The sequence below is a fragment of the Phocoena phocoena genome, chromosome 4 (genome assembly GCF_963924675.1).
Source record: "Phocoena phocoena chromosome 4, mPhoPho1.1, whole genome shotgun sequence".
Taxonomy (NCBI): domain Eukaryota; kingdom Metazoa; phylum Chordata; class Mammalia; order Artiodactyla; family Phocoenidae; genus Phocoena; species Phocoena phocoena.
The window spans coordinates 37314903-37459081 of NC_089222.1; the positions used below are offsets into that span (position 1 = coordinate 37314903).

Genomic DNA, 144179 nt, shown 5'->3' on the forward strand with positions numbered 1-144179 from the left:
TAATACCCAAGCTCCAGGCTGGGAATTTTGTGATGCTCCTGCTTTCGTGGGCCGGGCAGAAACAGAGAGGAGGGGGATTGTAGTTTACGGAATTTCCTTATCAGCCAGCAGGGGCGCTTTGTGCCCCCAAAAGGGTAAAAAAGGCCTGGCTAAAAGGTGAAGCGCGTCCCTTACAGTGCCTACTTATTCATGGAATGAATGAAACTGCTCAAGAGGCGCTAGGTTTCGTTGTAGTCCGTTTTTCCAAAGTGGTGGAAAAAGTGTAGGGGAACTGGTGTCTGGGTAACAAGCTAGTTACATTGGGTAGATTGGAATGATAAGACTCATTACATCCCTCTATCTTTGAGCTATTGTAAAAGATCTTGTAAGAGCCAAATATTAAAATTTTGTTTCATGTTAACAGGTGTGAGTTATTGAAATGATCCTACAGAGAACTTAACCTTGAGTATCGTAATTTGTAATGTATAGAAAATACGTTACCCATACAAGTTACATATATACATATATCTGTATATATGGTGCTTTCCATTGGGTAATTAAATACTAAGAACAAAAACTTAAAAACTATAATTAAAGTTAGGGCGTTCCCTGGCGGTCCAGTGGTTAGGGTAGGGCCCTTTCACTGCGGTGGCCCAGGTTCAACCCCCGCAGTGCGGCCAAAAAAAAAACCCCCCAAAACAAAAACTGTAATTAAAGTTAAACCTCACACCATTTAAAAGGTAAAACATGTTAAAGCTGGCCTCTTACAAATATAAATGCAAATGTTGAAATAACTGTTCATCTCAAAATTATTCGGAAAAAAAGATTAGCTTCCTGTAGATGGACCTTAAAATTTGAATACAATATTGTATCTTGATCAATAACTCCAGAACTTGAATAGAGAGTTCTTGCATTTTATACATGAAAGTGCCATCAAGCCTCACATTCAGTCATGAATTACCCATACTGGTTAAGGATACCACCTACATTGTTAGTTCAGTAAGAAAGAAAGAAAAGAAGTAGGAAGGGAAAGCAAGATCATTTTAGGCTTCTATTTTCTTGAACTCCCATAGCCAATTAATTGGTCACGTGTCAAACTTCTTGAAATATATCCTCATGACCCATTTTATGAAGAGTTTCCTGGCTATTCCTAATCTCTAGGAAAATGTGGTTATTCTGAACTCTTTGTTATCACTTTGCTTTAAAGCTTGCATTTATAATTTTTTTTCCTGACTTCTTTCTCTAAACTCATTTATGTCAGGGCCTATGTTGTCTTCATGTTTGATTTTATAGTGGCCAATACAGTGCTGACACATGGTAGGTATCCAGTAAATATTTGTCAAGTGAATTGTGTCATAAGGTATCAGAGACTGAATTAATAATATGGCCCTTTCAGAAATTGGCAGTATGACCAAGTATAAATTTCTTCATGTTTATTTTCAGTTTCCACGTCTATCAATTGGGAATGTGCTGTATTATTTATCTTCAGCAAAGATGTTGAATGATTAACAAAGAGTCATTTAAAACAAAAATGAAGTGCTGGAGAAATGATAATGAATTATATTAGATTATGGAACTTGGAAAAAAAATTTGAATACAAAAAATTACACACTTATTAAATGTAACCTAGAGCTTACACAGGAAACCAAACTATACAAATAGCACATTTCTGAAAACTAACATTATGCAATGTTTCAGGAAAGTTTTTGCAGGGATGGTAGTTCTTAAGTTCCATTTGTGGGCATCAAAGGTCTGTTCACTTGCTGAGAATTTTTTTAAATACATATGCATAGTAAGTGACAAGTAAATACTTGCTGAATGATGAATTATGTAATAGAAAGTTTAATACTAAGCTATGTAAGTGAAAATTATTTGTATTTCAAGACTAACTTTATAACATATTACAAATTCCCATTCGTATTGTCAGCATCCATTTAGATTTAAATATTGCAAAATAGCCTTTTGTGTGTGTGTGCTTTTTTATCTTGCCTGTAAGATCTTGGTATAGTCATGATTAAATTCTATTCAATTTTTATATGGTTAGAGAATTTCTTCAATTATTTTTTAAGATAGGGTGTATAGGTAAATTGAATCTTTGCTTGTCCAAAAATTGTAGTTGTTGACTTCCAACTTCTACTATTACTGATAAGAAAGAAATATTCATCTTATTTTGTTTCTTTTGTAAATAGCTTGTTCTTTCTGTCTGATGCTTTAAGATTTTTTTCTTAATTTCTAGATGTGTCTTTTAAAAAATAAATCTTAATCCTTCCTGGTTATATTCATTATGTATTGCTGAGTAACATATTACTTCAAAACTTAGCACTTTAAAAGAGCAAACATTTTATCTCACAGTTGTTGGTTAGAATTCAGAAATAGCTTAGCTGAGTGGTTCTGCCTTGGTATCTCTCACGAGGTTGCAGTGAGATATCAGCTGGGGCTTCAGTCATCTGAACGCTTGACTGGGGCCGGAGAATCCACTTCCAAGATGGCACACTCACATGGCTGTTGGAAGGAGGCCTCAGTTCCTTGCCATGTGAGTCTCCCTGTAGAGCTGATGAGGTAGTTTTCCAACATGGCAGTTGGCTTCCTCCAGAGCAGGTGATCTAAGAGAAAGAGCAAGGAAGAAGTTACAATGCTTTTATGACACAGTCTCAAAAGTCGCATACTGTCACTTTATTTATTTCTTAAAAATCTCCACCATATTCCTTTCATCAGAAGCAAGTCACTAAGTCCAGCCTACACTCAAGGGAAGGAGAATAAAGCTCCACCTCTTGATGGGAGGAGTATCAAAGGATTTGTAAACATAGTTTAATACTATCACACTGGGTATCAGTGAATCATTTCAATCTGAAGATAAAAATCTTTTTCCAGTTCAGCAAAGTTTTCTTCTATTATTAAAAAAAATTACATGTAATAATTTACGTGTAGATTTTTAAGGGTTTTTAAAATTGAGACACTTTCAGGAAGGAAAGGTGCAATTTTGGCTTAACTCAGATGTAGGTGCCAATGGAAGGACTTTGCTATATTATAAATCATTTGAATTACAATCTGCTATTGTATTTGTCATCTAACCCTTAAATGCATAGGTTACTATTAGAGTTAATACTAGCTATAGTTATAAATATAGTTATATATCAATTTATAACTATAGTTATATTATTATTGTTAATATTACTAACCCCAACACACCTACTCTGTATCTCTGATACTGATATTACTACTGTTACTGATGTTTCCTAGAGCCTCAAAGAAACTCCAGAGATGTCAAGGATAAAAAAATAAACGTAGACTACTGAAATATGCTATAGTCCAATTATTTTCTTAGATATTCAGATGCTACAACAAAATATATTGAAGTCCATCAGACCAAGTAAATTTATATAGTAATTGGTACTTGTGGATTACTATAAATAAAAAAAAAATTGTATCTCCTTAGTGTAAACCCTCAGGACTATTCTTGTGTATTCAGATGGTCTTCATGTACTTACTCTATCAACTGTGACCTGTAGTTTGGACAGGTAATCCTGCATTTCCAAGTATTCAAAACAAACCTCTTAGTAACATTGTTTTTTAAAGCCCAGTTTATCAGGAGGAGTCCAGGACATAGGTGTCTACACTGACTACAAGTTTCTAATCTAAAACAAGTGACCATACTGACCATGATACCAAAAAAACCCCCCAAAACAAGAAATTCAACAACTAATATAAATCTGATGTCTAAAATCATCCAGAATAATACAATTGCCCTTGACTATTTTCAGGCTAGCCAAGAGAGCCATACAATAGCTAATATATCCTGTACCCATCAAAAAAAAAAGGTGAAATGATTAGTCATTTTTTAAAAAGGCTGTTTGGTTAACTAAGGTTGATCAAACTGATCCTTGATATTTAGTCTCCTGATTAGGTACAGGCTACCTAAAAAATTAAATACAAAATAGTTTCCAAATGTCTCATGATATTTATAATTGTCCTCATTATGCCATTCTTCACAATCTACCAGAGGTTTAACTGTTACTACGTGGCTATCCAGAGCTGACATTCAACTAATAATGCTGCATCAAAATGAGCCAAATCCCTCTTGGTCAATTCCTCTCATTTAAGAGCAGAATTTTGACCAAAAGCACTTTGAGGGTGAGGATAGTCAAGAAATTCTGATGTAGGATATGGTGCAGTCTTGGTGTAATTAAGGTGTAGGTAGCAATGTAATACAATGCCAGATACTACACGTAGTAAGACAGCTGGTCATACATAATGTATACTTCACATTGAGTATCTAAACTCTTGAGGTTTCTTAGAGGATCCAACCCTAACCCTAAAAACATATTATCTTCCCTGAGCTTGATATGGCAGTTTTAAAAACATAGCTTCCAAATTCTTTGCCACTTCTCCCTTTGAGAGGTAGAGTCTATGTTCCTTTCCTTGAATCTAGGCTCTGTGGCCAATAGAAGACAGCTTAGGTGATGCTGGAATAATTTCCAGGCTCAAGTCTTAAGAAACTGGTAGTTTTCACTTCCTGTCTCTTGAGATAATCACTCTTAGAACTGAGTTCCATGCCCATACTTATGATACTGATGACTATTTAGGTTCTTTCTGGTTAGATGGTTTGTTTTCCCAATACTCTCCCAAATACATACATAAAATGTAAAATTTATATCAATATTATAAATGTGTATAAAAATAAAACACATATATATTTTAGAAGTGAAATTTCTGGGTCGAAATATATATTTAAAATGTAATATATTACCAAATAGTCCTCCAAAAAGTTTTGTACTATTGTATACTGTTTAGCTGTGATTAATTGGATTTGCTTGCCCCTCATCTACCCTTCGTATTTCAAACTTGTCAGTCTACACCAGTATGAAAGCACAAAAATGTGATGTTATTTTAATTGTAATCTATTAATGATAAAAGCATATGTGCATGTTTATGATATCAATTTTTAAAAATTTTAGTTCTTCTTTCCTGTGACTTGAGGCTGAAGCTCTCAAAAACAAGATATGAATTACACCAAAAAACGTTACTTATAACATATTATTATATGATTGTTTTTCACTATTGCCAACAAAAAAAATGTCACTCACCATCTGGTTCTACAAGAATGAAGTTCACTAGCCACTGTAGTCACTAACCTTTAACACACCCAGAAAGGAATTCAGGGTGGAGATCAGAAATGAGGCACTCTATGCTCTGGGAAAACTGGCAGAACAGGCCTTCTCATAGTGAAATATTTTCAGGAGAAAATTTTATGAACCAAATTTCTTGCACCTTCTCTTACCTAGAAAAGCACTAAAATCATTAACGGAGACATCTGCTCCTTGTGACTAGCAGCAATCTTCTACTGAGATGTGTGCTTGACTGCATATACCTCTTTGCCAAAATTACACATGTACTGACCTCCCCACCTTACCTCTTCTGAGTGCTTCGTCAGAACTCTCTGAAGGGCTGTCTCCCGGGCTATAGTCTATAGTCTTCAGTAACTCCCCAAATATAACTGAACTCCGAGCTCTCACATTGTGCTTTTTTTTTTTCCTTTCAGTTGACACCATCAATCCATTTTTGTTCCTTTGCTGGTATCCTGTTTTTCCATTTGGAAGCTTGTGGAGTTTTCTTTTTTTTTTTCAGAGTTCAGAATTTTCACCAGAATGTGTGAAGGTATGTGCATGTATGTTTTTCTGTTAATCTTATTCAACATTCATTAGGCCTTTTTGAAGAAAGTTCCAAATCTTTCATGAATTAAGGGAAATTTTCTTTTATAATATATTTGATTTTTCCCTTTTTTCTTTCCTCTTCATTAACTCCTCCTGGAAATCCTAGTAAACTTTTAGTTTGTTTACTGGACTTATCTCTTTAGTCTTCTCTTACAACTTTCCCTTTTCTGTTTTGCTTTATGTTATTATAAACTTCCAAACTAGGTCTGTCCAAAACAAATTGGAATTGTATAGTTAAAATTTGTGCATTTTGCCAGGGGTTAGGGAGAGGGAGGAATGAGTAAGGGGAGCATAGGTAATGTTTAGCGAAGTGAAAATACTCTGTATGACACCGTAGTGATAGTTATATGTCACTATGTATTTGTCCAAACCCACAGAATGTATGACATCAATGTAAACTATGAACTTTGGGTGATAATGATGGGTCAGTGTAGTTCATCAGCTATCACAAACGTACCACTCTGTGATGTTGATGATGGGGGAGGCTGTGCATGTGTGGGGACAAGGGGCATATAGGAAATCTCTGTACGTTCTGCTCAATTTTGCTGAGGTAAAATAAGCCTATTTTTTTAAAAACCTGTGCATTTCAAAATAATGTAAATTTATCTCATGAGAAAAATGACTGTAAAAAACTATTTGCATGAGGGTTGGAAGTGATGAAGGTTTGATGAATTAAGAATGGCAGATTATCAACAACTATTGACGTTTGGTGATATTGGAGTTCATTATACCATTCTGTTTATTTCATACATGTTCAAAATTCTATGTAATGAAAAGTAAGAAGAAAAACAAAACAAAACAAAAGTTGGTTAACAGCCTTAGTAGTTCTGCTATTTGGTCTGTTTCAGAAAACAAAAACAAAAGCAGAGAGAGAGAGAGAATTTAACTGGAAGGATATTGATGGCTTCCCAGAATCAGTGGAAGGCTGGGAGACCTAGCTTAGCAAAAACACAGAAACCAATGCAGCTTAAGGCTTGACAGCAGGAGTTATAGCTATGGATTTATAGGAAAATTTTGAAAAAAACTGCTCCAGGCCTGTGATCTCTGAGCTTCCAGCATTTCCTGGGCTCTATTACAAAAATTAATACCACCATCTAGTGGCCTCTTCCTAAACCTGTGTGTAGTTGCAGATTTCTTGACTGCTTTTCCAGTTCACTATCATTCATATGCTAGTGGACTGGAATCTTCTATATATTCCTCAGAATTTTTAAATTGCTTTTTTCTTGGGGGGGGTAAGGGGGATCAGGTTTACTGAGGTATAATTTATGTACAGTAAAACTTTAGTGTACAGTTCTATGAGTTTGGATAAATATAAACCATTTTCACAAATAGTTGTGTAACCACCACCACAATCAAGATATGGAATAGTTTCATCACTGCAAAAAATTCTTCTGTGCTCATTTGAAGCCAGCCTCTCCATCCAGCCCACAGCTCCTGGAAACCCCTGATACGTTTTTTCTCTCTATAGTTTTATCTTTTCCAAAATGTCAAATACATGGAATCATACAATATGTAGCCTTTGAGTCTGGCCTCCTTCTGTCCACATAATGCATTGGGATTCATCCATGTTGCCGCCTGTATTGATAGTTCCTCCCTGAGTACCCCCCTACCCCCCATTGTTTTTGGCTGAGTAGCCTTTCATTGTATGGATGTACCAACGTGTGTTTATCCATTCACCAGTTCAAGAACATTTGGACTATTTTCAGTTTTTGGAGATTATGAATAAAGTCACTATAAACACTTGCATATAGGTTTTTGTGTAAATAAAAGTTTCATTTCTCTTGGGCGCTTACCTAGGATAGGATTGCTGAGTTGTATGGTATGTGTATATTTAACTTTATAAGAAACTGCCAAAGTATTTTCTAAAGTAGTTGTGCCATTTTGCACTCCTGACAGAAACATTTTTCTCTGCTTATGACCTTCTACCTGTTTTTCCAATATTGCCACATTTTACTTAAAATTTTTTTCTTCTCTCATTTTATGGGATTTCAGAAGGCTGGGAAAATGATACCAAAATATTTAAAATAGCATATCATGTTTATTAACTATTTGTACTGCCTAATTTGTGAATTTCGTCTCTACCTTTCTCAATTGGGGTCTTGGTAATTTTTGTTTTTATTTATTATAATGTGCTACATATACTTTAGAGATTAACATACCTGTTCTTTTGCTGTTAAAGTTTCCCTATCTCTTGTCATGTTCCAATGTACATGGTTTTAAAATTAGGACAGAGTATATAATGCTTTACTAAATCATTGGGTACCCACAATGTGCTAGGCAGTGGAATATAGTCTGAAAATAACTAACATTTTGTACAGTGTTTTATCATTTACAGAGTGCTTTCATATATATTATTTAATGCTATATAAGAAAATTAAAAGAGAAGAAACAATTGAAACAGGAGGGAAGGGGGCAGGGTACAACATTTAAAAGAATGACATAGCCATTGAGGATACAATATAAATTGATTAGAACCAACTAGGTCCAAGATGGCAGAAGATTCGCCTTCCAGTGGACCTTGAGCCTCATTATATGCTCATTGTAATGCATTAGCACATGATAAATGACACACCCACCAGCGCCATGACAGTTCTGAGGCTGACCGTAAAAGGCTAAAAGGCAGGCGGTGGCCCAAATCCAGGAAACCCCTGCCCCTACTCCAAAATAGTTGTAATAATCCTGCCACTCATTAGCCTATGAAATTACCCAGCCCATAAAAACTAACCACCCCGTATTTCGGGTAAAAACTAACCAACCCATATTGCGGGGCCTCTCGCCTTCTGAGGTGGCCCACATTCTGTCTCTGGAGTGTTTTACTTCCAGGGCCGCTGTTGCTTTTTGAGATGAGAGCATTCTGTCTATGGAATGCATATCTCTCTAAATAAGTCCCTTCTTACTCATTACTTTGTCTCTCGCCGAATTCCTTCTGTGCAGAGACATAAAGAACCTGAGCTTCATGAAGTCCTGAGAGACCAGGTGTGCGATCTTAATTAAAAGACAGTGGGTTCAAGTCCCAATCTGGGTTTTGGCTGGGTTCGAGTCCCGTTTGAGTTGTACGATTTCACAATCACCCACAACCAAACATTCTTTTCATGTATATATTGTGGACAATTAAAGGGTACAGAGAAATGTCAAAATGATGTGTTGAATTGGCTAAGGAATGAAGAAAGTTGGAGAATGAGGTAACAAATGTGTGAGTGGGAGGCTGGCAAGTGGAGAAAGGAAGGCCATTCAAAGAGTTTTGGGTAAACATTCCCTTGGGTATCTTTACAATATACATTCACATTTTTAAATAGTCTTTTGAAATGCTGCTTACCTATCTTTTCCAACAAGTTTTCCCCAGAGAAGGACTTTTACTTTGGGCAACTAACACCGCCACTAGGGAAAGAAATCTTAGGTAAAATGCGGGTAGGTTTGAAAAGGCAGACTTTGTGAGGTTTCTCCTTTCAGGAAAAGCATCTACTCTTGTAACAGTCCCTAAGTAAATTTGGGCCACGCCGCTTTTTTTTAAGCTCAGATTTGTGGTGTCTTGGTTGAATTGAGGCTCTGAATGTAGAGCTTATTACCAGGAAGATGCAGAAGTTTAAACACATCAAGCTATTGGTTACAAATTGAGCCCAAAATATATGCGAAACTGAGTCCCCTTAAAACTGAGCTCCCCTGCCAAATTTATGATTAACCTCTCTACCCAGAACTTGATTCCCTTTCTTGTCCCACTCCTGTCCCTCTCAGGATTGAGAAGTATCAAAGAAAAGGGGGGATTGAAACTGAGCAGGACCATGCAGGGCCCTCGCAAGTACGAAGGCCCCTCCTGTCCCCAGTTCTTTTTTGTTGAAAAAAAGAAAAGGCTTTGGCCTCCTAGGCCTTCCCTGAGTTCCAAAGAGCAGACTCAAGCAATTAATTAAGGAAGTGAAGGAAACAAAGAAAAGCAGTTAAGAAACAATAGTTTAGTGATAAAACAGAGTCCCAGTTCCTTCTCAAGGGCTATACATAACAATCTGACACATTGTGGGCCTCTCACTGCTGTGGCCTCTCCCGTTGCGGAGCACAGGCTCCGGACGCGCAGGCTCAGTGGCCATGGCTTACGGGCCCAGCCGCTCCGTGGCATGTGGGATCTTCTTGGACCGGGGCACGAACCCGTGCCCCCTGCATCGGCAGGCGGACTCTCAACCACTGTGCCACCAGGGAAGCCCTGACACATACTTTGAGTTGTTCTGCAGGAACTAAGACCACCACCCAGGCGAAGGATGGTGGTTACCTTCTGAGCACAAGCACTAGGCCCCAGACTGGTTGGAACCAGAAGGTTGGTGACTGAGATTCCTGAAACACCACCCTGTTACTTCACCACCAACCAATCAGAGGAAAGGCAGGTACCCTGCAGTCCTCATTCCAAATGTTGCCTTTAATAACCCTATCCTGAAAGCCAGAGGGAAGTTCAGGGTTTTTGAGCATGAGTTGCCCGTTTTCCTCACATGGCACCTACAATAAACACTGTACTTTCCTTCACTACAACCTGGTGTCAGTAAATTGCCCTTACTGTGCGGCAGGTGAGTGGACCCAAGTTCAGTAACATATGTACTTGTATAAGTATTATGATTCCTATTGCCAGAATACTAAATTCATGGACATTATGTAAAAAGTGATTTTGACATATGAAAACAGCTTAAAGTCCTAAATTTAAAAATTCCATGTAGGGACTTCCCTGGTTGTCCAGTGGGTAGGACTCTGTGCTCCCAATGCAGGGGGTCCAGATTCAATCCCTGGTCAGGGAACTAGATCCCGCATGCATGCCACAACTAAAAGTCCTCATGCCACAACTAAGGAGTCCGCACGCCACAACTAAGAAGTCTGCATGCTGTAACAAAGATCCCGCGTGCTGCAACTAAGACCCAGCACAGCCAAAATAAATAAATAAATATTTTAAAATTCCACGTAAAGTGTTATAATTACTTATACAAGAACAGAAAACATACTACATTTCAAAACCTGAAGAGCTTCATTTTCTTCACCCTCACTGTGAGCTATTTTATGAGTTACCATGTTTCATGCTTATATTTTCAGTTTTTAATATATGAACATGCCAATAGCAGCATTATTCACAATAGCCAAGATGTGGAAGCAATCCAAATGCCCATAGACAGTTAAACGGATAAATGTATGTATATATATTTTATATAAAATAGAATTTTATTCAGTATTAAAAAGGAAGGCAATCCTTTCACATGCTACAACCTGGTTGAAACTTGAGGACATTATGCTAAGTGAAATAAACCAGTCACAAAAAGACAAATACTGTATGATTTGAGGTATTTAAAGTAGTCACATTCATAGAAACAGAAAATGGAATGGTGGTTATCAGAGGCTGAGTGGAGGAGGAAATGGGATGTGTTTTTTGCAGAATGAAAAAGTTATGGAGGTTTGTTGCACAACAATGTTAATATACTTAGCACTATTGAACTGTACACTTACAAATGGTTAAGATGGTAAATTTTATGTTGTGTATTTTTTTACCACAATTAAATATATAAACACCCAGTGAATTTGTGCCATGAATTTTGTTAAGGATAACCAATTCAAAAAAATTCATCAAAATCATGGCACTGCAAACAGATGAAAGAAACAGTGGTTAACAGGGCCATTACTCTGCTTTAAAATGTGCCCAGTAGTACATGTGGCTTTAAAGATTGTTTGGCAATGCATATTTTGAATATTTAATAAACAGTAAAAGGCTAGAGCCAGTTGGCCTGGTTTGAATCTCAGTTCTGTGGTTTACTGTCTATCTAACCTTAAGTTAGTCTCTCTCTCTGTCTTCTCAATCATAAAAGGGCAATGAGAAGATAATGTACCCATCTCATAGGACTGTTATGAGGATTAAATGAGTTGACATATGTAAGGAATTTAGAATAGGGCCTTGGCATAAAGTGCTATGTAAGATTTACTACTACTACTACTGTTAAGGGTTTTCTTCATCACCAGTTTTAGAAATTTGTCAAAGGCAAGACACCAAAAATTGCATTCCTCCCTTTCCTAGAGATGATGAAGGGACAGGATTTGGCTGAATCACTTCTCACCAGGAGGATGTCAGTTTGGCTCTAAGAGAAGGTGACCAAAATTTGAAAGAACAGTTGAGACAGAGGGCATAGCAGAGGTAATCAATAAAAATATAATTATGATAATAACATTCAATGATCTGCTTTAATAAAATGTGACATTCAAAAATATGATTGTATCATATATGGGTGGTTATTTCATTACACAATCATCTGTTGCTTTATGAAAGGATTAATCATATGATTTTTAAACAATAAGCTTTATGGTGTGTCTTATTTTTATTTATTATTTCAAACTTATAACAAAGTTGCAATAAAGAGCTCCCATAAACCCTTCTCTTAGAGCATTCAAGGTTTGCCAACTGACCCAATAGTTCCCTTTATAGCAAAAGTTTCAATCTAGGTGCATGTATTTCTCTCAGCTTCAATCTAGAACAGTTCCATATATTGACCTTCATTTTTTTAAGATTACTGTAGCTGATTGTATTTTCCAAGATTGCACCACATTTGCAGTTCCACATGCTCTTCCAGAATCCTCTCCTTGAATCTGGACAGGCCTTGTGACTTATTCCATGAATAGAATGCAGAGAAGTAAACGGTGACTTCAAGGCTAGATAGAAAAGGCTGCACAGCTTCTACCTGGTTCTCACTAGTTCTTTCTCTGTCTTGCTCTTGTGTGTGTGTCTCTCTCACACACTCACTCCCTGGGAGTCCTGAGCTGACCCATAGGAAATCCAGTTACTGTGAAGCTGTGGTAATGGAGAGACCACATAGAGACAGAGATGCCAGATGGGCTGCAGCTGTTCCAGCTCTCAGTTGTTGAGTCTCCCTGTTCAGGTGTTAAGAGATGTGAGTGGGAAAGCCTTCACATGATTCTAGCTCCCAGCCTTCGAGCCACTCTAGCTGACGTCTAGTGGAGCTGTGCTCTGCACTGTATTAGCTGACACATTAGGGCAAAGAAGAGCTGCTCCTGCTGAACCTGTCCAAATTGTAGTAAAATGAATAATGTTGTTTTAAACCACTAGATTCAAGGGTGTTTGTTGCAAAGCAAGAGATAACTGGAAAAATTACAGACCTGTTATTTTTTTTTTTTTTTTGTGGTAGGCGGGCCTCTCACTGTTGTGGCCTCTCCCGCTGCGGAGCAACAGGCTCCGGAAGCGCAGGCTCAGCGGCCATGGCTCACGGGTCCAGCCGCTCCGCGGCATGTGGGATTTTCCCGGACCGGGGCACGAACCCGTGTCCCCTGCATCGGCAGGCGGACTCTCAATCACTGCGCCACCAGGGAAGCCCCAGACCTGTTATTTTTTTAAACGTGCCTCCATTTGGGTTTGCTTGATGTTTACTCAACCTTAGGTTATACATTTTTGGCAAGCACTACTGAAGTAATACTATGGTTGCCTCATTGCATTCATCAGGTGACACGTTGATGATTTTTTCCTAACTTCGACCACTTGGGTAACGAGGTATCCTCAAGTTTTTCCACTGTAAAGTTACTATTTTCCTTGTATAATTATTATTTTCTAGGGAGATACTTTGAGACAATGTAAATAAAACCTGTTCTTGATCCTACTTTCATCCACGAATTTTACCATCCATTGATGTTTCTTGTCTGAATTTATTATTTGTGTGATGGTTGCCAAATGATGACTTTCCTTTTTTTTAAAATTAATTTTTATTTTATATTGGGGTATAGTTGATTTACAATGTTGTGTTAGTTTCAGGTGTACAGCAAAGTGATTCAGTTGTACATATACATATATCCATTCTTTCTCAGATTCTTTTCCCATATAGGTTATTACAGAACGTTGAGTAGAGTTACCTGTGCTACAGTAGGTCCTTGTTGATTATCTATTTTACAGAATGTGTACAAATGATGATTTTCTAACTCAATTATTCCTTTGAACTTTATTAGTTGACTATTATACGGAACGGTTTTCTCTCCTTTTAATCATTTATTTATATCATCAGAGACTGATGGATTCCTAATTTAATCAGAGAGTACAATCTGTTTACCATCGCTATTTTGATATATTGTTCCAGATTTGGCCAGTAAAATCTTTTCAAAGTGACTCTGTGTCCCTCTGAAATGTGCCCATCATTCTCTGAGCACTTCCTAACTTCCTGGCACAAAAAGATGTTCCTGGTCACCTTGTCCCTGCCTCAGTCCTGAGATCAGCCATTTGTCCAAGAAGTCCTGGTTCTTCTTGCTGGAGACCGGTATTTAGAAAACAGTATCTGGGTGCTAGGTTTGCTTGTTGCTACTGGATGTTACTGTTTCCAGGGCTTTTCTGTGGACAGAGACAAGTGAACAGGTAACACTGTAGAGGGTGGTGAGTAATGATGAAGGGGAAAGGATTATGGGGGCACAAAAGAGGAAGAGACATCTAACCCAAGACTTCGGGGTTGTGGGGGGGGAACAGAAATATTCTAGATAAAAGACATTTCTGTGCAAAAGGCCCAAGTCAAGAGAGATCATGTCATATTTAAGGAATGAAAGAAGTTTAATATGGCTAGAGAGTAGAGTGAGGAGGGCAGTGGTAATAGCAGGCTACAAGGTAAACAGGCTGGTCAAATTTCCAAGTACCAAGTAAGCAATGTTAGAAGTTTTGGAGTTTACCCTGAGAGCAATGGGAACCCATTAAGAAGATTCTGGGCAGAGTATGTATGATCAAATTTAGAACAGTTGTCTTTAAGTTTTTTTTTTTTCTAACTCACATACCATCCTAAAATGATTTTGAAAAACTATGTACTTCCTTCCACATTTTAAGTTGACATCTAATATTCTTCGTAGGTTTAAAAGTTAATTTTTTTGTTAATGGCAGATTTAAAATATTAAACATTTGAAAGATGAAATAAGATGACCATGGATTATACCTGAAATAAATATTTTATGATATGATACTCATCAAATCTGAAAAGTCACATAAATTTTCTCTGTGGATTTTCTGAAATGTTTCTTTTAAAATGTATTGGTCCCAGAAACCACACAATTACATTTATAAGAATCAGCATCACTATTCTGTGTTGCCTAAGTTGTTCTGAATTCAGGGCACTCTTCACCCTTAACCTTAATAATCATATAAAAATATTATAGGACAGGTAACAGAAGGAAGACCTTACAGGTTTAAGATGCCTCAACTAATCATTAAAACACTTCCACTTTTGCCAGAATGGAGTAACGAACTGGATGCACCCTCCTGGAAACAACAATAACAGAAAACTCGGACAAAATATATGCAACAATGGTTGCAAGATACTGGATATCAAGCAACAAAGGTCAGATCCCTGAGAGACAGGAAGCAAAAAAGATGAGCCCTTCAATTGCCTCAGCTTACTGCCTTGAGAATCTCCAGATTAAAGAAATAAACTTAACCATATCAATAATCACATTAAATGTAAATGGTATAAACACTCCAATTAAAGCAAGATGTAATTATGTGCTGTCTACAAGAAACACTTTAAACATAAAGACACAAACAGGATAAAGGGTTGCAAAAGATATATCATGCCAAGAACCAGTCAAGAAAGCAGGCATGCTGTTTTGGACACAGTAGATGTCAGAGTGAAGAATATTACTGGGGATCTAAAAAATATCATTTCATAACTATAAAGGGATCAATAATGATTCTAAACATTTATGATCCTAAAAACAGAGCTTCAAAATACACAAAGCAAAAACTGATAGAACTATAAGGAGAAACTGATAAAATCACAATTACCGTTGGAAATTTTAGTGCCCCTCTTTCAATAATTGATATATAAAATGAACAGGAAATTAACAAGAATAGTCTTGAACAACGTTTTGTTTCAGACTTGAGTTTGGGACCCACTATGACATTTAACATCTAACTGAGGATGTATACAGTGATAGGGACCTGGAGCTCAGAAGAGAGAGCTGTCATGACATACAGCCTATTAAGGTGTTTTTAAGCAAGTCTCTCTCTCTCTCTCTCTCTCTCTCTCTCTCTCTCTCTCTCTCTCTCCTCTCTCTCTCTCCTCTCTCTCTCTCTCTCTCTCTCTCTCTCTATATATATATATATATATTTTTTTTTTTTTTTTTTTTCTTGCGGTACGCGGGCCTCTCACTGTTGTGGCCTCTCCCGTTGAGGAGCACAGGCTCCGGACGCGCAGGCTCAGCGGACATGGCTCACGGGCCTAGCCACTCTGCGGCATGCGGGATCTTCCCTGACCGGGGCACGAACCCGTGTCCCCTGCATCGGCAGGCAGACTCTCAACCACTGCGCCACCAGGGAAGCCCGCAAGTCTATATTTTTAAATAAGTGCCCCAGGGAAACACAGGTGAAGAACAGGATGAGAAGAGGGCTAGGAATGGAAATACTGAAGAAAACCAATACTTAGGTTTCCTCCTATAGGAAAGATATACAAAGAGGGACAAGAAAAGGTGATGGAGAAAAATCATGGAGGTAAAAAGACACCTGTATGATACCCTGTAAGGACATACAGTTTCAAGAAGGAGGAAGGGGTGAATAGAGTCAAAAGCTTCAGAAGACTTAAGCTATAAGGATTCTGGTACATGCTGACATTCTTAGCCATAAACACAAGTGACTACTAGAATATATTTAAATTAGGTATTATCTAATACAGATGGGGTTTAGCCAATCCTTAATGCCGGCACATCACATTCCATTCCATTCCAGGTGGATGTTAATGCAATTCTCCTATTGGTTACCACACTGTTCTCTGGATTGTTCACTCAGACCTATCAAGAGAACACAGTCTCCATGGCTTTAGAAAGTTCAAGTATCCATTTTTCACCTCGAAGAAAGGTAAGTAAAATACTTTCCTTGAGTGTGAGGTCCAGGAGGGCCTTGGGCCTTTTGATCCTGTAAATATTTTACTAACAAACTGTTTATCCCTTCCCAGGTCAGGTACCCCTTACCTCCTATATAGAGAGGCAAAAGCACATAATCTCACTGGGCCTCAAATTTTTTATTAGTAAAAGTGGATAAGAACACCAATCTTACTGCACTACTTCCACGGGATTATTTAGAATAAAATGAGTTTTTGGAAGTCAGGGCAGTCTCAGTCTAGCTCCTTAATACCTGGACTAGAGCTTGACACACAGCATGAGCTCAGCAAATATTGGCCGTATTATAATATTAACTGAATATCTGTTAAAAGGCTTTGTAAACGGAAAGCCGCCCCAAGTGTTATTATTTATTCCCCAACCCTGGTTTAGACCCACAGGTGACCAAATTCAAGGTACTGTAATACTTGCATTGACGGGTATCAGTGAGTAGCTGGAGAGACTACAGTTCCTCCCTTTCCCACAAACAATCTAAATAAAAATACTGCTGTGCAAACAGAGCTCTACTCCGTCGGTCCAGTTTCCCACCAGGTTGCCACTCCCAAACCCCTTCCTTTTGGAAATTCTGCACCCGCTGTAGAACTTTTGAGGGACCTAAGTGATCAAATGTCACTTTTAAGTCCACGTTGAAGTCACCACGAAACTATTCAAAGCAGCCTTGGCTTCCCCCCATGACCCGCAACCTGGGATGAGGCCGCACCACCGGGTAAGCGTTCCCCAGCGACCCAGCTCTCTGGAGGCCTCCTCTTCAGTGCCACTAGCCTCTCTCGCATCAAAGGCTGCGGGCCGGCGGGCCAACAGTAAGCGAACGGCGGCTTGGGTTTTTCTCCGAGGCCGGCTTTAGCGGCGGGGGTGGGGCAGGGCGCCACCGGCCTGCCTCTCAGCGCCTGCTGCCGGGTACGGGGGCGGGACCGGGGCAGCTAAGCTGGGCGCCGCGGGCTCCTCCTCCAAAGGGCGGGCCAGACAGGGGCGGGGGCGCGGCCAGGCGCCGCAGGCCCCTCCTCTTGTGGGTGGGCAGGCCTGAGACCCGCAGGTTTCTTCTACCGGGGGCGGGACTCGGCGGCCCGGACGGACCTGGAGGCGGGGCCGGACGCCGAAGTCCCCTCCTCCAGAGGCGGGCTTATTGGGCTGCAGCAGCAGTGGCGGCGGCGGCGGCGGCGGCAGCTGCGGGTGTTCGCTGCTCGGCAGCCTAGCCACAAGGGCTCTGGCTCCTCCCAGTGGCCGGCCAGTGCGGAAGCAGGAGGCGGGGGCAGCGTGCGCGCTGCTGGTCTTCTCTCCCGCGGCGCTGGGGCCCGTGCTCCGCGGCTGCTGCTCCACTCGGCGCTTCGCAGGCGGCCAGCTCCTCTCCGCGCCTCCCGCCCGCTCCTCGACCAGGCCTCCTCCTCAGCCCCGGCCCGTGGCGTCGACCCCACCGGCCCTCTCCCGCCCCGTCTCATCTCTCGCCGCCGCCGCCGCAGCCCCCGCCCCGATGGCTCTGTGCAACGGAGACTCCAAGGTCAGTCTCTGGCGTGGGGGGTCCCTGCCTCACCGCTTCCGGACGGAGGCAAGGCTCCGGGGCTGGGGAGCCACCGCGCGGGGCCCTTCTCCGCCTCCTCCCCCCAGCCCGCCAGCGGAGCCCTGCGGCCCTGGCAGCGGCGCGTCGGAGAGCCTCCAGTCGGGGCCTGTGGCATGTTTTCTCCTCGGGAGCGGCAGGTGCTTTGTTGATTTTTGTCTGCGTGTCGGGGTTCCTGCGCCCGCTGAGCTCCTGGCGTCGGGGAGGGCGTCAGCTTCCCGTGGTCGCGCTGCTGGCCCCAGCCTCCCCCGCGTCGCTGTGGGGCTCAGAGCCCGCGGAGCGCGGTCGGAGGGTGGGGGTAGGGAGGCGAGCGGACGTCTCTGTGTGTGTGTGTGTGTGTGTGTGTGTGTGTGTGTGTGTGACTGTCTGTCTGTCTGTGAGGGGGGCTTCCTCAGCCCTCACCCAGCCCCTTTGGGAGTCGGGCAGCCTTTTGTGGAGCTCCCGGGGCCCGCCGAAGGCAGAGCGGGGTCGGGGCCTCGCGTGCGGCGTTGGAGCTGGGCGGGTCTCCAGTCTTCCCGCCACCCCGTTTCCCGCCTGTCCTCGGTGGGGCTCGCCGGGTTTCCCCCCTTGGGGTCCGCGGCGGCGAGACCGGCCCTGGATGAGGCCGCTTGACCGCGTGCCCTCCCCCCAAGCCCCCGTCAGCGCCCTCCCGGGGTCGGGGCCGGTGGCCGGAGGGTCGCTCACTCCGTTCCCCTCCCCCCATCCTTCTCCGAGGGAAGGAGCGTGTGTCCAGCCCCGCCCCCATCCCGCTCACTCCTTATTTTTCAAGTTGGTTTGCGATGGGACCCGCTCCCGGCCTTTGCGAGCCCCTTCCGGGACGCAGGCCGCCGCCACCGCGCCCGGGAACCGGGGGGGTCGCGAGTCCCGGGTGCGGGAGAAGTTATCTCAATGTGCCGAGTGGAGGGAGTAGTTTGGGCCGCCTCAGCGTTTCTCGTCACCTCCGACGCACTTCTTCAGACCCTCTTCTTTCGTCTCGCTTCTGAATCGAGCACCTTCGCTTTCACTTCTGTGTTAAAATTTTCGTTGGCCTGGAGTTCTCTCAGACCCGCACAATCAGTGTTGTCAGCGGGAACCCGCGCGATTTTGAATTGCGATTTAAGCGAAATTTACCTCCCACACGCTGTTTAGGGCCCGGCTAAAAGAAATTACTTCATTACGTTTCATTCAGGATGTGTGGAACTTTAAACATCAGGTGGGAATTGGTGTTCTAAGTCAGGTAGAATTGTCTTTTCGGGAGTATTCTCTTATAAAGGTGGTGCCTGGTCACATCTTAGTGGGTCCTCTCCATTAGTAATTGCTTACTCTCTAGTAAACATTCAAATAAATATTTGTTGAACAAATTAGTAAAGATTAAGGTAGCTGATAAACTCCTTTAAACCGAGGAAAACTAATGCTCAGACTATGATCTTTCTCAAGATCATAAAGGGGAATGAAGACAGGCTAACTCTTAGTTTTTGGCCTCAGAAGCTTATGTAAACCTCAACATACAGCTCTTTCCTGTACACTAGTTAACTTACAAAGCATTTTTCTTCTCCCTTTAATTTTGAGCCGTAAAATCATTGAAAAGATTCATCTTTGTGCTGGTAGAGGAAATGACTGTGTTATTAGGAGGATTCAAACCTAATTTACAGACTTTGAAAAATATGTGCTGATTTGAAAACAGTATTTACACAAAATTGAGTGACAGCAGGAAGTTAAAAGATTCAGTTTCCAAATTACCTGACTCCGGTGTACGGAACATACAGTATTCTTGCTAGCTGGTGTGGTTTTTTTTTGTTCAACTTGAATTTTAAAGAGAATCTTATAAGTTTGATATATCTGAGACCCAGGTGAATTGCTGGTTACCTTATTTTTATTTCAAGGTTCTTTATGTTTTGTAGCATAAGCAAGCATGTGTCTTCTTTTTTTTTCTTTCTTTCTTTTTTTTTTCCCCCGGCTGTGCTGCTTGGCTGCTTGTGGGATCTTACTTCCCACACTAGGGATCCAACCTGGGCCCAGGCAGTGAAAGCGCCGGGTCCTAACAACCGGACTGCCAGGGAATTCCCATTGTTGTTGTTTTTTTTTTACTTTACTAACAATTAGATGTAAAACAAATTGAAAGCATTTTCAAGAGGAGCAATCCAGGAAAATAACATTTCATCACATCTATGATTATTTCATGAACTCCTAAGGAGGGGGAAAAAAAAACCTATAAGTAAAGCCATAATATGTAAAAACGTTCTGATGATATGATCAATGATGTGTCATTGATCATAAGAAACATTTAAAGTAAAGAGATGTTTAAATATGGGGGGGGTTGCAGAGTAAAGTAAGTGAAATATGATATTCTGAGAGGTCCACCCAGAAATCTAAGTAGGAATCTATTTTCCATAGCTTACCACTGAAACCACCTTTCCCTCTGGTGTGAAATACAGGTACTGGACCCAAGCTTACGTTGTACATCTATTGTGCCTCTGACAGTTGTGTGTAAATCTTAGTTGATAAAGTGGGGAAAGAGCTCATTTTGATTCCTGTTCTGGTACATCTCAGTATTTTTCAGGGTTTTTGAAAAAGACATTTTTGCATGATAGAAATTAGGGAGAGACCTACCTAAATTCTGTAAAATGATTTGGGCTGTTTTCATTAGTTTTACCCACAGAGTATCATTTTAGAGCTGGGAAGGATCTTTATGAGTTCTAACTTCCTAAGCTGAAAAAACATAGCTGGCTTTTCTTTTTCTTCAGGGCTACTGTGGTTAACCATCCAAGGCAGAGATTATTCTTTTCCTTAAACAGCTGATATAATGTTATTTAGTTAAGATCTTATCTCACATAAACAAGAGCATAGGCAGTCAGCTTTTCTTTAAAAAGTTTTTACAACTATTCAGTGTTGTATATGAATATATGTATGTAGCAAATATTAGACATAGTAACTTTTTTCAGTTTTATTAAGGCAAGATTATAAGAGTAATGTTCTTTGGACTACTTGTCAAGTTTCCCACTTTTAGTCCCATCTAAGCCTTAGACTCTTTTTTTTTAAAAAACATCTTTATTGGAGTATAATTGCTTTACAATGGTGTATTAGTTTCTGCTTTATAACAAAGTGAATCAGCTATACATATATCCCCATATCTCCTTCCTCTTGTGTCTCCCTCCCACCCTCCCTATCCCATCCCTCTACGTGGTCACAAAGCACCTAGCTGATCTCCCTGTGCTATGCGGCTGCTTCCCACTAGCTATCTATTTTAAATTTGGTAGTGTATATATGTCTATACCACTTTCTCACTTCGTCCCATCTTACCCTTCCCCCTCCTTGTGTCCTCAAGTCCATTCTCTACATCTGCATCTTTATTCCTGTCCTGCCCGTAGGTTCTTCAGAACCTTTTTTTTTTAGATGCCATATATATGTGTTAGCATACAGTATTTATTTTTCTTCTGACTTACTTCACTCTGTATGACAGTCTCTAGGTCCATCCACCTCACTACAAATAACTCAGTTTTGTTTCTTTTTATGGCTGAGTAATATTCCATTGTATATATGTGCCACATCTTCTTTATCCATTCATCTGTTGATGGACACTTAGGTTGCTTCCATGTCCTGGCAATTGTAAATAGAGCTGCAATGAACATTGTGGTATGTGACTCTTTTTGAATTACGGTTTTCAGAGGGTATATGCCCAGTAGTGGGGTTGCTGGGTCATATGGTAGTTCTATTTTTAGTTTTTTAAGGAACCTCCATACTGCATTTATTCTTTGTAGATTTTTTGACGATGGCCATACTGACTGGTGTGAGGTGATACCTCATTGTAGTTTTTTTTTTTTTTTTTTTTGCGGTACGCGGGCCTCTCACTGTTGTGCCCTCTCCCATTGCCGAGCACAGGCTCCGGAGGTGCAGGCTCTGCCGCTCTGCGGCATGTGGGATCTTCCCGGACCGGGGCACGAACCCGTGTCCCCTGCATCAGCAGGCAGACTCTCAACCACTGCGCCACCGGGGAAGCCCCTCATTGTAGTTTTGATTTGCATCTCTCTCATGATTAGTGATGTTGAGCATGCTTTCATGTATTTGTTGGCAATCTGTATATCTTCTTTGGAGAAATGTCTATTTAGGTCTTCTGCCCATTTTTGGATTGGGTTCTTTGTTTTTTTGTTATTGAACTGCATGAGCTGCTTGTAAATTTTGGAGATTAATCCTTTGTCAGTTGCTTCATTTGCAAGTATTTTCTCCCATTGTGAGGGTTGTCTTTTCATCTTGTTTATGGTTTCCTTACCTGTGCAGAAGCTTTTAAGTTTCATTAGGTCCCATTTGTTTATTATTTTATTTTATTTTATTTTTTTATGGTATGCGGGCCTCTCACTGTTGTGGCCTCTCCCGTTGTGGAGCACAGGCTCCGGACGCGCAGGCTCAGTGGCCATGGCTCGCGGGCCCAGCTGCTCCGCGGCATGTGGGATCTTCCCGGACCGGGGCACAAACCTGTGTCCCCTGCATCGGCAGGCGGACTCTCAACCACTGCGCCACCAGGGAAGCCTCCATTTGTTTAATTTTGTTTTTATTTACATTTCTCTAGGAGGTGGGTCAAAAAGGAGCTTGCTGTGATTTATGTCATAGAGTGTTCTGCCTATGTTTTCCTCTAAGAGATTTATGGTGTATGGCCTTACATTTAGGTTTTTAATCCGTTTTGAGTTTATTTTTGTGTATGGTGTTAGGGAGTGTTTTAATTTCATTCTTTTACATGTGGCTATCCAGTTTTCCAAGCACCACTATTGAAGAGGCTGTCTTTTCTCCATTGTATATTGTTGCCTCCTTTATCAAAAGTAAGTTGACCATATGTGTGTGGGTTTATCTCTGGGCTTTCTATCCTGTTCCATTGATCTGTATTTCTGTTTTTGTGCTAGTACCATACTGTGTTGATTACTGTAGCTTTGTAGTATAGTCTGAAGTCCGGGAGCCTGATTCCTCCAGCTCCGTTTTTCTTTCTCAAGATTGTTTTGGCTGTTGGGTCTTTGTGTTTCCATACAAATTGTGAAATTTTTTGCTCTGGTACTGTGAAAAATGTCCCTGGTAATTTGATAGGGATTGCATTGAATTTGTATATTGCTTTGGGTGGTATAGTCATTTTCACAGTGTTGATTCTTCCAGTCCAAGGACATGGTATATCCCTCCATCTGTTGGTATCATCTGTAATTTCTTTCATCAGTGTCTTATACTTTTCTGCATACAGGTGTTTTGTCTCTTTAGGTAGGTTTATTCCTAGGTATTTTATTCTTTTTGTTGCAGTGGTAAATGGGAGTGCTTCCTTAATTTCTCTTTCACATTTTTCATCATTAATGTATAGGAATGCAAGAGATTTCTGTGCATTAATTTTGTATCCTGCTACTTTGCCAAATTCAGTGATTAGCTCTAGTAGTTTTCTGGTAGCATCTTTAGGATTCTCTATGTATATTATCATGTCATCTGCAAACAGTGACAGCTTTACTTTTTCTTCTCTGATTTGGATTCCTTTTATTTCTTTTTCTTCTCTGATTGCTGTGGCTAAAACTTCGAAAACTATGTTAAATTATAGTGCTGAGGGTGGACAACTTTGTCTTGTTCCTGATCTTAGAGGAAATGGTTTCAGTTTTTCACCATTGAGAATGATGTTGGCTGTGGGTTTGTCATATATGGCCTTTATTATGTTGAGGTACGTTCCCTCTATGCCTACTTTCTGGAGGGTTTTTTATCAAATGGTGTTGAATTTTGTCAGAAGCTTTTTCTGCATCTATTGAGATGATCATACGGTTTTTATTCTTCAATTTTTTAATATGGTTTATCACATTGATTGATTTGCGTATATTGAAGAATCCTTGCATTTCTGGGATAAAGCTCACTTCATCATTATGGTGTATGATCCCTTTAATGTGCTGTTGGGTTCTGTTTGCTAGTATTTTGTTGAGGATTTTTGCATCTATGTTCATCAGTGATATTGGCCTGTTGTTTTCTTTCTTTGTGACATCTTTGTCGAGTTTTGGTATCAGGTTGATGGTGGCCTTGTAGAATGAGTTTGGGAGGGTTCCTTCTGCTGTATTTTTGAGGAGTTTGAGTAGGATAGGTGTTAGCTCTTCTCTAAATGTTTGATAGAATTCACCTGTGAAGCCAACTGGTCCTGGGCTTTTGTTTGTTGGAAGATTTTTAATTACAGTCTCAATTTCAGTGCTTGTGATGCATCTGTTTATATTTTCCTTTTCCTCCTGTTTCAGTCTGGGAAGGTTGTGCTTTTCTAAGAATTTGTCGATTTCTTCCAGGTTGTCCATTTTATTGGCATATAGTTGCTTGTAGTAATCTTTCATGATCCTTTGTATTTCTGCAGTGTCAGTTGTTACTTCTCCTTTTTCATTTCTAATTCTATTGATTTGAGTCTTCTCCATTTTTTTCTTGATGGGTCTGGCTAGAGGTTTATTAATTTTGTTTATCTTCTCAAGGAACCAGCTTTTAGTTTTATTGATCTTTGCCAGCGTTTCCTTCATTTCTTTTTCATTTATTTCTGATCTGATCTTTATGATTTCTTTTCTTCTACTTTAATTTCTTCTTTAATTTCTTTAGGTGTAAGGTTAGGTTCTTTATTTGAGATATTTCTTGTTTCCTGATGTAGGATTGTATTGCTCTAAACTTTCCTGTTAGAACTGCTTTTGCTGTGTCCCATAGGTTTTGGGTCATTGTGTTTTCATTGTCATTTGTTTCTAGGTATTTTTTGATTTCCTCTTTGATTTCTTCAGTGATCTCTTGGTTATTAAGTAGTGTATTGTTTAGCGTCCATGTGTTTGTTTTGTTTTGTTCTGTTTTGTTTTTTTTGCAGTATGCGGCCTCTCAGTGTTGTGGCCTCTCCCCTTGCAGAGCACAGGCTCCAGACGCGCAGGCTCAGTGGCCATGGCTCACAGGCCCAGCTGCTCCGCAGCATGTGGGATCCTCCTGGGCCGGGGCACGAACCCACGTCCCCTGTATCGGCAGGTGGACTGTCAACCACTGCGCCACCAGGGAAGCCCTGTGTTTGTATTTTTTATAGAATTTTTCCTGTAATGATACGTAGTGTTATAGCATTGTGGTTGGAAAAGATACTTGATATGATTTCAATTTTCTTAAACTTACCAAGGCTTGATTTGTGACCCAAGATATGCTCTATCCTGGAGAATGTGCCGTGTGCACTTGAGAAGAAAGTGTAATCTGCTGTTTTTGGATGGAATGTCCTGTAAATATCAATTAAATCTATCTGGTCTGTTGTGTCATTTAAAGGTTATGTTTCCTTATTAGTTTTCTGTCTGGAGGACCTGTCCATTGGTGTAAGTGAGGTGTTTAAGTCCCCCACTATGATTGTGTTACTGTCGATTTTCTCTTTTACAGCTGTCAGCAGTTGCCTTATGTGTTGAGATACTCCTATGTTGGGTGCATATATATTTACAATTGTTATATGTTCTTCTTGGATTGATCCTTTGATCATTATGTAGTGTCCTTCCTTGTCTCTTGAAACATTCTTTATTTTAATGTCTATTTTATCTGATATGAGTATTGCTACTCCAGCTTTCTTTTGGTCTCCGTTTGCATGGAATATCTTTTTCCATCCCCTCACTTTCATTCTGTATGTGTCCGTAGGTCTGAAGTGGGTCTCTTGTAGACAGTATATATACGGGTCTTATTTTTGTATCCATTCAGCCAGTCTGTGTCTTTTGGTGGGAGCATTTAATCCTTTTACATTTAAGCTAATTATCGATACGTACATTCCTATGACCATTTTCTTAATTGTTTTAGGTTTGTTATTGTAGGTCTTTTCATTCTCTTGTGTTGCCTGCCTAGAGAAGTTCCTTTAGCCTTTGTTGTAAAGCTGGTTTGGTATTGCTGAATTCTCTTGGCTTTTGCTTGTCTATAAAGATTTTAATTTCTCTGTTGAATCTGAATGAGATCCTTGCTGGGTAGAGTAATCTTGTTTGTAGGTTTTTCCCTTTCATCACTTTAAATATGTGCTGCCACTCCCTTCTGGCTTGCAGAGTTTCTGCTGAAAGATCAGCTTTTAACCTTTTGGGGATTCTCTTGTATGCTATTTGTTGTTTTTCCCTTGCTGCTTTTAATATTTTTTCTTTGTACTTAATTTTAGATAGTTTGTTGAATTTGTACTTAATTTCTTTGTACTTAATTTTAGATAGTTTGTTTGATTAATATTCATCTTGGTGTGTTTTCTCCTTGGATTTATCATGTATGCGACACTCTGCTCTTCCCGGATTTGGGTGGCTATTTTCCTTTCCCATGTTAGGGAAGTTTTCAACTATAATCTCTTCAAATATTTTCTCAGTCCCTTTCTTTTTCTCTTCTCCTCTGGGACCCCTATAATTCGAATGTTGGTGCATTTAATGTTGTCCCAGAGATGTCTAAGCCTGTTCTCAATTCTTTTCATTCTTTTTTCTTTATTCTGCTCTGCGGTAGTTATTTCTACTATTTATCTTTCAGGTCACTTATCCATTCTTGTGCCTCAGTTATTCTGCTATTGATTCCTTCTAGAGAATTTTTAATTTCATATTGTGTTTTTCATCATTGTTTGTTTGTTCTTTAGTTCTTCTAGGTCCTTGTTAAATGTTTTTTGTATTTTTTCCAGGCTCTTTCCAAGATTTTGCATCATATTTACTATCATTACCCTGAATTCTTTTTGAGGTAGACTGCCTGTTTCCTCCTCATTTGTTTGGTCTGGTGGGTTTTTACCTTGCTCTTTCATCTGATGTGTGTTTCTCTGTCTTGTAATTTTGCTTAATTTACTGTGTTTGGGGTCTCCTTTTCACAGGCTGCAGGTTTGTAGTTTCTCTTGTTTTTGGTGTCTGCCACCAGTGGCTCAGGTTGGTTCAGTGAGTTGTGTAGGCTTCCTGGTGGAGGGGACTAGTGCCTGTGTTCTGGTGGATGAGGCTGGATCTTGTCTTTCTGTTGGGCAGGACTGCGTCCGTTGGTGTGTTTTTGGGTGTCTGTGACCTTATGATTTTAGGCAGCCTCTCTGCTAATGGGTGGGGTTGTGTTCTTATCTTGCTGGTTGTTTGGCATAGGGTGTCCAGCACTGTAGGTTGCTGGTTCTTGAGTAGAGGTGGGTTTTAGCATTGAGATGGAGATCTCTGGGAGAGCTTTCCCCATTTGATATTACATGGAGCTGGGAGGTCTGTGGTGGACCTGTGTCCTGAACTCGGCTCTCCCACCTCAGAGGCATAGGCCTGATGCCCAGCTGGAGCACCACTACCCTTTTGGGAAGTCTGAGGTCTGCTACCAGCATTCAGTTGGTGTTCTGTAGGACTGTTCCACATATAATGTATTTCTGATGTATCTGTGGCGAGGAAGGTGATCTCCATGTCTTACTCCTCCACTGTCTTGAAGGTCTCTTCCTAAACCTTAGACTCTTTTGGAGTAGATGTAAGACCTGCCCCACCACCTTCACTGAGATGTTGACTACAGTATATCATACTTGAGTTAAAGGTTTTTTTTTTTTTAAGGTTTTTTATTATAAATACTTATTGATTGCATGTGATACAGAATCTTTAATGACATCTAATGTTGAAAATTTAAATCTGCCATTTTCAAATTTAAGTTTTGAACTGAATGAAAAGGTGACCTGAGATTTTTATTTGGGGTTCATTGAGAATGGAAAAACTATCCTTCTGTGATAACCCTATAGTACATTTTTTTCAAAGGTCAAAGTTGGATATTTGTTTTTCCTCCAGATTTTGTCCTGTCTGTTAAGGTATTCATCTAGAATGTAAGAGCTGTTACGGGCAAAAGGAATGTTTTTTATTGTTTTCTGTTCTTAGACTTGAAACGTTTTGAAATTCCTCCAGGAACCTCGGATCACCTTGGGCCAACTTGTCTCTTAAGGAAAATAATTGTCTTTTAAGAATTAAAAAAATACATAGTTTTGTCCTATACTCGTTCAAATGTGTTTGGTACTTTTTAAGGCTATTTAATGAGTTATATTTTAAAAGGTGCCGTTTGAAGTAATGAATAATTATTTGCTATCCAAAACAATGGAGTTTTTCTTTGTTAAGGTACTTAAACAGTTTTCATGCCTCCTTCTAACCTAAACTCTGTTTAGATGCTCAAAGTCAATGAAGTCCTCAGGGTTAATATGTGATTCTGAAGCACTTTATGATTCTGAAGCACTTTATGAATCAACAAAGAAGTAATAGAACTTAGAATCTATGTATCACATATATAGTTTTAGGTTGTATAGAATGTTCATGTCATGTAGAATTGGTTTGTTTTTTTTGTATTTGTTTAAGAATCACGGCAGTTCAAAAATAGCTTTACTATAGTAATAGTGTGATATTAGTTAGTTTTCTGGTTGGCTGACCCTTGCCATCCCTTCGGGTTCATGGTTTTGAGGACCCAGAAGATGCTTTATGTAGTTATGTCTATGAATTCCCTCATGTAGTCCACTACACCGTGATAGGGAATAAGGTTGTTGTTTATTGTAGTGTGACCATATACTCTTTGTGTAAACTGGGGCACTTGAGCATAAAAGGAGATGCTAAAAATAATTTATATTTATAATAATTGCTGTGAAATGTCACCAAATAAAATAAATATTTGCTGTATCGTGTAAATCCAATTAAATTAATAGTGAAACTACTGTAGCATTAAGTGCAGATTACTCTCTCTGTACATTATGCACAGGAATACACAGAGTCTCTTTCCTGTATGTATTTCACAAACGCCTTACAAACACCTTACATATCCCACTGGCCCAGCTGATGGAGGCCTGGAGGTTATGCGCATTTTGCAAGCTGAAGAATGGCTGTGGCACAACTAGCATGTACACCAAGTGGCTGGCCGGGACAGCAGCTTCAAACATTCTGCTATCAGCACCCACATCTGGATAGGGTTAGTGTCCAGGTGTACTTCTTTGATCAGGAAAGGGTCAGGAAAGAGAGAGATGGGTTCTCAGTGGTTGGTTTTTAGATTTAACTAGAAGTTGAAGTGAGAACTCTGTTAACTTCACCTGTACTCCACAGAGTACTAGGCAAAGCCATGGTAGAAGGTGGAAGTATAAAGTGGAAATATAACAAACCCATACTATCTTACTTTAATGCAGTTATTCATAATAATATTTAAAAAATGAAAAACATGAGACAATTGTTAAGTTGGGTGGGATGTGGGAATAACAGCTCTAAATTAGTACAGTCCTGGGCAAACTGGGCCATATGGTCACTCCAGTTATAGAGTACATATCATCCTGAATTTGGATCTTGATTTCTCTAGTGACATGTATTTAAAATTTGGCTAAAATTCAAGCCTAATGTGTATACATTAAAATAGTTTTTTTCTGAATTAGTAACTATTCTAGGAGTTATTCTAAACTTCTTAAAAATTAAGTATCAGGACTTCCCTGGAGGTGCAGTGGTTAAGAATCTATCTGCCAGTGTAGGGGACGTGGGTTTGATCCCTGGTCTGGGAAGATCCCACATGCTGTGGAGCAGCTAAGCACATGTGCCACAACTACGGAGCCTGTGCTGTAGAGCCCGTGAGCCACAACTACTGAAGCCCGTGTGCCCTAGAGCCTGCACTGCAACTGCTGAGCCCACCTGCCACAACTACCGAAACCTCCTAACTTTAGGGCCCGTGTGCTGCAACTACTGAGCCCGTATGCTGCAACTACTGAAACCTGCGTGGCTAGAGCCCGTGCTCTGCAGCAACAGAAGCCACCACAATGAGAAGCATGCGCACCCCAACGAAGAGTAGCCCTCGCTCGCTGCAACTAGAGAAAACCCGCGTGCAACAACGAAGACCCAATATGGCCAAAAAAAAAAAAAAATTCAGTGTCAAATTACTTGCTTTCTAAAACTTGAGAACCAGCAATGTTGAAACTGGCCAAAAGGTAAAATAATCTGCTCTAGTCTGCCATAACATTTGCAGAGGATGTTTCCCAAACCTTTAAAACTGCCTGGACATGTAAAATTCCCTATTTGTCCTGTTTGCCAACAGGTGAACAGAATACTTTTCATTCTCAAAACTCAACGGAGGTTTATGTAAAATTAAGTCACCCTCACCTTGTTTGTAATTTGGAGAACTAATTCTTATTCTCTGAGTTTCGTTGTGAATGTAAATCAGGGACTCCAGAATTCTAAAATCCGCTTTGGACAACTTTTGGGTGAACAGTCCCTGATTAATTTGGGAGACTCTAGATGCATAAAAATGGTTGTGGATAGATCATTGTTTTGGTGTGTTATTGGTAATGGTGAAACTTTTTTATGCTGTGATTTTTCCTGCTTTTAACATTTCATGAAAAATTTCAGACAAGCAGGTTAAAAGAAATTTTAGTCAACATTTGTGTCCACCACCTAGATTCTACCATACTTTTCTCAAAAAAATTTATTTTTGTAAAAGCTTAATTCAGATATAATTCAAATACCATAAAATTCTGCCCTACCCCCGTTTAAATGGCACAATTCAATAGTTATTAGTATATTCACAGATTTGTGCAGCCATCACCACAGTCTATTTTTAAACATTCTCATTACCCCAAAAGAAATTCTGTATCCTTTAGCAGTCAGTCCTCATTCCCCCCACCCCCCACCTCTCCCTCCCAACCCTAGGCAACTACTAATCTATTTTCTATAGATTTGCCTACTTTGGACATTTTATATGACTAGAATCTTACAAAATGTGATCTCTTGTGACTGGCTTCTTTTATTTAACATAATGCTTTCAAAGTTCATACGTCTGGTAGTATGTGTAAGTACTTTATTCCTTTTTATTAGCAAATAATATTCCATTGTATGGATATAGCACCTTTTATTTATCTATTCATCAGTGGATGGACATTGGGTGGTTTACATTGTTTGGCTATTATGGATAATGCTGCTATGAATATTCCTGTATAGGTTTTTATATAGAAATAATTTTTCATTTCTCAGGGGTATATACCTGGAAGGGGAATTGCTGGGTCATGTGGTAATTTTATATTTAACCTTTCAGTGAACTGTCAGACTGTTTTCCAAAGTGGCTGCAGTATTTTACATTTCTGACAGCAGTATATGAGGTTCCAATTTCTCCACATCCTTGTTAACACATGTCTTTTTGATTATAGCCATCATAGTGAGTATGAAGTGATATTTCATTGTGGTTTTGATTTGCATTTCCCTACTGAAGGATTATCATGAGCATCTTTTTGTGTGCTTATTGACCATTTGTATATTTTATTGGAAGAAATGTCTGTTCAGATCTTTTGCCCATTTTGAAGATGGGTTATTTGTCTTTTTACTGAGTTGTAAGAATTCTTTATTTTAGTGACAGGTCTCTTATCAGAAATATGATTTGCAGATATTTTCTGCCATTCTATATGCTGTTTTTCACTTTCTTAATGATGTCTTCTGCCAAATAAAAGCTTTTTAAAAAAAATTTTTTTTTAATAGGCCTAGCTGATTTTGTTTATTTACTTATTTTATTTTTGGCTGTGTCAGGTCTTAAGTTATGGCATGCGGGCTTCTCTCTAGTTGTGGCGTGCGGGCTCAGTAGTTGTGGTGCATGGGCTTAGTTACCCTGCGGCATGTGGAATCTTAGTTCACTGACCAGGGATCGAACAGGCATGCCCTGCATTGAAAGGCGGATTCTTAACCACTGGACCACCAGGGAAGTCCCATAAATCTTCTAGTTTTCATGAAGTGCTACTTATTTTTTAAAATTTTGTCACTGTGCTTTTGTTGTCATATCTAAGAAACATTTCTTAATTCAAGATCCTGAAGAGTTTGTGCAATTGCCTATGCTTTTTAAAAGTTTTATAATTTTAATTTTTATATTTAGGTCTTTCATCTGTTTTAGCTAATTTTTGTATATGCTATAAGGCAAGGTACCAACTTCATTTTTTAAATTTGTGGCTGTCCACTTGTTGCAGTACTGTTTTTTGAAAAAAATATTATTTTACTTTTGAATGACCTTGGCACCCTCCTCAGAAATCAGTTGACCGTTTATTTTTGGACTCTAGTTCTGTCCCATTATCTGTATGTCTATCCTTTTGCCAATATCACATTGTCGTCATTTTGTAGCTTTGAAATTGGGACATGTGAGTCTGCCAGCTTTGTTCTTCTTTTCTAAGCTTGTTTTGGCTATTCTGGGTCCCTTGACTTTCTGTATGAATTTTAGGATAAGCTTATCAATTTCTGCAAAGGCTTTTGATAGAGATTACATTGAATCTGTGGATCAATATGGGGATTAGTACTATCTTAACAGTATTAAGTTTTCTGACACATACATGGGATGTTTTCCCACTTATGTCTAAATCTTTCAGTAGTGTTACATAGCTTTTTAAGTATAGGTTTTGCACTTCTTTAGTTAAATTGTTTTATTCTTTTTGATGATATTGTAAGTGGAATTTTAATCTTAATTACATATTTGGATTGTTTTATTACAAGTGTATACAGTTGATTTTTGTGTATTTATTTTGTATCCTACTACCTTACCAAACGTTTTTATTCTAATAGTATATTAATGGAACTCTCAGGATTTTCTTTATATAAGATCATGTCATCTGCAAATAGAGATAGTTTTACTTTTCCTTTCCATTCTGGATACTTTTAATTTCACTTTCTGGCTTAATTGCCCTGCCTAATACCTCATACTTTTGCATAGAAGTGGTGAGGGCAGAAATCTTTGTTCCTGATCTTAGTTGAGGGGAAAGCATTTAGTCTTTACCCATTAAGTGTAATGTTGACTGTGGGGTTTTCATATATGCTGTTTATCAGATTGAGGGCATTTCCTTCTGTTCGTTTGTTGATTGTCTTTATTATGTTAAGATGTTGGATTTTTGACAAATGCTTTCTCTGCATATATTCTGACCATCATATGGTTTTTGTTCTTTATTGTGTGGATACGTTAGATTAATTGATTTTGGGATATTAAACCAAACTTGCATTCCTGGGATAAATCTCACTTGGCCATGGTGTATAATCCTTTTTTGTAAGTTGCTGGATTTGGCTTGTTAATAAATTTGTTGATTTTTACATCTACATTCATAAGAGATAATGGCTTGAGGACTTCCCTGGTGGTCCAGTGGTAAAGAATCTGCCTTCCAATGCAGGAGACACGGGTTCGATCCCTGGTCATGGAACTAAGATCCCACATGCTGCAGGGCAAATAAGCCTGGGCGCCACAACTGCTGAGCTCATGTGCCACAACTAGAGAAGGGAAAACCTGCACACCCCAATTAGAGAGAAACCTGCACGCTGCCACGAAAGATCCTGTGTGCCACAACTAAGACCTGATGCAGCCAAAATACGGAAAGAAAGAGATAATGGCTGGGAGTTTTCTTGTGATGTCTTTGGTTTTGGTATCAGGACAGTACTCTGGCTTCATAGAATGAGTTGGGATACCATTCACTTTTTTTTTTTTTTTTTTTTGGCTGTGCCCAGTGGCACGTGGAATCTTAGTTCCCTGACCAGGGATTGAACCCGTGACCCCTTCAATGGAAGCCGGGAGTCCTAACCACTGGACCACCAAGGAATTCCCTACCATTTACTTTTTACTAAACTTGCTTTGTGTGATCAGTTTTTGGACTGAGACCCTAGTTTACATTTTAGTGGATCATTTTCATATTAATGCATTACTGTATTGAACTGTGAGATATGTTCCTTCCAAGTCCAACATCTGATTGGGTAAAATAAGGCACAAGACTTAGAGAATCACACTGAAGAAGATAGCTCTTTTAGAGGTAATTGGTATACTTCGAGTGGATGTAGCTTGGGTTAGACTAAAAATTTTTAGGGATAAAAGTATAAACTTTTAATGGATGATTAATCAATCCACATAAGTGGATTTAACTTGATAGGCTTTTGGTTTTGAAACATGAGTGGCTCTTAGGTTTGAGTGAGTGTTGGCCTTGTTATTGACACCATGGCAGAGCTTGACCATCCAGTGCCCCTGAAGGCTGAGGGTAACAGTTGCTTATTGTAACATTGTCTTTCAGTTTGTGGAGAGAAATGGTAGTTTGAAAAAGGTCACAAATAGGTGATTTATTTTGCTTGTTTTTGTAGAGGTAAAAATGTACATGTAGTGAAGTGCACAGATCTTTAAGTGTACAATTCGAGTTTTGACAAACATATATCCCCATGTAACCCCTACCCCAGTCAAGATACAGAACATTTCCATCCCTCCCAAAGTTCCCTCATGTCACTTGGCAATCAGTTCCTCCACTCCTTCAGCAGCAACCACTGTTTTGATTTCTGTATCTATACATTAGTCTTGTTTGTTTTTGAATTTTATATCAGTGGAATCATACAATGATTTTGGCTTCTTTTACTCACTATAACGTTTTTGAGATTTATCAATGTTGTGTGTATCAGTAGTTTGTTCTTTTTTTTTTTTTTTTTTTTTTTTTGCGGTACGCGGGCTTCTCACTGTTGTGGCCTCTCCTGTTGCGGAGCACAGGCTCCGGACGCGCAGGCTCAGCGGCCATGGCTCACAGGCCCAGCCACTCCGCGGTACGTGGGATCCTCCTGGACCGGGGCACGAACCCGTGTCCCCTGCATCGGCAGGCGGACTCTCTACTACTGCACCACCAGGGAAGCCCCAGTAGTTTGTTCATTTTTATTATTATGTAATATTCCACTGTATGGATATACCAGAATTTGTTTCGCCATTCACATATTAATGGCCATTTGGACTGTTTCCAGTTTTTGTGGACTTGGGTGTTCACTTCTCTTGTATAAACACCTAGGAGTGAAATTGCTGGAACAGAAGATAGCCCCTGAAGATTTTGGTATTCCCCACTTCCTACAGCTTGGAATATATAGGCTGTAATAATAGGTACTTGATGCCTGGAAGAGATAAATCTTGGTATAGTAAAACAAACTTTTAAAAAGTTGCATTATAATATTTTATCCTTAAGGATATTTTTAAAGTATTTTGCTCAGCTGTATTTTAATCAAAATAGTATGTGGTTTGTGGACAAACAGGCTACTTTTAGGTATATAAAAACCAGTAGAAATGAACCACTACTTTATTTGGTAGTAGCAATTTGAATTTTAAATAAAAAAATAATTTGGCAATAAAGTTGATAAAAATAAACAGAATTTGAAGCATTCTGGATTTAACAAGGTTGAAAGTTTTAAAAATGCAACCTTGGATTTGGTGTAGTATTTTCATAGAAAAGCTATTTTCAGGTACTAGATAAGAAAATTTCTATTGGTTTGTCTGTGAGGCATATTATCCTGTCTAGTCTGGTACCTCTTGAGTTCACCAGCCCTAGCTCTCCAGAGGTTATTTAATAGTACCTCTAAGTGGTTTCTCTTCCCTGATGTCTTTCCTTCATTAGTTACCCCCTTTAAAAAAAAGAGGTAAGTATGCATTATATTTTAATCTGTAAAGCCAAAGATTCAGTATAATGTATATTTTGAAGTCAGGGTCGTAGAGAACTAAACTTAATGGTAGCCATTTTGTACAATTTCCCCTACATTCTTTTTTTTTTTTTTTTTTTTTTTGCGGTACGCGGGCCCCTCACTGTTGTGGCCTCTCCCGTTGCGGAGCACAGGTTCCAGACGCGCAGGCCCAGCAGCCGTGGCTCACGGGCCCAGCCGCTCCACAGCATGTGGGATCCTCCCGGACCGGGGCGTGAACCCGTGTCCTCTGCATCGGCAGGCGGACTCTTAACCACTGCGCCACCAGGGAAGCCCTCCCCTACATTCTTTTTTTTTTTTTTTTTTTTTTTTGCGATACGCGGGCCTCTCACTGTTGTGGCCTCTCCCGTTGCGGAGCACAGGCTCCGGACGCGCAGGCTCAGCGGCCATGGCTCACGGGCCCAGCCGCTCCACGGCATGTGGGATCTTCCCGGACCGGGGCACGAACCCGTGTCCTCTGCATCGGCAGGCGGACTCTCAACCACTGCGCCACCAGGGAAGCCCCCTACATTCTTATATATTTCTGCTATATATGGCCAGGGAAAGCAGAATCATAATTTGTTATTGATTCATAACCTGCCATGGATGCTTTGGTGTTAGACAGCTTTTAAAAATTTCACTTTAGGTAGTATTAGAAACATTTTCAGAAAGACAAGTGATGCTTACTTCTTGCGCAGGAGTTTGTGGGTGAGCTCGGCTGAGCTTCACTACTCTTATCCTTTGCTTGGATTAATAAGTAGGCTCTTGGTGTTTTCATGATGATGGCAGAAGCACAGGAGACAAGGAACATAGCTTGGTGCTTTGTGACCACCTAGAGGGGTGGGATAGGGAGGGTGGGAGGGAGGGAAACGCAAGAGGGAAGAGATATGGGAACATATGTATATGTATAACTGATTCACTTTGTTATAAAGCAGAAACTAACACACCATTGTAAAGCAATTATACTCCAATAAAGATGTAAAAAAAAATGGCTTAAGGCTTGGCACACTATCACTTCTGCCCTCATTACATTGGCAAAAGCAGGTCTCGTGGTTCAGCTCAGGGTCAAGAGTGATACATTCTGCCTATAATAGGACAAACTGCAAAGTGGCATGACAAAAGGCATGGATATAAGGAATAGTGAAGAATTAGGGCCAATGTAGTCTGTTACGTATGGAAAATTTAAAAACATGCACAAGTAGAGCAAAGAGTATAATGTCTCTGTCACTTACCTCAGTAGTTATAAACATGTGGTCAGTTTTCCTTCACATACGTTTACTTAGTGCCTCATAGTAAGTTACATATGTCTGTAAATCATATCAGTGTTTTCTTAGGCCAGTGTCTCAAGGCAATAGAAATAAAAACAAAAATAAACTAATGGGACCTAGTCAAACTTACAGGCTTTTGCACAGCTAAGGAAACCATACACAAGATGAAAGGACAACCTACAGGATGGGAGAAAATATTTGCAAATGATGCAACTGACAAGGGCTTAATTTCCAAAATATACAAACAGCTCATACAACTCAACAACAACAAAAAACAACCCAATTGAGAAATGGGCAGAAGACCTAAATAGACATTTTTCCAAAGAAGAAATACAGATGGCCAACAGGCACATGAAAAGATGCTTAACATTGCTAATTATTAGAGAAATGCAAATCACAACTATAGTGAGGTACCACCTTACACCAGTCAGAATGGCCATCATTAAAAAGTTTACAAATAACAAATGCTGGAGAGGGTGTGGAGAAATGGGAACCCTCCTGCACTGTTGGTGGGAATGTAAGTTGGTGCAGCTACTATGGAGGTTCCTTGTAAAACTAAAATAGAATTACCATATGATCAAGCAATCCCACTCCTGGGCATATTCCAGATAAAACTCTAATTTGAAAAGATACATGTACCCCTATGTTCATAACAGCACTATTTACAGTAACCAAGACATGGAAGCACCCTAAATGTCCATCAACAGATGAATGGATAAAGAAGATGTGGTATATATACACAATGGAATATTACTCAACCATAAAAAGAACAAAATAATGCCATTTGCAGCAACGTGGATGCAACTAGAGGTTGTCATACTAAGTGAAGTAAGTCAGAAAGAGAAAGAACAAATACCACATGATAACAATTATATGTGGAATCTAAAATATGACACAAAAGAACTTATCTACGAAAAAGAAACAGACTCACAGACATAGAGAACGGACTTGTGGTTGCCAAGGGGGAAGGGGGGTTGAGGGAGGGATGAGTGGGAGGTTGGGGTTAGCAGATGTAAGCTATTACATGTAGAATGGATAAACAACAAGGTCCTACTGTATGACACAGGGAACTATATTCAGTATCCTATGATAAACCATAATGGAAAAGAATATAAAAAAAGAATGTATATATATGTATAACTGAATCACTTTTTTGTACAGCAGAAATTAACAACATTGTAAATCAACTCTACTTCAGTTACAAAAAAAGAGTTACATATGTCTTGTCTCTATTTTAGTAGGTTAAGATTGATCAGTTGATTCAGGGTGTTGCCATCTTATTCATCTGTTATCAAATTTCTCATCAGTCTTTAATGATTTTAATAGCCAACACCTAGTTCAGTGCTTCTCACAGATCTGCAATAAAGTTCGAGTTTTTTTTTTTTTTTTTTTTTTAAGATCGAGTTTTTAAAAAACATTTCCAGTCCTACCATGACTGCTGTTTTTATAAAATACAATAAACTTTTAGACAAATGAAACTTAAAGCTCTAAGACATAGAAAATAAAAGCCCCACATTTTTATTATAGATTCAAGGAAATAAAATTATTGTCAACTTGTTATATAAGTTTATGAATGCTTATATAAAATTTATGTACCTTTTGTTATTATGAACTGGCAACAGTTTGCATACCAGCACTGATCCTTTTGTGGACCACAGTAGCCTTATATACATTATTTTATGAGAGATAGCAAAATGATGATACTCTAATTCTATTCTTTCTGGAACTGTTTATAAAGAACTTTCTTTCACTTACTGCGTGGTTACTTATGGCAGAGTTGATACTAGAAAGGCAGAATGCATGCTTGATTCCTTTCCTAACTTTGACCAATTTTGTGCATAATTTTTTCAAGTTTTATTAACTCATTATTATTTTCAACAAAGTGTAGTTCAGGCACATGTTACAGTAGAAAGGGCAAGATGTAGAAAGGAGGTTGGGTTTATGAAGTATAATAGTTGTATCTTGAAAAGTGGACCATGTGCTAAATACTTGTGAAATTGTGACATTCTACGTTTAAACTTTAAAGTTTTTCTTAGGAAAAAATGTATAGACCTAAGCTAAAATTACTTCTTAAAAGGATTTTAGGAAAAGTAATTAAAGGTAAAATTGTGTCTGTTCACAAACTCAGTATATTTAGGAAGAGAAAGCCCTTTGATTATCTTTCATCTCTGCATGAAAAGTATCATCTAAGGTCCTCTTTAGTATACTGATAGTATGGGGAGATGAACTGAAGAGAGGCTGTTTAGGTATATAAATCTATAATATTCTTTCTATTTCTTTGTCTCTTTGCAAAGAACCTTTGGTTCTTGTTCATGTGAACAGGCAACACACACTTGAATCACCATCCAAAGAAGTATTTTTTGTTAAAGTAGTAGATCTCAGTCACAATTGGAATGCAGAGTCAGTCAGAAAAACTAAAGGTCAATATAAAGAAAAAATCTGTGAGGAGTATAACTAAACAGATAAGCATGGACATGGTTCAAAACTTTTCCTTCTAATATTTTAATGGTATGACAACAGTTGTTACTGAATGTTGTTTCTGTGTGTGTGTGTGTGTGTGTGTGTGTGTGTGTATGTACATTGCCAACTTTTAGAAGTAGGATGGTTTGGGCTAATTAAGAGTGGGTTAGATTTATCTAGAGATAACCTTGATCCTCTGTTGGCTAATGCTCATCATCAAATGGGAAAAGTAGCTATAATAAAACTTTTAAGGATTGAAAAATCATGAGGTAAAGAATAGTGTACTTTGATTTTAGCCAACGGTGCCAAGTTTTCTTAATTATTTAATTTAAAACTGGCTACATAAGTATAGTTTGTCAGCCAAATAACATTGCTATAGCTTTCTGGAAAGACTCTTTTAGGGTCATTGAAATCCAAGGGGAAAATATATAATTGATTTCAAAAGGTTTAAAAATTGGAATTAGAAATTGTAACACTGGAATAAATTTTTATTTCCCCTGAAGTTGGAAAATAAAGGTAATAAACAGTTGTGTGTTTATTTTCTTACCCAGTGATCATATGTATCAATTAAACCCATTAGAACTATATTTAGCATTAGAACTATATTTAATTTACCTGAGAAGTTGAAATTCCTCAACCATTTCCACGGTTAGAGTTTGTGTACATGGGGTCTGGCTGTCTTTAAGTGGGTGCTAGTAGTAGTATCTGAATCCAAGCTAAACCGCTTTTTAATTCATTGATTTAGATAGTACATTCAGACTGTTCATTATGGTCAGGAATAGTGCCCACTTGAACTTGAAAGGAGCTGTTGGCACCCTTACACATAAGGGGAGAAGAAGATTTGGAATGACTTTGAAGAATCAAGAGACATATTTGTTTATTCAAAAGAAGATGAAGTTGTAATCAGAACTACTACAAATTGGTTCAATAAAGGAGAAGAAATAATTAAATTAAAAGCAATATGGAATTCATAGTAGCATGATCCCAGATAGCATGTAGAAACAAAGCAGGAACATTGAATAACTACTAGCTTGAAATCTCATTAGGGAAAAGTGTTTCCTCAACGTATGAACTCATTAACAAACCAGGAGCAGTAAAAGGCTAAGACAATGCTATATGTCACTAGAGACTTGTATTTCCCAAACCTGTTGAACACTGAAAACTTAAAAAAATAGTAATTTATTGAAGATATTTACTAAAGAGGTCTATAGGTTGCATACTTAGATTAAACAAGATAGAGAAAAATGAATGCAGACGAATTGAGTGATCAGAATTTTTGCTTATAATGCTACAAATGTATTGAAATTATAAGAAAAATGGAACAAAACTTAGTGATCTTAATTTAGGCAACATGAAATAGTCGATGATAAGTAAGTGCTGCTTAAGCAGATGTATGACATCATTTCCTAAAGGCATTTAATACATTTATTATGTAAAATGAACAATTATATAACTGTCACCTGTATTCAATAATTGCACCTAGAATTTTTAATACATATTTCAGAGACTTAGGCTTTTTTAGAACTTATATACTACTTAGGTATAGATAAAACATATCTATATATCTATTTATATGAAATAAATTAGTTCTAGTATTTCTAAACTTTCTTCATGTTTAGCCTGACTCTTCTGAATTACTTTTTCTTTTTTTTTTTTGCGGTACGTGGGCCTCTCACCGCTGCGGCCTCTCCCGTTGCGGAGCATAGGCTTCGAACACGCAGGCTCAGTGGCCATGGCTCATGGGCCCAGCCGCTCCGCGGCATGTGGGATCTTCCCGGACCGGGGCACGAACCCGTGTCCCCTGCATCGGCAGGCGGACTCTAAACCACTATACCACCAGGGAAGCCCCTGAATTACTTTTTGACTTGAGTTGTCCAGGTTCTGTTTTTCCACAGATCTCTTATTCCATCAAGAATTTTGATGATTCATTATTCCTTGTGAGTACTCAGTTACTTCTGGGATTTTTTTCCAGGCCACTGAGAATTCATTCTGGAATTTTTGATGCTAGCACTCCTTTGTTCTTACCAGAAGATGTCAATGGAAGTTTTTCAGGTAATAACCAGAACTCAGCCCTTCTTCAAATGGTTTTTATTTTTATTTTTTTAAATAAACTTATTTATTTATTTTTGGCTGCATTGGGTCTTCGTTGCTGCACGTGGCTTTCTCTAGTTGAGGTGAGTGGGGGCTACTCTTCGTTGAGGTGCATGGGCTTCTCATTGCGGTGGCTTCTCTTGTTGCAGAGCACCTAGGCCCACCTAGGCGCACGGGATTCAGTAGTTGCAGCACACAGGCTCAGTAGTTGTGGCACAAGGGCTTAGTTGTTCCACGGTATGTGGGACCTTCCTGGACCAGGAATCGAACCTGTGTCCCCTGCATTGGCAGTTGGATTCTTAACCACTGCGCCACCAGGGAAGCCCTTCAAATGTTTTTTAAATGTTTTGCTGACTGAAGTGTTACGGGGTTGCACTTGTCCAGGCATACCATTACGAATAAGAAGCCACTACACTTTCCAGGGATCTTACTCATTCTTACTGTTCATAGAATGCATAGAGAAATGGCGTACTTGGTGAGATACATAATGCTCCAGCATGGCTATTCTAGATGACTTTCAGCCATGCTCACCTGTATTTCTTTCCCTGAACTCTTGGGGCATCTTTCTGCTCTAAGGGAGATTTCCTGAGAGATTCTGGGAATCACTTTCCCTTAAAGGATTTTATGTCAAATTGTACATAACTATGACCATGGCAGTGACAGCTTTGTCATTGGGCTAATGGAAAATTTAAGATATAGCATGATTTCAGAGATGTTTGATTTCCTTTAGTTGACATGTTTGAGATTGATGCAGAGAGGACAGCATACTACTCTGTGGGACTGTGGAGAGTTTAAAAGAGCAGTTTAGGCTAAAGAGTAGACAAAGCCTCATAGGACTTGGAAAGTATTTTGGACTTTATTGAACTTTATTCTAAGGGAAAGTCACTATAGGGTTTTAAGCAGGGGTAGGACTTGAATCAGATTTTTGTTTTCTTTCAAGCACACAGTCATGTTAACCAAGTGATCAAAGTCAGTATTACCAATAGTGGAACAAAGTGACATTGTGTCCTTGCCATTGTATGACATCAGGAGAAGGCAGTGTAAAATCATCACCAATGTAAAATTGTTGCCAAAAAGAAATGTTTATCTAGAGTCTAATCATGAGAAAGGAAACCCATCCTGGTTGTGGGTCATTCTACAAAAAGCTACTCTGAACTTTTAAAAATGTCAGTGTCATGAAAGACCATAAAAATGTGAAGAGGTGAATAGTTATAGATTAATGTGTTGCAAAATGTGTGGTCTTCAATAGCGTTCTGGAATTAAAGGAAAAAAAAAAGCCATAAAGGTATTTGTGACATTTGGGAAAATTTGTGTATAGATACTAACAGTGTTAAATTTCTTGGGTGTGAAAAAGGTATTGTAGTTATGCAGGGGAATGTTCCAATTTGTAGGAGGTCCATGATGAAAAGATGTTTGGGGAGTGAAAAATCTACAATTTACTTTCCAGTTGTTCAGGGGAAAAAGTATATATATAGGTAGAAATAAACCAAATGTGGCAAAATGTTACTAATTGTTAAATTTAGTTGGAGAATGCTGTTCATTGTACCATACTTTCAACTTTTTGTACGTTCAAAAGTTTTCAAAATAAAAGGAGGGTATAACAAGCATATGGTAAGGTCAGGAGCTATAGTCTCTTTGTTTTTTTTTTTTTTTTTTTTTTTAGTCTCTTTGTTTTAATCCTTTAGTTGTAGGCTCAAACTTCATTCAGCATTGTATGTGAGGTGATGGGCTCTTATGAAAAATCTTTGGTGAGGTTGATTCATCTAAAGTACCTGAAATGTTGGATAATTTTGTGAAGAAACTACTATTATTTTAGTTATAGATGTGGTGAGATTAGATAGATAAAAGTCAAATTTCCAGTTGTCTTTTGGTAATGAAAGGATTATTCTGAGTAGTTGAGAATCTCAGATCACTAAAATGGGTGTGGGTGGGTATTTTTAAAATCTTTCTTAACCCTAAAACTTTTAATTTTATTTCAACAATTGAAGGCTTCTAATTTGAAAGGGCTTTTTTTTTTTTTTTTTTTTTTTTGCGGTACGCGGGCCTCTCACTGCCATGGCCTCTCCGGTTGCGGAGCGCAGGCTCAGCGGCCATGGCTCATGGGCCCAGCCGCTCCGCGACATGTGGGACCTTCCCAGACCGGGGCACGAACCCATGTCCCCTGCACCGGCAGGCGTACTCTCAACCACTGCGCCACCAGGGAAGCCCCAAAAGGGCTTTTAAAGGCAATTACACGAATAAGTTTAGTATTGATGAAATTCAATTTCAACAATCGTTTATATAGTATAATAGTTCTTTTCTTGGAGACATCAACAGAACATTATTTCACTCATGATGGAAACTTTTTAAAGTAATAAAGCTTACCCCTTTTAAGTACCAAAATATTAAAAAGTAAAATAACTTTGAAGGTAGTCTTCCAGAAATATAATGCATATTTAACCACTTTCCTTCTGCAGTGCTAATTATTTTGGGGTTTGAAAAGACTTACATTTTAGTCCTATCCCCAGGCAACTGGCATTTTCTTCATCTGTAAAACAAATACATTATGAATAAGAAAATATGTAAGACACCTGAAATAAAAGGTACAGACTCTTAGTTCCCTTCTTTTGCTTTATTTAAAAAATATTTATTGTAAAATAAGACACATGTAAAGAAAACTACACGCAACAAATGTGTAGTTGAGTGAGTTATAAGTTTTTAACCAATATATTCAAAGGGTTTTTTTCTTTAAAGCCAAATAATATTGTTGAGAGTATGTCTTGGGATTGGTTGTTCTGGGTTTATAGTCTAATTTTGATTCATATTCTTTCATGCCTTGCAGGATTTTAATACCTTTTCGCTTATTTAGAAATAGCACATTTCACTTTTCATCTGTTGTTTGAGTTTGTATTTCTGTCTTGCTCGTTTTAGAGATATTATTCTATTCCTTATTTCCTTTTTTACTTTTGGTAACTTTGTATGGAATTTAACTTCTATGCTTACTGATTCTCTTCCATGCAAACTTAATTTCTTGCATTTTACTTTAAAAATTTTTTTATTTTATATTGGAGTATAGTTGATTAACAATGTTCTGCTAGTATCAGGTGTATTTCTTGCATTTTTTTTTTTTTTCTTTTGGCTCCCCACATGGATCTTAGTTCTGGGACCAGGGATGGAACCTGTGCCCCCTGCAGTGGAAACATGGAGTCCTAACCACTGGACCACCAGGGAATTCCTAGTATTTCTTGCATTTTTAGAATACCTTCTAAATTTTCAGATACTTTCTACAAATTGATAGAGCTCCCTCTTCTGTTAAAATCATGGCAGTTTGTTTTCTGAGCATTCCTGGCACTGATTCCTCCCCACACTTTAGTCTGGCCCTTCTGTTTTCCTTATCTTATTTTTTTTTGAATTTTATTTAATTTATTTTTTTAAACAGCAGGTTCTTATTAGTCATCAGTTTTATACACATCAGTGTATACATGTCAATCCCAATCGCCTAATTCATCACACCCCCACCCATAACCCCCCACGGCTTTTCCCTCTTGGTGTCCATACATTTGTTCTCTACATCTGTGTCTCAGTTTCTGCCCTGCAAACCAGTTCATCTGTACCATTTTTCTAGGTTCTACATATACGCGTTAATATACAATGTTTGTTTTTCTCTTTCGGACTTGCTTCACTCTGTATGACAGTCTCTAGATCCATCCACGTCTCAACAAATGACCCAGTTTCATTCCTTTTTATGTCTGAGTAATATTTCATCGTATATATGTACCACATCTTCTTTATCCATTCGTCTGTCGATGGGCATTTAGGTTGCTTCCATGACCTGGCTATTGTAAATAGTGCTGCAATGAACATTGGGGTGCATGTGTCTTTTTGAATTATGTTTTTCTCTGTGTATATGCCCAGTAATGAGATTGCTGGATTATATGGTAATTCTATTTTTAGTTTTTTAAGGCCCCTCCATACTGTTCTCCATAGTGGCTGTATCTGTTTACATTCCCACCAACAGTGCAAGAGGGATCCCTTTTCTCTACACCCTCTTCAGCATTTGTTGTTTGTAGATTTTCAGATGAAGCCCATTCTAACTGGTGTGAGGTGATACCTCATTGTAGTTTTGATTTGCATTTCTCTAATAATTAGTGATGTTGAGCAGCTTTTCATGTGCTTCTTGGCCATCTGCACGTCTTCTTTGGAGAAATGTCTGTTTAGGTCTTCTGCCCATTTTTGGATTGGGTTGTTTGTTTTTTTAATATTGAGCTGCATGAGCTGTTTATATATTTTGGAGATTAAGCCTTTGTCCGTTGATTCATTTGCAAATATTTTCTCCCATTCTGAGGGTTGCCTTTTGGTATTGTTTATGGTTTCCTTTGCTGTGCTAAAGCTTTGAAGTTTCGTTAGGTCCCATTTGTTTATTTTTGTTTTTATTTCCATTACTCTAGGAGGTGGATCAAAAAAGATCTTGCTGTGATTTATGTCAAAGAGTGTTCTTTCTATGTTTTCCTCTAAGAGTTTTATAGTGTCTGGTCTTACATTTAGGTCTCTAATCCATTTTGAGTTTATTTTTGTGTATGGAGTTAGGGAGTGTTCTAATTTCATTCTTTTACATGTAGCTGTCCTGTTTTCCCAGCACCACTTATTGAAGAGACTGTCTTTTCTCCATTGTATATCTTTGCCTCCTTTGTCATAGATTAGTTGACCATAGGTGTGTGGGTTTACCTCTGGGCTTTGTATCTTGTTCCATTGATCTATGTTTCTGTTTTTGTGCCAGTACCATACTGTCTTGATTACTGTAGCTTTATAGTATAGTCTGAAGTCAGAGAGTCTCATTCCTCCAGCTCTGTTTTTTTCCCTCAAGACTGCTTTGGGTATTCGGGGTCTTTTGTGTCTCCATACAAATTTTAAGATTTTTTTGTTCTAGTTCTGTAAAAAATCCCATTGGTAATTTGATAGGGATTGCATTGAATCTGTAGATTGCTTTGGGTAGTATAGTCATTTTCACAATATTGATTTTTCCAATCCAAGAACATGGTATATCTCTCCATCTGTTGATATCTTTAATTTCTTTCATCAGTGTCTTATAGCTTTCTGCATATAGGTCTTTTGTCTCGCTAGGTAGTTTTATTCCTAGGTATTTTATTCTTTTTGTTACAGTGGTAAATGGGAGTGTTTCCTTCATTTCTCTTTCAGATTTTTCATCTTTAGTGTATAGGAATGCAAGAGATTTCTGTTCATTAATTTTGTATCCTGAAACTTTACCAAATTCATTGATTAGCTCTAGACATTTTCTGGTGGCATCTTTAGGATTCTCTATGTATAGTATCATGTCATCTGCAAACAGTGACAGTTTTACTTCTTCTTTTCCAATTTGTATTCCTTTTATTTCTTTTTCTTCTGTGATTGCCGTGTCTAGGACTTCCAAAACTATGTTGAATAATAGTGGTGAGAGTGGACATCCTTGTCTTGTTCCTGATCTTAGAGGAAATGCTTTCAGTTTTTCACCAATGAGAATGATATTTGCTGTGGGTTTGTCATATTTGGCCTTTATTATGTTGAGGTAGGTTCCCTCTATGCCCACTTTCTGGAGAGTTTTTATCATAAATGGGTGTTGAATTCTGTCAGAAGCTTTTTCTGCATCTATTGAGATGTTCATGTGGTTTTTCTTCTTCAATTTGTTAATATGGGGTATCACATTGATTTGTGTATATTGAAGAATCCTTGCATCCCTGGGATAAATCTCAGTTGATCATGGTGTATGATCCTTTTAATGTGTTGTTGGATTCTGTCTGCTAGTATTTTTTTGAGGATTTTTGCATGTATATTCATCAGTGATACTGGTCTATAATTTTCTTTTTTTGTAGTATCTTTGTCTCATTTTGGTATCAGGGTGATGGTGGCCTCATAGAATGAGTTTGGGAGTGTTCCTTCCTCCGCAGTTTTTTGGAAGAGTTTGAGGAGGATGTGTTTAGCTCTTCTCTAAATGTTTGATAGAATTCACCTGTGATGCCATCTGGTCCTGGACTTTTGTTTGTTGGAAGATTTTTTTTGTTCTTTTTTTTTTGCGGTATGTAGGCCTCTCACTGTTGTGGCCTCTCGTTGCAGAGCACAGGCTCCGGATGCACAGGCTCAATGGCCACAGCTCACAGGCCCAGCTGCTCTGCAGCATGTCGGATCTTCCCAGACCGGGGCACGAACCCATGTCCCCTGCATCAGCAGATGGACTCTTGACCACTGCGCCATCAGGGAAGCCCCTGTTGGAAGATTTTAAATCACAGTTTCAATTTTGTTACTTGTGATTGATCTGTTCATATTTTCTATTTCTTGCTGGTTCAGTCTTGGAAGGTTATACTTTTCTAAGAATTTGTCCATTTCTTCCAGGTTGTCCATTTTATTGGCATAGAGTTGTTTGTAGTAGTCTCTTAGGATGCGTTGTATTTCTGCGGTGGCTGTTGTAACTTCTCGTTTTTCATTTCTAATTTTATTGATTTGAGTCCTCTCCCTCTTTTTCTTGATGAGTCTGTCTAATGGTTTATCAATTTTGTTTAACTTCTCAAAGAACCAGGTTTTAGTTTTAGTGATCTTTGCTATTGTTTTCTTTGTTTTTATTTCATTTATTTCTCCCCTGAGCTTTATGATTTCTTTCCTTCTGCTAACTTGGGGTTTTGTTTGTTCTTATTTCTCTAGTTCCTTTAGCTGTAAGGTTAGATTGTTTATTTGAGATTTTTCTTGTTTCTTGTCGTAGGCTTGTATAGCTATAAACTTCCCTCTTAGAACTGCGTTTGCTATATCCCATAGGTTTTGTATTGTCGTGTTTTCATTGTCACTTGTCTCTAGGTATTTTTTGATTTCCTCTTTAATTTCTTCAGTGATCTCTTGGTTATTTGGTAATGTAGTGTTTAGCCTCCATGTGTCTGTGTTGTTTATGTTTTTTCCCCTGTAATTCATTTCTAATCTCATAGCGTTGTGGTTAGAAAAAGGTGCTTGATATTTTTTCAGTTTTCTTAAATTTGCTGAGGCTTGATTTGTGACCCAAGCTGTGATATATCCTGGAGAATGTTCCGTGTGCACTTGAGAAGAAAGTGTAATCTGCTATTTTTGGATGGAATGTCTTATAAATATTAATTAAATCTATCTGGTTTAGTGTGTCATTTAAAGCTTGGGTTTCCTTATTAATTTTCTGTTTGGATGATCTGTCCATCGGTGTAGGTGAGGTGTTAAAGTCCCCCACTATTGTATTACCGTCGATTTCCTCTTTTTCAGCTCTTAGCCATTGCCTTATGTATTGTGCTCCTATGTTGGGTGCATATATATTTATAATTGTTATATCTTCTGTTTTATTGATCCCTTGATGATTATGTAGTGTCTTTCCTTGTTTCTTGTAACATTCTTTATTTTAAAGTCTATTTTATCTGATATGAGTGTTGCTACTCCAGCTTTCTTTTGATTTCCATTTGCATGGAATATCTTTTTCCATTCCATCACTTTCAGTCTGTATGTGTCCCTAGGTCTGAAGAGGGTCTCTTGTAGACAGCATATATATGGATCTTGTTTTTGTATCTATTCAGCAAGCCTGTGTCTTTTGGTTGGAGCACTTAATCCATTCACATTTAAGGTCATTATCGATACATATGTTCCTATGACCATTTTCTTAAATTGTTTTGGGTTTGTTGTAGGTCCTTTTTTTCTCTTGTGTTTCCCACTTAGAGAAGTTCCTTTAGCATTTGTTGTAGAGCTGGTTTGGTGGTGCTGAATTCTCTTAGCTTTTGCTTTTCTGTAAAGCTTTTGATTTCTCCATCGAATCTGAGTGAGATCCTTGCTGGGTAGAGTAATCTTGGTTGTATGTTCTTCCCTTTCATCACTTTAAGTATATCATGCCACTCCCTTCTGGCTTGTAGAGTTTGTGCTGAGAAATTAGCTGTTAACATTATGGGAGTTCCCTTGTATGTTATTTTTCGTTTTTCAATAATTGAAAAGCAGCAATTATTGCTACTTTCAATAATTTTTCTTTGTCTTTAATTTTTGCCAATTTGATTACTATGTGTCTTGGCGTGTTTCTCCTTGGGTTTATCCTGCCTGGAACTTGCTGCGCTTCCTGGACTTGGGTGGCTATTTCTTTTCTTATGTTAGGGGAGTTTTCAACTAAAATCTCTTCAAATGTTTTCACGGGTCCTTTCTCTCTCTCTTCTCCTTCTGGGGCCCCTATTATGCGAATGTTGTTGCATTTAATGTTGTCCCAGAGGTCTCTTAGGCTGTCTTCATTTCTTTTCATTCTCTTTTCTTTATTCTGTTCCGCAGCAGTGAATTCCACCATTCTGTCTTCCAGGTCACTTATCTGTTCTTCTGTCTCAGTTATTCTGCTATTGATTCCTTTTAGTGTAGTTTTCATTTCAGTTATTGTATTGTTCATCTCTGTTTGTTTGTTCTTTAATTCTTCTAGCTCTTTGTTAAACATTTCTTGCATCCTCTCGATCTTTGCCTCCATTCTTTTTCTGAGGTCCTGTATCATCTTCACTATCAGTATTTTGAATTCCTTTTCTGGAAGGTTGCCTATCTCCACTTCATTTAGTTGTTTTTCTGGTGTTTTATCTTGTTCCTTCACCTGGTACGTAATCCTCTGCCTTTTCATCTTGTCTATCTTTCTATGAATGTGGTTTTTGTTCCACAGGCTTCAGGATTGTAGTTCTTCTTGCTTCTCCTGTCTGCCCTCTGGTGGATGAGACTATCTAAGAGGCTTGTTCAGGTTTCCTGATGGGAGGGACTGGTGGTGGGTAGAGCTGACTGTTGCTCTGGTGGGCAGAGCTCAGTAAAACTATAATCTGTTTGACTGCTGATGGGTAGGGCTGGGTTCCCTCCCTGTTGGTTGTTTGGCCTGAGACAACCCAACAGTGGAGCCTACCTGGGCTCTTTGGTGGGGCTAATGGCAGCCTCTGGGAGGGCTCATGCCAAGGAGTACTTTCCAGAACTTCTGCTGCCAGTGTCCTTGTCCCCATGGTGAGCCACAGCCACCCCCCACCTCTGCAGGAGACCGTCCAACACTAGCAGTTAGGTCTGGTTCAGTCTCCTATGGGGTCACTGCTCCTTCCCCTGTGTCCCGATGAGTACACTACTTTGTGTGTGCCTTCCAGGAGTGGAATCTCTGTTTCCCCGAGTCCTGTCAAAGTCCTGCAATCAAATCCCACTAGGCTTCAACGTCTGATTCTCTAGGAATTTCTTCTCCCGTTGCTGGACCACCAGGTTGAGAAGACTGACATGGGGCTCAGAACCTTCATTCCAGTGTGTGGACTTCTGTGCTATAAGTGTTCTCCAGTCTGTGAGTCACCCACCCAGCAGTTATGGGATTTGATTTTGCTGTGATTGTGCCCCTCTACTGTCTCATTGTGGCTTCCCCTTTGTCTTTGGATGTGGGATATCTTTTTTGGTGAGTTCCAGTGTCTTCCTGTCAATGATTGTCCAGCAGCCTATTGTGATTCTGGTGTTCTCACAAGAGGGAGTGAGAGCATGTCCTTCTACTCCGCCATCTTGGTTCAGGCTTATCCTATTAATTTTGATTCTCATCCTAGCAGTTGCTCCTTATTGTGAGCCCTGACCCAGAAGGGAGTCCTGGCCTGTCAGTTTCAAAGGTTTAGGGGAATTAAACCCTTAGGTTCTCTTGCTGCCTCTGCTCCATTGGAGTGGCCACACCTCCTCCCAGTGCAGCTGCTGTTCTTAAATTGGCCCCTGTGCCTTTTAGCTACTACCTGTTGGCCATTGTGGAATTCTCTGGTTTTCTTTAATGATTCCTGGTTGCTTCCCACACAGATGCTGTAACACCAGGGATTGTGGCTCTGGCAGTTCATTCCCACCAGCTTGTATTTTGGGGTTCTTGGAGGAATAACTTACCATTTAGTTATATATGTCTTGGGTTCTGGTTTTGATATCCGGTGGTCAGTGATATGAGGAGATTCAGGAGGATCCAAAAATGATGCCATTTCCATATTTATAGTATCTGCAAGATTCTTTTGCTTTATTCTTAAATAGGGTGCTGAATATGGTTTAGTTTTTACTTAACATTCTTGCTATCATAAAAGATATGAACGTTACTTACTTTATTATGATGACTTCAGGTCACCTGAGAGGGATAGCCTTTGTCTTTAGTTTTAAATCAATTTTATAAATAGATATAATAGGTTTTTCTGTCTTGTGATGTTGAATTTCATTTGTCTCAACTAATGGTGTGACTAATGAGCTATTTTTCTCTTTAGGGTGCTCTTTCTAATCCCTTGAGGGTTTGGAAGCCTAATGATCAGACTTTACAACTCTGTGTGAAGTAAGAGTAAATAGATTCAAGGTTTTCAGGGAATGAAACTTTTGCTTTTATTACTGGTGACCTTTTTGCTTTTCCCTGAGTTGTTGAAGCTTTTTGCTGGATAGGCAAGTTGATAGCTGAGGTAGAAAGAAGTGAGGCAAGGATTCAGTGTTTCCTCAGTGATCTCTGATGTCATTTGATTGAACAGCTTTAAAACGTGCTAAGAAAACTATAAAATTTTCTTTTAAAACTAATTTATTTAAGAAAAAAATGGTTGATTTAAAGAAATAGACAGTCCTCACTGTGTGATAGTAAAATGATTGTAAAAATGGACTTGCAAGCTGAAACCATGCAAAGCAATCATATAATCAATGGGAAAATGATGATGGTTTTGTGACGTTTTAAAATTTTTTGTTGAAATATTCTTACTGTTAATTATAAAGAATAGGGAAGTAGTGAAACTACTATTTAGTATAACTTAAAACTTTAGAAACATTGAGAATTGTACTTTATTTCTTTTTATTTTTTTAATTTAATTTAATTTTTTTCTTTTGCGGTACGCGGGCCTCTCACTGTTGTGGCCTCTCCCCATGCGGAGCACAGGCTCCGGACGCGCAGTCTCAGTGGCCATGGCTCACAGGCCTAGCTGCTCCGCCTCATGTGGGATCTTCCTGGACCGGGGCACGAACCCGCATCCCCTGCATCGGCAGGCGGACTCTCAACCACTGCGCCACCAGGGAAGCCCTATTTCTTTTTAAGCTACTCTTGATAAGTTTTTTACACAGTGCTTCCCTTCACATCTTTTCTATGCTTTGATGGCTTTCAACATTTTATCCTTTGCACTTTGAATGTCATGAAATATCTCCAAGAGTTTCTTTAATTTGTAATTTGAAGTATTTTCTCAGAGTGACTTCCTCTGGGGCATTGTTATCTGTTTTATCACAACCACTCATTGATGTTGATAAGTTGCCTTCACTAAGTTCCTCTGAGTGCACATCTAGAGGGGCTTATACTGCAGCAGTGTCAACCTTGCCACAGCCAGCTATTTCTTCTATAATTCCATTTACATTGGATTCGAAATTCACTTCCAGCATATCACTTTTAATTTCTTTGGTGCACTTTCATCTTTGTTGATTATCCATGTGTGTAAGATGCCATGTGAATTTATCACTGGGCAACAAGAAGGCAGCACAATTGTACTCTCGGCTGTTTGTTGTGCAGTGACTAATCACCAGTAGACTTTGAGAGAAGGGACACGATTGGCTATTGATCATGATGTTCGTCTTATTTATGTGATGATTTGTGAACTGACGAGCAACTTTATGTAATTATTATATGTTAATGTATGTTAACTGAAATTGGAGCCATGATATTGGGGACTGTTTGTAGTTAACTAAACCCTGGTATAAAGCATGGCATGAAATTCTTGCGTATCAGAATCATGCAAAGTGAGAACTCTGCCTGTAATATGAGAAAACAGGTTGTACTTGGATTTGGTGAAAATTGTGAAGGTGATAATGGACCTAAATCTGAGACATTTACACAATAACATAGTGGTCTTTAAAAAGTACTTTATTCTTTACAAAAAATAAATTTAAAAAACTTTTAGATAAATTCCTTAAAGGGGAATGTGTATGTATATACGTATACTAAGACTAAGGGTAAAGGTCTGAAGGGAGAAAGTTTTAGCATTTCTTGCATTAATATATTCTATAAACTTCTGTTTTCTGTGATCTGATTATTCTACATTGCTTGATATTCTTATGATTATAACCTTCATTTTGTGATCTGAGGAATTCTTTCTGGCCTATGGTTGAGTTCCTCTCACAAATCCTCCTCTGTAGATGCCTGTGATCGTTGCTTTTTCATTACTGCAGTGAAGAAGTGTTAGTGGTGTTGTGAAGTCTGCATTTCTTTTTATTTACTTTTTAAAAAAATATTTATGTATTTATTTATTTATTTGGCTACGCCGGGTTTTAGTTGTGGCAGATGGGATTTTTGTTGTGGTGTGAGGAATCTTCAGTTGCAGCACGTGGGATATTTTGGTTGCGGCATGCAGGCTGTTAGTTGTGGTAGGCGGTATCTAGTTCCTTGACCAGGGATGGAACCTGGGCCCCCTGCATTGGGAGCGTGGAGTCTTAACCTCTGGACTACCAGGGAAGTCACAGTCTGCATGTATTTATTCACTTAAATGGAGAGGGAAGAGGGATGAAAGTGTTACACAGATGCCTAAGGGGCTGGCTTAAGATTTTTTTTTAGTGTGCAAATTTTACAACTGGAGGGGGAAAAACTACAAAAATATGTGTATTGTAAATATTTGAACATACTGAAGAGCATAAAGGAAAATTTTAAATCACCTACTATAATTCCATTAGTACTCAGATACTGCCTCTGTTAATATTTTGGTGTATATCTGTCTATACATTCTTTTTCATACATGTACATACATTGCACTTTTACACAAAATGTTTTAAAATGAGATCATATTGTATATGCTTCCTCCAAGTGGATTTACAGAGTACATACACATTTAAAGCTTTTTCTTATGTAAAATAAACAAAAACAGAATCGAGACTAAAGTGAACACAATATATGTATCACCCAACTTCAGTGGTTGACCTATAGTCAATCTTATTTCATCCATTCCCACCTGCCCTTGCATTATTTTGAAGCTAGTTCCAGGTAAATATTTTAGCACACTCCAGATAAATATTTCAGCACATATGGTTAAAATTTTATGTTTTGCCAAATTGCTCTCCAGAAAAGTGTTTTCAATGTAGACTTGTCAGAGATAGGATTAAAAAACATTTAAAAACTTTTAGTGTTATGGGTCAGATGCATATATATTTTTTCCTCAGGTAATACAAAAAATCCTAATAAAGTGAATTTGAGTATGCTTATATACTCTGGGAGGAAACTTTCAGTTCCTCATCAGTATGTCCCTCATAGGAATGCTGTGACAGTTAGATTGGGTGATCATATAATTTATTAACCAAACTGGGATGCATTTGAGATTCGAAGGAGGCACTATTAATAATAATGCCAGTATAGCAGGCATGGCATAAACCAGTACTTTATTTTGGCACAGCTGGACTGTATGCTTACCCTAGTATTGCATAATGTGCATAAGATGCATTAAACATAAAGTGACTATATCATGTCGTCAGTAGATGGTAACTTATATTTATGCCTGTGTATGGATATGTATAAAAATCTTAAGTGTTTGAATTGGCAACTCAAAATCCTGAGTTAACAGTTTCTGTGTGTTTTTGGAGCTGACAGTGACCACAGTTTTTAAAAGTAGCTCTAATTTTCATAATTCTCATAATTAAGAAGACATTTGTGTTAATATTTGCAGCTGGAGAATGCCGGAGGAGACCTTAAGGATGGCCACCACCACTATGAAGGAGCTGTTGTCATTCTGGATGCGGGTGCTCAGTATGGGAAAGTCATAGACCGGAGAGTGAGGGAACTGTTTGTGCAGTCTGAAATCTTCCCCTTGGAAACACCAGCATTTGCCGTAAAAGAGCAAGGATTCCGGTAGACTTTTAACTTATGTTTTTCTGAGGAGGCTGAGCTTAGATTGTAGGATATTTTATTATTAATTTGTTTGAGCACTGAATTACTTAATGAAAATAAGACATGGAATGGTTTTACAAGAAATTTCCCATGGCTCTGGGAATTAAAAGGAATTTAAATTAAAGGAAAAGATTACATTAATTTTATTTGCATAGTTTTAAGAATTTATCGTTTGAACATCTTATGTTTCATAGGGTTTCTGGATCAGACTTAGATTTGGCTATTATGATCATTCATTCATTCATTCATTCATCCCAGAGCATTTGATCAAAGGAATATATATGTATAATGGCTACAATACCTAAATTAGAGAGTTCTGTGTACAATGAGTCTCTTTTGCTTCCTATTCCAGGAAACTAGTTTCTAAATTATGAAGACTTCTAATTTAAGGGCTAATTCCATAGTTTGTACAGTTAAAACTAGTCAAAATGACTTGTAACTTCTTCCTTTAACAACTATTTCTGGTTAATGCTGTGTCTTTTCTCTTGGAATTAATGTTTGCTTTTTTTTAAGAGGATGTTGGGGGTAGGAGTTTATTAATTAATTAATTTATTTTTGGCTGTGTTGGGTCTTCGTTTCTGTGCGAGGGCTTTCTCTAGTTGTGGCAAGCAGGGGCCACTCTTCACTGCGGTGCGCGGGCCTCCCACTATCACGGCCTCTCTTGTTGCGGAGCACAGGCTCCAGACGTGCAGGCTCAGCAGTTGTGGCTCACGGGCCCAGCTGCTCTGCGGCATGTGGGATCTTCCCAGACCAGGGCTCGAACCCATGTCCCCTGCATTAGCAGGCAGATTCTCAACCACTGCGCCACCAGGGAAGCCCTTAATGTTTGCTTTTTAATTGAATGTTATTCAGAAGCAAGCAACTGCAGTTTATATCCTTAATTAGCTCTTAAGCCTTAATGCTGTATTTCTTCCAAAATATAATGTGTTTAATTTTTCTTAAAAACATAATGTTTTTCCATTAGACAAATGGTTAACTTTTAAAAACTTCACAGATGAGTATACATTATCCTTTGTTTCTTCTTTTTGAAATAGAGTGAATTGCAAATCAGAAAAAGCAGGTTTACATTTAACTCTGTTCTAGTTTTAGGATGTAGATTAAAAACAGATATCTCTTTTAAACTGTAGAATTTTGGAGTAAGAAGTTTATCTAATTCAACTGTCTTGATTTGCCAGTGAGAACCAGTTTTAAGGGAATCAAAAACTGCAAGAAATCTGAATGGCTCTCTGTCAGATCCAAATTCCGTCATTCTCCCAACCCAAAACAAACACAAAAATCCCCAGCAAACTAATCGACCAAATGTTTTGGAATAGGATAACCAATATTGGCAATAGAAGTCTGTTTTTCTTGTCACCTGTTTACCTGATCATCAACTGTTTCTAGGTCCTGCTTATGCCTATAGCTTCTTTTCTCTGTAGAAGAATAGGAACTATAGCACCGTGGCTTTCATTACTATAATCCTTTCTGCTGAGATAGTTATTTGACCACGCTTTTTCTAGAATGAATTTTAGGTTTATGACTTAAGAGACATCTTAACCTACCTGTTTTTAGAACCTTGATTTGCTTGATACATAAAATTGGTATCTGGAATGCCTTAGGACTTCGTGGGCCTTGTAATTGCAAGTTGTTTCAAAAAAATAGGGTAGAAATAGAAAACTCAGAATGAGTGATTAGCTCTTCTCAAGACTTCCTGAGATAAGAATTTTCATAATTGGCTTAAGTGCAGCTTGAGTTTTATCCTTGACTAAGTCCGTTGCCTTTTCTTTTTAATAGTATTAAGAATCTTTATAGCCTTGAGTTGTTTAGCAGATTAATGAGGGATGCTGGGCAGTTGCATGGTGGTTATCCTTTATAAAACTAAATACAAACTAAATACTGAAATTCTAGAGATTTTGATTATTAAGTATGTTTTAGAGAGTTTTAGCTTATGCATTTTTAAGAGGCTAGGTTGCATATCTACCCTTAGGGCTAGCCCATTCCCCTTTAAAATTGTTATCTTAAAGATGTCACATTCATCATCTGATTAGATTATCTTCAGTCTCTTTTGCAAGAGATAAGCTGACAGACATAATGTATACCAAAATTCATGTTACCAATACAAGGTTTAAAGAGTACGGCTTTTGTGCTTACTTAAATTATTGTTAGAATATTAAAAAAAAAATACATTATGGGCTTCCCTGGTGGCACAGTAGTTGAGAGTCCGCCTGCCATTGCAGGGGACACGGGTTCGTGCCCTGGTCCCGGAGGATCCCACATGCCGCGGAGCAGCTGGGCCCGTGAGCCATGGCCGCTGAGCCTGCGCAGCCGGAGCCTGTGCTCCACAACGGGAGAGGCCACAACAGTGAGAGGCCTGCGTACTGCAAAAAACAAAAAACATTAGCTTGTTGAGTAATTTTTATGAATTTGACTTATTTTTCTGGATGTATTAAAGTCTAGCATTTTAGTTTATATATGTTTTTGCATGGCAGGCAGACACTAATTATAAGGTGAATTGTAATCCAGTTTTGTTTGTAAGTAGATTTTTGTTATATCTTGGAATGCATTTTTCCTTTAGAAATATAGATAAATCAGAATTCCTGCAAACTCAAACTTAAAATGAGTTTGAGGGTACTTTGAATTGATTAAAGGGCATAAGTATGCCTGTATTGTGTAAACTGGAGAGCATGAGTAGTCTGAAGGTGCAAGTCTCTGTGATTCCAGTTATTTGTGGCCATGTAAGGGTGAAAGTCCAGTATTAGCAGATTTTTCCCCTTGTTTTCCCTAAAGAAAATCTAGAAATCTGAAATTTTATGTAAAAATCATAACATTAAAGTGTTCTATAAAGTTTTTGATTGAATGCTGAGGATCAAAGTTAGCTGTATTAGAGGCCAGGTGAGTAATACAGGCCTCAATTTTCAGCTTTCTTTATATGAATAGTTCTATTCCCAAGTTAACCCATGGAATGCTCTATAAATTGTAATGTAGTTAAGTAATAATACTGACCATGGTTCTGAGAGCAGGGCATATAAGGCAAGTCGTGTTAGCTCTTATTCCTAGGTCTCAGGTAAAATTGATGGGAATATTGGACAGGTTTTAAACAGGCGAAGTTAGGTAATTCTTCACATTTTCTGCCATTCTTTTTTTTTTTTTTTTTTTTTTTGCGATACGCGGGCCTCTCACTGTTGTGGCCTCTCCCATTGCGGAGCACAGCCTCCGGACGCACAGGCTCAGTGGCCATAGCTCACGAGCCCAGCCGCTCCGTGGCATATGGGATCTTCCCGGACCGGGGCACGAACCTGCGTCCCCTGCATCGGCAGGCAGACTCTCAACCACTGCGCCACCAGGGAAGCCCTGCCATTCTTTATTGTAGAGTATTTTGCCCTGCATGATCCAGGGCCTTCATAATACCTTTATTTGTCCTGCTGTGACCTGCTTCATTCCTGACCTCTCAGGAGACCTGTATTTTCACCATTTCACTTTAGAATTCTCATTTACTTCCTCCATTGATGAGGAAACAAAACAAATACAGGCTAACCATCATAGATTAAAACATTGGTTTTATATATTTGGAAGTTTGTACTTATTAACAAGTGTTTGTTGAATTGATAAACTTCCATGTATTGCAATAAAGTAGAGTAAAAATAAGTAAGCTGTGTAGAGGACTTTCCTGGTGGTCCAGTGGTTAAGACTCTGTGCTTCCACTGCAGGGGGCACGTGTTCGATCCCTGGTCAGGGAATGAAGATCCCGCATGCTGCGGCCAAAAAAATTAAGCTGTGTAAGAGGCTGTTAATAGGCTGATAGAATCTGGATCTGCTATAGCATAGTGAAAACATAACAAAATCTCTGAATCTGTATCAAGTCTCCCTCAGTGGTACAAGCAAGAGAGGGCATAGATCTTGTATAAGAATTAGCAGTTAAAGATTCTTCATTACTCTCTTCCTTAAATCCACAGTGCTATTATCATCTCTGGAGGACCTAATTCCGTGTATGCAGAAGATGCTCCCTGGTTTGATCCAGCAATATTCACTATTGGCAAGCCTGTTCTTGGAATTTGCTATGGCATGCAGGTATATGCATCTATGAATTTGCCTTAAGAGTTAATTTATTCTGCTTTTGACTCCTACTGTATTAGTATTTTTCTGTCTTTAGAGTAAGTAAGATATTTAGTTATATGAGATAATTTGTTCGTATTACAACTGTTTATGAATTGCTACACTAGTATGGCAGAACTGACTTCAATGGGGATTTTCAGAAAAGCAACTATATTACTGCTTACAACAATACACTGTCCATTAAAAAAATAACTTAGACACTTAAAAGTTGCAGAAGTAGTTCACAGAGCTCCTGTATACTTTTACTCAGTTCCCCAATTATGACATTTTTAACCATTTTGAGAGTAATTTGCAAACAAGGTGTTCTGTTACTTGTTGTATCCTAAGTACTAGAATTCTGTCCTACATAACCACAGTACAGTTATCAAAATCAGGAAGTTAACATTGACTCAGTGTTAGCATCTGATCCACAGACTTCATTCACGTTTCACTGTTGGTCTCATTAATGTCTCTTATAATTCATGAATCCAGTCTAGGACCATGTGTTGTATTAGGTTGTCATGTTGCTTTACATTACTTTAGTTTGGAATCATTCCTCAATCTTTCCTTCTCTTTCATGACCTTGGCAATTAAAAACAAAGTACATTCCAGTTACCTTGTAGAGTAGTCCTCAGTCTTGGTTTGTTTGATGTTTACTCATTGTTAGATTCAGGTTATGTATTTTTGGCAGGAATACCACAGAAGTAATGCTGTGCTCTTCTCAGAGCATCTTATTAGGAGGCACATGATGTCAAGTAATATCATGATCGGTGGTGATGTTCATTTTGATTATTTTGTTAAGATGGTGTCTGCCAGGTGTCTTCACTGTAATGTTAATTAAGTATATGTAGGGGAGTGGCCAAGATGGGGAATAGGAAAACACTGAGCTCACCTCCTCTCATGGGCACACCAAAATTAATGACTATTTACAGAGCAACTATTGATGAGAATCTAGCAGAAGAGGTCTTCTACAGCTAAAGATATAAAGAAGGAACCACAATGAGATGGGTAGGAGGGTCAGAGTTACAGTCAAAACACATAGCCCTGCGTGGGTGACCCACAAATGGGAGAATAATTACAATTTCAGAGGTTTCCCCCAAGGTCAGAGCCCCATGTTGGGCTCCCCAGCCCAGGGTTCCTGCACCAGGAAAATGAACCCCCAGAACATTTGGCTTTGAAGGCCAGTGGAGCTTACTTTTGGGAGAGACAGAGGGTTGTGGGAAATCCAGATTCCACTCTTAAAGGGCTCACACAAAATCTCACACGCTCCAAGACTCAGGGCAGAAGCAGTAATTTAAAAGGAGCCTGGGTCAGACCCACCTGCTGATCTTGGAGAGTCTCCTGGAGAGGCAGGAGGCAATTGGAGCTCACCCTGGAGACATAGACACTGGAGGCAGCTATTTTTGGAAGCATATTCTACCATGAGGACCCCGGTGTTGGTGCCATTTTGGGATCCTCCTCATTTTAGTAGTGAGCAGAACAGTGAATTGTCTTTTTTTTAAACAATGTGGTTGAAACTTGTGTATTGATATGAATAATGGCACAAAGGGAAGCTATTCAAAACTTAGAAAGTGAACAGACCAATACATTTTCTAATAGCTGTCTCTGGAGCTTTCAGTAAACGAAGGAAACATAAATCAATGTTCACGTAAGAATGTGAATATTTTTATTATTCATACTCTTGAAATAAGGGCAGAATATTAGAAATCACTGGTCTGCAAAACAGCTTTACCAGATTTTGCTTCTTGTTAATTGATTGTTATGGTTTTCCATTAATTTAGAGGAAATGCTGACTAAAAATATATAAAATACAAAATCTATGATAATGGATATTTTCTTATCTAGGCAACAAGAATTTTATAGTAAAAGGTTCTTTTTCCCCTATAATGTGCTCTGAAAAGTCAACTGGTGATTATAAATTTGACTTGGATAATGGCTTATTTTTAGATTTTCCCACCTAGTATTCTAATATGTTTTCTCATAAGAGACTGTTTCCTGATCAGACTGAACATTGGAAATTGGCTGACTTTTTTTTTTAAATATGTCTTTGCCCCATGATATAATGTATTTACATAATTTATTGATCTTCCTTGCCTGAGTAGTCAATATTAATCATAAAGCACAACTAATAATTACAATTTAAAAAAAAGAAATTTTTGGCCTTGCCACACAACATGTGTAGGATCTTAGTTCTCTGACCAGGGATCAAACCTGTCCCCCTTGCATTGGAAGTGTAGAGTCTTAACCACTGGACAGCCAGGCAAGTCCAGCACAACCTGTAATTAAATGGTTTTTAGTATGTTGAGAGGCATTATAACATTTTGTAAGGAAGAGTCTCACAACATATTTTTTTGGCACCCACTTAGAGTGAACAGGTCTGGAAAATGCTCCCTTAATTTAAATGATAGTGGCTGACTGTTTCTCCATTATGTCAGTACCCCCTTATAATTGGAAGACCACATTTTTCTGTCATTCATTAGGGGGTCTATGGTAGCCAGAGCCTGGCCTGCTTATGTTAAATGCATAAAAAATTTTGCCTTTGTCATCTGAACTTTCATAGTAGTATAAGGGAATAGGCTGATCTTGCTCCTTTGGGCAGAAATTGTCTTTCTATAAAATATTGATAAATAAATAAATAAATAATAAATAATACCACGTAGCTAATATGCTGTTTGTAAAGGACTACCGCTTCTTAGTGACTCTTAGTTGAGTAATTTTAGCACCAAAGTTCTCACTCTGGTGTATACCTTTGCCCCCTCCATGGCATCCTGAAATTTTAGTTATTTCAATATCTTCTGTACCATCTTTTGCCATTAACTCTTGTCAAGAGTCTTTCTGATTGCTTCCTGGTAGTTCTTTGCTTTGGAAGAAAAAAGTCTGTCCTGCTCCTTGCTCCCTTTATCTCTATTACTGTTTATGCCTCACTCAGCATAAGAAATAGACTATTAGTAGAACTTTTAAAACTCTATGCTTTTTTCCATTCTACATTCTTCTCTCTTCCTGCAAGACGTAACACTTTCCTGAAATGTCATTCATTCCCTTTCTTTTCTTTGTAGCTTTATACATATTGTATTTCTAAATAATATTTTACTTAATTTTTCCTATTGACCTTAATATAAGTGAAATCATACTTTGTGTATTTTCATTTTTGGTTTTGAGATTAATTAATTTTATTTTCACTACTGAGTTTATTGTTTGAATGTAGCACAAATTAATTATACATTCCACTGTTAGTATCACTGGTCTTCTCCCAGATTTTTGCTATTACAGATACTGCCATGAATATTTTTGGACTCTTCATCTGGTATTGTACGTACACAGACTTTTCTCTAGGCTAATCATTAATTGAAACGCCGAGTCTCAGCTTCACGAGGAAATGATATTTGCCCCCAAAGTACATTCCCAGAGCAGTATATAAGTATATAAAAACTCCTTCTGCTCTATATCCCTGCCAGGCTTTGACAAGGTCAGCTTTTTTTTTTTTTTTTTCCTGAATTTGCCTAGCTGAAAAGGTATTACATGACATTATGTTGTAGTCTTAATGGTCATTTTCCTTATTTTGAGATTCATGTGTTTATTTGCTATTAGTCATTAGTGTCTGCTTTGCTGTAAAAGCTTATTTGTGATTTTTGCACATTTTCTTGTTGAATTTTTTAGATTGTTTTTATGTATGCTGGATACTAAACTTTTGCCAATCATATATTTTGCATATACCTTCTAGATTGTGACTTCTCTCTTCACTATAATTTCATTTTTTTTTAAAAGAAACATCTTTATTACAAGCATTTGGCTTCTTTATACACTCCCACAGGTTTTGTCAAATTGTTTTTATTGGTGGAATTTCCTTCCGTTTCCCCCTCCCAAATCTAAGATTTATTTTAAAACCTTGGCATATAAAACAGATAAGAGGGAAGCTGACCCAATTAGAGTGGTAGACCTAGTAGACTTACAGGGGTTTTTTTTGAGGCATTTAGGACCTTGAGGTTATCAGGAATCCATACTGAAAACCATTTCCTTAAGTCAAAATAGAATATTAAAACAAAATTTTAACAAAGTAAAGTGTTTTACTCTACATAAAGTTATTCCTTCCTCCCACACACACACACTTAGCTGGTCTTTTAACTCCTTGTATTTTCACCCTTAAGTAGCATATAGTCAGGAATCAAGAATAAGCATGAAAGCCTTCTGAATAGGTGACATAGCTTTAAATTTTACTTCAAGACTTTGGCTTTGTAAAAGCCTTTAATTTAGACTCTGTGAACTTTTAAATTGTGTAGTGTTCCAACAGCTTTGGTTATCTTGATCATTCAGCTCTCTTCTAATTAAGAACTGCAAATTAGAGGAGGCAGAGGTGCACAAGGTTCATTGAGTGGTATAGAGGAAAACATTCATTTTTCGTTCAGCAAATTTGAATGACTGACTGCTCTGGGCCACATACTTCGTTAGGCCCCTGGGACTGTGAAGAGACCTGAAGACATGGGGGGAGAGGACACGGTCAGCTTCGGTAATCACACCAGTTTGAATAGCTGGAGTAGAGAATGACAGGGAAGATGAGAGGTGAAATTAGACGGGGCAATGTATTGAAAAGTCTGTGTTCCATATTGGACTTTATCCTGTAGACAAGGGGTCAGCAAACTATAGCCTGCTGCCAAAGCTGGCCCACTGCCTGTTTTTGTATGACTTGCAAGCTAAGAATGGTTTTTATGATTTTAAAATGGTTTTTATTGTTGGAGTTGAAAAACATTTAAAAAAAATTATATTTTGTGACATGTGAAAATTAAATGAAATTCAAGTTTCAGTGCCCATAAATAAAGTTTATTAGAACACCGCCACATCCAGTCCTTTAAGTATTGTCTGTGGATGCTTTTGTGTTAACGACAAGAGTTGAACAGTTGCTCCAGACACAGTAGGACCTGCAAAGGCTAAAATACTTACTCTTTGGCCCTTTACAGGAAAAATTTACCAACCCAGATGTAGATGATAGAGAGCCATTAAGAATTTAATAATGGACTAACAGAATCATATTTATATTTTAGTAGCTGACATTCGTAGATCTCTGGAATATAGGCTGGAAGATAGGCAAGACTGGAGCCAAGGGGACTGATTAGACTGCAGCAGTGTTTCCTAAACTGTGTTGGTTAAGGTGCTGCAGAAAGTGTTTTACTTATGAGTCTTTAGTTTGGGAAATACTGGGTTAAACAAGGGTTAGCAGGGGTTTTTTTAACTGCTGGACTTAACTCAAACCTTTATTGCAGGAAGGTTAATTGTGAATGTCTAAGAGGAGAATGTAGAGGGCAGCATTTGCTGATGGTTTTGAAGAATATGCCGTTGTGCATCACAAGAATGAACATTTATTTTGCCCTCTGCCTACTTTTCTGTTGGGGGCTGGGTCAACCTGCATCACATACTGTTGTGGCAGGTATCTTATGACACCTGTTGTGGAACAGACATACCAAGATGGGTTCTAGTGATTTTATTGATGCAGATTTAATGTTCCTAAAAATCTTGTGTGTGTCTGGTGTTGGGGGTGTTTGGACATATGTAAGTGATAAATAAGAAGATTGACACAAGAAGGGTCAGAATGTAGAGACCACTTAAAAGTCTGTAGGTGTATGGGATTTGAACAAATAAATTTAATTGAAAGACCAGATTTTATTGCTTATCTCATCACCACAGGACAGCCTTTTGCAGACTTTCAGACTATTCCTTTGGAGCCAAAGATTACAGTTTGGAGGAATTTATATCTGCCTGGTTTTAATACCAACCTAGGTACTTTCTAAGCTCAAAGTGCCTTTTAAAATGCTTTAAAATTAAACAGATGTAAGTGTCAAAGAAATCCCTATTTTTAACAGATGAATGAAAGTACCCTAAATGGAAAATTTGCCAGTGTTTAGGAATTTGACCTGAGGTTAATTTTTATTAATTTAGTTTTGTTTTATAACTATGCCTTTTAAGAACTTTATAATTATATATAATAGCACCAAGTTATCTACGGTTATCAGACTTCCTTTATTTGGGGGGCACAAATATAACAGCTATCCTAAAAATAAGAAACATAAATTATTAATGTAAGAAATTGAGTAATTTTCTTTTGATTTATATTAACATCAATTTATTTTCTCTTGAACAGATGATGAATAAGGTATTTGGAGGTACTGTGCACAAAAAAAGTGTTAGAGAAGATGGAGTCTTCAGTATTAGTGTGGATAACACATGCTCATTATTCAGGTATTAAAGATATTTTTAGATCAATAAGAATGTTAGTAGCTTAACTAACTTACAGCTGGGAATGTTATTCTTTAAAATTGGAGATTCTGTAATTCTTAGACAAAATTAAGGCCACAGTAGTGGCCAAAGGTGTTAATTGTCATATTTGTCTTCCAGTTGAGTGTCAAGACAGCAGCAGATCGCAGTGATGCTAATTAGGGATAAGAAAAGCACTTAATGACATAATTTAATAAAAGCACGTGTGCCGTCTTGAACCCCTCTTTGGGACAGCATATTGTGATGCCAGCATTTGTAGTTTTCCCTTTTCACTCTTTTAGTAGAGTGTGATTCTAAACATTAGTATGACAGACGTGGCAGATGGATAATGTTTTAAACTGTCCTGCATTTGTATACCTCTTCCTCTACCATGTTCTTGCTCTGGGTACTTAGCAAGCTACCCATTGCTGGACTCATTACTAAATATGTGTTTTATTTCCCTCTTCCTCACTTTCTCTACTGTATCTGAGCATAACTATACTTGGTGTACTGTCTTTAATACAGTGAATGTATTAATTTATTTTATTGCTAGGTGATAATAGATTAGGTACAGCAGCTCTAATGTATTTGAAGATTGGTGAATGAGCTGTTCATTGGCTTTCTAGAATCATTTATCTTCTGCTTTACTAAAAAAAATAGCTGAGTTTTCATTCAGCTTCCTGAAAGACCAGAAAACTTAAGTTTTAGTCACTTGCTTTCTTTTTTGGGGTTTTCCGATGTTTTGGATATAGCACATTTAAGTGGACTATTGATAGAGTTACTCACTTACTTTTTTTGAACTAAATTTCATTTTTATTTAAAAATCACATTTCTCCCTAACTGCGTTCAATCTGTAAAACGCTGGCTGATGTCAGTTAATGTGCACATGTTGTTTTTATTATCATTTCTTATAACTGTGCTAGTTATTTTTATAGATTTGTTTTGTTTATTAACATATTCTTACAGCCTCTATTGAGTTGTGCCTAAATTAATTCTTAATGAATAGTGTTCTCCAAATTGGACAGATCAGAAATTTTAAAATTCAAGTTAAGAACTTTTATCTGAAATGGAGATTTCCCAGTTTTTACACAGAACTGGCTGTGGCTGGCTTTTCTTTAATACTAGAAAGAACAAAAATAAGTATATCTGTATTCAAGTATTCTTGTTTTCAAAGGGATATTAATAAAAAAAAGCCAGAGTTGCTCAAAATAATTTTATGAACTGCTCATTGCCAAAATACGTTTTTGAAATCCAGTGCTTGTTCTACTTCATAATGGAGAGGTGTTGCTTACATTGATCTGTATCTCAAGTGACTACTCTTGAGAACTACTTCAGGAATCTTGCTGGTAGAAGGTGATACCACAGGAGGCTTTAAATGTAAAGATCTGGTTAAGATTTAAAGTTTTTCTGTCTTTATAGTTCTAAAATCCTGGTATTCAGTTACAACCTACACTAATCCTAAGTAATAGTGATGACAATAATAACAACTGCAAACCATCCTTTTGCTTTTAAAGTACTTTATCTTCTTGCTTTATTTAAAATTTTTTATTTATTAATATTATTTAATACCAAGTCCTTGTTCAGATTTTTTCATAATGTAACAAATATCTTTTTATGGTTGATTTGTTTGCATCAGGGTCCAAAGAAAGTCCACACAATTGCATTTGATAAATGTTACTTACATCTGTTTTAATCCATGCCATTAATTACTTCTGTCCTTAAGATAAATTCCAATAGAGATATAATTTTGAAATCATTATCTTATAGCCTCTTGAAATTGTGTGTGTGTGGTGGTGGGGGACGTTATATTGCCAACTTTATTTATTTATTTTTTACTCACAGACTTAGAAAACGAACTTACAGTTACCGGTGGTGGGGGGATGGCCTGGGGGTGGGGAGAGTCAGGGCGTGTGGGACTGACATGTACACCTGTTGTATTTAAAATAGATAACCAACAAGGACCTACTGCATAGCACAGGGAGCTCTGCTCAATATTATGTAACGACCTAATTGGGAAAAGAATTTGAAAAAGAATAGATACATGTATATGTATAACTGAATCACTTTGTTGTACACCTGAAACTAATATAACATTGTTAATCAACTATACTCCAACATAAAATAAAAAGTTAAAAAAATAACTTTATATATTGTTTCAGTTTTCAATTTTTATGGATTGTCTTTTTTTGAAATTTATTATTGTTATTTGCTTTATAATGGACAGAATAAGTTTAAATTCTAGCAGTGTTGCACTGTTACATACTTTCTCTCTTTTCTTGATTTACACACAGAAGAAGCTAGTATTTCTAAAGCAAAAAACTACCAATTATAAGATGAATAAGTTCTAGGAATCTTATGTACAGCATGATGACTACAGTTAACAACACCGTATTGTATATTTGAAAGTCACTAAGAGAGTGGATCTGTTTTTTGTTTTTTTTTTTTTTTTGCTGTACGCCGGCATCTCACTGCTGTGGCCTCTCCCGTTGCGGAGCACAGGCTCCGGACGCGCAGGCTCAGCGGCCATGGCTCACGGGCCCAGCCTCTCCGCGGCACGTGGGATCTTCCCGGACCGGGGCACAAACCCGTGCTCCCTGCACTGGCAGGCGGACTCTCCACCACTGCGCCACCAGGGAAGCCTGAGAGTGGATCTTAAATGCTCTCACCACACACAGAAAATGGTAACTGTGTGAGGTGGTAGATATGTTAACTAACTTTTACTATAGTAATCATTTCACAATATATATGTATATGAAATCATCACATTGTACACCTTAAACTTAACATAATGTTATATATGTTATAATGTCTCAATAAAGCTAGAAAAAAAGCAAAAGAATCCATTAATCATTTCTAATAATTAAGCTATTTGTGTATTTTATTTTTTATTAGGGGCCTTCAGAAGGAAGAAATTGTTTTGCTTACCCATGGAGATAGTGTAGACAAAGTAGCCGATGGATTCAAGGTTGTGGCACGTTCTGGGAATATTGTGGCAGGTAAAAATTCTAAAACTTTTGCAGATTTCATTGTAAAAAATTTATCTGAGAAGGCTATAAGCATATGTTTCTATATGAAGTACTGTTTTTGATGTTTCTTATGCTTTTAAAGATATTGTAAATGTCATAGGGTCAACCATTAATTTATGAAGGATATTTAATATTAGAAGGATTATCTAGAAGTCACTTACTAGTTTGCTCTGAAATACTTTTAAAAATATTTATTCTATTATGTTTTCCAGATATAAAATACAGCTATTACAACTCAGGAAAAATTTGAGAACTATTTACCTCTCCAGCATGCTGTATTCATAACTGTCCTTTTTTTATGCTTTTCTTAGGTATATATAGGCATGTATCTTGGATGCTATGAAACACCAGACTAAGCATTCAGGGCATTTCTCTGAACTAGGGTTGGCAGACTATTACCTGTGGGTCAAATCCAGCCTGTAGCCTGTTTTTGTATGTTTAGAAACTAAGAATGATTTTTACATTATTAAAGGGTTATAATAAACAACAGGGACTATATGTATGTGTCCCACCAAGCTTAAAGCTTACACTGTCTAACCCTTTGTAGGAAGTTTGCCAACGCATGCTCTAAACCATTTTTTGTTCTCTGTTTTTTTGAGGAAGAGGAGTTAATTTTCTGGCAATTTGTGATTTTTTTTTTCTTTTACTTGCTTACTTGAATAATTGTAATGTAAATAATCACTGGTAATCCTGGATATCTGCAAAAGCAAAAAGTGAGGTTATCAATAAAGTTCTTGTTTGATACGCTACACCTAAAAAGTTGAAAAAAAATGTGTAATGGATAAATTGAATTGAGTACTCTACCTGCAGTTACTTAACAGATTAATGTATTAGCATAGGAATTATCAGGAATGGTTTTTATATTGACGGGTTTTTATTTCGTATATGAGATCAATAGTGGTAGATGAGCTTATGTATTTTAATTCATTCAACAAATATCTGAGTACCCACATGTGCTGGGCACAGTTCTAGGTGCCAGTGAACAGAATGGACAAAACCTCTGTTTAATGTTATAGTTGGTGAGGGTGGAGATGGGGGAGAGGTGGGACAGACAGAACACAGATAAATACAAAATAAGTCGGGTGTTGGACATGTTTAAATGTACTGAAAAAATAAATAGAAGAGAAGAGTGTTGTGGAATGTGTGGTTAGGACTGTTACTGTTTTAGATAGGGTATTCAGAGATGGAGATGGTGTTCCTATTAGATGATATGAGACATGGAGGAAGTAAGTGCTGACCCTTTTGGATATTTAGGGAAAGAGTAAATAGCAGTACAGAGTTCCTGGGATGGGACCTTGTTTAAGGAACAGCAAGGAAGCCACATGGTTACAGCAGAGTAAGCATGGAGTGTGTGGTAGAAGATGAGATCAGAGAGGTTGTTGGGAACCAGAACACCAGGACTTTTGAGGCCACTGTGAAAATGTTGGCTTTACTCATAGTGAGGTGGAGTTTTGAACAAAGGAGAGAGAGACACAATCTGATTTTAGGATTACCCTGGCTACAGTGAGGAGAAAAGAGACCGTTAAATGTAGAAGCAGAGACCAGCCAGAAATCTATGGTAGTAATCAGGAAAGGAGACTAAGGAACTGGGTAGTAGAGGTAGAAGTGCTTAGGAGTGATTGGTTCTCATATAGATCTTGTACATATTTTGTTAGATTTATACCAAAGTATTTCATTGGGGGGGGACGTGCTAATGTTAATTGTATTGTATTTTTAATTTAAATTCCACTTGTTTATTGCTAGTATATAGGAAGGCAATGAACTCTTGTATGTTAACCTCGTATCTGGCAACTTTGTTGTAATCATTTATTAGTTCTATTTCCTTTTCTTGTCCTATGGCATTAGCTAGGACTTTTATTATGATGTTGAAAAGCAATGGTGAGAGGGAACATCCTTACTTTGTTCCTGATCTTAGTGGGAAAGTTTTGAGTTTCTCATGGTTAGGTATGATCTTAGCTGTAGGCTGTAGAAGATAGTCTTTATCAAATTGATGTCTCCCTCTATTTCTAGTCTCATGAGAGTTTTAATCATGAATGGGCATTTGGATATATTTCATATGCTTTTTCTGCATCTATTGATATGATCATGTAATTTTTCTTCTTTAGCCTATTGATGTGATGGATTACAGTAATTGGCTCTATTTCTGACAGAAGGATGTTGAAGTATCTTAACTACAGTAGTTGATTCATGTATTTCTCCCTATAATTATATCAGTTTTTACCTCATCTATTTTGATGCTTTCCTGTTAGGTGCATATGCATTAAGGATTATTATGTCTTCTTTAGGAATGAACCCCTTTATCATTATATATATGCTCCTCTTTAACCCTGATAACTTTTCTTGGCTGAAGTCTGCTCTGTTTGACATTAATGTATCTACTCATGCTATCTTATAATTAGTGTTATCATGATATATCATTCTCCATCCATTTACTTTTGATCTGTGTCTTTAAAGTGGATTTCTTGTAGACAACATATATAGTTAGGTTTTCTTCTTGATCCACTATGACAACCTGTGTCTTTTAATTGATGCATTTAGACTATTGGAGTTTAAAGTGATTATTGATAGTGTTGGATTAATATCTACCATATCTGTTACTGTTTATTTGTTGTCCTTGTTCTTTGTTCATATTTTTATCTTCTGTTCTTTTTCTGCCTTTTGTGGTTTTAATTGAGCATTTTATGTGATCCCATTTTCTCTTTTCTGCGTATCAGTTCTATTTCTTTTTTTTACTTTTTTAAGAAAAAGTTGCCCTAGATTTTACAATATACATTTACAACTAACCCAAATTCTCTTTGAAATAACACTGTACCACTTCACAAGTAGTGTACCTTATAATAACAAAATAAACCTAATTCTTTCCTCTCATCCCTTGTACATTGCTGTCAGTTCATTTCACTTATAAGTAAGCATGAATAAGCATATCTATCTATAAGCATACATAATTGTATCACTGTTGCTATTATTCTGAATACAGTTATCTGTTACATCAATTAGGAAGAAGAAAATTTTAATTTTACCTTTACTCCTGCTCTGATGCTCTTTTTTATGTAGATCCAAGTTTCTGATCTTTATCATTTTCCTTCTCTCTAAAGAACTTTGTTTTTGAATTTTATTTTGTTTATTTTTTTTATACAGCAGGTTCTTATTAGTTATCTATTTTATGCATATTAGTGTATACATTGTCAATCCCAATCTCCCAATTCATCCCCCCCACCACCACTTTCCCCCCTTGGTTTCAATACGTTGGTTCTCTACATCTGTGTCTTTTTTAATGTTTTTTTTTTTGTTGTTTTGTTTTTTTGCGGTACTCAGGCCTCTCACCGCCATGGAGCACAGGCTCCGGACACGCAGGCCCAGCAGCCATGGCTCACGGGCCCAGCTGCTCTGCGGCACATGGGACCCTCCTGGACCGGGGCACGAACCCACGTCCCCTGCACTGGCAGGCGGACTCCCAACCACTGCGCCACCAGGGAAGCCCACATCTGTGTCTTTATTTCTGCCATGCAAACCAATTCCTTGGTACCATTTTTCTAGGTTGCACATATATACATTATTATACAATACTTGTTGTTCTCTTTCTGACTTCACTCTGTATGACAGTCTCTACATCCATCCACATCTCTACAAATGGCCCAATTTCATTCCTTTTTATGGCTGAGTGTTCCATTGTATATATGTACCACATCTTCTTTATCCATTTGTCTGTCGATAGGTATTTAGGTTGCTTCCATGACCTGGCTATTGTAAATAGTGCTGCAATGAACATTGGGGTGCATGTGTCTTTTTGAATTATGGTTTTCTCTGGGTATGTGGCCAGTAATGGGATTGCTGGGTCATACAGTAGTTCTATTTTTAGTTTTTTAAGGAACCTCCATACTGTTCTCCATAGTGGCTGTATCAGTTTACATTCCTACCAACAGTGCAAGAGGGATCCCTTATCTCCACACCCTCTCCACCAGTTGCTGTTTGTAAATTTTCTGATGCCCATTCTAACTGGTGTGAGGTGATATCTCACTGCAGTTTTGATTTGCATTTCTCTAATAATTAGTGGTGTTGAGCAGCTTTTCATGAGCCTCTTGGCCATCTGCATGTCTTCTTTGGAGAAATGTCTATTTAGGTCTTCTGCCCATTTTTTAATTGGGTTGTTTGTTTTTTTTACTATTGAGCTGCATGAGCTGTTTATATATTTTGGAGATTAATCCTTTGTCCGTTGATTCATTTGCAAATATTTTCTCCCATTCTGAAGATTGTCTTTTTGTCTTGTTTATAGTTTCCTTTGTTGTGCAAAAGCTTTTAAGTTTCATTAGGTCCCATTTGTTTATTTTTGTTTTTATTTCCATTACTCTAGGAGGTGGGTCAAAAAAGTCATTGCTGTGATTTATGTCAAACAGTGTTCTTCTTATGTTTTCCTCTAAGATTTTTATAGTGTCCCATCTTACATTTAGGCCTCTAATCCATTTTGAGTTTATTTTTGTGTATGGAGTTAGGGAGTGTTCTAATTTCATTCTTTTTCTTTTTTTTTTTTTTTTCCTGATATGCGGGCCTCTCACTGTTGTGGCCTCTCCCATTGCGGAGCACAGGCTCCGGACGCACAGGCTCAGCGGCCATGGCTCACAGGCCTAGCCGCTCTGCGGCATGTGGGATCTGCCTGGACCAGGGCACGAACCTATGTCCCCTGCATCGGCAGGCAGACTCAACCACTGAGCCACCAGGGAAGCCCTAATTACATTCTTTTACATGTAGCTGTCCTGTTTTCCCAGCACCACTTATTGAAGAGGCTGTCTTTTCTCCATTGTATATTCTTGCCTCCTTTATCAAAGATAAGGTGACCATATGTGTGTGGGTTTATCTCTGGGTTTTTTATCCTGTTCCGTTGATCTATATTTCTGTTTTTGTGCCAGTACCATATTGTCTTGATTACTGTAGCTTTGTAGTATAGTCTGAAGTCAGGGATTGTGATTCTCCAGCTCTGTTTTTTTCCCTCAAGACTGCTTTGGCTATTCGGGGTCTTTTGTGTCTCCAAATTTTAAGTTTTATTGTTCTAGTTCTGTAAAAAATGCCACTGGTAATTTGATAGGAATTGCATTGAACCTGTAGATTGCCTTGGGTAGTACAGTCCTTTTCACAATATTGATTCTTCCATACCAAGAACATGGTATATCTCTGCATGTGTTTGTGTCATCTTTGATTTCTTTCATCAGTGTCTTATAGTTTTCAGAGTACAGGTCTCTTAACTCCTTAGGCAGGGTTATTCCTAGGTATTTTATTCTGTTTGTTGCAGTGGTGAATGGGATTGTTTCCTTAATTTCTCTTTCTGATCTTTTGTTGTTAGTTTATAGGAATGCAAGAGATTTCTCTGCATTAATTTTGCATCCTGCAACTTTACCAGATTCATGCATTAGCTCTACTAGTTTTCTGCTGTCATCTCTAGGATTCTCTATGTGTAGTGTGTTATTTGCAAACAGTGGCAGTTTTACTTCTTCTTTTCCAATTTGTATTCCTTTTATTTCTTTTTCTTCTCTGATTGCCATGGCTAGGACTTCCAAAACTATGTTGAATAATAGTGGCGAGAGTGGATATCCTTCTCGTGTTCCTGATCTTAGAGGAAATGCTTTCATTTTTTCACCATTGAGAATGATGTTTGCTGTGGGTTTGTCATATTTGGCCTTTATTTTGTTGAGGTAGGTTCCCTCTGTGCCCACTTTCTGGATAGTTTTATCATATATGGGTGTTGAATTTTGTCAAAAGCTTTTTCTGCGTCTATTGAAATGATCATATGGTTTTTATTCTTCAGTTTGTTAATATGGTGTATCACATTGATTGATATGCATATATTGAAGAATCCTTGCATCCCTGGGATAAATCCCACTTGATCATGGGTGTATTATCCTTTTAATGTTTTGTTGAATTCTGTTTGCTAGTATTTTGTTGAGGATTTTTGCATCAGTATTCATCATTGATATTGGTCTGTAATTTTCTTTTTTTGTAGTATCTTTGTCTGGTTTTTGTATTAGGGTGATGGTGGCCTCATAGAATGAGTTTGGGATTGTTCCTTCCTCTGCAATTTTTTGGAAGACTTTGAGAGGAATGGGTGTTAGCTCTTCTCTAAATGTTTGATAGGATTCGCCTGTGAAGCCATCTGGACCTGGACTCTTCTTTGCTGGAAGGTTTTTAATCACAGTTTCAATTTCATTACTTGTGATTGGTCTGTTAATATTTTCTATTTCTTCCTGGTTCAGTCTTGGAAGGGTATATCCATGTCTTCCAGGTTGTCCATTTTATTGGTATGGAATTGCTTGTAGTAGACTTTTAGGATGCTTTGTATTTCTGCAGTGACTGTTGTAACTTCTCCATTTTCATTTCTAATTTTATTGATTTGAGTCCTCTCCCTCTTTTCCTTGATGAATCTGGCCAATGGTTTATCAACTTTGTTTATCTTCTTAAAGAACCAGCTTTTAGTTTTACTGATCTTGCTATTGTTTTCTTTGTTTCTATTTCATTTATTTATACTCTGATCTTGATGATTTCTTTCCTTCTACGAACTTTGGGTTTTGTTTGTTCTTCTTTTTCTGGTTCCTTTAGGTGTAAGGTTAGATTGTTTATTTGAGATTTTTCTTGTTTCTTGAGATAGGATTGTATTGCTATAAACTTCCCTCTTAGCACTGCTTTTGCTGCATCCCATAGGTTTTGGATCATTGTGTTTTCGTTGTCACTTGTCTCTAGGTACTTTTGTATTTCCTCTTTGATTCCTTAAGTGATCTCTTGGTTATTTAGTAACTTATTGTTTAGTCTCCACATGTTTGTGTTTTTTATGTTGTTTTTTTCCCCTGTAATTCATTTCTACTCTCATAGCATTGTGCTTGGAAAAGATATTGATATGATTTCAGTTTTCTTAAATTTACCAAGGCTCGATTTGTGACCCAAGATGTGATATATCCTGGAGAATGTTCCATGTGCAAATGAGAAGAAAGTGTAATCTGCTGTTTTGGATAGAATGTCCTGTAAATATCAATTAACTCTGTCTTGTCTATTGTGTCATTTAAAGCTTGTGTTTCCTTATTAATTTTCTGTCTGGATGATATGTCTATTCGTGTAAGTGAGTTGTTAAAGTCCCCCACTATTGTGTTACTGTGGATTTCTTCTTTTATAGCTGTTAGCAGTTACCTTACGTATTGGGGTGCTACTATGTTGGGTGCCTATAGATTTATAATGGTTAAATTTTCTTCTTGGATTGATCCCCCCTTGATCATCCTTCCTTGTCTCTTGTAACATTCTTTATTTTAAAGTTTGTTTTATGTGATACAAGTATTGCTACTCCTGCTTTCTTTTGATTTCCATTTACATGGAATATCTTTTTCTATCCCCTCACTTTCAGTCTGTATGTGTCTGTAGGTCTGATGTGAGTCTCTTGTAGACAGTATATATATGGGTCTTGCTCTTGTATCCATTCAGCGAGCCTGTGTCTTTTGGTTGGAGCATTTAATCCATTCACATTTAAGGTAATTATCGATATGTATGGTCCTATTAACATTTTCTTAATTGTTTTGGGTTTGTTTTTATAGGTCCTTTTCTTCTCTTATGTTTTCCACTTAGAGAAAGTTCCTTTAGCATTTGTTGTAGAGCTGCTTTGGTGGTGCTGAATTCTCTTACCTTTTGATTTCTCTGTCGAATCTGAATGAGATCCTTGCTGGCTAGAGTAATCTTGATTGTAGGTTCTTCCCTTTCATCACTTTAAACATGTCCTGCTACTCCCTTCTGGCTTGTAGAGTTTCTGCTGAGAAATCAGCTCTTAACCTTATGGGAGTTCCCTCGTATGTTCTTTTTCCCTTGTTGCTTTCAATAATTTTTCTTTGTCTTTAATTTTTCTCAAATTGATTATGTGTCTTGGCTTGTTTCTCCTTGGGTTTATCCTGCCTGGGACTCTGTGCTCTTCCTGGATTTGGATGGCTATTTCCTTTCCCATGTTAGGGAAGTTTTCAAGTATAATCTCTTCAAATATTTTCTTGGGTCCTTTCTCTCTCTGTTCTCCTTCTGGGACCCCTGTAATGCAAATGTTTTTGTGTTTAATGTTGTTCCAGAGGTCTCTTAGGCTGTCTTCATTTCTTTTCATTCTTTTTTCTTTATTCTGTTCTGCAGCAGTGAATTCCACCATTCTCTCTTCCAGGTCACTTATCCATTCTTCGACCTCAGTTATTCTGCTGTTGTTTCCTTCTCGTGTATTTTTCATTTCAGTTATTGTATTGTTCATATCTGTTTCTTTGTTCGTTAATTCTTCTAGGTGTTTGTTCTTTAATTCTTCTAGGTCTTAGTTAAACATTTTTGGATCTTCTCGATCTTTGCCTCCATTCATTTTCCGAGGTCCTGGATCATCTTCACTATCATTATTCTGAATTCCTCTTCTGGAAGGTTGCCTGTCTCCATTTAGTTGTTTTTCTGGGGTTTTATGTTGTTCCTTCATCTGGTACAAAGTCATTTGCCTTTTCATCCAATCTATCTTTCTGTGAATGTGGTTTTCCTTCCACAGGCTGCAGAATTGTAGATCTTCTTGCTTCTGCTGTCTGCCCTTTGGTGGATGAGGCTGTCTAAGTGTCTTGTGCAAGCTTCTTGATGGGATGCCCTGGTGATGGGTAGAGCTCTGTATTGCTCTGGTGGGCATAGCTCAGTAAAACTGTAATCTGCTTGTCTGCTGATGAGTGGGGCTGAGTTCCCTCCCTGTTGGTTTTTTGGCCTGAGTTGACTGAGCACTGGAGCCTTCCTGGCTCTTTGGTGGGGCTAATGGCAGACTCTGGGAGGGCTCAAGCCAAGGAATACTTCCCAGAGCTTCTGTTGTCAGTGTCCTTGTGCCTATGGTGAGCCACAGCCACCCCCCACCTCTGCAGGAGACCTTCCAACACTAGCAGGTAGGTCTGGTTCAGTCTCCTGTGGGTCACTGCTCCTTCCCCTGGGTCCCGACGTGCACACTACTTAGTGTGTGCCCTCCAAGAGTGGAGTCTCTTGTTTCTTCCAGTCCTGTCAAAGTCCTGCAGTCAAATCACGCTAGCCTTCAATGTCTGATTCTCTAGGAATTCCTCCTCCCATTGCCATACCCCCAGGTTGGGAAGCCTGACGTGGGGCTCAGAACCTTCACTCCAGTGGGTGGACTTCTGTGGTGTAATTGTCCTCCAGTTTGTGAGTCACCCACCTTGCAGTTACGGGATTTGATTTTATTGTGATTGCGCCCCTCCTACCATCTCATTGTGGCTTCTCCTTTTTCTTTGGATGTGGGGTATCTTTTTTGGTGAGTTCCAGTGTCTTCCTGCCAATTATTGTTCAGCAGTTAGTTGTGATTCCAGTGCTCTTGCAAGAGGGAGTGAGTGCACATCCTTCTGCTCCACCATCTTTTTTGTTTGTTTGTTTTGTTTTGTTTTGTTTTTGCGGTACGCGGGCCTCTCACTGTTGTGACCTCTCCCGTTGCGGAGCACAGGCTCTGGACGCGCAGGCTCAGTGGCTATGGCTCACGGGGCCAGCCACTCTGTGGCATGTGGGGTCTTCCCAGGCCAGGGCACGAACCCACGTCCCCTGCATCGGCAGGCGGACTCTCAACTACTGCACCACCAGGGAAGCCCTGCTCCACAATCTTGAACCAATCTTCCTAAAGAACTTCTTTTAATATTTCTTGCAAGGTAGAAATGGCCTCAATTTTTGTTCATTTGAGAAAGTTTTTTATTTTTCTTGCATTTTTGAAGGGTAGTTTCTCAGGACACAGAATTTTAGGGTGGTGGGTTTTTTTCTTCCAACTTTTTTTAAAATTTAAGTTTTCCAGCTTTATTGAGATATATTTGACAAAACTGTAAAATATTTAAAGGGTACAATGTGATGATTTGATATACATTGTGTAAGGTTTTTTCCCCTCTGAGTTAATTAACCCATCCATCGGCTCACATACAGTTGATCCTTGAAAAACACGGTTTTGAACTGTGTGGGTCAACTTATATGTGGATTTTTTTTTGCTAAATATTTCCTTCAGTACTATGTGATGTGTGGTTGGTTGAAACTGTGGATGTGGAATTGCAGATCCAGAGGGCTGACTGTAAAGTTATATGTAGATTTTTGACTGCACAAAGGATAGGTAACCCTAAGCCTTGGATTGTTCAAGGGTCAACTGTATTTACTTTTTTTTGGTGAGAACATTTAATTTCTACTCTCTTAACACTGTATTGGATCACTGAAATTTGCTATCAGCTATAGTCACCATATTATACATTAGATCCTCAGACCTTATTCATCTTAAACCCAAGAATTTGTACTCTTTAACCAACCTCTCCCTATTCCCCTCGTCCCCCAGTCCCTAGGTCACCACTTTTATACTTTGCCACTTTTGATAGAGATTGAATTGAATCTGTAGATTACTTTGGTGAGAATTGACATTTTAATAGTAGTAATTCCTCTAATCTATGAACATGGAATATCTTTTTATTTGTTCCTTCCTCAGTTTCTTTCATCAAGGTCTTACAATGTTCAGTGTACAGATCTTTGACCTTTTTGGTTAAATTTATTCCTAAGTGTTTTATTCTTTTTGATTTTGTTGATGGCAATGTTTTCTTAATTTTTCCTGCTGACAGTTTGTTGTTAGTACACACACAATTGATTTCTGTAGGTTGGTTTTCTTTTCTGCAAGCTTGCTGAAATAATTTATTAGTTCTAACAGCATTTTGTTAGAATCTCTAGGGTTTCCTAGAGACAGTGTTGTGGCATCTGCAGAGACAGTTTTACTTATTCGTTTTCAATTTGGATGATTTTATTTCTTTTTTCTAGCCTGACTGGTCTGGCTAGGATGTCCAATACTTTGTTGAATTCTTGTTTTGTTCCTGATCTTAGAGGAGAAGCTTTTCACCACTGAGTATGTTAATTGTGGACTTGTTGTATATGACCTTTATTATGTTGAGGTACGTTCCTTCTCTACCAGTTTGTTGAGAGTTTTTATCATGTATGATGTTGAATTTTATCTTTTGCTTTTTTTGTATCTATTGAGATGACCATATTATTTTTATCCCTCATTTTGTTAATGTGATATATAACACTGATTGTCAGATGTTGAAACCCTGGAATAATATCTCAGAGCCATAGATATGGGGTAGTACATGTCTATGTAAAACATTTAGCCCAATATCTGCTGCTTTATAGATAATAAAGTATCAGAAACACATTAATCAAGTCAATGAAGTTATATTTGGTTAATAGTACCCAAGAAAGAAACATTTAGAATATTCTGATGGGTTTAATGTATGAGGATTTTCTAATATAGAAAATTGGTACCTGCACATTGCATGTGAAGGCATATGGGACTGAGATCTAAAATCGAGTTATCACTGCATTAAATAGATAAGACAATTGCAGTAACCTAGGTAGAGAACTGAGGGTACTGTGAATTATCTCTGTAGGACTTATTTCAAGGTCATGTAGTTCATTAATTGCTGTATAAGGAAAGACCTTTATAAAGCTGTACCATGGCAATGTAGTTTTTATTTGTATTTCCCCCCCCATAGCTAAAAATCCACTAATTTGTATCAGTTTCCACGTTTATGGAGCAAGAAATTGTGAGAAATTACTGTGGGTTCTGGTTGAGTCTGTTCAATAGGAAAAAATTTTAATTTATGATTATTTTCCCTATAAAGGTATAGCAAATGAATCTAAAAAATTATATGGAGCCCAGTTCCACCCTGAAGTTGGCCTTACAGAAAATGGGAAAGTAATACTGAAAAATTTCCTCTTCGACATAGCTGGGTGCAGTGGGACCTTCACTGTGCAGAACAGAGAACTTGAGTGCATTCGAGAGATCAGAGAGAGAGTCGGCACATCAAAAGTTTTGGTAAGCAATTTATATTTGAAAGTCTATAAATTTATGTCAGTGATATTAGAACTCAGAGTTAGCTTACTCAGCATAGCCCTTAAATTTTGACTGGGTGATCATGTGCTTTTGAGTTGCACTGTTTCAGTGTGTTCTTTCAGTTACCATACATACCTTTCGTACAGACAGTGGTTTTTTGTTTTTGTTTTGTTGTTTTGTTTTTTTTGGCTGTGCTCCACAGCTTGTGGAATTTTAGTTCCCCGACCAGGGATTGAACCTGGGTCCTTGGCAGTAAGCATGGAGTCCTTACCACTGGACCGCCAGGGAATTCCCCAAACAGTGTTTTTAGGTAGTGATTTAAGCTGATAACTTAGCTTCTTTTTCCTTATTCTACTCAGTTGACTTTTCATTTCACCCTGTAGGTTTTGCTCAGTGGTGGAGTAGACTCAACAGTTTGTACAGCTTTGTTGAATCGTGCTTTGAACCAAGAGCAAGTCATTGCTGTGCACATTGATAATGGCTTTATGAGAAAACGAGAAAGTCAGTCTGTTGAAGAGGCCCTCAAAAAGCTTGGAATTCAAGTCAAAGGTATTGAACTCCAGAAAAGTTAATTTACATGTCAGAACTTGTTTAATCAAATCTAGCATATGATTAAGTGAGCACACTGCCTTAACTAAGTACAGTTTTCCCACTAAGCTTATGGTTGAAACTGTTTTTTATTTTTACCTTGTAATTGCTTTTGGTTCAAGAGGGGTCACAATATAAATTTGGAAACTTGATTACTCCTAATGTTATATATAGATCAGTAAGTTACCTTTTTCCAGCTACTATTCTGTTCTTTCTGTTCATCTTCTTAGGCCTTAACTGCTTTTACATTTGTGGATATCTGTTATACTTTAAAAACACAAGATGTAAGCAATAGCTATAATGAAATTAAGTCAGTAGTTTAATGATATAAACTACATATTATTGATTTAAGTGGAATTGATGCCAAAAGGTTGAGTATAAAATGAAGAGTTGTAGTTAAACATGAAGTAAAGATGAGTCTACTTCTTTCTCCTTTGGAAACGTCACTAAAATAACAGTACAGGCATAAAACAAGTATAATGCCAGAAGAATGAGGAATAGGGAGAAGGTAATAGCAGTCTGATGGTTTCAACAAAATGTTGGAAAGTGAAAAGCAGATGGATTATGCAGATTTTGTCCGTTAAGCTAATGAAGCTTAAATTTCAGTACTGCTCACTAGCCAAGCCTTTACCAAACTCTGGGGAAGGAACCTAGTAGTGTCTTCTCATAGTTAGTTACAATTTTTTTTTTTTTTTTTTTTTTTGCTGTACGCGGGCCTCTCACTGTTGTGGCCTCTCCCGCTGCGGAGCACAGGCTCCGGACGCGCAGGCTCAGCAGCCATGGCTCACGGGCCCAGCCGCTCCGTGGCATGTGGGATCCTCCCAGACCGGGGCACAAACCTGCGTCCCCTGCATCGGCAGGCGGACTCTCAACCACTGCGCCACCAGGGAAGCCCCGTTAGTTACAATTTTTATGCAATTTGCAAGTAAGATATTTTAATAATTTGCCGTTAATTTATTTTATTTTTATTTATTTATTTATTTATATTGATTATATAAGGAATTAGGGGCTATTAAGGTTTTTTCTTTTCTTCCAAAGCTTTAGCTAGTTGCCTCAATGTAATTTCTCATAAATTAACTCCAGTATGTAAAATAGTACCAAACTGTTTTAATCATGACAGTTTCATAGTACATTTTAATCTATGGTTGGATTTATGTCCTTTCATTACTATATTTTCTCAGAATTTTCTGGGATATTGTTTTATGTACATTCTTCGAGAAAATATTTAGTGTTATTTGTCAATTGGCTGTTAATTTAGATTCCTTTTTCTTTCCACTCTAACTTGCTCTCTTTTGGGTGGGTTTGTAGTGGCTGCAGGCATTTTGGGATTACACTAAGAAAACGTTGAGTTGGGGATACATTTAGTCTGGGTTTGGTGCTATATTTGTGATTTGCAGTGTTTCTGTGTATAGTTTGTGTTAGCCGTGGTAGTATTAACTTGTGATTTTTAAAAATGCCTGATTTGTTATTCTTTTTTTTAATACATCTTTATTGGAGTATAATTGCTTTACAATGGTGTGTTAGTTTCTGCTTTATAACAAAGTGAAACAGTTAAACATGTACATATGTTCCCATATTTCTTCCCTCTTGTGTCTCCCACCCTCCCTATCCCACCCCTCTACGTGGTCACAAAGCACTGAGCTGATGTACCTGTGCTATGTGGCTGCTTCCCACTAGCTATCTGTTTTACGTTTGGTAGTGTATATATGTCCATGGCACTCTCTCACTTTGTCACAGAATACCCTTCCCCCTCCCCATATCCTCAAGTCCATTCTCTAGTAGGTCTGTGTCTTTATTCCTGTCTTACCCCTAGGTTCTTCATGACATTTTTTATTTAATTCCATATATATGGGTTAGCATATGGTACTTGTCTTTGTCTTTCTGACTTAGTTCATTCTGTATGACAGACTCTAGGTCCATCCACCTCATTACAAATAGCTCAATTTCATTTCTTTTTATGGCTGAGTAATATTCCATTGTATATATGTGCCACATCTTGTGTATCCATTCATCCGATGATGGACACTTAGGTTGTTTCCATCTCCTGGCTATTGTAAATAGAGCTGCAATGAACATTTTGGTACATGACTCTTCTTGCATTATGGTTCTCTCAGGGTATATGCTCAGCAGTGGGATTGCTGGGTCATATGGTAGTTCTATTTGTAGTTCTTAAGGAACTTCCATACTGTTCTCCATAGTGGTTGTACCAATTCACATTTCCACCAGCAGTGCAAGAGTGTTCCCTTTTCTCCACACCCTCTCCAGCATTTATTGTTTGTAGACTTTTTGATGATGGCCATTCTGACTGGTGTGAGATGATATCTCATTGTAGTTTTGATTTGCATTTCTCTAATGATTAATGATGTTGAGCATTCTTTCATGTGTTTGTTGGCAGTCTGTATATGTTCTTTGGAGAAATGTCTATTTAGGTCTTCTGCCCATTTTTGGATTGGGTTGTTTGTTTTTTTGTTATTGAGCTGCATGAGCTGCTTATAAATTTTGGAGATGAATCCTTTGTCAGTTGCTTCATTTGCAAATATTTTCTCCCATTCTGAGGGTTGTCTTTTGGTCTTGTTTATGGTTTCCTTTGCTGTGCAAAAGCTTTGAAGTTTCATTAGGTCCCATTTGTTTATTTTTGTTTTTATTTCCATTTCTATAGGAGATGGGTCAAAAAGGATCTTGCTGTGATTTATGTCATAGAGTTTTCTGCCTATGTTTTCCTCTAAGAGTTTGATAGTTTCTGGCCTTACATTTAGGTCTTTAATCCATTTTGAGCTTATTTTTGTGTATGGTGTTAGGGACTGATCTAATCTCATACTTTTACATGTACCTATCCAGTTTTCCCAGCACCACTTATGAAGAGGCTGTCCTTTCTCCACTGTACATTCCTGCCTCCTTTATCAAAGACAAGGTGACCATATGTGCGTGGGTTTATCTCTGGGCTTTCTATCCTGTTCCACTGATCTATCTTTCTGTTTTTGTGCCTGTACCATACTGTCTTGATTACTGTAGCTTTGTAGTATAGTCTGAAGTCAGGGAGCCTGAATTCCTCCAGCTCCTTTTTTCGTTCTCAAGATTGCTTTGGCTATTTGGGGTCTTGTGTTTCCATACAAGTTGTGAAATTTTTTGTTCTAGTTCTGTGAAAAATGCCCGTGGTAGTTTGATAGGGATTGCATTCAATCTGTAGATTGCTTTGAGTTGTAGAGTCAATTTCACAATGTTGAATCTGCCAATCCAAGAACATGGTATATCTCTCCATCTATTTGTATCATCTTTAATTTCTTTCATCAGTGTCTTATAATTTTCTGCATACAGGTCTTTTGTCTCCTTAGATAGGTTTATTCCTAGATATTTTATTCTATTTGTTGCAATGGTAAATGGGAGTGTTTTCTTGATTTCACTTTCAGATTTTTCATCATTAGTGTATAGGAATGCAAGAGATTTCTGTGCATTAATTTTGTATCCTGCTACTTTACTGAATTCATTGATTAGCTCTAGTAGTTTTCTGGTAGCATCTTTAGGATTCTCTATGTATAGTATCATGTCATCTGCAAACAGTGACAGCTTTACTTATTCTTTTCCGATTTGGATTCCTTTTATTTCCTTTTCTTCTCTTTTTGCTGTGGCTAAAACTTCCAAAACTACGTTGAATAAGAGTAGTGAGAGTGGGCAACCTTGTCTTGTTCCTGATCTTAGTGGAAATGCTTTCAGTTTCTCACCAATGATGACTATGTTGGCTGTGGGTTTGTCATATATGGCCTCTATTATGTTGAGGAAAGTTCCCTCTGTGCCTGCTTTCTGCAGGGTTTTTATCATAAATGGGTGTTGAATTTTGTCGAAAGCTTTCTCTGCATCTAGTGAGGAAGACCATATGGTTTTTCTCCTGCAATTTGTTAACATGGTATCTCACATTGATTGATTTGTGTATATTGAAGAATCCTTGCATTCCTGGAATAAACCCCACTTGATCATGGTGTGTGATCCATTTAATGTGCTATTGGATTCTGTTTGCTAGTATTTTTTGAGGATTTTTGCATCTATGTTCATCAGAGATATTGACCTCTAGTTTTCTTTCTTTGTGACATCCTTGTCTGGTTTTGGTATCAGGGTGATGGTGGCCATGTAGAATGAGATTGAGAGTGTTCCTCCCTCTGCTATATTTTGGAAGAGTTTGAGAAGGATAGGTGTTAGCTCCTCTCTAAATGTTTGAAAGAATTCACCTGTGAAGACATCTGGTCCTGGGCGTCTGTTTGTTGGAAGATTTTTTTTTTTTTTTTCGGTATGCGGGCCTCTCACTGTTGTGGCCTCTCCTGTTGTGAAGCACAGGCTCCGGACACGCAGGCTCAGTGGCCATGGCTCACAGGCCTAGACGCTCCACGGCATGTGGGATCTTCCTGGACCGGGGCACGAACCTGTGTCGCCTGCATCAGCAGGCACACTCTCAACAACTGCGTCACCAGGGAAACCCCAGTTCGCCCTTTTATGGCTGTTAGTTTTTGCCTTATGTATTGAGGTGCTCCTATGTTGGGTGCATAAATATTTACAATTGTTATATCTTCTTCGATCGATCCGTTGAGTATTATTTAGTGTCCTTCTTTGTCTCTTCTAATAGTCTTTATTTTAAAGTCTATTTTGTCTGATATGTGAATTGCTACTCTGGCATTCTTTTGTTTTCAATTTGCATGGAATATCTTTTTCCATCCCCTCACTTTCAGTCTGTATGTGTCTCTAGGCCTGAAGGCAGTCTCTTGTATACAGCATATATATGGGTCTTGTTTTTGTATCCATTCAGCCCATCTGTGTCTTTTGGTGGGAGCATTTAATCCATTTACATTTAAGGTAATTATCAATATGTACATCCCTATTCTCATTTTCTTAATTGTTTTGGGTTTGTTATTGTAGGTCTTTTCCTTCTCTTGTGTTTCTTGCCTAGAGAAGATCCTTTAGCATTTGTTTTAAAGCTGGTTTGGTGGTGCTGAACTCTCTCAGCTTTTGCTTGTCTGTAAAGGTTTTAATTTCTCCATCAAATCTGAATGAGATCCTTGCTGGGTAGAGTAATCTTGGTTGTAGGTTTTACTCCTTCATCACTTTAAATATGTCCTGCTACTCCCTTCTGGCTTGCAGAGTTTCTGCTGAAAGATCAGCTCTTAACCTTATGGGGATTCCCTTGTGTGTTATTTTTCCCTTGCTGCTTTTAATGTGTTTTCTTTGTATTTAACCTTTGACAGTTTGATTAATATGTGTCTTGGCATGTTTCTCCTTGGATTTATCCTGTATGGGACTCTCTGTGCTTCCTGGACTTGATTAACTATTTCCTTTCCCATATTAGGGAAGTTTTCAACTATAATCTCTTGAAATATTTCCTCAGTCCCTTTTTTTTTCTCTTCTTCTTCTGGGACCCCTATAATTCGAATGTTGGTGCATTTAATGTTGTCCCAGAGGTCTCTGAGACTGTCCTCAGTTCCTTTTATTCTTTTTTCTTTGATCTACTCTGCAGTAGTTATTTCCACTACTTTATCGTCCAGGTCACTTGTCCGTTCTTCTGCCTCAGTTATTCTGCTATTGATCCCTTCTAGAGTTTTCTTTTTGTTTTGTTTTGATTTTTTTGCGGTATGCGGGCCTCTCACTGCTGTGGCTTTTCCCACTGCAGAGCACAGGCTCCGGACGCGCGGGCCCAGCGGCCATGGCTCACGGGCCCAGCCGTTCCACAGCATGTGGGATCCTCTCGGACCGGGACAAAAACCCACGTCCCCTGCATCACCAGGTGGACTCAACCACTGCGCCATCAGGGAAGCCCTAGAGAATTTTTAATTTCATTTATTGTGTTCATCATTGCTTGTTTCGTCTTTAGTTCTTCTAGGTCCTTTTTAAATGTTTCTTGCATTTTCTGTATTCTGTTTCTAAGATTTTGGATCATGTTTACTGTCATTATTCTGAATTCTTTTTGAGGAAGACTGCCTCTTTCCTCTTCATTTGTTAGGTCTGGTGGGTTTTTATCTTGCTCCTTCATCAGCTGTGTGTTTTTCTATCTTCTCATTTTGCTTATCTTACTGTGTTTGGGGTCTCCTTTTTGCAGGCTGCAGGTTCGGAGTCCCGTTGTTTTTGGTGTCTGTCCCCAGTGGCTAAAGTTGGTTCAGTGGGTTGTGTAGGTTTCCTGGTGGAGGGCACTAGTGCCTGTGTTCTGGTGGATGAGGCTGGATCTTTTCTTTCTGGTGGGCAGGTCCACATCTGGTGGTGTGTTTTGGGGTGTCTGTGGACTTATTATGATTTTAGACAGCCTCTCTGCTAATGGGTGGGGTTGTGTTCCTGTCTTGCCAGTTGTTTGGTATAGGATGTCCAGCACTGTAGCTTGCTGGTCGTTGAGTGAAGCTGGGTGCTGGTGTTGAGATGGAGATCTCTGGGAGATTTTCACCGTTTGATATTACGTGGAGCTGGGAGGTCTCCTGTGGATCAGTGTCCTGAAGTTGGCTCTCCCACCTCAGAGGCACAGCATTGACTCCAGGCTGCAGCACCAAGAGCCTTTCATCCACGTGGCTCAGAATAAAAGGGAGAAAAAGTAGAAAGAAAGGAAGAAAAGGAGGAAAAGGAAAGAAGGGAGGGAGGGAGGAAGGAAGGAAGGAAGGAAGGGAAGGAGGAAGGGGATAAAAGAAAATAACATAAAGTAAGGTAAAATAAAATAAAGTTATTAAAATAAAAAAATTATTAAGAAAAAAAATTATTTAAAAAGTAAAAAAGATAACAAACATGGACAGATAGAACCCTAGGACAGATGGTGAAAGCAAAGCTATACAGACAAAATCTCACACAGAAGCCTACACATATGCACTCACAAAAATTGAAAAAGGGGAAAAAATCATAAATGTTGCTCTCAGTGTCCACCTCCTCAATTTGGGATGATTCGTTGTCTATTCAGGTATTTCACAGATGCAGGGTAATTGTGGAGATTTAATCCGCTTCTTCTGAGGCTGCTGGGAGAGATTTCCCTTTCTCTTCTTTGTTCGCACAGCTCCCGGGGTTCAGCTTTGGGTTTGGCCCCGCCTCTGCGTGTAGGTCACCGGAGGGTGTCTGTTCTTCACTCATACAGGACAGGGTTAAAGGAACTGCTGATTCGGGGGGCTCTGGCTCACTCAGCCCTGGGGGAGGGAGGGGTACGGAGTGTGGAGCGAGCCTGTGGCGGCAGAGGCCGGCGTGATGTTGCTCTAGCCTGGGGCGCGCCGTGCATTCTCCTGGGGAAGTTGTTCTTGGATCCCGGGACCCTGGCAGTGGCGGGCTGCACAGGCTCCCCGGAAGGGAGGTGTGAAGAATGACCTGAGCTCGCACACAGGCTTCTTGGTGGCGGCAACAGCAGCCTTAGCGTCTCATGCCTGTCTCTGGGGTCAGCTCTGATAGCCGTGGCTGGAGCCCGTCTCTGGAGCTCCTTTAAGCAGCGCTCTTAATCCCCTCTCCTCGCGCACCGGGAAACAAAGAGGGAAGAAAAAGTCTCTTGCCTCTTCGGCAGGTCCAGACTTTTCCTGGACTCCTTCCTGGCTAGTCTTGGTGCACTAACCCCTTTAGGCTGTGTTCACACCACCAGTCCTCTCCCCGCGCTCAGACCAAAGCCTGAGCCTCAGCTCCCAGCCCCGCCCGCCCCAGCAGGTGAGCAGACCAGCCTCTGGGGCTGGTGACTGCTGGTCGGCACCAATCCTCTGTGCGGCACCAATCCTCTGTGCGGAAATCTCTCCACTTTGCCCTCTGCACCCCTGTTGCTGCGCTCTCCCCCATGGCTCCGAAGCACCCCCACCCTGCCACCCGCAGTCTCTGCCCACGAAGGGGCTTCTAGTTTGTGGAAACCTTTCCTCCTTCACAGCTCCCTACCACTGGTGCAGGTCCCGTCCCTATTCTATTGTCTCTGTTTATTCTTTTTTCTTTTGCCCTACCCAGGTACGTGGGGAGTTTCTTGTCTTTTGGGAGGTCTGAGGTCTTCTGCCAGCGTTCAGTAGGTGTTCTGTAGGAGTTGTTCCACGTGTAGATGTATTTCTGATGTATTTGTGGGGAGGAAGGTGATCTCCGCATCTTACTCTTCCACCATCTTCCCCCTCTCCTGATTTGTTATTCTTTTTCTTGAAGAGGACCCCCAAGTTGTCTAAGTTTCAGCTCCAAGAAAACCTGCATCTGTCCTTGTTAACTGTCATAGTAGAATGGATGACTCCAAAACCTTGGGGTGTGGGGTGAGGGAAGGAAGCCAACAAAACAGAAGACTTACGTGTAGGCTCAAGAGTTGGGTCCTGGACCCCTTATGGGTCCTGGTTCACTGGGTTAGCCTAAAATGGATTGGTTAAAAATCTGAGAAGCAGATCCTTTTTCCTTAAAACAGGAACACACTGCTGCTATCCCTCCTTATCAGAAGACTGTGGATTTATTCTCTACAAACTCTAGGCTAAACAAGAGAGATTTTGTTCTTGGGCATCTCAATACCTGGCATAGCTGAGGGTGGAAGTAAGATGAAGTAAAAATCTTATGTACTGAATGGTATCTCCCTCCCCCTTGCCACTTCCTCTATTCAAACTATCACAATGCTGATAAGCCGGAAATCGGAGGTGTCTTCTCTGCGTAATTGGCCAGCTTAAGAGAAAGACCGACAAATTCACTGGTGTTCTCCAGTGAAGTAGCCAGGTGCCTTGGCATCTTATAGTGAAGCCCACCAATTGTTCAGCCTTGCTACCAAATAAAGATCCTAGTTTTTAAAATTCTTTGCTCTTTAAAAGGACAGCCGGGGTGATGTTTGAGTGGGAGGCGGGGGCTAGGCTCACGACACATGCAGCCAGAAAAGACCTTCGGGGCAGGGCCTAGGCAGGGTGATGTTCAAGCATGGGGCGGGGCCTCTGCTTAGGACCTCTGTGGAAGGGGAGAGGCACCACGGCCAAAGTGGGGGCCTCTGGAGTGTGGGGTTTGGAGAGAGAGCAGAAGGAAGAAAAACTACAATCCTGCAGCCTGTGGAACAAAAACCACCTTCACAGAATGATAGACAAAATGAAAAGGCAGAGGACTGTGTATCAGATGCAGGAAGAAGATAAAACCCCAGAAAATCAATTAAATGAAGTGAAGGTAGGGAACCTTCCAAAAAAAGAATTCAGAATAATGATAGTGAAGATGATCCAGGACCTTGGAAAAAGAATGGAGGTAAAGATTGAGATGATCCAAGAAATGTGTAACTAAGACCTAGAACAATTAAAGAACAAACACCTAGAAGAATTAAAGAACAAACAGATGAACAATACATTAACTGAAATGAAAAATACACTAGAAGGAAACAGTAGCAGAATAACTGAGGCTGAAGAACAGATAAGTGACCTGGAAGACAGAATGGTGGAATTCACTGCCGTGGAACAGAATAAAGAAAAAAGAATGGAAAGAAATGAAGACAGACTAAGAGACCTCTGGGACAACATTAAATGCACCAACATTCACATTATAGGGGTCCCAGAAGGAGAACAGAGAGATAAAGGACCCGAGAAAATATTTGAAGAGATTATAATCATAAATTTCCCTAACATGGGATAGGAAAATGCCACCCAAGTCCAGGAAGCGCAGAGTCCCAGGCAGGATAAACCCAAGGAGAAACACGCCGAGACACATAGTAAACAAACTGACAAAAATTAAAGACAAAGAAATATTGAAAGCAACAAGGGAAAAATGACAAAGAACATACAAGGGAACTCCCATAAGGTTAACAGCTGATTTCTCAGCAGAAAATCTACAAGCCAGAAGGGAGTAGCATGATATATTTAAAGTGATGAAATGGAAGAACCTACAGTCAAGATTACTCTAGCTAGCAAGGATCACATTCGATTTCGATGGAGAAATCAAAAGCTTTACAGACAAGCAAAGGCTAAGAGAATTCAGCACTAGCAAACCAGCTCTACAACAAATGCTAAAGGAACTTCTCTAAGTGGGAAACATAAGAGAAGAAAATGACCTACAGAAACAAACCCAAAACAATTAAAAAAACGTTAAGAGGAACATACATATCTATAATTACCTTAAACGTGAATGGATTAAATGCTCCAACCAAAAGACACAGGCTCGCTGAAAAATTACAAAAGCAAGACCCATATATATGCTGTCTACAAGAGACCCATATATATGCTGTCTACAAGAGACCCACTTCACACCTACAGATACAAACAGATTGAAAGTGAGGGGATGGAAAAAGATACTCTATGCAAATGGATAACAAAGGAAAGCTGGATAGCATTACTCATATCAGATAAAATAGACTGTAAAATAAAGAATGTTGCAAGAGACAAGGAAGGTCACCATATAATGATTAAGGGAGCAATCCAGGAATATATAACTATTATAAATATATATGCACCCAACATAGGAGCACCTCAGTACATAAGGCAAATGCTAACAGCTATAAAAGAGGAAATCGACAGTAACACAGTAATAGTGAGGGGCTTTAACACCTCATTACACCAATGGGCAGATCAGACAGACAGAAGATTAATAAGGAAACACAAGCTTTAAATGACACAATAGACAAGGTAGAGTTAATTGATATTTATAGGACATTCCATTCAAAAACAGGAGATTACACTTTCTTCTCAAGTGCACACAGACCATTCTCTAGGTTAGGTCACATCTTGGGTCACAAATCAAGCCTTGGTAAATTTAAGAAAATTGAAATCATATCAAGCATCTTTTCCGACCACACTGCTATGAGATTAGAAGTCACAGGGAGAAAAATGTTAAAAAACACAAACAGATGGAGGCTAAACAATAAGTTAAATAACTAAGAGATCACTGAAGAAATCAAAGAGGAAATCAGAAAATACCTAGAGACAAATGACAACAAGAACACGACAATCCAAAACCTATGGGATGCAGCGAAAGCAGTTCTAAGAGGGAAGTTTATAACAATACAATCCTATCTCAGGAAACAAGAAAAATCTCAAAAAAACAATCTAATCATACACCTAAAGGAACTACAGAACGAAGAACAAACGAAACCCAGTTAGTAAAAGGAAAGAAATCATTTTCAAATCAGAAATAAATGAAAAGAAAAAGGGGGGAATGCTAGCAAAGATCAATAAAACTAAAAGCTGGTTATTTGAGAAGATAAACAAAATTGATGAAGCTTTAGCCAAACTCATCAAGAAAAAGAGGGAGAGGACTCAAATCAATAAAATTAGCAATGAAAAAGGGAATGTTACAACGGACACCGCAGAAATACAAAGCATCCTAAGAGACTGCTACAAGCAACTCTGTGCCAATAAAATGGACAACCTGGAAGAAATAGACAACTTCGTAGAAAGGTATAACCTTCCAAGACTGAACCAGGAAGAAATAGAAAATATGAACAGATCAATCACAAGTAAAGAAATTGAAACTGTGATTAAAAATCTTCCAGCAAACAAAAGTCCAGGACCACATGGCTTCACAGGTGAATTCTCTCAAGCATTTAGAGAAGAGCTAACACCCATCCTTCTCAAACTCTTCCAAAAAATTGCAGAGGAAGGAACACTCCCAAACTCATTGTATGAGGCTGCCATCACCCTGATACCGAAACCAGACAAAGATACTACAAAAAAAGAAAATTACACACCAATATCACTGATGAATGTAGATGCAAAAATCCTCAACAAAATACTAGCAAACAGAATCCAACAGCACATTAAAAGGATCATATACCATGATCAAGTGGGGTTTATCCCAGAGTTTCAAGGCTTCTTCAATATACACAAATCAATAAATGTGATACACTGTATTAACAAATTGAAAAATACAAACCATATGATCATCACAATAGATGCAGAAAAAGCTTTTGACAAAATTCAACATCATTTATGCTAAGAATAAAAACTGTCCAGAAAGTGGGCATAGAGGGAACATCTGAACATAATAAAGGCCATATATGACAAACCCACAGCAAACATCATTCTCAATGGTGAAAAACTGAAAGCATTTTCTCTGAGATCAGGAACAAGACAAGGATGTCCACTCTTGCCGCTGTTATTCAACATAATTTTGGAAGTCCTAGCCATGGCAACCAGAGAAGAAAAAGAAATAAAAGGAATACAAACCGGAAAAGAAGAAGTAAAACTGTCACTGCAGATGACATGATACTTATATTTAGAAAATCCTAAAGATGCCACCAGAAGACTACCAGAGCTAATCAATGAATTTGGTAAAGTTGCAGGATACAAAATCAATGTACCGAAACCTCTTACATTCCTATAGACTAACAACAGAAGATCAGAAAGAACAATTAAGGAAAGAATTCCATTCACCACTACAACAAATAAAATAAAATACCTAGGAATAAACCTACCAAAGGAGTTAAAAGACCTGTACTCAGGCGGCTAACAGTGTGGACCCCAGAGACAGCCATGAGACGCTAAGGCTGCTACTGCAGCCACCAAGAAGCCTATGTGCAAGCACAGGTCACTATCCACACTGTCCCTCCTGAAGCCTGTGTAGCCTGTCACTGCCAGGGTTCCGTGATCCAGGGACAACTTCCCCGGGAGAACACTGCATACCTCAGGCTGGTGCATCGTCACTCTGGCCTTTGCCGTGGCAGGTTCCCTCCGCATTCTGTACCCCTCCATCCCCTGGCCTGAGTGAGCCAGAGCCCCTGAATCAGCTGCTCCTTTAACCCCGTCCTGTCTGAGTGAAGAACAGATGCTCTCAGGTGACCTACATGAAGAGACGGGTACAAATCCAAAGCTGAACCTCAGGAGCTGTGTGAACAAAGAAGAGAAAGGGAAATTTCTCCCAGCAGCCTCAGGAGCAGCAGATTAAATCTCCACAATGCACTTCAAGTACCCTGCATCTGTGGAATACCTGAATAGGCAACGAATCATCCCAAATTGAGGAGGTGGACTTTGGGAGCAATGATATATATATATTTCTCCCTTTTTCTCTTTTTGTGAGTGTGTATGTGTATGCTTTTGTGTGTGATTTTGTCTTTATAGCTTTGCTTTTACCATTTGTCCTAGGCATCTGTGTGTGCGTTTTTTTTTAAATTACTTAAAAAATTTTTTTAAATAATGTTTTATTTTAATAACTTTATTTTATCATCTTTCTTTCTTTCTTTCTTTTCTTTCTTTCTTTCTTTCTTTTCTTTTCTTTCTTTCCTTTCTTTCTTTTCTCCATTTTATTCTGAGCCTTGTGGATGACAGGCTCTTGGTGCCTCAGCCAGGCGTCAGGGCTGTGCCACTGAGGTGGGAGAGCCAACTTCAGGACATTGGTCCATAAGAGATCTCCCAGCTCCACATAATATCAAATGGCAGAAATCTCCCAGAGATCTGCATCTCAGTGTGAAGACCCAGCTTCACTTAATGACCAGCAAGCTACAGTGCTGGACACCCTATGCCAAACAACTAGCAAGACAGGAACACAACCCCACCCATTAGCAGAGAGGCTGCCTAAAATCATAATAAGGCCACAGACACCCCAAAACACACCACCAGTCGTGGACCTGCCCACCAGAAAGACAAGATTCACCCTCATCCACCAGAACACAGGCACTAGTCTCCTCCACCAGGAAGCATACACAACCTACTGAACTAACTTTAGCCACTGGGGACAGGCACCAAAAACAATGGGAACTACAGACCGGCAGCCTGCAAAAAGGAGACCCCAAACACAGTAAGTTAAGCAAAATGAGAAAATAGAGAAACACACAGCAGATGAAGGAGCAGGGTAAAAACCCACCAGACCTAACAAATGAAGAGCAAATAGGCAGTCTACCTGAAAAAGAATTCAGAATAGTGATAGTAAAGGTGATCAAAAATCTTGGAAATAGAATGGAGAACATATAAGAAACGTTTAACAAGGACCTAGAAGAACTAAAGAGCAAACAAACAGTGATGAAAAACACGATAAATGAAATTTAAAATTCTCTAGAAGGGATCAATAACAGAATAACTGAGGCAGAAGATCGGATAAGTGACCTAGAAGATAAAATAGTGGAAATAACTACTGCAGAGCAGAATAAAGAAAAAAGGATGAAAAGAATTGAGGACAGTCAGAGACCTGTGGGACAACATTAAATGCACCAACATTCGAATTTTAGGGTTCCCAGAAGAAGAAGAGAAAAAGAAATGAACTGAGAAAATATTTGAAGAGCTTATAGTTGAAAAGTTCCCTAATATGAGAAAGGAAATAGTTAATCAAGTCCAGGAAGCACAGAGAGTTCCATACAGGATAAATCCAAGGAGAAACATGCCAAGACACATATTAATCCAACTATCAAAAATTAAATACAAAGAAAAAATATTAAAAGCAGCAAGGGAAAAACAACAAATAACACACCAGGGAATCCCCTTAAGGTTAACAGCTGATCTTTCAGCAGAAACTCTGCAAGCCAGAAGGGAGTGTCAGGACATATTTAAAGTGATGAAGGAGAAAAACCTACAACCAAGATTACCCAGCAGGGGATCTCATTCAGATTTGGCAGAGAAATTAAAATCTTTACAGACAAACAATCGCTAAGTGAGTTCAGCACCACCAAACCAGCTTTACAACAAATGCTAAAAGAACTTCTCTAGGCAGTAAACACAAGAGAAGGAAAAGACCTACAATAACAAACCCAAACAATTAAGAAAATCGTAATAGGAACATATATATCGATAATTACCTAAAATGTAAATGGATTAAATGCTCCAACCAAAAGACATAGACTGGCTGATTGGATACAAAAACAAGATCCGTATATATGCTGTCTACAAGAGACCCACTTCAGACCTAGGGATGCATACAAACTGAAAGTGAGGGGATGGAAAAAGATACTCCATGCAAGTGAAAATCAAAGCTGGAGTAACAATTATCATATCAGACAAAATAGACTAAAAAAAAGACTATTACAAGAGACAAAGGACACTATATAATGATCAAAGGATTGATCCAAGAAGAAGATATAACAATTGTAAAAATTTATGCATCCAACATAAGAGCACCTCAATACAAAAGGCAAATGCTAACAGCTGTAAAAGAGGAAATCGACAATAACACAATAATAGTAGGGTACTTTAACACCCCACTTTCACCAATGGACACATCATCCAAACTGAAAATAAGGAAACACAAGCTTTAAATGATACATTAAACAAGATGGACTTATTGATATTTATAGAACATTCCATCCAAAAACAACAATACACATTCTTCTGAAGTGCTTATTTAACATCCTCCAGGATATATTATATCTTGGGTCACAAGTCAATCTGTAGTAATTTTAAGAAAATTGAAATCGTATCAGGTATCTTTTATGACCAGAACACTATGAGTCTAGATATTAAGTACAGGAAAAAATCTGTAAAAAAATACAAACACATGGAGGCTAAACAATACACTACTTAATAACCAAGAGATCAGTGAAGAAATCAAAGAGGAAATCAAAAAATGCCTAGAGACAAATAACAATGAAAACACGATGACCCCAAACCTATGGGATGCAGCAAAAGCAGTTTTAACAGGGAAGTTTATAGCAATACAATCCTACCTTAAGAAACAAGAATCATCTCAAATAAACAACCTAAGCTTACACCTAAAGCAATTAGAGAAAGAAGAACCAAAAAACCCAAAGGTAGCAGAAGAAAAGAAATCATAAAGATTAGATCATAAATAAATGAAAAAGAAATGAAGGAAACGATAGCAAAGAGCAATAAAAGTAAAAGCTGGTTCTTCGAGAAGATAAACAAAATTGACAAACCATTAGCCAGACACATCAAGAAAAATAGGGACAAGATTTAAATCAATAGAATTAGAAACGAAAAAGGAGAAGTAACAACTGACACAGCAGAAATACGAAGGATCATGGGAGAGTACTACAAGCAAGTATTTGCCAGTAAAATGGACAACCTGGAACAAATGGACCAAGTCTTAGAAATATATGACCTTCCAAGACTGAACCAGGAAGAAGTAGAAAATGTGAACAGACAAATCACAAGCACTGAAATTGAAACTGTGATTAAAAATCTTCCGACAAACAAAAGCCCAGGACCAGATGGCTTCATGGGCGAATTCTATCAAACATTTAGAGCAGAGCTAACACCTATCCTTCTCAAACTCTTCCAGAATATAGCAGAGTGAGGAACACTCCCAAACTCATTCTACAAGGCCTCCATCACCCTGATACCAAAACCAGACAAAGATGTCACAAAGAAAGAAAACTACAGGCCAATATCACTGATGAACATAGATGCAAAAATCCTCAACAAAATACTAGGAAGCAGCATCCAACAGCACATTAAAGGAATCATGCACCATGATCACGTGGGGTTTATCCCAGGAATTCAAGGATTCTTCAATATATGCAAATCAATCAATGTGATACACCATTATTATCAATATTAACAAATTGAAGGAGAAATACCATATGATCATCTCAATAGATGCAGGCAAAACGTCTAACAAAATTCAACACCAATTTATGATAAAATCCCTCCAGAAAGTAGGCATAGAGGGAACTTTCCTCAACATAATAAAGGCCATATATGACAAACCCACAGCCAACATCGTCCTCAATGGTGAAAAACTGAAACCATTTCCACTAAGATCAGGAACAAGACAAGGTTGCCCACTCTCACCAGTCTTATTCAACATAGTTTTGGAAGTTTTAGCCACAGCAGTCAGAGAAGAAAAAGAAATAAAAGGAATCTAAATTGGAAAAGAAGTAAAGCTGTCACTGTTTGCAGATGACATGATACTATATGTAGAGTATCCTAAAGATGCTACCAGAAAACTACAAGAGCTAATCAATGAATTTGGTAAAGTAACGGTACAAAATTAATGGACAGAAATCGCTTGCATTCCTATACACTAATGATGAAAAATCTGAAAGTGAAATAAAGAAAACACTCCCATTTACCCCTGCAACAAAAAGAATAAAATAACTAGGAATAAACCCACCTAAGTAGACTAAAGACCTGTATTCAGACAATTATAAGACACTGATGAAAGAAATTAAAGATTATAGAAACAGATGGAGAGATATACCATGTTCTTGGATTGGAAGAACCAACATTGTGAAAATGACTCTACTACCCAACGCAATCTACAGAATCAGTGCAATCCCTATCAAACTCCCAATGGCAATTTTCACAGAACTTGAACAAAAAATTTCACAATATGTATGGAAACACAGAAGACCCCGAATAGCCAAAGAAATCTTGAGAAAGAAAAACGGAGCTGGAGGAATTAGGCTACCTGATGTCAGAGTCTACTACAAAGCTACGGTAATCAAGACAGTATGGTACTGGTACAAAAACGGAAATACAGATCAATGGAACAGAATAGAAAGCCCAGAGATAAACCCATGCACATATGGTCACCTTATCTTTGATAAAGGAGGCAAGAATATACAGTGGAGAAAAGACAGCCTCTTCAATAAGTGGTGCTGGGAAAACTGGACAGCTACATGTAAAAGAATGAAATTAGAACACTCCCTAACACCATACACAAAAATAAACTCAAAATCAATTAAACACCTAAATGTAAGGCCAGATGCTATCAAACTCATAGAGGAAAACATAGGTAGAACACTCTGTGACATAAATCACAGCAAGATCCTTTTTGACCCACCTCCTAGAGAAATGGAAATAAAAACAAAAAACAAATGGGACCTAATGAGACTTAAAAGCTTTTGCACAGCAAAGGAAACCATAAACAAGACCAAAAGACAACCCTCAGAATTGGAGAAAATATTTGCAAATGAAGCAACTGACAAAGCATTAATCTCCAAAATTCACAGGCAACTCATACAGCTCAATATCAAAAAAACAAACAACTCAATCCAAACCTAGGCAGAAGCCCTAAATAGACTTTTTTCCAAAGAAGATATACAGATTGCCAACAGACACATGAAAGAATGATCAACACCATTAATCATCACAGCAATGCAAATCAAAACTACAATGAGATATCATCTTACACCGGTCAGAATGGCCATCATCAAAAAATCTACAAACAATAAATGCTGGAGAGGGTGTGGAGAAAAGGGAACACTCTTGCACTGCTGGTGGGAATGTAAATTGATACAGCCACTGTGGAGAACAGTATGGACGTTCCTTTAAAAACTAAAAATAGAACTATCATATGACCCAGCAATCCCACTACTGGGCATATACCCTGAGAAAACCATAATTCAAAAAGAGTCATGTACGAATATGTTCATTGCAGCTCAATTTACTATAGCCAGGATATGGAAGCAACCTAAGTGTCTAGCAACAGATGAATAGATAAAGAAGATGTGGCACATACAAACAATGGAATATTATTCAGGCATAAAAAGAAACGAAATTTGTTTATTTCTAGTGAGGTGGATGGGCCTAGAATCTGTCATACAGAGTGAAGTAAGTCAGAAAGATTAAAACAAATACCGTACGCTAACACATATATATGGAATCTGAAAAAAAAAAAGGTCATGAAGAACCTAGAGGCACATTGGGAATAAAGACACAGACCTACTAGAAAATGGACCTGAGGGTTCGGGGAGGGGGAAGGTTAAGCTCTGACAAAGTGAAAGAGTGGCCTGGGCATATATACACTACCAAACATAAAATAGATAGCTAGTTGGAAGTAGCCACAAAGCACAGGGAGAATACCTTGGTGCTTTGTGACCACCTAGCTGGGTAGGTTAGGGAGGGTTGGAGGGAGGGAGATGCAGGAGGGAAGAGATATGGGGACATATGTATATGTATAACTGATTCACTTTGTTTATAAAGCAGAAGGTAACACACCATTGTAAAGCAATTATACTCAAATAAAGATGTTTATTAAAAAAGTGCATTTGAAAAAAATACTTCTACTCAGAAAATTATAAGACACTGATGAAAGAAATCAAAGATGACATAAACAGATGGAGAGATATACCATATTGTTGGATTGGAGAAATCAACATTGTGAAAATGACTGTACTCCCCAAAGCAGTCTACAGATTCAGTGCAATTCCTATCAGGTTACTAGTGGCATTTTTTTACAGAACTGGAACAAAAAAATCTTAAAATCTGTATCTCTGTATGGATATACAAAAGCCCCCAAATAGCGAAAGCAATCTTGTCGGAAAAAAACGGAGCTGGAGGAATCAGATTCCATGACTTCAGAGTATATTGCAAAGCTATAGTCATCAAAACAGTATGGTAGTGGCATAAAAACAAATACAGATCAATGGAACAGGATAGAAAGCCCAGCGATAAACGCACGCACCTATGGTCAACTACTATATTAGAAAGGATCAAGGATATACAATGGAGGAAAGACAGTTTGTTGAATAAATGATGATGGGAAAACTGGAAAGCTACATGTAAAAGAATGAAATTAGAACAGTCCCTAACACCATACACAAAAATAAACTCAAAATTGATTAAAGACCTAAATGTAAGACCAGACACTATAAAACTCAGAGGAAAACATGGGAAGAACACTCTTTGACATAAATCACAGCAACATCTTTTTTGACCCACCTCCTAGAGTAATGGAAATGTAAACAAATGGGGCCTAATGAAACTTCAAAGCTTTTGCACAGCAAAGGAAACTATAAACAAGGCAAAAAGACGAAAAGACAACCTTCAGAATGGGAGAAAATATTTGGAAACGAATCAACGGACAAAGGATTAATCTCCAAAATATATAAACAGCTCATGCAGCTCAATATTTAAAAAACAACCCAATCAAAAAATGGGCAGAAGACCTAAGTAGACATTCCCCAAAGAAGACATATAGATGGCCAAGAGGCACATGAAAAGCTGCTCAACATCACTAATTATTAGAGAAATGCACATCAAAACTACAATGAGGTATCACCTCACATGAGTTAGAATGGTCGTCATCATCAGAAAGTCTACAAACAACAAGTGCTGGAGAGGGTGTGGAGAAAAGGGAATCCTCTTGCACTGTTTGTGGGAATGTAAATTGATACAGCCACTATGGAGAACAGTATGGAGGCTCCTTAAAAAACTAAAAATAGAATTACTATATGATTCAGCAATCCCACTACTGGGCATATACCCAGAGAAAACCATAATTGAAAAAGACACATGCACCCCAGTGTTCATTGCAGCACTATTTACAATAGCCAGGTCATGGAAGCAACCTAAATGCCCATTAGCAGACGAATGGATAAAGATGTGGTACATATATACAGTGGAATATTACCCAGCCATAAAATGGACCAAAATTGGGTCATTTGTAGAGATGTTGATGGACCTAGAGACTGCCATACAGAGTGAAGTAAGTGAGAAAGGGAAAAAAATATATCGTATATTAACTCATGTATGTGGAGTCTAGAAAAATGGTACACGTGAACTGGTTTGCAAAGCAGAAATGGAGACATAGATGTACAGAACAAACGTATGGACACCAAGGAGGGAACGTGGGCGTTGGCGGGGGTGGGATGAACTGGGAGGTTGGGATTGACCTATGTACACCAATATGTATAAAATAGGTAACTAATAAGAATCTGCTGTATAAAAAATAAACTGAAATTCAGAAAAAAATAAAGAGACAACCAAGGATCACTAAATATATGTTTATAGATCTCGGTTTTTCAAGAGACTGGTCAGTGTGCACTTCTGAGGACTTTGATCCCCGTGTATGTACCACTGCTTTGATTCCCTTGGGGTTTTGCTTGTTGCTGTGGTGAAGCACTGAATAAGATGGGAGGCAGTTAGCATAATTTGTGATATTATGGCCCTAGATAATTAATATTTATTTATTTATTTGGTTGCACCAGGTCTTAGTTGTAGCAGGCAGTCTCCTTAGTTGCATCTCGCTGGCTCCTTAGTTGTGTCATGCGAACTCTTAGTTGTGGCATGCATGTGGAATCTAGTTCCTTGACCAGGGATCAAACCCAGGCTCCCTGCATTGGGAGCATGGTGTCTTAACCTCTGTGCCACCAGGGAAGTCCCTGGCCCTAGAATTAATGCCACACGATTCTTTTTTTTTTTTTTTTTGCCACACGATTCTTAATGGAACAAGATTCAGTGAGTGCCTGTGTATGGACTCTGTCAGTCATAGTTTACTGGTAGTCCTAGAATATGCAGGCAAATTACAGGAGATCAGAGGATCCATCTGGGTTTTCTGTTTGTAGTTTGACCTATCATTTATGATTTTCAAATATCATGTTAGTTTAAAACATGCTTCTCTCCTCTTACCCAGTGATAAATGCTGCTCATTCTTTCTACAATGGAACAACAACTCTACCAATATCAGATGAAGACAGAACTCCACGAAAGAGAATTAGCAAAACCTTAAATATGACTACGAGTCCTGAGGAGAAAAGAAAAATAATTGGGGATACTTTTGTTAAGGTACCTTTTTAATATCCTCAATGTGTACTATTTTCGATGTGAATTTTAGTATTTTTTTCCTTATCATTATACCAAATAACCAAATTTTGTGACTAATTTTGATTCTTTTGTTGGCTAAGAGTTTTCCGATATATTGCTATTATACTGACTTAGTAAAAACTGTTCTATGTTTTTAAAAAACATATGTACTTATGTTTTCAGTTTGTTGTTTTCACTGCTTAAGAATAGATATTTTCAGTTGATATTAGATTTTAGTTCTTTGGGTATTTCAGTGGCTAGATTATTTTAGGCTTTTGATGGGAATATTCATATACCTTTTTGAATCACATTAAGCGTGTGTTTTGAGGGTTTTTTTGACTTTTTAAAAAATTTTATTAATGTATAGTTGGTTGACATTGACAATGTGCTTTTTTTTTTACTTTTTTATTGCTAATATTTTGTCTCTCTGTTTTTTTACATCTTTATTGGAGTATAATTGCTTTACAATGTTGTGTTAGTTTCTGCTGTATAACAACGTGAATCATCTATATGTATACATATGTTCCCCATATCCCCTCCCTCTTAAGTCTCATTCCCACCCTCCCTATCCCACCCCTCTAGGTGGTCACAAAGCACACAGCTGATCTCCCTGTGCTATGCAGCTGCTTTCCACTAGCTATCTATTTTACATTTGGTAGTGTATATATGTCCATGCCACTCTCTCACTTCATCCCAGCTTACCCTTCCCCCTCCCCGTGTCCTCAAGTCCATTGTCTACGTCTGCATCTTTATTCCTATCCTGCCCCTAGTTTCATCAGAACCAATTTTTTTTAGATTCCTTATATATGTGTTAGCATACAGTATTTGTTTTTCTCTTTCTGACTTACTTCACTGTGTATGACAGGCTCTAGGTTCATCCACCTCACTACAAATAACTCAATTTCATTTCTTTTTATAAGCATGTGTTCTTAAAGGAGTTTATTTTGGAGCACGGTAGATTTCATCTCCTGGTCAATATTGCAAAAAGACTCTTTAAGAAATTTAGCTGAAAATATAAAATTTTGCTGTCTTTTAGAAGAGTTCATCTCTTAAAAGGCTGTTTTACTCCTGTTGTTTGTAGATTGCCAATGAAGTAATTGGAGAAATGAACCTGAAACCAGAGGAGGTTTTCCTTGCCCAAGGTACTTTACGGCCTGATCTAATTGAAAGTGCATCCCTTGTTGCAAGTGGCAAAGCTGAACTCATCAAAACCCATCATAACGACACAGAGCTTATCAGAAAGTTGAGAGAGGAGGTAAAAGCTTATGAGAACTTTCGCATAAAACCTCCCTCCCTTAACCATTTTTAAGTGTATAGTTCAGTGGTGTCAAGTGTATTTGTATTGTTGTGAAACAGATCTCTGTAACTTTTTCATTTTTCAAAACTGAAACTCTATACCTGTTGAGCAACAGCTACCCTTTTCTCCCTCTCCCTAACCCCTGGTAACCTACCATTCTAATTTCTGTTTCAATGAATTTGACTACTTTAAATACCTCATAAGTGAAATCATACAGCATTTGATTTTTTGTGACTGGCTTATTTCACTTAGTATAAGTCCTCAAGATTCATCCATATTGTAGCATGTGATAGGATTTCCTTTTTAAGCTGAATAATATTCTGTTGTATGTGTGTGTGTGTGTGTGTGTGTGTGTGTGTGTGTGTGTGTATATATATATATATATATATAGTTAATTTATTTATCTACCAATGGACATTTGGATTGCTTCCACTTTCTTGTTGTTGTGAATTGTGCTGCTATGAACAGGGGTTTACAGATTCCTCTTGGAGCCCCTGCTTTCAGTTCTTTTGGATATGTACCAGGAAGTGGGATTTCTGAATCTTATGGTAGTTTTATTTTCAATTTTTTGAGGGACTTCCTTAATGTTTCCTTAGCAGCTATACTATATTACAGTCCCACCAACAGTGCACAAAGCTTCCAATTTCTCCATACCTTGCCCAACACTTGTTCTCTTCTGGTTTTTTTTTTTTTTTTTTTTTTTTTTTTAATTAGCCATCCTAATGAGTGTGAATTACCTGTACCTTTTTATTATTTTAGGCATCCTAGTGGGTGAGAAGTGGTAGGTATCTCATTGTGGTTCTGATTTGCATTTCCCAAATAGCTAATGTCAATCATCTTTTATGTGCTTATTGGCTACTTATATGTCACCTTTGGAGAAATATCTATTCGGATCTTTTGCCCATTTTTAACTTGGCTTATTTATCTTTTTATTATTGAATTGTATGTGTTCTTTATATAGTCTTGTTACAGCCCTTTATTAGATATATGATTTGCCTTCTGTAGGTTGTCTTTTCATTTTTTTGATGGTATCATTTGGAGAGTTTTAATTTTTAAACACTAGTATATTTTCTGATTTCCTTGTAAATCAGAGATTGGTGGGTAGGTTTGTTCTCATTTATTTCTATTTAAGAGGTTTACGTTTAAAATGGGTTTCAAAGAGAAATATGAAGATCACTAAAATATCTAATTTCTTATAAGCACATAGGGAGAAATACTTTAAAAGATGAAGTTTTAAAAACTGATTTTTAAAGGTAAAAGACAACAGGAAAAGCCAATAATTTGTTACTCTTTGTTTTCCATGTCATTTTGGTTACTAATTTGTATTAATTGGCGTTTTTATTCCCTGTAGGGAAAAGTCATAGAACCTTTGAAAGATTTTCATAAAGATGAAGTAAGAACCTTAGGCAGAGAACTTGGACTTCCAGAAGAGTTAGTTTCCAGGCATCCATTCCCAGGTAAAAAATAGAATTTTGTTTGATTTGTTACTATGCCTTCATGTTGAACAAAAATCAATTCAGACAGGTTTTGAAGTAATTTATCATCTTAGGGAATATGTAACTTTAAAGAAAGGAAAGGATGGATAGGGAATAAATATTCTTTTTAGTGCCTACTGTACATATTTCATTTTATTAAATACTCATTTTTATTGTATATATATTTATATATTACATTATCTTTGTGTAAACAGATTGTCATGTAATGTTGCCATCAGATGAGAAAGCCAAGAGATATTTTAATAACATTGCCACATAATTCTTAGTGTTAGAAATTGGGTTTATATGTTCTTTCTACTATACCATGATGTATTCCCCAGGGTTAAAACTCAGTTCTCTGACATCCTTATCCCCTGACTTGTCTGAATGGTTGAACCATTTCTTTGCACAGTGCTGTATGTATTTAATTCATGACCAAATGAAAATATTCAGTTTTTAAATAGTTATTTGCTGTCATAAAATAAAATTAATTAGAGGTGGTATTTGTTAAAGTTAGGACTGTGAGTCTTAACCTATTTTTGTTATGAGTTCTTGAGCTTGGCAAATCTTATACCTCAGTTTCTAGGTCTCTACAGTAGTCATTGGGTGATGAGTTGAGGGATTGGTCTAATTAAATGAAAAAGCATAGTAATAGTTAACATTTCTTGAGTACTAGTATGTGCTAGGCATTCTGCTAATACAGTATTTTACACATGTTGTCTTATTTGATCCTCACAATAGAAACTATTATGATACTGTTGTCCAGCTGAGAGAATTTTGGGACAGAGGCTAGTTTGCCAAAAGTTATGCAGGTTGGGTTTGGAACCAGGATTCTAGCCCCAATAAGCTCTTCTCAGAGTTTGTTACTCTTAACTACTGTATTGCCTCCATAAACAGTGTTGCAAAGGTATAGCCCATATGGAGATTAGCACTTGTTTATATTACGAACTTCAACTGTAGTAATTTGAGACGTTCAGTCCCTAAACGTGTGTTGGCAAAGGATTGTGTATGAAAGTAATTTTAAATAGATTGGCATGTATATTGTGAATTTAAAATATTTATTGGAGAATTTTGAGATTCTTAATACAGGGACTATTAAAATAAGAGGTGTATATCATTGATGTGAACAGAACTGAAGCATTCTAAAAATGATGAGTTGGATGGGAAACTAATAGCTGCATTTCATATTAAACACTTTAAAAGACCTAAATTGTATATGTCAGTTATATTTCAATAAAACTGGTTAAAATACAATGGCAGGGGTGTTTTATATTTTGGGAATAGTGACCTTTTTTTATTTAAAATTTTATATTAAACATAACATTTATATTAAATACCATTATTACTCTTCTCTTTAGGTCCAGGCCTGGCAATCAGAGTAATATGTGCTGAGGAACCTTATATCTGTAAGGATTTTCCTGAAACCAACAATATTTTGAAAATAGTAGCTGATTTTTCTGCAAGCGTTAAAAAGGTAATAATTTGCGTTGAATTTGTTTATTATAGGAGCTTTAAGCAGACATAGCTAATTGGTGCAAGGAATTGAATGGATTCTTGCTGTACTCCAGTCTTTATAATAAAATTGATTAGGGTTTCATTATTTGAAACTTCAGGGTAATTTAACCTTTGGAAATGACTATGAAGAAAGTATTCTACAGACACTCTTAAATGCAGACTTCTCTTTTCAGCCATTCCATATATTTTAACAGATTGGATACCTTGAATCCCTGAAAATACTAGATACAAAGTATTTTAAAATACCCTTTCATATTTATTGCAAGAAGGCAAGGGAGATCATTTTAGTTCTAAATTGAGGATGATGGAAATGTCTCCAGTTCTTCTGTATATTTGGTGCCTAAATTTATAATGTGTTAAAGTGGGCTTTGGTTGGTAGTGCTTCCAGTTGTCAGACAAAAAGCAATGTAAATTCTCTTTGGAGTCTCTTCAACCAGGCCTCAAAGAATTCCCATAAATAGAGTTTCAACAAATATGAGCTTACAATAAAAAACTATAAAATAGATATAAAAGTAAGGCACCATGAATGAGAGCTAGTGGAAACAACTAGTAGAAGACCCTCAAGCACTTCAGATACTGGAATTAGCACATAGGCAACATTTAAAAGTACTGAGAATTAAAAGAAGCAATTTTTAATAAGAATAAGGTATATAAGAGACTATAAAAAGTGACTGGGGAGCTTTGAAAAAAAATTACGTTCTAGAAATGAAAATAAAATTAAAAAGAGCTAAAGAGAGAATTAGTGAAGATTGATGTTAAATTATCCAGAAATTGGAACAAAGCATCAAAGACAAAATATGGTTCATAGAGGTTAATGTAGAATGAGAATGTCAACTTTAATGTATATCCAGAAGGAGATAATAGACAAAAGTATTGAAATTCCTCCACACTGGTGAAAGATACCATGCCTCAGATTCAGGAAGCATAATAACATCCCAATCAGGATAAAGGAGAAGAATTTGACACCTAATAGGCATAACTATGGAAGCTACAGGCTACCAAAGACAAAGCAGCTGCAAAGAAAAGATTGATTGCTGCATAAAGGAAAGGCTATTACTGGAAGCAGTAGTTAAAAGCAGGAAGAATTCAAAGTACCAAGAGAAAATAATTGTGAACAATAGTGAATAGATAAACTGTCTCAAAGAACTAGGGCAAAATAAAGACATTTTCACATAAACAGAATTTACTACCAACAGTCTGTTACTTAAGGAACTATAAAGGCAGTGGTTCTCAACCTTGGCTGTGTATTAGATTCAACAGGGGGAGCTTTTGAAGTATTCTATGCTTGGGCCCCTTCTCCCTAGAATTTATTTAATTGATGTGGGATGGGACCTGAGCATACTAAGAAATTTGAATGTATAGCTAAGGTTGAGAACCACTGTTTTAAAGAAATGACTTGAGGAGAAGCAAAAGGATGCCAGTTGAAAGGTCTGAGATACAGGGACTGGTAAGCAAATAAAATGGTAAATGGATAAAATTAAACAGACATGGACTGTATAAACTGATCTAAATTTTGGTGTTTATTTAAAAAAAATAGTATAACATTATATAGCTAAAATAGCATATAAGCCACAGGGGGATCAGTTGGAGTTAAAGCATTCAAAGATCTTTGTATTTTTTGCTAGATGGGCAGAGGTGATTCTCTTTTGTTAAATATCCCTACTTAAGGGGAAATGATAAAGAATAAAAATAGAGGGTTTAACTTCACAACTAGTAAAGGGGAAATAAATGAGCTGGGAGAAATCATCAGTTCAGAGGAATATAAAAAAGGAGAAAGAAATATAAAAAGTGGGGCAAATAGAAACTACTGAATTAAATGGTAGGATGGAATTCAACCATATTATTAACCCACAATTAAAAGGATTAACATCTTTACTTAGGACATAATTGTCAAACTAGATTGAGGAATAAAATCTATCTATAGTCTGTTTACCTAGGGATAGGAAGAGGGAAGGTAAAAGAACAGAAAAACATACACGAGGCAAATAAACCAAAAAAAAGGAAGTAGGTAGAGATATATTAATTTCAGACAAAGTTGACTTTATGGCAAAAAGTTTCCTTAGAGATAAGGAGAAGGTTTGACTCACGTGAGGTGTCCCTTGCTGTTGACAGAGGATTAAAGCCTCCATGTATGTAAATCTAATCTGTGTTTCTTGTCCTGATATTTAACTTCTCATAGCCCTGGCGCTCAGAAATGAAATTCTGACACACTGCATAGCACGCACAAGTCAGAGAGAAATACCAAATAGAATCTATTGCTATAAACCAGAAAGTGTAGATACATAAGATAGTAAAATGTACCAAAAGAGTGAATGCTGTTATTTCTTGAAACCCTGAGGAGTGTGTCTTTGGTTTTCCTAGCCACATACACTATTACAGAGAGTCAAAGCCTGCACAACAGAAGAGGATCAGGAGAAGCTGATGCAAATTACAAGTCTGCATTCACTGAATGCCTTCCTGCTACCAATTAAAACTGTGGGTGTGCAGGTGAGTTGTGTGACTTCATTGACCTGTGACATAACTTTCTGCTGCTCTTTTTGCTAATATTGAAATAGGAATGTCTTAGGAAAATGAAATACAAAAGTATATACACCAAGTTTAAAAATGTAAAAAGGCAATATTTTATAGAATGTTTATGAAGTGAATAAGGTAATAGGAACTAAATATTCAGGCTGAGATTTTATAGACTTGAAATACCTGTCATCTGTAACAAAAGTAAAAAAAAGTTCAAAGAATGATTTGCTATAGGATTGGTTTGCTTGCTTCTGCCTTGAAGAACAGGTACCGAGAGGTCATGTCCTCGTTTATCCTTCTTGATGTGAAATATTCTGTGGCTTTAGAAGTCTCTAACTGCAAGAAGGCCCCCAGATGTACATGTTACACCATTTACCCATTGTTCTCAGCTTGTGTATTCCTTAAACCAGTGTCCTCTGCCTCTTCAACATGTCCCATCTCTCCCTCTCTCTCTCTTAGCTGTGATAATGTACAACTAACATTTTCAGTATGTTCTGTCTTTCTAATTGTAAAAGCATGTGACTGTAATATAGTTCTCATTTTTGAAATGCTATTCATAGATTATATTAAATTCTTTTTTATATGATCATCGGGTGAGTTTCTGGGGGGAAGAAAGCTTGGGAATCTAGGGAAGAGGAAGGTTTCTTTTCTGTGATTTAGCATTTGAAGTTAAATGAAAACTAGAAAAGGTGTCAATAATTCAACTGAAAATGGTGCAAGTGCCAGTTAAGTGGGTTAATGTGTTTATAATGTTCTCTTATAGTAGAATTATGCATGGGAAGAAATTAAATACATTTTAGAGATTGTTCATCTAAAACTTAATATATACTTTTCCATAAATATGTGAATCTGAGCCATCCTTTTAAATTCCTCTTTCTCCTGAATTCATGTAGCTCTGTTTGTAAATGAGACAATAAAAATTCATCGTTACTTTAAAATTAAACTAAAATATTTTAGTTCATGGAAATGATAGGGCCAGCTATTTCCCCTCTTCTCCCTCTTTTTAAAGGCCCTATGTGAAAGCTACTTATATTGTTTTTAAATCATGTTGAAATAACCATTCCTGGAATTGTAGGAATAATTTTCTTTCAATGGTGTATGGATTATCTCATCATATATAGATTCATTTTGAAACTCATCGTTTGATATTTCAGCCAGATATTACCCTACTATATAAAAATAGAAGAGCAGACAAGTGGTTTTTTTTGTTTTTGTTTTTGTTTTTTCCAGTCCTAAGTAGATCTATTATAGAAAACTTACAGCTCTGTATGCTAACTCCTGCTAGGCAGGGAGTTGAACTAGTTCCCCATTCCCCGTTTTTGATAAGTTCGTAGATAATGCTATGGATAAATAAATAAATATAATTTGTTGGATGAGTGATTTCTTTTTTAAAAAATATGATTAACATATATATACACTATTATATATGAAATAGGTAAACAACTGTATAGTACAGGGAACTATAACCTGTAATGGAAAAGAATCTGAAAAAGAGTTTTATATATATATATATATATATATATATATATATATATATGTGAATCACTTTGCTGTACACTTGAAACTAATACAACATTGTAATAATTACACTTCAATTTAAAAAAATGAAGCTTATTCAGGCTCTACTATTTTTCCCATCAAAATAGAAGTTTCTTTTGTTGTTGGTTATCTTAACTTTATCTAGTCTCTTAGGCCTTTGAAGCTGAGACTCTTAGAAGTCCAGATAAAAATCATAATTCATGGTTAGTATAGCAATGAAGTTTATTTTCTAAATACCAAAATAAACTGCATTTGTAAAAAAAAAAAAAATGTACAGTACATTTAAAAAGTAATTCTCCCTATTTCTGCTCTCCAGTTAAATGTTCCCTCCAGAACCATTTAGAAAGAAAATGAAAGGGAATCATTGACAACTTTTTTTTTTTTTTTTTGCGGTACGCGGGCCTCTCACTGTTGTGGCCTCTCCCGTTGCGGAGCACAGGCTCCGGACGCGCAGGCTCAGCGGCCATGGCTCACGGGCCCAGCCGCTCCGCGGCATGTGGGATCTTCCCGGACCGGGGCACGAACCCGCGTCCCCTGCATCGGAAGGCGGACTCTCAACCACTGCGCCACCAGGGAAGCCCGACAACTTTTTCATCACCTTTTTCTTTTAACTGAACATCATTAACTTCTTTTCATGCCATTGCAAGTAGATTCTTATTCTTAACTGCTGCCTTATATTCCATGTATGATTATACCATAATTTATTTAATCATTCCCCTACCAATGGACATTTAAACCATTTTCACTTTGTCACTATTATAGGCATTTCAGCAAGTAGTATCTTATTTTTCCAAGCAGTTATTCATGTATTTCAGTAATATTTTCAGGATTAAAGAGCATGTACATTTTAAACTTTGATAAATACTATTATATTAGCAGTCAAATAGTCTGAATTCTTAAGTTTACTGTGTATTAGGTAGTTATCTAATGAATCTTACTTTTAAGTTGCTTTTCAGTTTAAATTTTTTTTTAAGTAAATGACTTGGATTAAACAGGACAGAGGAAAAGGGAATCAATATTATCAATTTTATTCACTTATTTTAAAATTAACTTTCTTATTATAAAGGAATAAATTATCTTTATATCTGACTTGAGAATCCTTTATCCATCTAAAGGATTTGGCAGATCTTGTCTGCCAAATTAAATGTGCTGGCTATCTGTAGTTCGGCAGGTATTTGGAATGAAATCCTAGTGGATCTCTGGTGTATGTTGAATAAATTATTGAAATTACCGTGACACTTCTTTTTAATGTCTGAGCTGACATTTAGGTAGAATTTAACAGGGGATGTTAGGGACTTCCCTGGTGGTCCAGTGGTAAGGAGTCCGCCTTCCAGTGTAGGGGACACGGGTTCGATCCCTGGTCAGGGAACTAAGATCCCACATGATGCGGGGCAACTAAGCCCACACTGCTGAGCTTGTGCGCCTCAACTAGAGAGCCCACGTGCCACAAACTACAGAGCCCACGTGCTCTGGAACCTGCACACCACAGCTACAGAGCTCACGGGCCCTGGAGCCTGCACGCCACAACTAGAGAAGACAAAACCCGCACAGCACAATGAAGAGCCCATGCGCTGCAGTGAAAGATCCCACATGCCTCAACTAAGACCCGATGCAGCCAAAAATAATGAATAAATAAATAATACAAAAAACTGTTAAATAGGGGATTTAAATTTAGGATTTGTTTATATCATTAGCAAACTATCCATATATACTTATAGTCAAGCATATTTTTGTTTAAAAAATTGCTATTAATGGTGTCATCATGCATGAAATATTTTCCAGTCCATCTTTTGAATTCTGTAAAATCATTAAAATTATCAATTGTATTTTTATTTTCAGGGTGACTGTCGTTCTTATAGTTATGTGTGTGGAATCTCCAGTAAGGATGAGCCTGACTGGGAATCTCTTATTTTCCTGGCTAGACTTATACCTCGCATGTGTCACAACATTAACAGGTGTGTTCTGCAGGTGGTGGTGGGGTGAAATGTAATGGAAGGATGTGTTTTTTTTTAAGGTCTTCCCATGTTGAAAGATCAGTGGCTCAAGTGTAGATACAGGTATGTGCTTAGGTCATAATCCAGCAGATATTTAATAATACCTTGTACTTTGTTCCTTCATTACAGTGCAATCATCTGCTTATTAAAATATTTTTTGCTTGAGAAATAGGAAGGTTTTTAATTGTAATATGAAATACTAAAGACAGCTTTAAAAACATGTCTTCCCAATTAGCAATTTACACTACTTGTTTTATGATTAGATGTTTTATTCCAGAAGGATTGAAAGAATTGTACAGGTTATAGAATTACTGTTAGGGACTTAGTCAATTTAATAATAATTCCAGAGTAAATCGAAAGAGACATATGCCAGATATCGTCAAAGTAACAGCGTTAAGTGTTTAAAAAAATTTGAATTTAGTTTTTCAGATCCAGTTTTCCTTTAATTTACACATTAATTTCTTATGTTGTATATATCAATAACTGATTTATTGATATAATCTTTATGTAATACTGAGCATTGTCTGTTATAAGTTCAAAAGTCTTACTCATTTAGTACCAGATTGCTAATTAAATCTTATTTTACAGTGTTTCACTCTTTTCTATTTTCTTCATGGGTTTTAGGCAGTTAACAACCAAAAAGAATTTCTTGAGATTTCAGTTTACTCAAATTAGCTACAGAAAGTATAAACCTACTTGTTGGTGTTTACTTAGCAGGGTATGTATATTTCTATACTGGTGTGGCTAGTATTTGTAGGCTGGTATGGCCTTCAAGACAAGAAGTCAAAGGGAAATCACATTTTTACTGATGGGAACATGTCCTTTAAAAGGCTTGCATAGATGAACCGAAGGCCCCCAAATACAGAAGCACCTTTAACACACTGAAAGGGTGAATTATTAATAAATAATGGTAAATTTGTAATTGCCTGTTTTGAATGGAGATAATTGTCTTGGTTAAAATAATGGTTCATAATTCATCTTCTGAAACATGCTAATACCTAAATAAACTTCATAGGTCATACAGAAAATTCCCTTTCACTAAGTTTGGCTCCACGGCTTTTACTACATAATTAATATGTTTTTCATTTCACAACATTCTTGTTTCATCTGTCTCTTTGTTCTTTTCTTTTGCCGAAGAGCACTCACCCTTGTTTAAACTTTATCTCGGTCCTTTTATAGTCTGGTTTCTCTGCCTGTCTTTTCTTTTTTCCCCATTTGTCTCTCCCTCCATTAACCCTTCTTCCCTCCTCAAAAAAGGAAAAAAATAAAGTCTAACAACCAATAAACAAAAAACTAGATTTTAAATATGAACCTAGCAAGTCCTTAAAGGGTGTTGGTGAATTTTTGATTTCTTTGCCAGGGTCTTTTTTTGGGAATTGGAATTTAAAAAAAGAAAGAAAAAAAAAAAGCTTTCCATTTTTACCAGTCTTTCCCCCCTAATTTGCATGCTGGAATCTTTATATAGAGAGGAACGGTTCCAGTTTTACTGGAAGGTTACCTATCCCTGTACATTCTATGATCACTCTTGTTTGAACGAAATAAAAGAAAAAGGAGCAAGTTCATGGCATTCTCTTGCATAGTTGCTTTTTTCCTCTAAGGATTGTTTATGAGCTCTAGGAACTATTTTGTTTAGAAGAAGTGTGGCTTACTTTCTATGCATGGAACAAAACCCTTCTTGTGACAGTATGTTTGGAAGGAGGCAATGAAGTATTTGGTGGTAGTGGTGGTTTTAATCTGATGCTTTTTTCTTCCATATGTTTTATTTTAAGTACCTATTAAGAAAAAAGCATTATTAAACTTCACCATGGTAATTGCAGGGGAGATTTATTTTCTCTGCTAAAGACAGAAGGGCTAAGGAAAAGGGACAGTTGCCTGCTGGCTGGAGTTGGATTGGAAAGAGCCAGGTAGCACTCATCCCTACCCCTTCTCTCTCTTGTTTTCTGGGTGAAGGTTGTAGAACAGATTCCTCAAACCATTGGCAAGATTCCCCTTGAATTGTTGTAATTATTTGATCCTAATTTCCTCAAGCTACCTTCCAAATCCTACTTTTATTAACATCTGCAGCATACCTTCATAAGTTTCAAACAGACATTTACTTGAAGCAGTAGTAAGTCATTCCTTTTCAACCAAGTCTTAACTTTGGTGATATTCTTAACCTTTCTTTGGGATCAGTGTTTTCCAAAATGTAAAAAAAAGAAAAAAAAGGTTGAGTTGGCAGTCAAATAAGTTTGGGAAATTCACTGTAGTCTCATCTTGGAAGTTTCTAGCACATACTATAGTTTCTGAGGTTTTGTTATAAAACCTACTTATTTAATTTGGTGTTTCCCCAGGAATTTCCTAGGGCTACTGTAACAACTTTCCACAAACTGGAAGGCTTAAAACAACAGAAATCTATTATCTCACAGTTCTGGAGGCTATTGAAGGCTGTAAGTCTGAAATCAAGGGTGGTGTCAGCAGGGCCATGGCTCTCTCAGAAGGCTCTAGGGGGAAAATCCTGCCTCGTCTCTTCATAGTTTCTGTTGTTTGCTGGCAGTCATTGGTTTGTGGCAGTGTAACTCCAATCTTTGTCTCCATCTTTACATGGCTGTCTTTTCTCCGTGTGGCTATGTTTACAGATTTCCTTCTTCTTAGAAGAACACCCACCAATCATTGGATTAATCCCCCCAAACACCATTATGACCTTTGTTTGATGACCTTTTCAAGGACCCTATTTTCACCCACAGAATCCAGATGGACATGAAGTTTTGGGGATACACTTCAATCCAGTACATTAAATGGAAAGAGGATTGTGATAATCACTTACATCTTCGCACGTTCTGAGATACTAGTATTCCAGAAAATATACTTTGAGGAAGGTTCATAGAATAGAGACCCTTCTATAATCTTATATCCTATCCTACCCATTTGGGGATTTGAAGTGGGTAAGAGACGGGCCTAAGAACAAATGGAAAGAATGTTATTTTATGTGCTTTGCTTCTCTTACTAAAACGTATTTTCTCTATAATTTTCACTACCCCCTTCTAGAGTTGTATATATATTTGGCTCACCAGTTAAAGAACCTCCTACAGATGTTACTCCCACTTTCTTGACAACAGGGGTGCTCAGTACTTTACGCCAAGCTGATTTTGAGGCCCATAACATTCTCAGGGAGTCTGGTAAGCTGCCCATTTTGTTCATCACTGAATGCTCTAACTAGATTTTGGAAGCATGGCATTATTATTTCTAGTAGGAGGACTCAGCTTTTAGTTTTATTATTTAATTCTTTGGGTAGTTCTGTGACATTGCCGTATCTGTATAAAATTTATTCACCTTTGTGGTCATTTGCGGACATGTACAAAGTGGCAAAAAATTTGAGTTGCTCAACTCATATGTTCCCAGCTGAGGTTGAACAAGGCAATCCTCTGCCTTCTTGTTTCAGCTCTTTCTATAAACAAGTGTCCCTTTTGTGGTCTATTTAATGACATGTCTTTTTGCATTTTCATGCTTTTTGTTGGTGTTTTCACTGTTTAAAATAGTGCTGAGGTGCTGTCTAGGTTCCTAAGCACAGGAAGGCTGTGATGTAACTTACTGAGAAAATAGGTTTGTTAGATAAGATTCATTCAGGCATGAGTTATAGTGCCATTGGCTGTGAGCTCAACGCTAATGAACCTACAATAAATATTGCATAAGGTGTCTTTAAACAGACACACACATAAGCAAGGATATGTATTAATCAGTTGATGAAAGTGGTCAGGAACCTAACTCTGTATTTCCCCTAGGGTTAGTGGTTCAGTATTTTCTTATTCAGTGTCTGCAGTATAGAAGATAACTACTATGAATAATGAATTGACTTTATATCACATCACTGTAACATATCACTGCAGTCATCAAATTCTGTAGTTTGTATTTGTGATTATGTTTACTTACAGTGCTATGAGAGTAGCTAAAAACAGTACATGATGACAGTCCCAAGAAGTGGTGTGTGTATGTGTGCGATTTTAGATCTGTCTGGGGGGATTTAATTGAGCAGAGAGTGCTTTTCTGTGGTGTGGTGATTGGTTCTACATGTTAACTTCCTTTCTTTAGGGTATGCTGGGAAAATCAGCCAGATGCCAGTGATTTTGACACCTTTACATTTTGATCGGGACCCACTTCAGAAGCAGCCTTCATGCCAGAGATCCGTGGTTATTCGAACCTTTATTACTAGTGATTTCATGACTGGTATACCTGCAACCCCTGGCAATGAGATCCCTGTAGAGGTAACTTATACTTTTTTTTCCTAATGTACATTTTTAATACCTTATACATTTTATAATAATGGTGAATGGAATAGGCTATGGCAATGTTGGTATTTCTGAGGTTGGTTTTCTGTTCATAAAATAGGCTCTTTTTAATCTCCACATAATTGGTTGTTTAATACACTATAGTAGAAAAAGGCCTTAAGTTTATTAAACTCCAGATGTCTGATTACTATGTGGAGAATCACCAACTCTAATCTATCATTTCATCTAATCTTGCCAACCTCTACTTTATAAATAGTATCCTCCAAGTAGAGAAGAAAACACTAAGAGTGAGGAAGAGTTTATTAGACATAAGGGTGAGATTTGATGACGTTATGGCCAGGCACCCATGAATTTCTTGTTGCTCTGCCTATTAGCAATTGCAGTTTTGATCACCATCTTCCTTTCTTATTATCCCTCCACTAGAGTGTTCCAGAGGAGCTATTTGCATAATGGCAAATGAAAGTCAAAGCGAGACTTTATTAGTTGGACCACTGTTCCAGGACTCTAATACAGGGCTCTGATTATATATAGCTACATAGCTGGGTTGGAGAATGCGGCTTAGAGTCTGTTTTCCCTTAGGCTCACATTTGCCAAGTCTCTGGCCAGTCAAGTGACAAGGCCTTCCTTGTCTATACATATAGCAATGATTATTATTACCTTGCATTATGTGCCACCTTGGTGGCCTCGACGTTGTAAGCCACAGATAATTTGTGAAGCATTGGCATAAACCCGTAAAATCAGATACTTGGATGCCACAGCAATGTCAAATTGCTATAAATGCTTCTAAACACTTGTTATGGACCAGTAACAAACATGACTTGCAGACTGCACTTTGAGTAGTACTGAATTTAAGTCACTTAAATCTATAGAGCATCACTACATAAATTAATCATAAATATATCCCATATACAGAGAGGACGATAGTAAAAATAGATTGTGTTTTAATTTCGAATTACAATTGCAGGACTTCTAAGTCTGTTAGACACACAGTGGACCCTGGCTCTTTATTTATAATCTTTGTTTTATAACAGGTGGTGTTAAAGATGGTCACTGAGATTAAGAAGATTCCTGGTATTTCTCGAATTATGTATGACTTAACATCAAAGCCCCCAGGAACTACTGAGTGGGAGTAATAAACTTCTTGTTCTACTAAAGTTCCGTGTGCAGATTAAATTGATTAGAAACCATTCCCAGTATTGACATGCAGTACTGTCAAAACAGTTACTGGAGCAACTACATCACATCTGAGTTCTCTGCAGCAAAAATCTACGGCTTAAGAGCTGAGTTGGGGATAACTAAAAGGGACTGAAGAGTTTGTATGGGTATAATCAGAGCACCATTGCCTACACTCAGACACTGACACTGCTTTTGCCTTTACCTCTGCCTCACTTGTTCTTTATGTATAAACTCACTGTTGCTATTGATGTCTCTGTCATCGAAGATGTATGGGAGTGGGTGAGTTTGGGGGCTGGTAATGGACTTCTGTCCCCTTGCCAGTTTCTAAGAGATGTTAGAAACACCATTATTTGCCAGTGTGACTTAGTATGTATTCCTTATGGAGAATCTGCGTTTCCCGTAAAGTAACCTCATTCCTCCAAAGGTTCTGGGAAGGGGTCAACATATCAGATAAAGGTTTAGGTGGGCTATTCCATCCACTTTTGCAGGACACTGGGGCCCTAAAATGGTAAGCTACCTTAAGATGGAAAAGCACCAGGAATTTGTTCAAGTACTTCGAATTTTATGTCATCACAGCCATGGGAGGAAGGAACTATGAGTAGTCTCAGTTTAAAGTGTTTTCAAATCATGCTCCACGTTGCATACTGTCAACCTGTTTATTGGTAAGGAGCTTTATCCTCCCAGCCTTATTGCCAGCTCCCATAGCCTTGTAGAGGAAGTTTCTGTTCTCTCCCCAGAAGAGACTGCCTTTGGTCTAGCATAGATAAAGTTCAAGCATTTTAATCTTGTTTGGTCAAGCAGCTCTGAGATCACAGAAACCATCGTGCACGCCCACAACTTACAAATGCATGCCTGCAGTGATCTCGTAAAGAGTTGTAAAATGAACTCTTAGATGTAATCTATAGATACATTTTTTTATGCACTGCTCAGAAGATTGTGACCAGTCTTGGCTCGTGTGAAGTATTGCCAAACTTTGTACTCCTTTCTGCCAGCTGTAAGAGAAGATTTAAGAACTGGTATAGGACTGTTTGCCATTGCCACCAGTTTCTAACAGATGCTTTTATAACATTCATAAAAATAGTACTAGGTTTGAATTCTGCAGCCATTTTTCTCTCAGTATTTTAGCTGATGTTACTATTTAAAAATGTTACCATGGGGCTTCCTTGGTGGCGCAGTGGTTGAGAGTCTGCCTGCCGATGCAGGGGACATGGGTTCGTGCCCCGGTCTGGGAGGATCCCACATGCCACAGAGCAGCTAGGCCCATGAGCCATGGCCGCTGAGCCTGCGCGTCTGGAGCCTGTGCTCCGCAACGGGAGAGCCCACAACAGTGAGAGGCCGGCGTACCGCAAAAGAAAAAAAAATGTTACCATGTTTGTCTCATACCAGTTCCATCTTAGATTGCTGCCTCTTACCTAATCTTCAAGATCTTTTGTATTAATCAGGTATACAATTTTGTTTGGGATTCAGTGTTAGGTAAATAATAAAATTACGCATGGCAGAAGTCTTCCTTTCATTCTGTTTGGCACAGGGTATAAGAAAACTGTGTTGCTGAACCAGCAAGGGAAGAGCTTCTGACTGCTGTAACAAGTATCTGTATCTGAGAGACAGGAGTATTTGATTTCTACAAAACTTGAAGAGTTCATTCTCTGTCCTAATGATGAGGAACTCATAATGGCTTTTTGCAAAAAGGGTATATTAGTGGTCTGGCCTTAACAGATTTGGAGGCATGTTATTTTAGAGCTGTAATAGACAACCTAAAAAAGGCTTATAAACATTTGTGTTTAGTGAAAAGAATTCCTCTTCTAGAAAAAGTGTCTTATGATTTTGCATTCAAGCAAATAATAGGAATCTAGGAAGACTTTTTTCCTAAAGTATATTCTGTGGAACACTGTTGCACAGAGATAAAGGGTTAGGTGATCATATAAGTTTGCAAAGTGCTGCTCACTTGTCCTTCCATCTTGGAGATTTATGGTATACGTTATTTTCAAAGCTCTGAGAAATTTTGAAGTTAGAAACAATTGTTTTTTAACTTAATGTTTTCCTGATATTTGCTCACTAAACTCCTTTTATATAATCCTTCTTAAAACTGTAAAAATGGTTTCTCCAAAACACTTCTCGACATGATATACTAAAAAAAAAAATCTAGAATTCAGAGATTTCTTAATATTTAGTACCCTCTCTTCAAAGAACTTTTTGCTTTGTGCCATATAGTATTACTCTATACCTTCACAGTATTTCATCTGAGGACCTGAGAAAAGTTAAGATTGCAGTTCCATTTTACAGTTAAGGAAACAAGCCCAGGTTAGTAATGGCTACCTGAAGAGTTTCAGAATTAAATGCAGGGTTTCCCAGTTATTCTTTTTTAAAGTGAATTTTGGCACCTAAAATTATATAAACTTACTGGATGGTTATTTTTAACCAAGGCTTAGAACAGTGGCTTCCTGTCTAATAACATTCATCATTGGTTATCCTTGACAGCTCATGACTGCTTTCCCAACACTCACCACTTACCTGGGAATATATTCTATCTAATAAGTATATTTTGTTTCTTTGTACCTATAGAAGGAGGAAGGCAGGTTAGTGAAAGCATCATTTATTCTTAAGATTGGTGGGCACAAAAGAAACTTGAGAACCAGATAACCTTGCCCCAGCTTTGTGGCCCAATCTATGATCATCAGCTCTGTTAGAAGTAGCAGCCTGGCATAATTGCTGAGAGTAGGTCTTTAGATGTATCTGGAAGATAGGGTTACCCGAGTTTCCCATCTTTTGCCACTCCTTTATCCTAAGATAGGTGCATGCGTGTAGCCAAACAAGCATCATAAAAGTTTGTTTCCTTGCTATGTTTGGGCTTATCCCCTGATAGCCCATTTTATTGAGTAACGAATCAAACCTCTAGAGCAGGGGTCCTCAACCCCTGCGCCGCGGACTGCTACCAGTCTGTGGCCTGTTTAGGAACCGGGCCGCACAGCATGAGGTGAGCGGCGGGCGGGCGAGCGAGCGAAGCTTCATCTTCCGCTCCCCATCGCTCCCATCGCTTGCATTACCGGCTGAACCATCCCCAGCCCGTCCGCTGAAAAACTGTCTTCCACGAAACCGGTCCCTTGTGCCAGAAAGGTTGGGGACCACTGCTCTTGAGAATGAGGACATTCAGAGTAGGTAGGTAGGGCCATTCATCTTTAGTGCTTTGTCTTGCCATTAAACAGCTGTGTGAACTTGGTCATTTCTGTGTTTTTTTAACATGTAAGATGAGGCAGTTGAATTATATTTACATCAAATCCAGCTCTAAATTCTTATTTTACAAATAACAAGAAAAAACATAGCAGGAGATAGAATGGAGAAATGGGATAGTTTTAAGTGCTTTTAACATCAGATATGACCCGGCCAAAAGTAAACATTAAAATATTGTAAAATCAGATATTAATTACCATTTTTTGAACCTGAGGCATAGATCAAGGTTTGACCACTTGAGAATCTTTCTTCTTTTGTGACCGTGACACTTGGAAGATACTCATCAACAACATGTTCCTAGGCGCAATCTCTTTATGTGTTTTTGGAAAAGTTAACAAGAGTATGCTTTGGCTTTGAGACCAGTGAAAAGTCTCCCATACTCAACTTATATATAGCTAATTGTTGGCAAAGCTAGAATCCAGGTTTTCTGCTCTCTACATTGAAGAGGTAATGCTCCAAGGCCCTTCAAGGCAAGGCTTAACAGGAAGTTCTCAGTGTGTAATTGACCATCAGGGATAAGTGTATTTCCAAGGTGTTTGTCATCTTCTTACAGCTAAGTGAGTATTAGTTTCTGAAAATAGTACTGTCTCTCAGAAATCTTCTGAAACTCTCATGCCCAATGTTATATCTCTGTTTCTTCCTACCTTTCCAAACAGCTCCCTTTCCTACTCCTAACACCCTCCTCCTCTCTCCCCCTCTCCTGAATTCTCATTGGAATGTGGTGAGAACACACCTTAGCTATTACCTCAGTAGATGCTTGTTTCATTGGCCCCCAATTAGAATTTTTTTGGACTGTTCGTAGTAGTATTTTTTATTTATTTATTTATGTTTTTTTACTTTTACTCATTCTTTTTTTTTTTATAAATTTTTATTGAGGTATAGTTGATTTACCATGTTGTTGTAGTTTCAGGTGTACAGCAAAGTGAATTTGTTATATATCAACTCTATTTTAGATTCTATTCCCATATAGGCCATTACAGAGTATTGAGTAGAGTTCCCTGTGCTATGCAATAGGTCCTTATTTGTTATCTCTTTTATATATGGTAGTGTGTATGTGTCAGCCCCAATCTCCCAATTTACCCCTCCCCCTCCCTTTACCCCCAGTAACCATAAGTTTAATTTCTACATCTGTAACTCTATTTCTGTTTTGTAAATAAGTTCATTTGTAGCCTTTTATTAGATTCCACATATAAGCAATATCATATATTTGTTTTTCTTTTCTGACTTACTTCACTCAGTATGACAATGTCTGGGTCCATCCATGTTGCTGCAAATGGCATTATTTCATTCTCTTTTATGGCTAATATTCCATTGTATATATGTACCACATCTTCTTTATCCATTTCTCTGTTGATGGACATTTAGGTTGCTTCCATGTTCTGGCTATTGTAAATAGTGCTGCAGTGAACATTGGGGTGTATGTATCTTTGAATTATAGTTTTCTCCAGATAGATGCCCAGTAGTGGGATTGCTGGATCATATGGTAGCTCTAGTTTTTTAAGGAACCTCCATACTGTTCTCCATAGTGGCTGTACCAGTTTACATTCCCACCAACAGTAATGAAAATAAAAACAAAAATAAACAAGTGGGACCTAATTAAACTTAAAAGCTTTTGCACAGCAAAGGAAACCATAAACAAAACAAGAAGACAAACCTCAGGATAGGAGAAAATACTTGCAAATGAAGCAAGTGACAAGGGATTAATCTCCAAAATATACAAACAGCTTATGCAGCTCAATATCAAAAAAACAAACAACCCAATCAAAAAATGGACAGAAAATCTACATAGACATTTCTCCAAAGAAGACATAGAGGTGGTTAAAAAGCAAATGAAAAGATGCTCAGCATCACTAATGATTAGAGAAATGCAAATCAGAACTACAGTGAGGTATCACCTCACACTGGTCAGAATGGCCATCATCAAAAAATCTACAAATAATAAATGCTCTAGAGGGTGTGGAGAAAAGGGAGCTCTCTTGCACTGATGGTGGGAATGTAAACTGGTACACCCAATTAGAGTTTAATAGGGAACTGAATACAAGTTTGATGTCTCCACCCTTGGAAAGTACCCCTTTGTCCTTACTGAGGTAGTTTAGCCACACAGATAATGTAGGAAACCATGGAATCTTTTTCATCAATGTCGGGCCTGACAACAATAATGATGGCATCCTTGGCTTTTATATTTCCAAACATTTCATTTAATGACAAAAGATTTGAAATCCCCCAAAGATTGCCAAAATGCCAGCACCCACCCTAGTCATATATTGAAGATGCCCAGGTATACCACCCAAATCTAACCTTTTTCAGTGGTTCTCAACCCTGGATGCCTGCTGTTACTACTTGAGAAGTTAACTCTGTATAACACCCAGACCCCACAATCAGTTAAATTAGAATCTTGGTGAGGCCCAAGCATGGACAGTTTAAAATCTCCCAGCTGGAATAAGTTGTCATTGAGGGACATACCTGGCCTTTCTAATTATAGCTTAAAATCTTTGTTAAACCTATAGGTAAGAAGAGAAGGCCCTAGGTACTGTCTTGGTGAAGATCCATATAACTAAAGTAGTTCAAAGCTAGGGACTGGACTCTGGAACTGATTCTACCTATACAGATTATCCCCACTATCCAAAAGTAGAGCTTTCCTATGCAACCTTTTAGGCAAAATGTCGTAAAGCAAAGAAGCAATCACCTTAGGACACATCTGGCTAATGATGTACGAAATAAATCGAGATAAAGCACAGATGCTCACAGACAGAGTTCAAAGCCATGGCAGCCAGGTGCTGAGTGTAGTTCGAAGGGAAGGAGCTTGGGACCGCCACTCTTGCTGCTTGAGGTGTGCGCTGCCTCTGTATCAGCTCACTGCAGAACAAACGCAGAACGCTATTTTCACTTTTCATCCTTTTTCCTAAAAGCAAAAATCCTTTTCCAACTTCTTTCGGTTTGTGAAAACAGGAACTACTGTCGGTCTTTCACAAAAGTGTAGTGGGGTAAAGTGAACTTCCAAAAAGCAAGGAATACCTGTACTGTCTTGTAGGTCAGACGCTTCATGGGCCCATTTGGTAATACTCAGGGTAGCTAACATAGATGTTACCCCCTTTGAGGTCTGTGCAGCAACTACACAGGCTTTTCTCTTTCAACCTCTTTTTTCCTACTCCTTTTGCTTTTCGTCAAAGAGGAGAAATCCACCCCTATGCTGCAGCCAAGTCTCCAAATTGGACTTTAGCCAGATTATGAAACTGAGACTGAGCTATTACTCAGAAAGCCTTCTGGAGCCATGTCATTTCAATATAATTCTCTACAAAGCTAGAAATTACCTACCTGTAACCTCAGTTTCCTGAATGAAATCTTTTGAGCAGTTCCATCTTAATTTACCCATTTAGGGTCTTTGTTCACTGGTGAATCCTGTGGCATCCCTTGACCTTGTTAATGACCCCTGAATTAGCAAAATCAGGAGACTCGGGGTGTGGGGGGGAGTTTGGCTATTTCTTGGGTATACTAAGTTCAGTAGCTCCAAAATCCTCTGAGTGTTGCAGGAAGCCTGAACCTTGACTGATCCAAGTAGAGTATATACCTTTGGAGAATACAGATGTTTAAGGTAAGTAATTTTCTGTTTTTGAATCTACTATGACCATTGTTACAACCTTATGATATTAAACGAAGACGTGAATGTAACCTTTCGAAGAAATTTTTTTATAAAGAAATATTTTGTTAACCGGAGTAACTAGTGTAGTTGTAAAATCACTATGTAATTGTTCATGGTATACTGAAATGTCTGTTGTGTGTTGTGGTAATAAAGTTGGCATAAAATAGCTTTGCTAAATTAATGTGAAATGATTTTAATGCTTTTCTGTCTTCAGTATACTTCATAAAGGAGGAAATGATGACTTTCATATTTGTCATTAAGCTTCAGGGTTCATGAGAAAAAGAAGCAGGAGAAAAGAGGACAGACACTATCAGGATATGGGAAATAGGAAATTGCATATGCTGTCAGAGGTTTCTGGATGATAAAGTTAATCTATTTCTCTTAGTTATATAGGAGGGTGTTAGTGTTTTACCTACAGTGTTAACAGTGGACACAGTAGACATAAAATATTAGGTATCTTTTTATTTAAATGATTAGCTAAAGTTTGTGTTTCCAAAATTAAAGTCATGTATGTACACATACATACTTATTTGATTTCTTACATATTCATTTATATATGATCAAAACTGTTCTCAATTTCTTAAAACATAAATTGCCTTTATTTAATACAGAAGTGATCAAACCCATCAAAGTAAATGTTTATATTAGTGAGTTACCAATATGAAGATTAGAGGAAATGACCACGTTCAGAAACTGAATTCAGTAATTACTTTCAGGTGGCTACATTGCTCTGGTAGCTGGATCCTTTCAGATCAGTGACCTTGTCTGGCCTTCTGCTATCTGGGAAGACTGTATTTGGTTCATCTGTATTTTGTAAAGTTTTTACTATTTTAACATGACTCAAAACAAAAATATTACTGAGTTTTTTATCTTGCACTCTCACAGATCTGTCATTTTACCTTTCAAAAAATTCTCCTTTTATCAAAAGCTATATTTTACACCACAGCTAAGATTTTTCTTGGAGTGTCAGTGAATTATTTGAATGAGTTATATACATTAGATACTAGGAAAAGCAGCTAAGAATCCCACTTAAACCTCACTATTATCCAGATACTGTGTTGAATTCTAATGAAAAAAATTTTTTTATGTTTCAGGATGCTGTTTCATATGCAACTGTATATTACTGTTCTTTTAGACAGTATGTAACCTGCCAACACATATACTTTAAAAAAAAATTAACACCATAGAGAAAACTATATTTTAAATTCCCACATTAAAATAGTGGAAAACATGAGCGCCTTTTGTCAAGATGCCTTTACCTAATTGCATTAGGACATTGATACTTGCTCTAAATAAGAAAAAAGTTTCAGGGGACTAAATTTTAGTATTTAGCAAAGTGCAAGAAAATTCTTTGGAAAGCAACTACTATTGCAGTATGAGTGGTGAGGATGTAATGAATTGAACTCTTATTTTTAGTCCCTATTTTGTGGAGTGCCTGAATGAACAGTTTGAGAACCATGTAGTCTCAGTATTTTCATTTCTTTTTCTTTCCAGTTTAGTTGTCTTAACTTCAAAGGGTATGTCTAAAATACACTTGTGTCCTTAATATTGAAAGAGTTGTCTTTCTTGGTTTTGACATTTAAGAATTGGAATATTTTGCAAAAGTATAGATATTTAAAAATCGTAAGTGCATCTTCCTAGGAGTATAGAAACAAGATATGCCATATATTATATAAAGTATATGTGTATAGAATGTGCCTAGATCCAAGTTTGATATACACTTTCATTCACTTTGGAGCTTGTTTTGTCAGGTACCTGTTGTTACAACAGAGGCTTAAAACTATCCTATGCTTTTTAGACCTATATGTAGTAGTGAATATTTTAATTTACTGGATTTAGACTATGCTAAATGTGCTATCTACACATTTGTTACTACTATATTAATTTCTCTTCGTAAAACAAGGGAGAACAGTCACATACCACACACACACTTTAAAAAAATCTTTGTTAAGTAGACAGTGATGGCATGGCCATCTCTTGAATGTGTTTTGAGAGTTTAGAGATGTCGCTCTGTCTGGCAGAGAGAGGGAATCAGCACAGCTCACATTAGGTTGGGAATAAATTGAACTTCAGCTTACGAAGGGAGCATAGCTGTCTTGTGTATAGTTTCACCATTGTGTGATTTCTTTACCCTAAGTCTCAGAAGAGAACCATTGTAGAAAATAAAAAGCTTCTCTCTGAGACACGGGAATAGAATCTATCACGAAATCTTAAGAGTATTAGTGACATCAAGTAAGGTTCCTATTAAACTGGTAAGTGTAAGTTTGGGAATGTATTTTAGAAATAATATTTGTTCCTAATTCTGCTGATTCAACATTAGCCTGAAATCCAATAAACTTGATTCATTTCTGACTCTGACTCCATGTAGCTATGTTACCTTGGGCCAGACACCAATCTCCTGGGCAACAGTTAACTCAAATGTAATTTAGGAATAGTATTGCCTGTGTGGGTCAAGTATGAAAAATGAATATGTATGAAAATATTATCTGTAAAATGCTAGTGTAAGCATAACCTGTTACTTAAAACAGATGGCAGTGCACATAAAACACATGATACGGATTAATAATTCCCTTGTGCTCAGTTAGCGGGGACAATTCAGATAAATTTACACTGTGCCAGATCTCCAGATTTTGAGCTAATTCCTTTTAGCTGTACAAGGACTGTGTATTCGTTTTTATGAAATTTATACCATGTGATAATAACCCTGACCAAGGGAACAGATCTCACTGACTTCTGTCTTTTAATTTCCAACCTTGCACTTGAGAAGTACAAAAATTGTATGTCTACTTTCCTTTCTCTTCTGATTCTAGTGGTTTGTGCAATAATGAAACATTTGTCCTCTCTTTTGGTTGGGGGAAGAAATTTGGGACAATAACAGATGTGATAAGTTAACATGTGAGTAATCACAGAATAAAATATTCAGGCAATAATTTCCATAAAAAGTTGAGAGGTGAGGGAGAACACCTCAAGCTCATGTGATGTTCAGATGCTTTATGTCACCCTTTGGATTGGAGCTGAGTCCTCAAAGTAGTCTACGGAGAGGTAGAAATTATGGAATATTCCTGGTGGGTGGAGGCCAAAAGGAGCCAGAAGTGAGTAAACTTTGACCAGCCTGAGTTGTTTGGGAGGATAAAACTGGAGAGTTAGTGCAAAATTGTGGAGGGCTGTGATTCAGCCAAGGGTTTGAATTGTGCCCTGTTGGGAGTGTGTACTGGCTAAGTCAAAAGGACTGGAAAAGCTTGTAGCCCAACTCCTCTGTAAGAAAGTGGCATCAACCCTTTTCCCTTGCTGTGAATAAGGTCTGTGATAAGCTGTGGTCAGGCTAGTCAGTCATGAATAGTTTCTCCATTCTACTTAATGTGCTTCAAGTGACATGCTATATGTTTCAGAAAAGTGTTTAGTCTAGCTTCTAAGGCCCTCCACAGCCTAACTCTTGCCTACCCGTCAGGCTTAAACTTGCCTTCTGCAGCCAGGTGGATCCACTTGTGGGTCCTTCATGCCCTTGGTGTTTCACTTCTCCCCTTTGCCCCTACTGCTCCATCTATCTGGAGTGCCAGCCCCAGGGCCCTTAATGTCTGCAAACATTTAGTCACAACTTTCAATAGAAGGTCTCCTCTATGAAAACTTCATACCTTTTCCAAGCTCCCACTGCCTGTTGAGGAATTCCATGACTATTTTATATTTTATTTCTTATTTCTCTTTTACTTGTTTGTATTCATTTTCTTCAGCCAGACTGTAAACTTTTGAAGGCAAGGTCAACAATTAACTTATCTTTGAACTCTTAGAGCCTGGGTCATAAAATATAAAATTGGAATGCTTTTTAGGAACCTGCAAAGAGAGGACAAAGCTTTTTTCAAAGGAATAAATGTCTAATAGTAGAATTCCAAATAACAGACACCTAGGTGAAAAAGCTAAGCTCAGGCAGATAACCTAGCCTGCACCCTTGCTTCCACACTGATATCACCAAATAGGAAACCACTTATATTTTTAGTTATCTGTAGCTTCAGGCTTTTGTGTTACAGCCCTAAGTACAGTGCTGTGTTTTTTAAAAAAATTCTTTTTTTAACTCTAGGCAGACAGTCTGTTTTTTTGTAAATTCTGTCTGAATTATTAAAATATGAATGCTTGGAGAATAGCATTCAATTATTCGGGATTTGTTCAATAAGATTGGGTGGTTGGGGACTTCCCAGTGTGGGAAGCAATAAACCACAGAATTGAAAGAAGTGGAATGGTGGTCCTGACTTAAGGTGGTCTAAACAATTTCCACGGTGCTTATAGTTAGGCCAGTTGGCAGTTCAGGTTTCCTTTAGAAACTGTTCTTTAGTTCTGCTCTGGACATCTTGTAAGTACTCTTTTTCACAAGATTAAAGCAGAATTTTGGAAAAGGTTAGACAATTAATCCTGAGTGAGGGTTTCAATGTTGCTTTTCAGCTTTTGTTGCAGAAGGGAGACACTGTTTAGTTCATTACTCACAAAAGTAAAGAATAATGGTATTTATCTTATGAGGTTTTTTTAAAAAAATTATTTATTTTTGGCTGCTTTGGGTCTTTGTTGCTGCACGCAGGCTTTCTCTAGTTGTGGTGAGCAGGGGCTACTTTTTGTTGCGGTGCGTGGGCCTCTCATTGCGGTGGCTTCCCTTGTTGCGGACCATGGGCTCTAGGCGCATGGGCTCAGTAGTTGTGGCTCACAGGCTCTAGAGCGCAGGCTCAGTAGTTGTGGCGCACGGGCTTAGTTGCTCCGCCACACATGGGATCTTCCCGGACCAGGGCTTGAACCCATGTCCCCTGCATTGGCAGGTGGATTCTTAACCACTGCACATGAGGTTTATTTTTGAGTACCAGTATGCTGCTGAGTGGCCTGGCAAATGTGAGGCAGCCATAGGCTGTTTTATTTTGTGGGTTAATGGTCGAAGAAGAGCAAGAGAGATTTATTATCTATTGTAATAATTAAACATTTTGCATTAATTCAATAAGGGGAAGGTGTATGTAACTTGACATTTATTATCCTCCAAGAAGCAAACATGCATTCATTCATGGCAGTAACTGCTGGCTGAGCACTTGTTCTTTGCCTGCCTGGCACTGCGCTAGGCTCCAGAGAACGAGGCTCCTAGCCTGGAGGAGATCGTTTTATAGTTGATTCCTCTGGGTCCTTCACCATACCCAGCCCTCCACTTTGTTTTCAGATGACCTCGCCTCCTTCCAAGATGTCTCGTCAGTCTGCTCCTTTCCATTCCCAGCTCCAACCATAGTCTAGGCCCTTGGTTGTCTCTGATATGTTTCATTGCAGTAGCAACCTAGGGGTTTTCTCTGCCCCTGGTTTCTTCCCTATCCAAGCTAGTAGCTCTGTTTCAAAACACAGATCATGGGCTCATAAACATGTTCTGGTCACCTTATTCATCTGCTCAAAACACAGCAATAACTTACTGTGTCCATGGAATAATGCCCAGACTGCTTTACCTGGCATGTAATTATTTTTCCATCTTCATCTTTTAAGACTGTCCTCCAACCATTGGATTTCCTCAAACTTTAGGCATCTTTCTGCCCCTGTTGTGTTTCCAGGCTGTGCTCTGCCTAGGCTGGTGTGATATGAAGCCAGCTTGTGCTTTAAGGCCCAGCCCAAGTCACCTCTCTTAGAAGCTTCCCTCAGTTCCTTTAGGTCAGAGCATTTGCTCTCTCCTCTACAGTTTTATAGCATATTATGTGCATCTGTCTTACGGCTTTTATTCCATTCTGCTTTGCTTTGCAGTTGTTTGCTTGCCTATTTCCCATACACAGTTGTCAACTTTGTGAGGACAGAGAATGGGTCTTGCCTTTTGTGTCCCATCAACACCTGTAACCGTGTTTGGTCTGTAGCGGGTGCTCAGCAAATGTTTGATTGATGTTACGTTCTGTGTTTTGTGTGTATTTGTAATCGCTTGCCTTTTGGCCAGCAAACTATCTTAGTTTTCATAAATTACCAGCATCAGTGCTTAAAAGGGAAGCAACTCTCATCACCCAGACTTAACAGGGATTGGGTAATGAAGGTCAAAGGTGGTTTGTACATGACAGGCAGGTCAGCAGAGTAGAAGTAACATGGGATAGGGAGTCCTTGAGGTTGTTTCTCCAGCTTCATCGGTTATATCAGCTGTATAATCTTAGACAAGTTACTTAATCTTTCTGAACTTTTTCCCTCACTTGTAATCAGATGCAAATATTACCTACTTACTAGGATTGTTGTAAGTACTAAATAAGATTAGATGTAGCACCTAGTGCAATGCTGGCACGTAACAGTTTTCCAGCAAATGGTAGCGATATGCACACCTTGCCTGCTCTGCCCACAGCCTCTGCTGCTTTCGTGGACTGGTTCTGTTCTGTATGACCCTTCACACCCTAACTACCCTAACTACAACTGACAGGAAAAGACAAAGGCAGTCTGTTCATAGACTGGCCAGTGACCTGAGATGTGGCCTGACATGAAGGCCTTCTCTCGGGTAGAGGTGATTATTATTTCCTGCCTTGGGAATTTAAACTAGGGGATTCTGAAAGACTGAGTTATTAGGGATGTGGGAACTTAAGATAAATTAGAGTTGGATCCTGAGAGGCTGTGTTGGCCCTGTGCAAGGTGAGGTTATAAGTAAGCAGGGGATGGTGGTTAAGTAAGAACAGAAGAGATGTCCAGAAAGGAGCCAGGGATATTGGGGGGGGGGTGGCGGGGGAGTGGGCTGAGAGTGGAGAGGGAGAGAGGAAGAGAGAGTGAGAGAGGGAGCAGACTGTAGGGCTGTAACAGTCCAGCTAGTTAGGCACGTTCATGCAGAGCTGATGCCTGGTGTGCTTCTCTAGACTGAAGAATTGTCTGCAGTATGATCTCTGGGTCCTTTTAGCATTGGAGAGTCATGACAGGAGCAGTCTTTGTTTCCCTGGAAGGCTCAAATGTGGTCACTTGGGGCACCAAGGTATAGGGTGCTGGGCTGGTAGATCCCAGTCATGACTCATATGATGGATAGGAGCTTGGCATTAAGACCCAAAAGAACCAAACCAAAGAGCAGAGTTGGGGGTGGGAGTCCACAGAGTATGCAATTTACAGCTGAGATTAAATGATCAAAATGCCACAACTGTTGAAAATTTGAGTAACAAAGGGGAAAAAAACCTTAGTACATTTTTGCAGTTTAGGCAATGAAACTGGGCTAATAAAATCCACGCATCCTTGTCTAATAGTTCAGAAATAACGTTGAGGTTTACCTAAGAGTCCTCTTTGCATAACAATGTTTAAGCACTCCCCAAATCTCCAGCTCCCCCTCTCCTTCCTCCCACACCCAGATTGAGGCACAGAGCTCTTTACCAGCTTAGTTTCTGATTCAGCGTCAAAAAGAGTTCCTATTTTAATTGGTTTCTTTTCCTTCTCATCCTTTAGCACCAGAAGTCAGCCTGTCTCAATTTAAAACACTTTTGCAACCAGATGTCTGAAAAAAAAAAGAAAAAAAAAAAAGATGTGAAGTCAGTTTTTCTTTGTTTTAAACAATTGGATCATTTAATCACTCTGCTACAGCCTTTTGCCTTCTAGGAAAAACAAAAATAGGGTGTATAAATTGGTGGGTGCAGTCTGTTGAAGCTCACATAGTGTGGCTTGGTCCAATTATAATTTGTTTAAAAAGCTTTTTGATACCTACCTAGCCATCCCTCAGTTATGTGAGCCTAATTATTTATGCCCTCTGTTCCCTGTCTTCTTATTGCCTGACTTTAGCTGTAGAACTGCTTGTTATATTATCTTGGTCATTGGGAAGGAAAGAAGAGGGAAAGGCATAGAAACACTAATTAATTTTATTTCTTGATAACTTCAGCCTATAAAGTTTAGTGGGGTGGTAAATACTGTTAGCCTCAGGGCTATTCATGGCTTATCTCTAGTTCATTCAGATTTCTAGAAGATGAGAATTGGTAAGGATCTGGGAAAAGGGTAGTATTTTATCCCAAAGGGCAACTAAAGCTCCAGTGATGGGAAGATTGCACAACTGGTTAAAAGTGGAGCTATGTAGAGGATTCCAGCCTGGGGGCGCGTCTCTCTACATCAAACTCTCCGCCCTGTAGAGCTTCATAGGGAGAGACCCACCCATCTCCCACCAGCCACAACCCCACTTGAGAGCAAATGTCTCTTCCCATCGGTCTGGTCTATGTCTTAGGTCACTGATGTATCATTTGGGGCCTCCTGTCAAGTTTAGTTTAAAACTAAGAAGCCTGGGACTTTCCTGGTGGTGCAGTGGCTAAGAATCTACCTGCCAATGCAGGGGACACAGGTTCGAGCCCTGGTTGGGGAAAATCCCACATGCCATGGAGCAACTAAGCCCGTGCACCACAGCTACTAAGCCTGTGCTCTAGAGCCCGTGAGCCACAACTGCTGAGCCCTTGTCCTGCAACTACTGAAGCCAATGCGCCTAGAGCCCGTGCTCCACAACAAGAGAAGCCACAGCAACGAGAAGCCCGCGCACCGCAACGAAGAGTAGCCCCCGCTCCCCCCAACTAGAGAAAGCCCGTGTGCAGCAACGAAGACCCAACGCAGCCAAAAGTAAATTAATTAATTATTTTAAAAAGAAAGAAACCCATCCTGCTTCCTTCTTGGAAGCAAGACCAGAGTCCTTTTAGCAGAGAGAGAACCACCACCTGCAAGATCTTTTCCTCTTTCAAGCTAATTTGTATCAGATCATAGAGACTGATTTTTCAATCCTTAGTGGTCTTTCTGGAAAGCAGAATTGAACTTTTTTTTTTAATATTTATTTTATTTTTGGCTGCATCAGGTCTCAATTGTGGTACACAGGATCATCTTTGGGATCTTTGTTACGGCATGCAGATCCTCCACTGCGGCGTGCAGGCTTCTCTCTAGTTGTGGTGCGTGAGCTCTCTAGTTGTGGCCCACATGCTCAGTAGTTGTGGTACGTGGGCTTAGTTGCCCCACGGCACGTGGGATCTTAGTTCCCCGACCAGGGATCAAACCCGCGTCCCCCGCAATGGAAGGCAGATTCTTAACCATTGGACTATGAGGGAAGTCCCTAACTTTTTAAGCACTTGAAAAAAGTATACTTAATGTCTTCAAAAGCTAATTTATTTAATAATTTAACCAACATTTGAATGCCCACTCCATGCTTGAATCATCTCATGACACTTAGGAGAGAATCATGATACGGTTTTCAGATACTTTGCTTCTGCTTTATATTTTAATCTATCTTGAGACAGAGCTAAGGAAATGTTGTTTCTTTTTTTAAAGTCATATGGCTTTTTTCATGAGGACCCTGGAATGGCAGTGGTAGGCCTGGATGAGACAGACAATCTTCCAACATGAGGGCTGGGGTGAGGACACCTAAACATGGTTTAAGCCTGTCCCCAATCCCCACATGTCCATGAATCCCACCCGCAGTATGGGGAGACGATCCCAGACTGAAGCAGCACCCAAGCAGGAGCCAAGGCTCAGCTTCCATAAGTAGGGCTACAAGAGAGGCAGGGCTTTCAGTGGTTAAAAATACTGACTGTGGAGTCAGGCTTGAGTGCATTTCTATGCACTACATGGATCACAGCTAAGGAACTAACTTTGGTGCATTACTATTAATAAAACATGTTTTATTCATATTTCACTAGTTTATCCGTAATGTCCTTTTTCTGTTCTAGGATTCTATTTAGAATACTACCTTATAGTTAGTTGTTATGTCTCTTCAGCCTCTTCTTGTCTGTAACAGTGTCTAAGACTTTGTTTTTGATTACCCTGATGGTCCTGAGGTTTACTGGTCAGGTATTTTGTTGAGTGTGCCTCAGTTTGTTTTCTCTTTGTAATAATAGCTTTATTGTGATAGAAGTCATATATCATAAAATCCACCCATTTAAAGTGTACAATTCCATGGTTTTAAGTATATTTACAAAGCTGTGCAACCATTTCCACAGTCAGTTTTAGAACATTTTCATTACTTCAGAAAGACACTCCATACCTAATGGCAGTCATTCCCAGTTCTCCCTCCCTTACCCCAACACCCCTACCCTAGGCAAGCACTAATCTACTTTCTGTCTCTATGGATTTGCCTATTCTGGACGTTTCATATAAATGGAATCATACAATAAGTAGCCTTTTATGGCTGACTTCTTTGACTCAGCATAATGTTTTCAAGATTCATCAATGTTGTAGCTTGTATCAGTCCTTCATTCCTTTTTATGGCTGAATTTTTTTTTTAATTTTTATTTACTTATTTTTGTCTGTGTTGGGTCTTTGTTGCTGTGCATGTGGCTTTCTCTAGTTGCAGTGAGCAGGGACTACTCTTCGTTGTGGTGCGTGGGCTTCTCATCACGGTGGCTTCTCTTGTTGCGGAGCACGGGCTCTAGGCGCGCGGGCTTCAGTAGTTGTGGCACGTGGGCTCAGTAGTTGTGGCTCGCAGGCTCTAGAGCGCAGGCTCAGTAGTTGTGGCATACGGGCTTAGTTGCTCTGCGGCATGTGGGATCTTCCAGGACCAGGGATTGAACTCGTGTCCCCTGCATTGGCAGGTGGATTCTTAACCACTGCGCCACCAGGGAAGTCCCAGTATTTCCTTAATTTGGATTTTTCTGCTGTTTTTCTTCTAAGAATGGAGTTATGATTTTTTCTGAGGAAGATCACATAAATGAAGTGCCCTCATGACATCATATCAAGGCGTACATGCTGTCTGTATGACTTATCACTGGTGATATTAATCTTGATCACCTGGCCAAGGTAGTGTTTGCCAGGTTTCTCCTCTGTAAAGTTGCTTTTCCCCTCCTTTCTGTACCCTACTCTTAGCCAGCAACTGGGGTGGAGAGTGGAAGGTGGGAATATTTACATAAATTATTTGGAGTTCTGTCTAGGAGATTTGGTTCTTTTCTCCCATTCAGTTATTTATATTAATATGTTTGCTTTATACTTTAGATATTTCATGGATGTTTGTTTTATACTTTGGGCCCATGTAATTTATTTTGTTACTCAAAGTGTTCTAGTTTTAGCCTTTGGGAGATCTTTTAGGTTGGCTCCTGTGTTGTGTCTCTTTGACATCCTGCCACCCTCCTGCCCCCCGCCTTTTTTTAACTTAAAGCCTTTTTTTCCTGTCACTGTAAGATGTTTCTGGCTCATGTTGTGTATTCCCTGCCCCAGCTCTAGAATCAGCATTTTCTCCAAGGATTATGATTTCTTTTATTGGAGAATGATATTGAGTATCAGAAGCCAAGATCTGGGTGCTGGGTGTGCTTTTTGCTACCGAGGTGTGTTTCACTGTTTCTAGGCTCTCTCGCTGGACAAAGCTAGGAAATCTATGTACATTAGCCCATGCATATACGCATATCTATAATTATTTTGGTGTCTGTACCTAACACTAAACATGACTTTGAAGTAAGATCACTTTTAAAGAATTACACTGTGAGACGGGCAGAAAGGTTTAGTGTTTAAATACTGTGGATTCTTTGTGCAGGGGAGAACCATTTGTTCCATAAGTAGAAACAGTGCCAAAAAATCCTCTACCTGACAAGTTTACCCATCTACATCTAACCACAAATGCATCCTCACCCTCCCTGTCAGAAGACGACTCCCATCATGCTGTGGGGCTGCTCTTCTCAGGGTTTCTGGTTGGTGTCCACTCTCTTCTAGGTGCAAGTTCTCAGGGTCTGGTAACCTGAGGACAATAGCATATTGGTTAAATGAATTAAAGCACATTCATGTGATCATTAAAATTGATATTACAGAAAATCATCATAAGAAAGTAGTTTATGTATGTAAAACATTATGAACTAAATGAACCCATTACTGCAAGAATATGCATATGAAAGAATTGTAAGGATATTCACTAAAATGTTACTGCTGTGTTAACTCAGGATAGTGAAATTAGAGGGGATTCTAAAATTTCCCCTCATTTTGTTTGAATTTTCTAAATTACCCACAGTTAAATGCGTGCTTTCACAGTAAGAAGAAAATTCTCACGAAACAAAAGTAGGTACTTCTCTGAGAAGAAGGCCTAACTGTACTTTAATTAGACCATAATTTTAGCTGGAGAAACCATAACTATTAACTGAAGAAACCAGGAATAGGACTTTTACATGAAATTAATGGATTAAAAGAGCTTTTTAAGAGCCTGGGGGAATATGGGAAAGGACAAGTCTTGATAAAAGTAAACTTTTTGACACTTGGCAGGGGAGCATGAGTTCCCTGAAAGCCCAAGAAAAAGTACAAAAAAAAACAAAAAAGCAGTTGCCCAAAAGAAAACCTCCAGCCTATGTTTTGGCCTGATGCCCTTGTTGGAAAATTTGAAATTAAGTGTGTCTAGGGAACCTGGGCACCTTGTAAGGAATGAGCTCCATGTTATTTAATGTGTTTAAATGTAAAAAAAATAGCTAGAAGCCACGCAACTAGGGGCCTAGATTAGAGAGGGGACTCCACTCAGGCCCTTCCATTAAAGGTAAATAGTGGCTCTTGAAAGGTGCACATATGAGAAATGAGTGTGTGTGTGTGTGTGTGTGTGTGTGTGTCGGGGTGGGAGCTTATACGTAATGACATTCTTTGACATGCATTGCTTTATTTTTGGTTATTTTGAATTTTAATATTGAATCACTGTCACTAATTAACTGTGGTTAATTGTTGCCCTAACCAGGAAAGTTTATTTAGAAAAAGACACACTGGTTTACAGTTGGTCCAAATCAGCCTAAGCCTGGACAAACTCCTTTTCTATTCCAAATATCAAATCTTGTCAGATAAGAGTTAAAGGAAAGGGGAGAAGCTTTCATAATTACTCAAAATTATTTAAAAGTTAGTTTCTTTTTCATTTAGCTTTTGTATTGTCATGAGATTTTTAGATCAAGATTTAAATGAATATTTAAAAATATTTTTCTGTATCATCAATTGCAGCTGAGCACTCATTAAGAACAAGTGCTAAAAACCTTGCAGATGAGTAAAAAGGGGATTGAGTAGAACTTTTAGGTCACATCTCACCTCTATCATTCTTTGCAGTAAATTGGGAGAATTAATGAACCAGTAGTGAAGGGAAGCAGAAATTGAACAAATTGTAAAGGAGATGAAACACATCATTGGATATATGGCCTTGGACAAGTTACTCAGCCTCATATAACTTCATGACAGTTCTACAAAGTAGGTATTGTTATTATTATCCCTAGTTTACAGACAAGGAATAGGCAGAGTACAAAGCCCTTAGATCAGAGACTGGGCTATATAAAGTTCTATATTAGAGTTGGTTAAATAAATAACATTAAAAAGGGGACTAGGGCTTCCCTGGTGGCGCAGTGGTTGAGAGTCCACCTGCCGATGCAGGGGACACGGGTTCGTGCCCCGGTCCGGGAAGATCCCACATGCCGTGGAGCGGCTGGGCCCATGAGCCATGGCCGCTGAGCTTGTGCGTCCGGAGCCTGTGCTCCGCAACGGGAGAGGCCACAACAGTGAGAGGCCCGCGTACCGCAAAAAAGAAAAAAATAAAAGGGGGGGGGTACTGAAAGACCATATTGTGTCTGTGACCTTGTCTGTTTTTGAATCTTTCAGCCTCTGAGGAATCAAAGTTGATTAATTCAAGTTATTTTCCAGACTAATAATTAAATTCAGATCCTCAGTTGCTTCTGGATACTCAATATTGTGCATTCTTGGTAAATACAATCTTAATTCCAAGTTTGGTGACTAGGCCTGCAGGAGAGGAGAAGAAAAACTATCCCTCATCTGATCTCTACCTTGGTTTAATATGAGCTGGCCCAGGTATGTAGAGAAAAAAGTGCTTTCCAAAGTATTTTGTAACAATGTCCTAGAATTCAGGGGATTGCTGGACAAGGGTGGTATTCTGTGAAATTCAACTTCTGATTCCTAAAATCTGTAAAGCCATTTTCTCTAGTCTACAGATCTATATTTTTTCATTGAAAATCCAGAAAATGGAGGATCTGAGGAAAGTTTCTCCTTCTGTATTTTAAGTAAGAATTCTTAAACTTGGCAGATTTATCCATATTTTTGGACTTTAAAAAGCTGAGAAGCTTTGTTTTAGAAAATGGGTGGACCAAGTGTATTATTAATACCAGGCCCATTGAGCTTCAGAAAGAGCAAAGATTTCATCTGTCTCTTCCTTTCTCCCTCACTACTCTTCCCTTTTTTCCCCTTACTTGACTGTATTCTTCCCTATGCATACTAGAGAAATGATGTCTATTTTCTAAATTAATTATATATATTTAAAGCAAAGTGTGTATCTTGGTCTTAATGCTATTGCAACACTTCACAATTCTCTTTATAAAGGAAAACTATTAAGTTGGCTTTAATTATACATTCACCTTGAGTTCACGTAATGATTCATGACACACAGATTTTTGACTTATATAAGGATTATCGTGGTAGAAATGTATTTAATAATATAAGACAGGGAAAAACTCCTTGTCCATCCAGAGAACAGTAGAACAAAATAGAGTTCATGCCTAATGTAGTATTCATGTAGCTGCTAAAAAGAATAAAAAACTCTATGTGCTGATATGAAAAACTCATATATAGCTTAATCATACTTATATTTGAAAAAGTGTAATTCTATAAATGCATGAAAAAGAACTATGAACTGTCTAGTTAGTTGCCTTTGGGATAGGTCAGTAGAGGGGGGAAATTGGGACTTCAACATTTTGCTCTATTCTGTATGCTAGAACCTTTCAAGAGAATAAATTAATGTATTATTTCCATTTCTGTATTACAATTTCTTCAAGTCCACACTAGGGATACAGTGTTCCTTATCATTTGTGTACGTGGATAGAATATTGCAAAACTCTGAAGAGAAGTTTTTCTTCCTCTTGAAATCCTGTTTCCTATTCCTCCTTCTGAGCAGTGATCTGGTACATATGCCACTCTTCTCCAGTGGCCAGTAGCTTCTGAAAGAACCTCCCTGTGATGTTAATACTTCAAGTTTATTGCTCCATTTGCTCCCATTAAAATTTATATATACCCATCTCTTTCTCCTGGAGGTTCCCTCCTTATTACATGAAAATGGGAAGCCAGTACCAACAAAAGCTACCTCAAAAGCCTTGTGGAAGCAGAGAACCAATCAATAATATATTAAAGAATAACTTATATACTAGTTGGTAATGCTAAAACTATAACTTTTATCAGTCTATTTAAAAATTCCATGTAGCACAAATGTCTGCTCTAGGTTGCTCCAGATTGGGGTTTGGCGATACTCTAGTCGGCCCAGTCCAAACCCTCAACTTAAGTGTGTATATGGCATCTTCTTTGCCCCTACACCTTGCAGTGTTGAGTGATCCTCTTGAACCTTGTCTGTGTCTAAAGGCATTTGAACAGCAGCAGTTTTTCAATACCACTAATTTTCTCCTAGTATGCAGTTTTTTTCTTCTCTCTCCCTGTATCTACATTTCCTTCTTCCTTCCTTTCTTTTTTTTTCTTTTTTTTTTTTTTTGCGGTACGCGGGCCTCTCACTGTTGTGGCCTCTCCCATTGTGGAGCACAGGCTCTGGACGCGCAGGCTCAGCACCCATGGCCCACGGGCCCAGCCGCTCCACGGCATGTGGGATCTTCCCGGACCGGGGCTCGAACCCGTGTCCCCCGCATCGGCAGGCGGACTCGCAACCACTGCGCCACCAGGGAAGCCTCTTTCTTATTCTCAATGTCAACTTCAACTATTTGTTTGAAGCTCCTCTTTCTGTGTGTCTTACTCTATTATCTTAAAACATTCTTTTTTAACTATAAGAGACTGCCTCATTTGACCACCCACAGGAGCAGGGCTCACTGCCCCAATAGATTTGAGAAATTAGTTCTTTTCCACCTTTGTCCTTTTGAATCCAACTTAGCCATCTAGTTTTATCCTAATTCAATTTCTCTCTAAGCTCCTGTACAATCACCTTAAAATTCTTCCAATTACCACCAACAAAGGAACTAACATTTTGGGGAGCCCAGATCCTCACCTAATATGGACACTTACTAGTTGGTCCCTATGTATAAATGGCCATCCAAGTTTTGCCCTACTACTTGACTCTAATGTCTTTAGTTGCCCTAAAGCTCTTGCAATTACCATCAGAAAAGGAACTACCATTTTCTAGTACTCTGGTCCTCATTCAGTATGAACACAATCATAATTGTCCCTATGAATAAAAATGGGCTAAGTTTTGTCTTACCAAGTATTTCACTATAGGCTCCTCTGTAGTCACTGTCAAGCACTTCCAATTACCATCAACAAAGGAGCTAACATTTTCCAGCACCAGTTCCTCACCAATGTGACCACTACCTGGCTTTTCCCTATTAACTAAGGTTGGTCACCCAAGTTCTGGCCTATCACAGTTTCACTCCACCTCCCTCTATAGTCTATCTTACATTCCTGCAATTAGCATTAACAGGAGAGCCAACATTTTGTAGGGTCCAGTCGTCACTAATGTGGGCCCCACCTGGCTCTCTAGATTCAAGCATACTGTTATAAAGAGGCAACTCCAGGAGCCAATTCTTTGCCCAGTTAAGATGCTAGTTCTCTACATGCAGGAGAAGACTCCCTATACAACAACCACAGCCTCTGTCCTTATATCCCTACCCATTCCATGCTCAGAAACCAATGCACTAGTGTTGGCACTTGTCAGTCCAATGCTCCCAGATCTACCTAGGATTCCAAACTTCTGGACATCCTCCCAACAGCTGCAGAAGTGATACTCAAGGGGTAAAACTAGGACCCTTGTGATACATCCATTGTCTGGTAATTTCTCCCTTTCCTTGCACCCTCTTATCTCATTGCTTTCTGACACCGTTATCTTTTTTCCTCTCTTTGTCTATGTGGACTTAGAAGTGACATCAGAGAATTTCTCCCATTAGGGTGAAGCAAATGCCTCTCTCAACAAAACACAACAGGCTTTGACCTTTGTTTTGACCCCAGTCTTAGAAAGAAGTGGCTAGCTCTCCAAAAGTTAGTCTTGGATCACTTCATGCTTCAAATGTTTCTTATGGTTTTAATGGCCATGTGCCTTTTTTCATCCCCTCTTCCCCCTCTACCTTTACCTTCTCATTATCATGAGTGAAATAAAAACAGACATTCCATCTCCCTAACCGACCTAGCCCACTACCACTGAATCTGCAATTATCCTATGGCCCTTCTGTTCCACAGAGCTCCCTCAGACACTTGAGAGGCTCTGCCTTCTTAAGGAGAAACCTTAAGATTCTAGAATATCAATCTGTGCCCTGTCCTAAGGCTGGCAATACTTTCCCTCCTAGGAGAGAGGAGCTCCTTAACTACACCATGTGCAGTTATTTTTCTTTATGTCTCAATAAACGGCTCAGCCCTCAGAAATTTTCTTTCCTGCATAGAGAAGTGGCACCCAGAAATCTCACATGTCCAAGGTGAACATCTTTTACAGCAGCTGGAGCTAAACAGCTGACCATTCCATACATATACACCTAGTTTATGAAGTGAATTTAGAATATTTTGCAGTGAATTAAATATTTTCCATGAATCTCCTTCCTCCTGAAACAGGCTTTATCGCACTCTGAGGATCTGGGTCAGCCACGCTGCATCTAGTTCCCACTACATTTATCAGCCCAAACCCCATAATGTTTCTTCGTTGGCTCTGCTGCCTTCCTCCTCCCCACCATTATCTGTTGATTAAAAAGAAATCAATAATCTCTACCCCTTTGTTTTCCCAATGGGAAATATGACAAGGAAGTTCAGCAATCAAGAGCCGCTCTGCTTCAGCCCCAAAGCTGGTAGTGTTCCTCTTGCCCATGATTCCCTAGCTTCTGAGCAGTCTAAGAGCTGTCTGTCAGGGGCTCCAAGACTTCCTGGCAGGGTTTCCCTGGCTTTCAGGCAGGGGTTCTAAGACTTCTGTCAGAGTTTCCAAGCGCGGAATCCTATCAGAGTTCCCAAGGATTTCAGCAGGTGGTGCTGGGGAGCAACAGCTCATTCATCAGCAAAGCTTTTTTGGTGCTGCCCTTAGTAGCTGCTTTCCTCAGCCAGTTTCATTTATTCAGCAATCATTTAAGAGGACTCTACTAAGTACAGTTGTGGAAGATGATTATGAGACATGGTATCAGCCCCCAAACACCTCATTGTCCCTTGTGGGAGGACTTTCTCCTCGAGAAGTTGGTTTCTAAAGCAGGTGTGTCTTCAATTTCCAGGGTGCAGCGTTTCTCTGCCTACTGGCTTCCAGTAGAACCGACAACTCTGTATCCCACTTCTACCTTCACATGGCCTGGGAAACTCCTAATGAGTTCCCTAGCAGTGGACCTAGTCCAAGCTTCTCTAGGGAGTGTATCCAGCCTCTTCTGGATTGGTGTTAAGGGAGCAATCATCTTTTAAATTTACCTTTAAGCTTTCCTTTTGCTGTTCTCTGAGCCAGGAGAAAAGATCCCCAGATTATCCTTGCCTCTAGGGAATCCTCATATCTCCAAAGAGGAGCTCCAGGGTTCATAGGGTAGAGCTCAAGAACACAATTATGGAATCCTGGGATCTCCAAAGAGTGGGCGTTGAGAGATCATTCAGTCATTCAGCAGCTCTGCTTAGCCCCACCTCCTAGACCTACTTATGTACTTTCCACCTCATTTTTTTCATCCTGGGTGTGGAATTCCACTGACAGCCAGACAAAATTAGTGGAAGCACTGAAAGCACCTACTTTGTTATTCAAAGCTGTTCTTAATTATGCTATAAAATTTTGTAATTGGGAAAACAAGGTTCTTATATAGCACTGAATGAAAAAAACAAAATACAAAATTATATTTACCCTGTCCTCATGCCTGGATAAAAATGTGGATGCTTGTAGACCAGATCTGGAAGGGAATACAAAACTGAACCATGTGGTGTGTTAGGGTTGTGGGTTTGTAAGTGGTTATATTGTACAAATTTGTTTTCCTTTGTGATTATAATTTTTCATTAATTTATGCAAAACATATACAATCAGAAAATGAAAATAAGCGGGAGAAGGAACTGGAACAGAAGAGAAGGGAGATAAGGAGAACTGCTGAGTAAAGTCTGGTAACTGCTGCATCTCTACAGACCTAAGAGGCCTGGTAAGTGAGCATGAAGCAGGAGGAGTGCAGGGCCGGCCACCTCAAGATAGGGATCTGGGCCCTGCTGCGCGAGAAAGAAAAAAGCAGCCCCTGACAGCCGTGAGCTGGAGCTGGCCTGGCACTCACGGATAGGCTGTGGTGTTCTGTTGAATGTTAACTGTTTCATAAAACCAGTACCTCCCAAGGTCATTCTGTGTCTGAGATGGAGGGAGACAAAACCAGACCACTCTGTAATCATGTCTGAGCACAGACAAAAAAGAACATGGTGCAAAATGCAAGAATACCTAACATCCTCTCACGTGGCTCACACCAGTGACCGTTGCTTATCTACCAATTATAGCATTC

General features: G+C 38.4%; 1 protein-coding gene across 2 annotated transcripts; it reads left to right on the plus strand.

The window, feature by feature from the left end:
- The first annotated feature begins 16474 nt into the window (after positions 1-16474).
- On the plus strand, positions 16475-117982 carry GMPS (guanine monophosphate synthase). 2 transcript variants are annotated; one of them, XM_065876171.1, is made up of 16 exons: positions 16475-16527; positions 54904-55085; positions 59057-59171; positions 65326-65423; positions 68331-68434; positions 80122-80315; positions 80717-80882; positions 102063-102214; positions 103314-103487; positions 104881-104986; positions 106363-106478; positions 108881-109006; positions 112412-112527; positions 115591-115721; positions 116632-116804; positions 117860-117982. In XM_065876171.1, exons 1-16 carry the CDS (start codon positions 16483-16485, stop codon positions 117959-117961), a joined length of 2100 nt encoding a protein of 699 aa, XP_065732243.1. In that variant the 5' UTR covers positions 16475-16482; the 3' UTR covers positions 117962-117982. The 2 variants fall into 2 exon arrangements, with proteins under 2 accessions (XP_065732243.1, XP_065732244.1); XM_065876172.1 differs by lacking the exon at positions 16475-16527 and adding an exon at positions 17762-18063.
- The last annotated feature ends 26197 nt before the right edge of the window (positions 117983-144179 follow it).

What these genes read in the sequence shown, in the direction of transcription:
- GMPS (XM_065876171.1), top strand. Translation starts at nt 16,483, where the DNA reads ATGGCTTTAGAAAGTTCAAGTATCCATTTTTCACCTCGAAGAAAG. An exon ending in AACACATGCTCATTATTCAG is followed by an intron (nt 65,424 to 68,330) that starts GTATTAAAGATA and finishes ATTTTTTATTAG; the next exon opens with GGGCCTTCAGAAGGAAGAAA. An exon ending in TAACATTCTCAGGGAGTCTG is followed by an intron (nt 115,722 to 116,631) that starts GTAAGCTGCCCA and finishes TCCTTTCTTTAG; the next exon opens with GGTATGCTGGGAAAATCAGC.